The following is a 133369-nucleotide window of genomic DNA, read 5'->3' on the forward strand; positions in this document are numbered from 1 at the left end:
GCTAAAAGAAAAAAAAATTGTGACACTAAAACAGAATGCCATATTAGGTCGGGGGGAAATGCTGGGATACTATAAATTATCTTGATAAATTGTATGGTTAAGGAAATGGGAAATTGACTTCAATATTCAAAAGTCCAGTACATTAAACATCGGATTATACAACCCAACTAATAGGTATAACTTAGGTAACACCATATTTGAGAAGACGGAATGTGAAAAGGACTTAGGGGTGAAAGTGAGTCTTGATGTTAAATCCAGGAAACAGTGTATTTGTGCAAGGAATATGGCTAACAGGTCATTAAGTTTTATTGTTAGAATGGCTACAAACACAAATACAGCCCGGATATTAATTCACTAGAATCAGTACAGAGGAGAATTACCAAAATGATGCACGGATTTGGCAATTTACCATATAAAGACAGGATTAGGTATTTTAACTCTGGAAAGACAAAGAGTATGGAATAGTCTAATAGAAGTATTAAAATGGGTCAAGGGTGATGCAAGCAGGTTCTTCATATTATGACAGCAGAGAGTTGAAACATTTGGTTGCTTAAAGAGAAGATTAGATAACTATAAATAGGGAAAATAGGTGATAATGGACATGAAACTGTCTATAGTAGGCCTTGTGGTCTCCTCTACTCTTGTGTTCTTGTATAGAGGATCTGGAGTCGTATTGGTTTCGCCTTAATGGTCATCACTAGGCAAGCTGCAGGTTTAAGGCAACCTGCGCGGTATGCGGCAAACTACACGAGGGGAAAGAACAGCTGCGGCACCAGGAATTTTTAGTTGGGGAGGCTGAGCAAATTTTTGGGGTGGCTTATATTACTATGATTTGTGCGTTAGCGGCAATGTGAAAGGCGTAGTCCAAGGTCCGCCATGGGGTCAAAGGGGCCGGCCTAGGGTCCTTGGTGGGGTCCAGGGGCACCGCCCTGACGGGAGCTCTGCTAGGATTTTTTGTTGGGGGCTGAAAGGGACTCAACATGTTGACGAGGGAGGGGGGGGGTCTTAGAAAATTGAACTCAGATGATGATCATTCACGAACATCTGAACATGGGAGGCATACCATGCTGTTTTGATCCCGGTAAAAAAAAGTTGATTTTCTAACCTCACTTATCTATTGTTCGAGTGAGGTAGACGATTTAATACACTTCTGCAGCGCACACAATGAACGAACCAAGATAGGAATAATGATTGGGTTTTTTCTTAGAGCACTAAGGATATGCAGCAAAGAGTTTTTGGACGAAGAAATTGTGCATATCACAAAAACTTTCAGAGCACAAAAATATCCAGAGGCGCTAATTTCCACATCTTTGAGAAAAGCAAAAAGTATCAGGCAACGAAAAGAAAAAGTGGTCAAAAAAGAAACTAGATACCTTGTCGCACCAGGCTCCGATTTCTCACAATCACTGGGGGATGCAACACGATCATTAGGACTAGAAATAAACAGCCAAGCAGGAAAGAAAATTAAAAACCTAATAACAACAACGACACAAACAACTAACGACCTAAGCGTTGTATACAGGATACCACGCAGCAGCAAATGTGACAGATCATACTATGGTGAGACACCACAGAGGGCTTATGGCCAGAATCAAAGAACACAAAGCAAACCTAAAATACCACAGGCTTTCCAACGCGATGTTGAGTCATACAGAACAAGAAGGTCATATGCCCGATTGGCTACAATCAGAAGTGGTTGAAAAAGGATTGACAAAGAGAAGAAGGAAAACAGTTGAAGCATTACACATTCACATTGTTACCAAACCCAACATAAACCAAAAAGTGGGAGACATAAAGTGGACAGAATACTCGGCGAGGTATGCGTCTATAGAAAGACGCCCCAGGGCAGCGCCGACATGACACGGGGAATTTATAACATGACAAAACATCACAAAGGATTACAAAGGCGGAGCATGCCGACAGGAGACCTTTTGATCCATATCTAGGTCGGATGCGAAAAAAAATCATATCAATAATAAAACAATAAATAAAAACTATAATAGTGTAAATAACAAATAAAATACATAAATAAATGCATAGGTATAGTTAAATAATAAACAAACAGGTAAATAGTAAATAATAATAAATTGACATATAACTAATGATGATACAAAACTGTGCGGAGTGGCAAATGATCACTCAAACCAATTAGATATTCAAGAAGATTTAGATAAATTACAGCAATGGTCTGAAAAGTGGCTAATGAAATTTAACACAAGTAAATGCAAGGTAATGCACATAGGTAAAAATAACAGTAGGTACGATTACAAGTTATTTGGAAATTCGTTAACAAAAGTGGATAGTGAAAAAGATCTCGGCGTAATTATCAGTAACGACCTCAAATCATCCAAGCAGTGTATTTCAGCCTCTGAGAAAGCAAATAAGATTCTGGGATTGATTGCGCGATCTTTTGATTTCAAAAGTCCATCACTCATTAACAAGCTATATAAATCGTTAGTTCGTCCACATTTGGAATATGCTGTTTCTGTATGGTCACCGAATCTCATTAAAGACATTGACAGACTGGAAAAAGTACAACGGCGAGCCACAAAACTGATTCCAAATATCAAAAATAAATCATACGAAAATCGACTTAAGCACATGAATCTGTTTTCCCTAAAAAAGCGTAGACTCAGAGGTGACTTGATACAGGTCTTTAAGATTTTAAAGGGAATTGACAACATCAAAAGTGACAAAATTTTTACATTGAATGAGAATCAGACAAGAAACAATGGTCTCAAACTGTCCGGAAATAGATTCAATTTGGAAGTAGGTAGAAACAACTTTGCCAACCGTGTAGTTAATGAATGGAATAAACTTCCTGCACAGGTAGTGCAATGTAGTTCAGTTCGAAGCTTTAAGAATCATTTAGATAAATACCTAAGTAAGATGCTGTAATTATTATAATTTATGTTATATTATTTGTTTTTGTTTTGTTATAATTTGTCTGTCTGATTTTCATTTATTATTAGTTATATGTCAATTTATTATCATTTACTATTTACCTGTTTGTTTGTTATGCAACTATACCAATGCATTTATTTATGTATTTTAATTGTTATTTACATTGTTATAGTTTTAATTTATTATTAATATGATTTTTTTTTTTTTTTTTTTTTTTTTTTTCATCCGACCTAGATATGGATCAAAAGGTCTCCTGTCGGCATGCTTTGCCTTTGTAATCCTTTGTAATAATAAATGAAAATCAGACAGACAAATGATAACAAAACAAAAACAAATAATATAAGATAAATTATAATCATTACAGCATCTTACTTAGGTATTTATCTAACTGATTCTTAAAGCTTCGAACTGAACTACATTGCACTACCTGTGCAGGAAGTTTATTCCATTCATTTACTACACGGTTGGCAAAGTTGTTTCTACCTTCTTCCAAATTGAATCTATTTCCGGACAGTTTGAGACCATTGTTTCTTGTCTGATTCTCATTCAATGTGAAAATTTTGTCACTTTTGATGTTGTCAATTCCCTTTAAAATCTTAAAGACCTGTATCAAGTCACCTCTGAGTCTACGCTTTTTTAGGGAAAACAGATTCATGTGTTTTAGTCGATTTTCGTATGATTTATTTCTGATATTTGGAATCAGTTTTGTGGCTCGCCGTTGTACTTTTTCCAGTCTGTCAATGTCTTTAATGAGATTCGGTGACCATACAGAAACAGCATATTCCAAATGTGGACGAACTAACGATTTATATAGCTTGTTAATGAGTGATGGACTTTTGAAATCAAAAGATCGCGCAATCAGTCCCAGAATCTTATTTGCTTTCTCAGAGGCTGAAATACACTGCTTGGATGATTTGAGGTCGTTACTGATAATTACGCCGAGATCTTTTTCACTATCCACTTTTGTTAACGAATTACCAAATAACTTGTAATCGTACTTACTGTTATTTTTACCTATGTGCATTACCTTGCATTTACTTGTGTTAAATTTCATTAGCCACTTTTCAGACCATTGCTGTAATTTATCTAAATCTACTTGAATATCTAATTGGTTTGAGTGATCATTTGCCACTCCGCACAGTTTTGTATCATCAGCAAATTTGGAAACAGATTTTAGTCCATGGTCTATATCATTTATATATACTATGAATAGAAGTGGCCCAAGAACGGAACCCTGAGGAACTCCACTTGCAACACTTTTCCATCCAGAAGTTTTTCCATTTGAAACAACTCTCTGTTTTCGACCATTCAACCAATTACTAGTCCAACCTAATAGGCTACCACTTATTCCATGCAAAGCTAATTTAGTAAGTAGTCTTTCGTGTGGGACGGTATCAAAAGCTTTTGCAAAGTCTAGATATATTAAATCTATATTGTTTCTTTTGTCATAATTCGAGATAACTGTGTTGTAGAATTCGAGTAAGTTAGTCACGCAAGAACGTTTCCGTCTGAAACCATGCTGGCTATCATTTATCAAACGGTTACTTTCTAAATGATGTTCGATAGCATCTCTGATGATACTTTCCATTATTTTTCCTACGATTGAAGTCAAACTTATAGGCCTATAGTTATTTGGTTTATTTTTGTCACCTTTTTTGAATATGGGAGTAACGTTAGCTAGCTTCCATTCTCTTGGGACATCTCCGGATATGATGGATTTCTTGAAAATAATTTCTAATGGAACAACAATCTCATTTTTCATTTCCTTTAAGATTCTTGGATGCCAACCGTCAGGCCCTGGTGTTTTATTAACTTTGAGTTTGTCTATACACCTTTTAATTTTTTCTTTTGTAATATTTACCGTAGTGAGTAAGTTTACCCCAGACTTTTCACAGGTTTCAGTTTGGAATTCACTTTGAGGTGTTTCGTTTACGAATACTGAGCTAAAATAATTCTTTAAGATATTACACATTCCTTCATTTGAATATTCAAGTTGGCCGTCAGCAGATAATAGTGGACCAATGTGATTCCTAACAACCTTTTTATCTCTGATGTAACTATAGAATTCTTTGGGATTCTTTTTGGATTTATCAGCGATGTTCATTTCGTATTGTCGTTTTCTTTTCCTTATTGTCTTTTTTAAATCTTTCTGTGTTGATACATAACTTTCATAGTCATTAGATGCACCCGAGCACTTATATTTCTTATAAGCCTGTCTCTTTTTAGCAATACTTTTTTCAGTTTCTTTGTCGAGCCACTTTGGGCGAGCCTGATTTGGGGGATGTCTGTCCTTAAAAGGAATGTAAGTTTGAATCATCTTAGTGAGCGTATTTTGAAATATTTCCCACATCTGATCTACAGGTCTTTCGTTTAATTTTGCCTCCCAATCTGTAAGCTGAAGCTCCTGACGTAGTCCTATGAACTGAGCTTTACTGAAATCGGGTATTTTAGAAACACAAGTATCTATTCTAAAATTGTTTAGGAGTTTGAATCTAACTAAGATGTGATCGCTATTTGCAACAGATTCACCGACTTCTACATCAGTTACCATGCTTTCGCGGTGACATTTATTTTCATTTTCATGTATTTTCATTGATTAAAAATAATATATTTTATTCTTATTATATATGCGTTCTGTATCAATGCTAATTATCATGTTATTATGTTGTATGATATAGTATATCATGTATATATATATATATATATATATATATATATATATATATATATATATATATATATATATATATATATATATATATATATAATTCAAAACAGGCATGTTCGTTTTTCAACGGCATATTCTCCTCGAAATTAGTGAAGATCTAAATTCAGTATCACGACATAATTTAGCCAATCATATTCCAGCACTGCCGTCGAGTTGCCAATAGCCCATTTTCACTCAAATTATTCCAATATTTTGCATTATTTCTCCAAAACAACAGTATGCATAAGCACGGCAATTTTTTACCATATCAATTAGATAGTAAGCATCGTCCTGGCAAGACAAAAACTAAATGAAGTAATGACTATGCTTTTACCCTAATCTAAAAAAAAAAAAAAAAAAAAAAAAATCACGTAACAATGCGCAAGAATACGGCAGTGTAAGGGTAAAAAGTTGATTTTGTTTAATAATTTTATGGATCTCTTTATTTTTCATTTATTTATATATTGCGTTTTATGTCATTTAATATTTATTTATTCCTATATTTTTCTTTGTTAATTCTATTTGTATTTTTATGTTTATTTTATTTATATTCTCAAGGGACAAAAACACCTTTACGGTTTTTTTGGGGGAAAAAATGTCGACTGTATTTTTGTCATGTGTGAAGGAAGTCGATGTTAGGAAATTTTGACGGTATTTCTGTCCCGTTGAAGGATTATCTTTTTCGCGAATAGGACAAAAAATATACGATTTTTCTGCCAAATGTGAAGGAAGACATCGACATAGAAAACAAAAATCGACGGCATTTTTGCCTAGTGTGAAGATGGAAATCGACGTAATTTTTGACTAGTATGAAGGAGGAAATTGACGGGATTTTTGCCTAGTGTGAACATTGAAATCAACGTTATTTTTGCCTAGTGTGAACATGGAAATCGACGGTATTTTTGCCTAGTATGAAGGAGGAAATCGACGGCATTTTTGCCTAATGTGCAGATGGAAATCGACGGCAGTTCTGCCTAGTGTGTACATGAAAATCAACGATAATTTTGCTTAGTGTGTATATATAAGTCGACGTCATTTTTGCCTAGTGTGTAGATGGAAATCGACGGTATTTCTACCTAGTGTGAAGATGGAAATCTACGGCAGATTTGCCTAGTGTGTACATGGAGATCGACGATATTTTTGCCTAGTGTGAAGATGGAAATTGATAGTATATTTGCCTAGTGTGAAGGTGAAAATCGATGGTGTTTTTACCTCGTTTGAAGATGGAATTCGACTGTGTTTTTGCCTAGTGACGACGTAAAAGATCAAGGTATCATGTTATCATGGAGCGAAATTTTCGGTTCAGCACGTGGCCTCACGTAACACTGAACGAAAAATTCTGAGAAAGCCCAAAAATGTTTTAAGAATATAGAAAAGACGATGAATTTTGACAATTGTGTTCTTATCAAAACTGAGCGAAACATTCTGAGAATATCCTTGTATACATATAGAGAGAAACGTTTTAGAATATAGAAAAGACGATGTATTTTGACAATTTTCATATTAACACTGAATGAAACATTATGAGAAACGTGAGAATTTTTTACATAGAAAATACGATTAATTTTGACAATTGTGTTGATATCAACACTGAGCGAAACATTATGAGAAAATCCTTAAACACGTGTAGATAATTTTTTTTAATACAGAAAGGACCGTGAATTTTGAAAATTGTTTTCATATTAACACTGAGCGAAACATTCTGAGAAAACCTTTAAACACGTGCAGAGAAAAATGCTTTAAAGATATAGGTTACATGATTTTTGACAATTGTGTTCATATTAACACCGAGCGAAACATTCTGAGAAAACCATTAAACATTTGTAGAGAAAATATGAAAAATACTTGTATAGAAAATACGATAATTCTAACAATTATGTTCACTGAACGAAACTTTCTGACAATTGTGTTCATATTACCTCTGAACGAAACATTCTGAGAAAATCCTTAATCACATGGAGAGAAAAATGTTTAAAAATATAGAAAATACGATGAATTTTGACAATTGTGTTCATAATAACACTAAGCGAAACATTCTAAGAAAATCCTTAAACACGTAGAGATTTTTTTAATATAGAAAAAACGATGAATTTGAAAAAAAATCATATTAACAGTGAGCGAAACATTCTGAGAAAATCTAGAGAAAAATCTTGTAGAAATATAGAAAAAACGATGAATTTTGAAAAGTGTTCATATTAAAACTGAACGAAACTTTCCGAGAAAACCCTTAAACACGTGCAGAGAAAAATGCATTTAAAACATAGAAAAGATTTTTTTTGACAATTGTGTTTATATTAACACTGAGCGAAACATTCTGAGAAAATCCTTAAACACTTGTAGAGAAAATATGAAAAATACTCGTATAGAAAATTCGTCAAATTTGACAGTTATGTTCATTTTAATACTAAACGAAACATTCTGATAATTGTGTTCATATCAACACTGAACAAAGCATTCTGAGAACATTCTTAAACACATGGAGAGAATTTTTTTTTAAACATAGAAAATACAATGAAATTTGACAAAAAAAATCTGAGAAAACAGAGAAAACCATTTTAATATAGAGAAAAGACGATGAATTTTGAAGTGTTCATATTAACACTGAACTGAACATTCTGAGAAATCCCTTAAACACGTGGAGAGAAAACTGCTTTAAGAATATAGAAAAGATGATTTTTGACAACACTGAGCGAAACATTATGAAAATATCCAACAATTGTAGAGAAAATATGAAAAATACTCGTATAGAAAATACGATAAATTTGGACAAGTATGTTCATTTTAACACTGAGCGGAACATTCTGACAATTATGTTCATATTAACACTGAACGAAACATTCTGAAAAAAATCTTAAACACGTGGAGAGAATTTTTTTTTATAAATGTAGAAAATACGATGAATTCATATCAACACTGAGCGAAATATTCTGAGAAAATCCTTAAACACGTGTAGATAATTTTTTTAAATATAGAAAAGACGATGAATTTGAAAATTTTCATATCAACAGTGAGTGAAACATTCTGAGAAAACCTAGAGAAAAACCTTTTAAAATTATAGAAAGGACGATGAATTTTGAAGTGTTCATATTAACACTGAACGAAACATTCTGAGAAAACCCGTGCAGAGAAAAACGCTTTAAACATATAGAAAAGATGATTTTTGACAATTATGCTAATATTTACACTGAGGGAAACATTCCGAGAAAACCCTTAAACACTTGCAGTGAAAATATGAAAAATACTCGTATAGAAAATACGATAAATTTTGACAATTATGTTCATTTTAACACTGAGCGAAACATTCTGACAATTGAGTTCATATTAACACTGAACGAAACATTGAGAAAATCCTTAAACACGTGGAGAGATTTTTTTTAATATATCAAATACAATCAATTTTGGCAATTGTGTTCATATTAACATTGAGCGAAACATTCTGAGAAAATCCTCAAACACATGTAGAGAATGTTTTTAGATATAGAAAAATCGATGAATTTGGATTTTTTCATGTTAACACTGAGCGAAACATTCTGAGAAAACCTAGAGAATTTTTTTAATATAGAAAAGACGATGAATTCTGGAAAGTGTTCATATTAACACTGAACGAATCATTCTGAGAAAACCTTAGTTAATTAAACACGTGCAGAGAAAAATGCTTTAAAGATATAGAAAAGATGATTTTTGACAATTGTGTTCATATTAACACTGAGCGAAGCATTCTGAGAAAAAAAAATTTCAGTCTCTAGGTATCCCGTGACGAATATTATTGTTTCGAATAAATATATATAGAATATATTTTCATGCAAATGATATGCTTACAAGTTTAAGGTTTTTTAAATTTTATGATTTAATATAAAGACAATAAGATATCCTACATTGGTAGTAGATACTATTAGCTCCGATATCTAATAAACATACCAAGTACCTTTGTTCATTGTATAAGGAGACACTTTAGTAAACATTTCAGAATCCTTGTGAGGCGACATGAAGCATAAATATTTGTAAACACTTCAGTCCCTATGCTAAACGTTCATTATATTAACAAATAAAACGTATAATAATGGTGCAAAAAGAATGTTGCATTTCAGTAATGATTCTTCGTTTCTGTTTGTATTATTGTTTACTGGAAAAACAGATAAATGGTGACCGACCGTTTTCGTCTGTTTGAGACATCTTCAAGGAATCTGTCAAATGTAAATTGGGAAATCTGGGCCTATGTGTTTTAGTTTCCTTTTTCTTATACTTAAAGGGGCCTCTGTTTCTATATGTACGGTTGGGATTGAATCTTCCAAGTCCGGTACTATTTTATGCTTCAAGCCTGCATCTTAAAGCAATTGCTACTCCGTCGTTGATTTCTTTACTCCTATTCCGCTGCTATACTGCACTTTTTTTGTGGTTCCTACATGTTTTAAAATCGTTTCTGTTGAATGACCAGTATAATACATTGTGTTTACGTAATCTATCTATCTATCTATCTATCTATCTATCTATATATATATATATATATATATATATATATATATATATATATATATACATACATTTCTAATGTATCCTTGATCTCTGTGTGTTTCTATCGCTTTCTATTGTTTGATATTATTATTGTGTAATCGTTTGTACGTAATGATGGGCAATAGTTAAATAGATATTCAATTGGACCTCTTGCTCCTTGAGATTTCACCAAACAACAGTTAGGCGTTTAGAATACTAAGGTTAAACCTTGGAAATGCAGTCTTTGAAATCCACATTATAATTTGCAGCGGCGGCGCCAGGAATATTTAATTGGGGAGGCTAAGGGGGGGCTGAGCAAATTTTTGGGGTGGCTTATAGTACTATGAAATATGAAATAGATATACTACTGTCAGCATTAGCATAGTAGATGCAGATGATATGGGAAATTATTCCAAAATCCATGAGGGCATGAGTATGGGTGTTAAGTGCTGTGTCAGATATATTTAAGATGCTACACCAGGACTTCGGTGACATGAAACGTTATGACCAATGAAACGCACCCACCCAGTCTTCTGTTCACCTCATCATATTTTGCTCAATGTAGGTTTTCTGAGAAATCTCGTCACAGAGGCTAAGCTAGATTTTTGTTGTGTAGTTAAGGGAAAGAGATTAAAGGGAAGAAGGAAAATTTATTATTGGCATCCTCTCTAGACCTCATAATCTGAGTATAGGATAGACTGAACCCCTGTTGCAAGAAGTAAGGAAGGCATCACAATACAAGAATGTTGTGGTCATGAGAGATTTGCACTACACATTGACAGTGATATTATAGTTGATCAGGAAGCACACAAATCTTAAGATGTGATACAGGATAAGGAATAGATTACCTATCCTATGATGGAGGGGGAGACTTTGGACTTACTGTTAATAAATAAAGATGATATAATAAAGTATTGATGGGTAATAGACTAGGTATTAGAGGAATCTGCCACCACAGAACAACCCGCTAGAGACAGACTGGGGCCACACCGCACAGTGGGCAAATGTCCTCCTCAGTATCAGTGACCAGTAGCGACATGAGACCTTCAGGTGGAATTCACGGCACAGCAGCAACACAACCAAATGTCCCCTCAACAAGATCCGCGAGACCCGGAATCAATCCTCCTAGAAACACTAATGGAATGCTGAGTATACTACAATGGAATGCAGGGTGCATCCACCCAAAAATGGCATCTCTTCCTGCAACATTGGAGGAAGTTCAGGTAGACATAGACCTACTACAGGAAATGCTACTACAAGATCACCACACCCTCTGAGTCCCAAGATATACATGCTACAGAGAAAATGTAGTAAACACAGGATAGGACTTCCCACTGTGGTTAAGAACGAAATCCCTAGCATTCAAATCAAGGACTGCCTGGAGTGTGGGGAAGCCACAGAGGTGTTTGCAGCCACATGATGGCCCACACAATGTGACCTTTGCGATGCAGCTTATACAAGAATTTTTTATTTTTAATATCATGAGATGACCCCCACACAGGGCAGAAGTCCTTCCAATGTGATCTTTGTGATGCAGCTTTCAAAAAGAAATGTGACCTTAAATAGGACGAGGACGGACACACACAGGAGAGAAGTTTTTCAAGTGTGACCTTTGCAATGCAGTTTTCATCAGGAAAATGACATGAAATATCACTTAGTGTGTGAGAAAACTGGGGGCGGCTGGGTGGCGGTTGATGTACCGGTAACTCACTATCAGGGGGCCAGGTACCTGTCGATGGTCGACTGCGGGCCGAGACGGTTCGCCGTCTGGCGAGAACTGAAGGAGGAGACTGGAGAAGAGATTGCAGGGGTGATAAATGAGCTATTTTTGGAACAGGGCCCAGTGGATGAAGTCCTGATGGACAATGGCACAGCATTTTGGTCGGAGGCGCTGAAAGGCATGTTGGACAAGTGGGACACAAGACGCCTCTTCCGGGCAGCTTACCGACCAAGCGGAAATTGTATAGTAGAACGACACCATCGTACGATTAAGTCCATGGCCGAGAAGGGACGAATAGTACCGACGGAGGCAGTTTTTTTGGTATAACATGTCCCCCAGGTCAGGCCAAGATGACGGCTCGGTTCCACAAAGAGCCGTGTTTGAATACGACCGTGGACATCCCCAGTCGGGGGCCGGGACTACTGAAGAAAACCCCACCTCAGTGCAGGCGCGGGAGAGGCCAAAGGACAAGAAGTGCACGTCACAGGACGAGAGGGATAGTGACCGAGGTGAATTCACGAAACAACGTCTCTGTCGAGGGGGTGCCGCGGCATATTTTGGATGTTTGGCGTGTGGTGAGTGAAGAAGACGAGGAGGAGTAATGTTCAACACGAAAGCTCAAAGTAAAGAGGTTATAATCAATGGTGAGCCTCAAAGAAGTCGAAGAGTATAATAATTTAGGCCAAATGGTGAAAGTGACACAAGATCATGATAACGAAATAAAAAGACATATTACAATTGGTTGGAAAATGTTTCGTAAGTATAATAAAAATCCTGAGATGCTCTCTACCTTAATGTTTGAAACGTAAAATTTACAATAAATGCATTCTACCAGCAATCAAATAATCTATGGGTGTGAGACTTGGAAACTGATGAAGGCGATGGAAACAAAGACAAGGACTGCACAGAGGAGAATGGAGAGATCAATGATAGGAATAACCCTGAGAGACCGAAATAGAGCATGAGAGAACAGACTAGCAGGCTAGCAGGCTAGCAGACTAGCAGGCGCTGAAGCCCCCCCCAAATTTGTTCTTCTATGAATCATTGTAAGGATTTCATTTAATCGATTTTAGTACTTTCTGGTCAGCCTCTGCGCTATTAGATGGGTTGAGCGACACGACTCGGTCATTGTGTTTATGGAATTCCTGCCAGTTATTGCCGTCTTTCTGGAGAACGAGAGCAACTCGGACGCGACGGCGGGACTACTACTAATAGCAATCCGAGAGCCGCGCTTTCTGATTGGTCTCGCCGTCGCTGAGTCTGTGCTAGCTCACACTGTGGAGCCGAGCCGAGCCCTGCAGTCCCCTATGGTCGATCTAGTCTCAGCGTACGCTACGATTGGTGATGTGGTGACGTATCTAAACAAGACCCGGGAAGGTGCACTGACCAGCTTCCAAAACATCTTCAAGAAGGCAGAGGGGCTCCTCCAGGAGATCGGTTCATCACATGACACCATTCCTGTACCTCGAGTTTGCAAGCGCCAAACGCAGCGAGCGAATTTACTCTTCCAGAAGCTGAGGGAGTATTACCGAAGATCTGTATATGCAGCGGCGGCGCCACGAATTTTTAGTTGGGGAGGCTAAGGGGGGGCTGAGCAAATTTTTGGTGGGGCTAATAGTAATATGATAATACACATATATTATCCTCATTTCAGAAGGGGAGGAGGTTAATGGTTGGGCTAGCACTGATGGCTGACAAATTTTTAGCCCTGGCAATTAAAAATTCCACTTAATAAAATTATTTCAATGAGTGTTTTAAATTTTCAATTTGCTCATTTCAGTTTTTGGGGGGGCTAATGGGGGGGCTGGCCACTTTTCCAAGCCCCCCCCCCTGGCGCCGCCACTGTGTATATGTCCCATTCCTCGACCATGCATTGACTGAGCTGCAGACCCGGTTCGGGAATGATACTATTCCTGTTGGCTTCAAGATCAAGAATCTGCTCAGCAGCGCTGACGGAGATGTTGCTGCTGTACTGGAAGCGGCAAAGGTTTATGAGGCTGACATCGAGACCTTGAGCCTCGTGAAGGTGGAAGCAGAGCGCTGGTATTCAACAACAATGAAGTTCGAATCCATTGGAGATGCCCTTGCCCACGCTCAGACCCGAATGTATCCGAACCTGGCCAAGCTCCTCCGAGTTTTGATCACGCTCCCAGTCTCAAACGTAGAGGCCGAGCGTTCATTTTCAACCCTGAAGCGACTGAAGACCTACCTAAGGAATACTATGGGTCAAGATAGCCTCAACGGCCTGGCGCTACTCGGCGTTTACAATGAAATCAATATTGAAATTGTCACAGATCACTTGTGAATCGTAAAAATTTGGCTGAATTATACATATACATAAACAGCTCATTAACTAATACATCAATTACAGTTTGAAGAAACTAAGTAGTTTGCGAGAGTATCACCAATTTGCGTAATCGAAGTTCGAAACTCTGAAGCATCAAATACCAAGACTTGGAAACTCTGAAGCTTCAAACCTCCGAAACTTCGAAACTCAAACTCCGAAGCGCGAAGAGTGGAAGAAGGGAGAATGACCAGAATGGACAGTCAAGAATCGACACAGCTGGTGAAAGATTCTGACATAAATGGCGCCCATCGTGGGGCCTTCTTGTGCGTTATTCACACTCTGGCAGTAAAACTTTTATTGTAACATTGAAGTTGATTACAGAAGTGTGAGAGCCATGTCCGTGCAGGAATTGACGAGTGAGGCGGAAACCCTGGGGTATAAGGATACTGAGGAAATCCGGGAGTACGTCCGAAAACGGCAACAGCAACTTCGGGACGACAGAGCGCAGGAACGAGAGTTCGAGAAACTAAAGTTGGAACATGAAAAGGAGAAACAGCTGCATGAGAAGGAGATGCTACAGCTCAAACTTTCCCAACCTCAGACCGATGGTACCAGCTCGCCAGGTGTCAACCCTGTTGCTCACACCCAGTTCTCTACACACCGGCTCAACATTCCAAAGTATGAGGTAGGTCAAGCGATTGAGCCTTTTATTGACAGGTTCCAGATGGTGGCGACTACGTACAAATTGAGCGAAGATGTTAAGAAGGTCGAGTTTATGAACCTCTTCGACGGGAAACCTCTCGACATCATCCACCGTCTTGACTCCTCAATGCGAGATTATGAAGGTATGAAGAAAGCATTACTTCTAGCTTATGGTAAGACATTGGAGGATGCGCGTGACCAATATCAGCGAGCTATGTTGCAGGATAAGGAGACGGTAGCCCAGTTCTGCGCTAGATTGAAGAGTTACTTGGACCATTGGATGGAAAAGGACGAGACTCCGCAGACTGTCGAGGGTCTGCGCGACTTGATGCTGCGCACCCAGCTGGAAAAGTCGTGTCCCACGGAGCTGGTGGCTAAATTCAAGACACAGAAAGTAAAGGACCTCCAGCAAATGACTGACCTGGCCGACGCACACTTCGCAGCTTACGGGTACCACACGAGGAAACAACTTCACAAGAAGTTGCCTCCACCTGTACATTCTCAGACACCACAATGGTCTAACACGCAAGCCCAACACCACAATAAGTTACCAGTCATCTCCACAGCAGTCGAAACCACAAAGATTTACTCAATCTTTTTTTTCCTCACAGCCAACCACAGCAACTGAGGAACCAGCCCTACTCTCAAGGTGGTTGGAAGGGTCACAAGGGTCAGAAGAATCAGCACGCTGCAGCAGCAGCAGTACACCACGGAGGAGCACCTGAGGAATTTTCCCCAAAGGTTATTCCACAAGAAGAGTGTGTCACCGCCGGTTCCGTGTCAACTCCCCAACACGTGTACTTATCAGCTGCATTGAGTTCTAGTCTCAGAGGTACAGGGCTCCTGGTTCAGCCTGGCAAGGTAAATGGTGTCACCGCGGAAGTCTTAAGGGACAACGGATCGACGGGGTGTTGTGTCAAGGAGAGGCTTGTAACGCCTGACAGTTACACTGGAAATTATGTAACCGTGAGTCTTATCAACGGGACTCGGGTGATCTGCCCCTTAGCTACGGCTCACACGAAGACACCACCCAAACCTGTGCAGCGGCGGTTACCAGAGGAGCCGCCAGAGCAACCAACCAGGTAAAACCTTTGATACTTTCATCTGTTTCAGATCTTGCAAATAGTGAGGACGTAGTTGCCGAGCAAACGACCGATCCCACACTTGCCATGGTTTGTAAGAAGGTTCTAGAGGGACATTGCAGAACTTCTCGGGGAACGGAAACCAGATTCCTTAAGAAAAGGGGAAGACTTTATCGCAGTATGGTGTATCCAAGCGGGGACTCGAGACTACAGTTCGTCGTTCCAGAGAAGTACCGCCTGGCAGTGTTTAAGCTGGGTCATCATGCTGCACTAGGTGGACACATGGGAGTACAGAAAACTCAAGATAGAATTCAGTCTCAATTTTTCTGGCCTGGGATAGGCAGAGAGATAGTGAGGATGATGAGGTCATGTGACGTATGTCAGAAGACTACAGATCGCGGCCGAGTGAAGCCTGCACCACTCTGATCTCTGAGCCATTCCAGCGAGTGGCTGTGGACATCGTTGGACCTATCATTCCAAGGGCAGCTGACGGAGCCAAATACACCCTTACCTGCGTGGGCTTCGCGACGAGATGGTCTGAAGCAGTACCCCTTCGCAATATTGAAACCATAACTGTCGCCGAAGCAATGTTCGAAATCTTTTGTCGCGTGGGCATTCCTAAGCAAGTGTTGTCCGACCGGGGGAGCCAGTTCACTTCAGTCATGATGGAAGAGTTGCTGAGGCTACTGGCTATAAAAGGGCTCAGGACTACCCCTTACCACTCTGTGAGCGTTTCAATGGCACCCTCAAGAAGATGCTGAAGCGGATGGCAGCAGAGCAACCTAAGGAATGGCCACGATTTATCGCCCCTCTACTATTCGCCAACCGCGAAGTACCCCAAGCTTCACTACAGTTCTCACCATTTGAGTTAGTCTACGGCAGGTCAGTTCGTGGTCCTCTGCAAGTACTGCGAGAACTCTGGGACGAAGAAGAGCCTGACCCCGCAGTGAAGACAACTTATGCATATGTGCTGGACTTGGCCGAACGACTACGAGAGACCTGTGAAGTAGCAAAGCAAGAGCTACTGAAAGCTAAGGAAGTTCAGAAGGCGTACTACGACAAGAAAACTAAGCTGAGGATCCTCGAGGAAGGAGACCAGTGCCTCCTCCTTCTACCCACCGCGCACAACAAGTTGCTGTCGCAATGGCAAGGACCTTTTGAAGTAGTCAAACGTCTCAATGATTTGAACTACTTGGTGCAAGTGGGACCAGACCAAAAGAGGTTCCACATTAATATGCTGAAGAAATATTACACACCTCAAGTTACATGTTCGGCAGTTGGTCAAGAATGTTTGCTGAATAGGGGAGATCGTGTGCTATCACCTGAACAGTACGAGTGTCTGCAGATTGTCGAAGGCCAGTTTAAGCAGTCGCAGATGGTCTCTGCTGCCGTGGTTATACCAGAGGTTGAGGAACTGACAGATTGCGCACCCCTTACCCGTGAAGCTATTCAAGGCGAAACGGTGGAGGATGTACAAGTACCTCCGAGGCCTGGTCCAGAGCAGAAGAGACGTATAAATTATATTCTCCAGCGACATTCAGCAGTGTTCTCCGATAAGCCTGGAGTCGCCAAGGTGGATTGCTACGAAATACGGCTGACGAGCAGCGTACCCGTCAGATTGAAGCCATACCCGATACTCATTCGTCTGGTGGATGCGGTCAAGAAGGAGATAGACAACATGGAAGCTGCAGGCATCATAGAGAAGTCATCGTCTCCCTACTGCAGTCCTATAGTCGTTGTACGCAAGAAGGATGGAGGTGTACGAATCTGTGGAGATTACCGCGGAGTAAATGCAGTAACCCAGGTGGATGCAGAGCCAATGAGCAATCAGCAGGAAATATTTGCAAAGGCCGCCAACTCCAAATTTTTTTCCAAAATGGATTTGGCGAAAGGATTCTTCCAGATTCCGCTGGAGGAGAGAAGCAAACAGGTCACGGCAGTCGCAATACCCAACGGACTTTACCAGTTCAAAGTACTACCTTTTGGACTTACCAACTCCCCAGCAGTTTTTAACCGTGCCATGCGTCAAGTTCTGCGCGGCATCCATGGAGTGGAAGCTTTTGTGGACGATATACTCATCCACTCTTCTACCTTCGAGGAACATCTGGAGATCCTGGAGAAGGTACTTAAGAGACTTAGTTCAGTGAATATGACAGTCAAGCCGTCTAAATGCGAATTTTTCCAACAGGAAGTACAGTTCCTGGGACATACCTTAGGCGAAGGACGATGTGGATGCCAGGATAGCAAGATAATAAAGATCAAGAATGCATCTCGGCCGACCACAACGAAACAGGTCCGATCGTTCTTAGGACTTGTGGGCTACTACCGCAGGTTCATTCCTAATTTTGCTGTCCTCGCCCTGCCACTCACAGAGCTTCTCAACAAGAATGCTCCTAACAAGTTGACATGGAGGCCTGAGCAGGAGAAAGCGTTTACGACGCTTAAGAACCTCCTCTGCAAGGAGCCGATACTTCAACTACCGGACTTCAACCAGCCTTTCATCCTCCGGACCGATGCGTCCCAAGAAGGCATTGGGGCTATCCTGATGCAAGAAAGGGATGGGGATATTTTTCCTGTTAGTTATCATAGTAGGAAGCTGAAGCCAGCGGAGTTGAACTATAGTACGGTGGAAAAGGAGTTGCTTGCAGTTGTAGAGGGCATCAAAAAGTATTATTATTTCCTCTACGGAGATAAATTTATTTTAGAGACTGATCACTTGCCTCTTTCGAGCCTTAGGACCTTCAAGAACGCCAACGCCCGAATCATGAGGTGGGCATTGTACCTCCAACAGTTCAACGTGGTCATCCGGTACATCAAAGGAAGTTCAAATGTTGGAGCTGACCTGATGTCCCGACTGCTCGAGAAAGACGTAAAAGTGTAGTAATTGTACTTTTATAGAATATTATAGTTGTGCAGTTAGATTTCAATTCAATTACAAATCAGTGTCTCTATGTAATTATTACTGGAGTAATTGGTTAGACATTGCGTGGAGCAATATCTTTTTGTGTGGGTGAGTGTCACAGATCACTTGTGACTCGTAAAATTTGGCTGAATTATACATATACATAAACAGCTCATTAACTAATACATCAATTACAGTTTGAAGAAACTTAGTGGTTTGCGAGAGTATCACCAATTTGCGTAATCGAAGTTCGAAACTCTGAAGCTTCAAACCTCCGAAACTTCGAAACTCAAACTCCGAAGCGCGAAGAGTAGAGGAAGGGAGAATGACCAGAATGGACAGTCAAGAATCGACACAACTGGTGAAAGATTCTGACAGAAATAGACAGTGTACTCAGTGTATTTGCCCCCCCCCAAAAAAAAAACAAAAAAAAAACAGGAGGCTGATGTTCGTGTGAGATCCCATGAACAATGCTATGTGTTATTAATGTAATTTAAATACTTTTATTAACAGGTTCAGAAGTTCATACACGTTTTTGTTTGTATTTCTGTTTTTGAAGCTACTTCTATTTTTTATTACTTCCATGAGTCCATGTGCACTAACACTACACACGGATCCTACAATAATTTCTGTCTATGCGAGAGTATACGCGTGCCAGTGCCTTATCACTGACTAGCACAAGCGTGTAACAGTATAAAACGAATATTTATTCTATTATATATGTCTAAAATACAGAGAAATCTGAAAAACCTTATTAAGTATACTCCAGACTTCTGATACATCACACTACTCAGAGGAAGGAATTCAGGTTAGCCCCCCCCCCAAATTCTTATCCTGGATCCGCCACTACAGACTAGAGTGAAATGTAATGTGGAGGCGATAAAAGAGAGGAAGTGGAACTGGGTACGTAAGTTTGTGCGAACGACTGATGAGCGATGAAGCAAGTGTGATACGGAGTGGACGCCGCGAGATGAGAGAGACGAGATTGAGACATTTGCAGGAGTGACGTGGCAGAGGTCGGCTCCTCAACAAAACTTCCGGTTACAATTGTCTTTGTTATTATTTGGGTAAGGATAACAACTTAAAGCAATTTCTTTAAGTGATCTTGCAGAGTTGCAAGAATATTTTAAATTCGAGTCATTTGCGAGACCGAAGTGTTACGAAAATTGTAAACAAAGAAGTAAGCCAAACAGGCAACGTTATAGTTATTTGTAAAGTTCGACAGTAGGATAAGTGGTTGGATAATACCTGTAAGTTAAAGACATCATCATGATCATAGTTGTAGCTATTAAAGGTTTTAGATACTTTAGAAAGAATGCTGTAATCAGTAATGAGACCAAATATAGTATTGAAAGAAGCCCAGTGCTTCAAACTTGTGTAGGGGGGAATTTTAGACAGGATACATAAAGTGTAGTGAAGTATCTCAAATAACGATAACCTTCCAAGAATTGGGAAGTACTTTACATTATATGCTGATGTTTTATAATAATTCTAGATATCGATTGAAGCTCAATTAAACAGAGTACAAACTAACAAAGCTATGCTTAAAAGAAGACCTGGTATGAATATGCATTATTTTGAAAGAAAAAAATAAAGTGGAGAATGAAAAGGATATTGGATTAGTGATTCTACATTATCTAAGCATTGTATATGTGCCCTAAATGAACCAAATGAGATACTGTGGTAAGTGGCTCAGTATGTTTAAAAGTAAATCTAGCTATCAAGAAATTATAGATTACAGTTCCACCTACAGTCACAGTGGTATATGTTTATATATTTTTTGTGTGGGGGGAATGCTGGATGAGAAAAAGTACAGTGGCGAGCCACAAAACTCACATTAATTACAAGAAACAAAATATACAAATGCCACTCAAAGATCTTTAAGTCTGTTCTTAAAAAAATAAATAAAGGAGAAACAGGGTAGGTTAGGTATGGAAGTTTATTTTCTCTGACTGTGTGTCATTTACAGATGTGCTACTACATTTTTGTTTAGAAAGGGTATATATATTTATATATATATATATATATATATATATATATATATATATATATATATATATATATATATATATATATATAAATATAGAGATATATGTGTATATATATATATATATATATATATATATATATACATATATATACACATATATATATGTATATACTGTATATGTATACATATATATATATATATATATATATATCACAGCATTGTCACAATTGTTAATCTTCTTTCTAATATTTTCAATCCTTCTCACTATAGTTCTGACTTTGGGAGGATGATCGAAAATCAATTGTCCAAAGTTCTCCATTTTAATAAAAGATGACGTTTCGACTTCACAGAGTCATTATCAAAATAATTACATTTATCACAACACAATTACACAGAACACAACAATTACATTTTTCCGAACTGAACAGTGCGACGTCTTTCCATATGCATAGAAAGACTTACAGTGGAGAGTGGCTTGATGACCTGGATGATCTGACCCGACTTGATCGCCTATGGAGAGGGGGAGGGGGAGAGGGAGGGGGAGGAGTAGGGGGGTTCGGGGCGGTAGGCGATGCGAGAGGGACGGACATACTACCACCATTGGTGGGATTATTTCTCACATGTCTTGATGAGCTATTGAACAAGGGAATGGCAGTAATCATATTGGATTGTATATTAATGCTAGGAGCCCATTCCCTGATATACATAGCCTCTAGCATCCTTAATTCTCTTACATCATTACATTGAGTAACTACTTCAGTGTTGTTAACAATGGTTGCTCTATCGAGGGAAGACTGGTGTTCGTGCTGAAAATGATTTTTTATGGCTCCCTGTTGGAGGTGGAGTGTTAGGCGACTGCTAAGACTACAGGTCGTAAACCCAATGTATGCACATCCATGGAATGCGCAGTTTCCAGTTTTGCAGTCGAATTTATATACCACATTGGTTTTTGACAGAGTCCCAGACTTGCCAGACAAATCATTTTTCAGCACTAAGGAGCAAGTGCGGCGGTTCTTATAAACAATTACCATACGTAAGACATGGCTGTCTTCCACCAGTTTGCAGTTCCTAAAGACGATGTCTTTAATACGTGGAAGACAGCCATGTCTTACGTATGGTAATTTTTTATAAGAACCCCTGCACTTGCTCCTTAGTGCTGAAAAATGATTTGTCTGGCAAGTCTGGGACTCTGTCAAAAACCAATGTGGTATATAAATTCGACTGCAAAACTGGAAACTGCGCGTTCCATGGATGTGCATACATTGGGTTTACGACCTGTAGTCTCAGCCGTCGCCTAACACTCCACCTCCAACAGGGAGCCATAAAAAATCATTTTCAGCACGAACACCAGTCTTCCCTCGATAGAGCAACCATTGTAATGATGTAAGAGAATTAAGGATGCTAGAGGCTATGTATATCAGGGAATGGGCCCCTAGCATTAATATACAATCCAATATGATTACTGCCATTCCCTTGTTCAATAGCTCATCAAGACATGTGAGAAATAATCCCACCAATGGTGGTAGTATGTCCGTCCCTCTCGCATCGCCTACCGCCCTGAACCCCCCTACTCCTCCCCCTCCCTCTCCCCCTCCCCCTCTCCATAGGCGATCAAGTCGGGTCAGATCATCCAGGTCATCAAGCCACTCTCCACTGTAAGTCTTTCTATGCATATGGAAAGACGTCGCACTGTTCAGTTCGGAAAAATGTAATTGTTGTGTTCTGTGTAATTGTGTTGTGATAAATGTAATTATTTTGATAATGACTCTGTGAAGTCGAAACGTCATCTGTTATTAAAATGGAGAACTTTGGACAATTGATTTTCGATCATCCTCCCAAAGTCAGAACTATAGTGAGAAGGATTGAAAATATTAGAAAGAAGATTAACAATTGTGACAATGCTGTGGTGTTTAACTCAGTGTGTATCAAGGAGAACCTGCGTCCTAAGTATACGATTCTACGAATATATATATGTATATATATGTGTGTGTGTGAGAGAGTGTGTGTGTGTGTATGTATGAATATGGAAGCTCGTTGGCAAAGTGGGTTAGGGCAACAAAAATCGAGGGGATGGCGGTTCGAACCCTACCACTGTCGATGTTGAATCAAGGGCATGGTTCAATAAAAAATACACTACAAGGTCCTCTGTAAAGGGCACCATCCCTTCTGGTAGTGGGGGTGAGTTTGTGACATTAAATCAAATCATATATGATATATATATGTGTGTGTGTGTTACTATAGCGTGAGGTCTACCTCCCGCTAGTACTATAGCATGAAGTCTTCCATTTCCAAACATTTATTTTAGCAATAAACAAATATTTTGTACATATCCTAGGAATGACTTAGTTAATTGGATTTCTAATTACATTCATATTAAAGGAAGTAATGATTAAATAAACATGTTATCATATATTTCCATACATTTATTCTAGTGATACACACTTCGTACATCTGCTAAGAATGACACAAATAGGTTAGGTCAGGTTAGGTCATGTTTTGATGTATTTGGACAGGACACATGTTTGATGGACAGATGAGGGGAGCGTCCCTGAGGAACGCGGGTCACTCAGTAGACCTCAGGCTGCACCTGGGTAGGCGACATGTGGTGATAGACCTCAGAATCATGAAAGGCATAGAAATTATTGATAGAGAGGATCTAATAAAATGAGATGATAGAAATACAAGAGGACACGGAAAGAAAATCAAGAAAGACAGCTATAGAAAAGATCTGAAAAAGAACAGCTTTCCTCACAGAGTAATAGACAGTTGAAACAAGTTAGATAAGAAAGTGGTGTGTGCAAAAACAATACATAAATTTAAAAAGTTTAGATAAAAGGAGATATGAAGATGGGACACCAGGCGCATAGCTCCCCTTCCCGTAAAATACAACTAGGTAAATACAGACACACACACACACACACACACACACACACACACACACACACACACACACACACACTTCAGTGAACGGACGGCGTAGAGGACATTCTGAAGAAAAAGTGAAAAATAGAGGATACCAAAGCAAAGGAAGTACCTATTGTATTTGCAGGGTGGGGGGGAAATTGCTCGTGGGGTAGTGGGAAAGTAGGGAAAGAGGAGAAGGGGAGGGATTGCTGAGGGAAATGGAAGGAAATGAGGAAGGAGAAGACTTGGCCCAGGCAGACAGACAAAATGTAAACATCAAAAAACGGCCTCCCGACCAGCTGAGTGACGACGAAATGTCTAATAAAAATGTAAAGATCAGAAACATAGATAAGAGCAGTTCAATGGAAGGTGAGGATGATAATTTCAAAGGATTTAATGAAAGGGCAGCGGATACCAACCTCCCCCGACTGACAAAACTGGAGGAAAAACTTCAACAAATGTCTGACAACTGGGAAGTTAGGTTTGGCAAGATGACAAAAATTGCCGAGAGGTTTGAAAAATTGGAAGAACTAGAAAAGGCGAACAAAAACTTAACTGATGAAATAGAAGACCTAAAAAGACAGTTAAGAGAAGTAAAGGTGGAGAATGAGGAATTGAAGAGGAATAGTAAAGAAAACAGAGAGGCCATAACTAAAGAAGCTTAGAATTGGAAAGCAACCCAAGAAGACAATAAAGTTTCATTCACTGACATAGTCAAACAGCAATTGAAAGAACATACTGAAGACTCAGTTATTAAAGTGATGAGACAAAAGGAGAATATATTAAGAGATTTAGCAGACAAGAAGAAATGTATAATTATATTTGGAATGGAAGAAAAACACAACCCAGATAGGACCACAAGAATCAAAGAGGAAAATGAAAAAGTAAGCCAATTACTAGAATCAGTTCAGGAAGATGAACCAGAAATTATGAAGCAAATCGAAGAGAAATTTAGACTCGAAAAGTATAGCACAGATAAGACCAGACCAATTAAGATTAAATTCAAGTCACAAATGACGGCAGAGAATATCTTATCCAAAACAGGGAAACTAGCAATAAGTGAACAATATAAAAAGGTATGGATAAAAAGGAAAATTAATAAAGAGGAAAGAGAGGAAGAAAAGCAGAAAAGACTTGAAGCTAAGGAAAAAAACGAGAACAGAACGGAGTCAGAAAAAGAGAGATTCTATTGGAGAGTAGTGAATATGAAACTAAAGAAAGTCGACATACAAGAGAAAAACAAAAGGGAAACAGAGAACACAATGGAAGTGGCAGAAAACTAAGAGTGTCTTACACAAATATAGATGGATTAATAACAGGATTGAATGATTATTTGAAGGAAAAAGAACCAGACATAATGGGAATTGTAGAAACAAAATTAAAAGGTCCACTACCACCCAACAGTGGAGGACATGATGCATATAATTATTGGATTAGAAACAGAGTGAAAAAGGAAGGGGGTGGAGTTATGTTCCTGACTAAGAAGGTTATAAACGTGAAGTGTGTCACATATGGAAAGAATACAGAAGAGATGATAATGATGGAAGTAGAAGACAGAGATAAGAAGAGCAGAAAGTTTGTGATAAATTATGTGCCTCCAAAAACAGCCTCCTGGGAAGAGAGTGAACATAAAAGTATGTTAGAGGACACAAAGTTTGCATTAAACAAGATAATAGAAGATGGAGGAAGAATAGTTATGATGGGCGACTTTAATTGCAAAGAAATCTGCTGGGAAGAAATGACAGTAAAGGGTGGAGACGGCTCATGGGGAAACGCTCTACTTGAGATGTTTATTGACCATACAATGACACAATGGATACAGGAGAACACTAGGTATAGAAATGAAGAAGAGCCATCGAGACTAGACCTAATAATTACATCTGAACCTAGAATAGTGGACAAAATTGAATATAAAACACCAATAAGTAAAAGTGACCACATATTGATTGAACTGGAACTTAATGAAGAAAAATATATGAAAAGAAATGAACAATATAGAAAAGGAAGAATGATGTATGAAAAACAAACTTTGATAAAATAAGAGAATTCTTTCAAAAAGAAAACTGGGAAGAAATATACAAAGAAGAAACAACAGTAGAAGAGAAATGGAATATTTTGACAAAAATTTACAAAAAAGGAGTGGAAAAGTATGTCCCAAGACAAAAACAAGAAAAAGAATATGTAAAATGCTGGTACAACAAAAGTTGTAGGGAGTTAAAAGACAAAAGAGACAAAGCCTGGACCAGATGGAAAAAAGACAGAAGACCTGAAAAATGGAAAATATATACCTGTTATAGAAATGAATATGTACAAACGTGCAGAGAGGAAAAGAGAAAATATGAAAAAGATGTCATAGAAAAGTGTAAAGATCAACCAAATCTATTCTACAGATTTGTAAACAATAAACTGAAAAACAAACAAGACTTGGAGAAAGTAAGACAAGAGGGAGTTGAATACACTGAGGAAATGGAAATGGCGGAAATTATGAACAAACATTTTAAATCAGTGTTTACAAGGGAGAACATACAAACTGAAGAGAACGAATGGAAAGAGAAAGTCCCCCCTATGGAAGAAATAGAAGTAACAAAGAATGAAATATTGACACACTTGAGTATTCTTGATGTCAGAAAATCGCATGGACCAGATGAAATAGCAAACTGGATACTGAAATAATGCAGGAATGAACTGGCAAACAAAATACATAGCATATTAAACAGTTCCTTGAAAGAAGGAAAAGTTCCAGAAGATTGGAAAAAAGCAAATATAGTACCTATATATAAAGGAGGAAATAAAGAAGAACCTACCAACTATAGACCAGTCTCTCTAACAAGTACAATAGCAAAAATTTGTGAAAGAATTATCAAAAGTAGATGGGTAAAATATTTAGAAAAAAACAGTGTTAAATCCAAGGCAATTTGGATTCAGACAAGGACAATCATGCATCACCAATTTAATATGTTTCTATTCAAGGCTAATAGATATAATACAAGAAAGAGATGGATGGGCGGACTGTGCATTTCTAGACCTAAAGAAAGCTTTTGACAAAGTACCACATAAGAAGTTGCTTAAGAAATTAGAAACTGAAGGAGGAATACAGGGCAAACTGCTAAATTGGATGAAAGAAAAATTAGAATTGGATGAAAGAAAAATGAGAATAGTGATAAGAGACCAGCACTCAAAATGGGATGAAGTAATAAGCGGTGTTCCGCAGGGAACAGTTCTGGCCCCAATAATTTTTGCTATATATATTAATGATATGGATGAAGGAATTGAAAGCTATATGAGCTTCTTTGCAGATGATGCAAAACTACTGAAAAGAGTGAAAACTGAAGATTGTGAATCACTACAGAGAGATCTAAATAAAGTATGGGAATGGAGTAGGAAGTGGGAGATAGAGTTCAATACAAAAAAGTGTAGTATAATGGAATTTGGAAAAAGCAAAAACAGAATAACAGGAGCATATAAATTGGGAGAAGAAGGAATAAAGAAAGTAGAAAATGAGAAGGACCTGGGAGTCATTGTTATGAATAATATGTCGCCTGAGAAACATATAAATAAGATTTTTGGAGAAACTTATAATTTAATAAGAACAAAGTTGCATTTACATACCTGGATGAAGAAATGGTGAAGAAAATCCTAATCACCCTGATAAGACCAAGATTGGAATATGCAACAACGATATGGTCACCAAGTACAAAAAAATGTATAAAAAAACTTGAAAGAATACAAAGAGCAATTACAAAATTGGCACCAACACTCTCAAAACTATCATATGAAGAGAGACTAGAAAAACTTGAACTACAGACACTAGAGCAAAGAAGAGAGAGAGGAGATTTGATAGCTATTTACAGAATAATGAAAGGCATAGAAATTACTGATAGAGAAAATCTGATAAAATGGGATGACAGAAATACAAGAGGACACGGAAAGAAAATAAAAAAAGACAGCTATAGAAGAGATCTGAAAAAGAACAGCTTTCCTCACAGAGTAATAGACAGTTGGAACAAGTTAGATGAGAAAGTGGTGTGTGCAAAAACAATACATGAATTTAAAAATAGTTTAGATAAAATGAGATATGAAGACGGGACCCCACGAGCATAGCTCCCCTTCCCGTAAAATACAACTAGGTAAATACACACACACACACACACACACACACACACACACACACACACACACACACACACACACAGAAATCCCCCCTCTATGAAGGAAATAACTGTAACAAAGAAGGAAATCAGCAACCAAATAAAAAACCTTGATGTCAGAAAATCACATGGTGTGGATGGAATTGCAAATTGGATACTGAAAGAATGCATGGAAGAATTAACAGATAAAATACACACTATAATCAAATGCTCGCTCAAAGATGGAAAGGTACCACAAGACTGGAAAAATACAAACATTGTACCAGTATATAAAGGAGGAAACAAGGAAAATCCAACTAACTACAGACCAGTCTCCCTAACAAGTACAGTAACTAAAATATGTGAAAAAGTGATCAAAAGTAGATGGGTTAACCACCTGGAAGAAAAATCTGTACTAAACCCAAATCAATTTGGATTTAGACAAGGAAGATCATGTACAACAATCCTGATCTGCATCTACTTGAGAATAATAGATATAATACAAGAGTGATGGATAGGCAGACTGTGCCTATCTAGAACTACAAAAGGCATTTGACAAAGTACCACACAAGAAATTAATAATAAAATTAGAATCAATAGGTGGCATTGGAGGTAAACTATTAGAATCGATGGAAGACTTCCTGACTGGGAGAAAAATGAGGGTAGTAATTAGAGACAAATATTTGAAATGGGAAGAAATGATAATTGGTGTTCCACAAGAGTCGACGCTGGCTCCAATCATGTTTGCCATATACATAAATGATATGGATGAAGGAGTAGAATGTTATATGAATTTCTTCGCAGATGACGCAAAAATATTGAAGAAAGTAAGAACAGAAGAGGACTGTGATTCATTACAATCGGACCTGGACAAAAGAAGAAAAGCTACCAGGAGACTGGAAAAATGCCAATATAGTGCTGATATATAAAGGGGAAATAAGGAAGACCCTAACAAGTACAATAGTCAAAATTTGTAAGAGAATGATCAAAGATAGATGGACAAAATATCTGGAGGAGAATAATATACTGAACCCAAGGCAATTTGCATTCAGACAAGGAAGATCATGTACCACTAATTTAATTTATTTCTATTCAAGATTGATAGATATATTGCAAGAAAGGGATGGCTGGGCAGGCTGGGCATTCTTGGGCTCACAAAAGGCATTTGATAAGGTACCACACAGAAAATTACTATATAAACTGGAAACAATAGGAGGCATAGATGGAAAACTATTGAATTAGATGGAGGAATTCATATATGGAAGAAAAATGAGAGTGGTGCTCAGAGACAAATATTCAAAAGGGGAAGAAACGAGTAGTGGCGTCCAACAGGGGTCAGTACCAGCTCTGATAATGTTTGCTATATATGTAAATGACATGGACGAAGGTATTGAAAGTTACATGAACTGCTTTGCAGATGACACAAAGTTATTAAAGAGAATAAACTCCAAAATAGACTGTGACTCATTGCAGAGGGATCTGAACAAAGTCTCAGAGTGGAGCAAGAGATGGGAAGTAGAATTCAACATCAAGAAGTGCAGTATAATTGAATTTGGAAAAAGCAAGAAGAGAATAACAGGACAGTATAAAATTGATGGAAAAGAAGTAAAGAAAGTAAATTCTGAAAGGGACCTAGGAGTAATCATCACCAAAGACATGTCGCCAGATATATATATAAATGAAAAAGTTGGAGAAACATATAATTACATTGTTGAGATCAATAAAGGTGGCCTGTAAATACTGTACCTGGATAAGGAAATGATCAAGTAAATATTACAAACACTGATAAGGCCAAAACTGGAATATGCAGCACTGATATGGTCACCCAGTACAAAAAAGAATATAAGAAAATTAGAATACTAAGAGCAACGACAAAGTTGGTGCCAACATTTGCAAACCTGGCATATGAACAATGACTGGCCAAACTGGAATTGCCAACCCTGGAATAAAGAAGAGAACAAGGGGACCTAATAACCATCTACAGAATTATGAAAGGAAAAGAATGCCTTGATAGAGAGGACTTATTAAAGCAGGACAGAGGAAAACCAAGAGGACATGCAATGAAACTCAAAAAGGATTGGAGTATGCGGTGATGACATGGTCACCAAGTACAAAAAAGATATATAACAAAACTTGAAAGAATACAAAGAGCAATTACAAAATTGGCACCAATGCTCTCCAAATTATCATATGAGGAGAGACTGGCAAAACTTGAGCTGCAGACATTAGAGCAAAGAAGAGAAAGAGCAGACTTGATAACTACCAAGTATTTATAGAATCATGAAAGACAGAAATTATTGATAGAGAGGATCTAATGAAATGGGATAGTAAAGATACAAGAGGACACAGAAAGAAAATGAAAAAATATAATTATAGAAGAGACCTGAAAAAGAACAGCTTTCCCCACAGGATAATAGAGATTTGGAACAAGTTAGATGAAAATGTGGTGTGTGCAAAAATGATACACGTATTTAAAAAGTCTAGATAAAAAGATATATGAAGACAGGACACCACGAGCATAGCTCCCCTTCCCATAAAATACAACTAGGTAAATACACACACACACACACAACAAACTATAGACCGGTGTTCCTTACAAGCACAATTGCAAAAATATGTGAAAGAATTATAAAAAAAAAAAGAATAAATGCACTAAATACTTGGAAGAGAACAAAATACTAAACCCCAACCAATTTGGATTTAGAAGTGGAAGATCATGTACTACAAACTTGATATGCTTTTACCCAAGATTGGTAGAAATAATACAAGAAAGAGATGGGCAGACTGTGCCTTCCTGGACTTACAAAAGGCTTTTGACAAAGTACCACACAAAAAGCTACTAAGAAAAATTGAAACAGTGGTGGAATACGGGGAAAATTATTGAAATGGATGAAAGACTTCTTGAACGGAAGAAAAATGAGAGTGGTACTTAGAAAAAAGAACTCATACATACATATACCAAGGCTTTTTCCCCCTTACAAGGGAGGTAGCCAAAAAGGAAAAGGCATAACATCATTTCCACCCATTCCATCCCTGAATACACTCCACACCCCTCCACCCTCCCTCTCATCTTAGCACCTCCTGGATGACGGGTCATCCCTGCACCTTGTCCACTGCCCTGGGTCAGAAGCAGTGTCACAAGACACAGTACATCCATAGCAAGGTCGTTTTATCAAATAGGCGACCCCCCCCTCTCCGTCCCCCCATGCATTAAAGGAGAAGATGGGGAGAAATTCCTTCGGGCTGTGTCAAATTTTGCTCACACATACTACCTCACCCCCATCCCCCCGCCCATTCCACCTCATGCATCACATCATCATCCATGTACTGTACAACCATTCTCCATTCACCCGTCTTCTGTCCTCTCCCGTCCTTCCTCAACAGACATTCCCCTCTTCCCCAAAGCCCCCTTCACCCCATCAAATTGGGTAAATATGATAAGTGGAGTCCCCCAAGGCTCCATATTGGCTCTGATAATATTTGGTGTTTTATATAAATGACATGGATGAAGGAATCGAATGTTATATAAACTTCTTTGCAGATGATGCAAAACTATTGAAGAGAGTAAATAGAGAAGAAGATTGCAAATCTTTTCAAGAAGACCTGGACAAAATCTGGAATGGAGTATAAAAAACGAAGTGAACTTCAACATTAAGAAATGTTGTATAATGGAATTTGGAAAAAGTAAAAATATAATATCCGGTCAATACAAAATTGGTACAAAGGAAGTTACAAAAGTAAACTCAGAAAGAGACCTAGGAGTAATTATTTAAAACGACATGACACCAGACAAACATGTAAACAAAATAGTTGGAGAAACTTACAATGTAATAATATCAATGAAAGTGGCCTTTGACTACATGGACGAGGAAATGATAAAGAAAATACTAGTTACACTGATAAGACCAAGATTAGAATATGCAGCATTACTATGCCTAGTACAATTTTTTTTTAAAGAAACTAGAAAGAATTCAAAGAGCATTGATAAAGATGGCACCAACACTTAGCAAGTTGACATACAAAGATTGGACAAACTAAACTTATCAACTCTGGAACAAAGAAATAAAAGAGACGATTTGATAACCATCTACAGAATTATGAAAGGGATGGAAATCTTTGATTGGGAAGACCTACTTAGATGGGACAGAAGAAATACAAGAGGACACAAGAGGAAACTTAAGAAGGGCAGTTACAGAAGAGACTTGAAAAAGAACAGCTTTCCACACAGAGTAATAGATACATGGAACAAATTGAAAGAGAAAACTGTGAGTACTAAAACTATACATGATATTAAGAAAGAACTGGATGCGGAAAGATACAACTGCGGGTCACTATGACCAAAGCTCTTCTGCAAAATACAACGATGTAAATACACACACAATTTTCCAAAGAGGAAACAAAGATGGAAGACAAATGGAACATATTTAAAGAAAAGTACAAGGAAGGAATTGATAAATATGTATGAAGGAGGAAGCAAAAAGATATTTATATAAAGAGTTGGTATAACAAAAGGTGCAGTGAGGCTAAAGACAAAAGAGACAAAGCCTGGAAAAGATGGAAAAAAAACATCCAAATGGCAAACATAGATAAAACTCAGGAACAAATATGTAAATATATGCAGGAAAGAAAAAAGAAACTATGAAAAGGATATTATAGACAAATGCGAGGATCAACCTAAACTCTTTTTACAGATATGTAAATGATCAATTAAAAGACAAACACGAAATTGTAAAAGTGCGTGAAGGAGATAAAGAACATGTAGATGACATAGAAATGGCTGAAGTTATGATCAGACATTTCAGGACTGTTTTTACAATTGAGAGCTCACAAATTTGGGAAGATGGACAACGAGAAAGTTCCCCTAAAATGAAAGAAATTAAGTTAACACAGAAAGAAGTAAGAGACCAAATAAAAACCTAGATGTTAGGAAATCACATGGACCTGATGGAATTGGAAATTGGATACTGAAAGAGTGTAGAGATGAACTAACGGACTAATTATACAAGATGATAGATTTCCCACTCAAAGAAGGAAAGGTACTGCAAGATTGGAAAGATGCAAACATCGTACCAATATAAAAAGGAGGAAACAAAGAAGATCCTACAAAATTCAGACCAGTATCCCTTACAAGCACAATAGCAAAAATATGCAAAAAGGTTATCAGGAGTAAATGGATCAAACACTTGGAAGAGAATAAAATATTAAACCCTAAACAATTTGGCTTTAGAAGTGGAAGATCATGTACCACAAATGTAATATGTTTTTACTCAAGATTAATAGAGATAATATGAGAGAGAGATGGCTGGGCAGATTGCACCTTCTTGGACTTGCAGAATGCTTTTGACAAAGTACCACATAAAACGCTAATAAGAAAATTGAAATAATAGGAGGAATACAAGGTAAGCTACTGGAATGGGGTATTGACTGCATGTTGTTATGGCAAAGTAGCATGCAGTTGATACTTTAGGGTCTATATGGGATGCCCCTATGGACCAGAGCCACACATCATTTTGTCTGTGATAGAGGAGGACTCTGCTCACAAAGAAATGATGTAACTTGTATTATACTACTACTGTCCCTCTGTTATGCTGTCCTGTACCATTTCTCTGAATTTCATTTCCTTGTTTCGCTTACCCTGTGGTGGGGGGAAAAGAATACTACCACCAAGTATTCCCACTTGGATCATAAGAGGCGAGAAAAATGGGACAGGGATTGGGACCAGGCATCCTTCTCCCTGTAGCCCCAAAGTAAAGGCATAAGAGGGTCTAGGAATTTTCCAACCAGCACCCTAAGGTTTGGGTCTTTAAATGTGCATGGATGTAATACAGATGAGAGTGAAAGGGAAGGGATAGGTAGTATGTTTGTGAGATGAAAGATGGATGTATTGGCTTTGAGTGAAACTAAGTTGAGAGGGAAGGCCAAGTGTAAGTTTGGGAGTGTAGCTGGGAGGTTCTCAGGAGTGAAGAGAGGGCAAGGGAGAGAAGAAGTGGCTATATTAGTAAGTGAAGAGATAGGTAAATGTGTGGTGGAGTGGAAGGAGGTTTCTTCAAGGATAATGTTGATGAAGGTGAAACTGGGAAAGGAGATGTGGGTTTTTGTAAGTGCATACGAACATGGTAGTGCGAAGAGTGTAGAAGAAGGGGAGGCTTTTTGGATAGATTTAAATGAGGGCATAGAGGGATTAGGGAGGGACACCAATGTATTATTGGGAGACCTTAATGCTAGGGTAGGAAATGAACCAATTGATGGAGTGGTTGGGAAATGTGAAGTTCCAGGAAAGAATTGTAGTGGAGAGTTGATGGTGGAGATGTGTCTAGAGAGTTGATGATAGCAAATACAGTGTTTCAGAAGAAAGTCAAGCATAAGTACATGTTGGAGAGGGTGGTGGATGGAAGGGTGGTAGATAGAGCATTAATGGACTGTGTAGTGGTAGAAAGGAGAATAATAGGAAGAGTTAAGGCTGTACATGTGCTAAGGGGAGAGAGTGGGGGAATATCAGATCATTTTTTGGTGGAAGGTAAGTTGAGAGTGGAGGATAGATGGAGAAAGAGGAATAGGACAAAAGGTAGGGAGGTGCTTAGAGTGAACTCTTTACATGAAAAGGAAAAGGAGAAGGAGTACAAGAAGAAGCTGAGAGAGGAGTGGGAGGGAGTGAAGGATAGAGTAGAGCTAGGAGTGGAGGAGAAATGGGGATGGTTCAAGGAGGGAGTCACAAAGTGTGTAACGATGGTGTGTGGAACAAGAAGGATGGGAGGAAATAGAAGGAAGGGTAGTGAATGGTGGGATGAGGAAACAAAGAAGGTTGTAGAAGAGAAGAAGCGAGCTTTCACAGATTGGTTACAAAACAGAACGAGGGAAACATGTGAGAGGCACAAAGAAAAGAGAAGAGAAGTAAAGCATAAGAAAAAAGGAAGCAAAGAGGAGAGCAGATGTGAAATGGGGTAAGAGTATGACAGATTTTTTAAAGTAATAAAAAGATGTTTTGGAAAGAAATTAAGAGAGGAAGAGAAGGCGAATCAAGTAGAGGAGAAAAGGTAAAAGGTGCAGATGGAGAGATGATAATGGAAGAGAAGGCAATAAGAGGAAGGTGGGCAGAGTATTTTAGGGAGTTGCTAAATGTGAAGGAGGATAGGGAGGGAAAGATAGTTGCAGTGGGAAGTGCTAAGAAAATGAGAGTGATGAGTGAGGAAAATGGAGGAGAAATAAAGAAGGATGAAGTGAAGGCAGTTGTTAAGATGATGAGAGCAGGTAAGGCACCTGGTCTGGATGGATACCATGCAGAATGTCTAAAAAAAGGAGGTGCAGTGATGGAGGACTGGCTGGTGAGGTTATTTAATGTTTGCTGGAGAGAGGGTAGAATGCCGGAGGACTGGAGGAGTGCCTGTATAGTTCCACTTTACAAGGGAAAAGGGAACAAGTGTAAGTGTAGTAGTTTCAGAGGGATTAGCTTGTTGAGTGTAGTTGGGGAGGCTTATGGGAGGATCTTGATTGAGAGGATTAGGAGAGGAAGAGAGGGAGTAACTGGTGAGGAACAGTGTGTATTTAGGACAGGTAGAGGTTGCGTAGTAGGACAGATATGTGAGAAAGGTATAGGAAAAGGTAAGGATGTTTTTTGGGCTTTTATGTATTTGGAAATGGCTTATGACAGGGTAGACAAGAAGACACTGTGGGAGGCTTTGCAGATATATGGGATAGGAGGAAAGCTTCTAGGAGCTGTCAAGAGTTTTTACGAGAGTAGTAGAGTGTGTGTCAGGATTAGAAATGGAGAGAGTGAGTGGTTTGAGGTAAAGGTGGGACTTCTTCAGGGATGCGTTATGTTGCCCTGGCAGTTCAACTTATACATGGATGGGGTGGTGGGAAAGGTAAATGCAAGGGTGATGGGTTATGGATTGGAGATATTTAAGGAAAATGGAGGAAAGTGGGAGGTGAGCCAGCTGTTGTTTGCGGACGACACTGCGCTTGTGGCAGGATCAGATGAGGGATTGAGGAAGTTGGTGACAGAGTTTGGGAAAGTGTGTGAAAGAAGGGAGTTGAAGATAAATGTGGTGATGAGATGTACAAGGGGTGAAAGTGGCAGCAGACTGGAAGTGAGCATTAAGGGAGAGCGACTAGAGGAAGTGGATAGTTTTAGATACTTGGGTGTGAATGTGGCAGGAAAGGGTGGAGTGAAGGTGGAGGTAGAATGTAGATTGAGAGAAGTGAGTAAATGCCTTGATAGATTAAAAAGTTTAATGAGGAATAGACATTTGGAAATGGAGGCTAAGAGGAGACTGTATGAAGGAGTGATTGTGCCAACAGCACTGTATGGGGCAGAAACATGGAACATAAGAGAGGAAGAGAGAAGGAGTTTGAATGTGTTTGAGATGAGGTATCTAAGAAGTATGATGGGTGTTACTAGGCTAGATAGAGTGAGAAATGAGGAGGTGAGGACGAGAACAGGGATGGGAAGGGAGTTGGGAGATAGGGTGGGTGAAAGTGTATTGGGATGGTTTGGACACATGGAAAGAATGAGTGAAGAAATACTAGTAAAAGAGGTATGGAAGGCAGATGTGGAGGGAGTGAACATGAGGGAGCGACCTAGGATGAGATGGATGGATGGGGTGAAAGGGGCTTTGGGGAAGAGGGGAATGTCTGTTGAGGAAGGATGGGAGAGGACAGAAGACAGGGGTGAATGGAAAGTGGTTGTATATTGATGATGATGTGATGCATGAGGTGGAATGGGTAGGGGACTGGGGTGAAGTAATATGTGTGAGAAAAATTTGACGCAGCCTGAAGGGATTTCTCCCCGTCTTCTCCTTTAATGCATGAGGGGAAGGAGAGGAGGGGGTCGTCGATTTAATGGAGCGGCCTTCCTGTGGATGTGCTGTGTCTTGCAATACTGCCAGTGGACAAGGTGCAGGGACGACCCATCATCCAGGAGGCACTAAGAGAAGAGGGAGGGTGGAGGGGAGTGGAGTGTATTTAGTGATGGAATGGGTGGGAATGGTTTTTATGCCTTCTTCTTTTTGGCTACCTTCCTTGCAAGGGGGAAAAAGCCTTTGTATATGTACCGGTATGTATATATGTACTAAGAGACAAAAACTCGAACTGGGAAGATGTGATTAGTGGCATCCCGCAGGGCTCTGTATTGGCTCCTTTAATGTTTGCCATATATATAAATGATATGGATGAGGAAGTGAAGTGTTACATGAACTTCTTTGCTGATGATACCAAATTACTTAAGAGAGTAAGCACAGAAGAAGACTGTAGATCACTACAAGAAGACCTAGACAGAATATGAAGTGAACTTTAAAATTAAGAAATGTAGTATAATGGAATTTGGAAAAAACAAAACTAGAATATCGGGTCATTGTAAAATTGGTACCAAAGAAGTCAAAAAAGTCTACTCAGAAAGGGACCTGGGAGTGATTATCTCATGTGACTTGACACCTGGAAACATGTCAATAAACTAGTTGGAGAGACTTTTACTTATTAAGGGTTAAGATCAATGAAAGTGGCCTTGGACTACATGGATGAAGAAATGGTAAAGAAAATAGTGGTTGCACTGATAAGACCTAAATTGGAGTATGCTGCAACACTATGGGCACCTAGTACAAAAAAAAAAAGAACATAGGGTAATTAGAAACAATTCAAAGAGCAGCAACAAAAATGGCACCTACACTCAAATTTGACATACAAACATAGATTGGATAAATTACATCTATCAACACTGGAACAGAGAAGAGAAAGAGGTGAGTTACTGACCATTTACAGAATTCTGAAAGGGATGGAAGTTCTTGATAGAGACAACTTATTAAAATGGGACAGAAGAGAAACAAGAGGACATGAGAAAAAGCTAAAGAAGGACAGTTACAGAAGAGATTTGAAAAAGAATAGCTTCCCACACAGAATGATTGATGTCTGAAACAAAGTAAATGGGGAAATAGTGAGTGCCAAAACTATACAAGATTTTAAGAACAAACTGGATGTGGAGAGATACAAAAACGGGTCACTATGAGCATAGCTCTCTTCCTGTAAAATACAACTAGGTAAAACTAGGTAAAATACACACACACATGACATAGATGAAGGAGTGGAGTGTTATATGAATTTCTTTGCAGATGACGCAAAAAATACTAAAGAAAGTAAGAACAGAGGAGGATTGTCAATCATTACAGTTAGACCTGGACAAAATCTGGAAATGGACTCAAAAATGGGAAGTGAACTTCAATATCAAGAAGTGTAGTATAATGGAGTTTGGAAAAAGTAGAAATAGAGTATCAAGAAATTATAAGATTGGTGAAGAAGTCAAAAAAGGTAACTCAGAAAGAGACCTTGGAGTAATAATCAGCAAAGACATGACACTGGAGAAATATATCAATAAAATAGTGGGAGAAACCTTCAACCCAATAAGGTCAATGAAAGTAGCATTTGACTACTTGGATGAGGAAATGATTAAAAAAGATATTAGTTACACTAATAAGACCAAAACTGGAGTATGCAGCAATACTATGGACACCCAGTACTAAAAAGAATAGAAAGAAATTAGAATACAAAAAGCAATGACAAAGTTGGCACCAACACTCTAAATTAACATACAAAGATTGTCCAAATTTGAATTACTAACTCTGGAACAAAGAAGAGAAAGAGGAGATATGCTGACTATATAATCATGAAAAGAATGGAAATCCTAGATAAGAATGATTTACTAAAATGGAACAATAGAAAAAGAAGATGACATGAAAAGAAACTCAAAAAGGATAACTATAGAATAGATCTGAAAAAAAACAGCTTCCCACATAGAGTACTGGACACCTGGAATAATTTAGATAAAGAAACAGTGTGTGCAAACACCATTCAAGATTTTAAGAAAAAACTTGATGCTGAAAGATACAAAGAAGGGTCACCACAAGCATAGCTCCCTTCCCGTATGATACAACTAGGTAAATAGATACACACACACACAAGGAAACAAGGAAGAACCAACTAACTATAGACCGGTCTCACTAACAAGCACTATAGCCAAAATTTGTAAGAAAATGATCAAGAATAGATGGGTAAAACACCTGGAAGAAAATAATATAATAAACCCAAGACAATTTGGGTTCAGACAGGGAAGATCATGTACCAGAAACATTATATGTTTTTATTCAAGACTAATAGATATAGTGCAAGAAAGGGATGGATAGACTGATTGTGCTTTCTTGGACTTACAAAAAGCTTTCGACAAGGTACCACATAATTTTTTTTTTTTTTTTTTTAAATTGGACCATATAGGAGGGATACAAGGCAACCTGCTAAAATGGATGGAGGACTTCCTGAATGGTAGAAAGATGAGATTAGTATTCAGAGAAAAATATTCAGGTTGGAAGGAGGTGATTAGTGGAGCTCTGCAAGGATCTGTATTGGCTCCAATAATGTTCACTATTTATGTGAATGAAATGGATGATGTTGTGGAATGTTACATAAGCTTCTTTACAGATGACACTAAATTGTTAAGGAAAGTAAAAACTGCAATGGATTGTGAATCACTACAGGAAGACCTGAATAAGGTTTGAAAGTGGAGTCAGAAATGGGAAGTGGACTTCAATATTAAGAAGTGTAGCATAATGGAGTTTGGAATAAGTAAAAATAGAATATCAGGACAATATAAAATTGGAACTAAGGAGGTAAAGAAAGTGGGATCTGAAAAAGATCTGGGAGTAATTATCTCAAACAGCTTGTCCTCTGATAAACAAATAAAAAAATTATTGGAGAATCCTATAACTTGCTAAGATCAATAAAAGTGGCATATACATATTTGGACAAAGAAGTGGTTAAAAAATATTAGTCACACTGATAAGGCCTAGACTAGAATATGTGGTAACATTGTGGTCACCCACTACGAAAAAGCATACATACATATTTACACCAAAGGCTTTTTCCACCTTATATAGGGGGTAGCCAAAAAGAAAAAGGCATAGAAATCACTCCCACCCATTTCATTTCCCATATATTCCACTCCCTTCCACCCTCCTCCCTCCCTCCTATCTTGGCACCTCCTGGATGACAGGTCATCCCTGCATCCTGTCCACGGCCCTGGGTCAGAAGCAGTGTCGCAAGACACAGCACATCCACAGCAAGGCCGCTTCATAAATTCGGCGACCCCCCCTCTCCGTCCTCTCATGCAGGAAAGGAGAAGACGGGGAGAAATCCCTTCGGGCTACGTCAATTTTTTTTCTCATACATACTTCCTCACCCCCACCAACCACCCACTCCCCCTCATGCATCACAGCCTCATCTATACACAACCCTTCTCCATTCACCCCTATCTTCTGTCCTCTCCCGTCCTTCCTCTACAGACATTGCTCTCCTTTGTAAAGCCCCTTTCACCCCATCTATCCATCTCATCCTAGGACGCCCCCTCATATTCACTCCTTCCACCTCCGCCTTCCACACTTCTTTTACTAATCTTTCTTCACTCATTCTTTCCATGTGTCCAAACAATCCTAATACACTTTCATCAACCCTATCTTCCAGTTCCCTTTCCACCCCTGTTCTCCTCCTCACCTCCTCATTTCTCACTCTATCTAGCCTAGTAACCCCTATCATACTTCTCAGACATTTCATCTCAAACACATTCATACTCCTTCTCTCTTCCTCTCTCATGTTCCATGTTTCTGCCCCATACATTGCTGTTGGCACACTCACTCCTTCATATAACCTCCTCTTAGCATCCATTCCCAGATGTCTGTTTCTCATTACACTTTTTAATCCACCATGGCATTTACTTGCTTCTCTCAATCTACATTCTACCTCCACCTCCCACTCCTCCCTTTCCTGTGACATTCGCACCCAAGTATCTGAAACTATCCACTTCCTCTAGTTTCTCACCCTTAATGCTCAATTCCAGCCTACTGTCACTCCCCTTGTAATCTCATCACCTTACTTTTACCCACATTTCTCTTCAGCTTCCTTCTTTCACACACCTCAAACTCTGTCACTAACTTCCTCAATCCCTCCTCTGATCCTGCTACAAGTGCAGTGTTGTCAGCAAACAACAGCTGGCTCACCTCCCACTTTTCTCCATTTTCTTTAATCATCTCCAACCCCTGACCCACTACCCTTGCATTCACCTCTCGCACCACCCCATCCATGTAAAGATTGAACAGCCAGGGCGACATAACACATCCCTGATGAAGTCCCACCTTTGCCTCAAACCATTCACTCTCTCCATTTGTAATCCTAACACAAGCTCTACTACTCTCATAAAAACTCTTGACGGCTCTAAACAGCTTTCCTCCTATCCCATATATCAGTAGTACCTCCCACAGTGCCTTCCTGTCTACCCTGTCTTAAGCCTTTTCCAGATCCATTAAAGCCCAAAAAACATCCTTACCTTTTCCTATAGCTTTCTCACATATCTCTCTTGGCACAAAAATCTGATCTACATATCCCCTACCTGTCCTAAAACCACACTGTTCCTCACCAATTACTCCCTCTGTTCCTCTCCTAATCCTCTCAATCAAGACCCTCCCATAAGCCTTCCCAACAACACTCAACAATTTGATCCCTCTGTAACTACTACACTCACACTTGCCCCCCCTTTCCTTTTTAAAGCGGAACTATACAGGCACTCCTCCAGTCCTCCAGCACTCTACCCTCTCGTAAACAAACATTAGATAACCTCACCAGCCAGTCCACCATCACTGTACCTCCTTTCTTCAGACACTCTGCATGGCATCCATCCAACCCAGGTACCTTACCTGCTCTCATCATCTTAACAGCTGCTTTCACTTCATCCTTCCCTATTTCTCCTCTATTTTCCTCACTCGTCACTCATTTTCTTAGCACTTCCCACTGCAACTGCCCTAAAATACTCTGCCCACCTTCCTCTCACTGCCTTCTCTTCCATTATCATCTCTCCATTTGCACCTTTTACCATTTCTTCTCTACTTGATTCGCCTCCTTTTCTCTTTTAACTTCCTTCCAAAACATCTTTTTATTACTTTCAAAATGTTGTCATACTCTTTCCCCATTTCACATCTGCTCTCCCCTTTGCTTCCTTTATCTTATGCATAACTTTTCCTTTCTCTTTACTTTGTACCTCTCATATGTTTCCCTCGTCCTATTTTGTAGCCAATCTATGAATGCCTGCTTCTTCTCTTCTACACCCTTCTTTGCTTCCTCATCCCACCACTCACTACCCTTCTTTCTATTTCCTCCCACCCTCCTTGTTCCACACACCATCTTTGCACACCTTATGACTCCCTCCTTGAACCATCCCCATTCCTCCTCCACTCCTAGTTCTACTCTATCCTTTGCTCTCTCCCACTCCTCTCTTAACTTCTTCTTATACTCATTCTCCTTTTTTTCCTCATTTTAGGAATTCACTCTAAGTACCTCCCTACCTTCTGCCCTTTTCATTTTTCTCTATCTATTCTCCACTCTCAATTTACCTTCCACCAGGAAATGATCTAATATTCCCCCACTCTCTCCCCTTAGAACATGCACATCCTTAACTCTTCCTACCATACTCCTGGACACCACTATATAGTCCATTAACGCTCTATTTGCCACCCTTCCATCCACCACCCTCTCCCATGTGTATTTATGCTTGACTTTCTTCTTAAACACTGTATTTGCTATCATCAACTCTCAATACACATCACCATCAGTTCTCCACTACGATTTTTGCCTCGAACTGCATACTTCCCAATCTCTCTGTCAATTGGTTCCTTTCCTACCCTAGCATTTAGGTCTCCCAATACAACTACATTGACATTTCTCCCTAATCACTTTATGCACTCATTTATAGCTACACAAAATGCCTCTCCTCTACGTTCTTCTCACTACCAGGCCCATATGCCCTTACAAAAACCCATATCTCCCTTCCCAGCTTCACCTTCATCCACATCAACCTTGATGAAACCTCCTCCCACTCCACTACCCGCTTACTTATCTCTTCACTTACTGGTATAGCCACCCCTTCTCTCCCTCGTCCCCTCTTCACTCCTGAGTACCTTCCAGCTACACTCCCAAACTCACAGTTCCCCTTTCATTTTAGTTTCACTCAAAGCCAGCACATCCACCTTTCTTCTCACAAACATATTGCCTATCTCTTCCCTTTTACTATCATCTGTACCACATCCACACACATTAACCTCTTCAGTACGGGCCTTAAATCTCGTGGGCAGCAGCCGCTGCCAGCCGTACGACGTGTCATAATAATACTCGCATCATAAAATATAGTCACTGCTTATATCAATCGTTCTCTCTTTCACCCGTGAATTTTGATAACCATAGAAAATGTAATTAAAGGCAGTTTAGAGAGTATGCCATTATGCAGGGGCAACTACATTAAATATAATCAAGACGCCAATATGGCAGCCTCGCGTATCCACTTGCTCCTCATGATGCCTACGTATGCGGCACCGTATGGAAGGGGTTAAAAGACCCAAACCTTAGGGCACTGGTTGGAAAACTCCCAGACCCTCTTATGCCTTTTCTTTCTCTTTTAGGAATGTCCCCTTTTAGGGCTACAGGTAGTAGGACTCCTAATCCCATCCCCCATCCCTTTTTTGTCGCCTTTTACAACTCAAGTATTCTTTTCCCCCACCACAGGGTAGGTAGGTAGCTGAAAAAAGGAAATGAATATTCAGAGAAATGGTACAGGACAGTAACAAGGGGTTAGGGGACAGCATAACGGAGGGACAGTCGTATATAAAAGTGTCATCATTTCTCTATGTACAGAGTTTTCCTTTATCACAGACAAAATGATGTGTGGCTCTGGTCCGTAGGGGTGCCCCATACAGACCCTAAAGTATCAACTGCATGATACTTTGCCACAATAACATGCAGCCAATACCCCAGACGGGTAGTACCAAAAAGAATATAAAGAAAACCAAAAGAACCCAGAGAGCAGCCACAAAAATAGCTCCTGCACTTTCAAACTTGTCATATGAGGAGAGACTGGCTAAATTGGAGTTATCGACTCTGGAGCAAAGAAGAGAGGGAGGTGTACTGACCATCTATAGAATCATGAAGGACACAGAAATACTTGATGGAGAGAACTCGTTAAATTGGTACAGGAGAAACACAAGAGGACATGGGAAGAAACTCAAAAAACATAGTTATGGAAGAGATCTGAAAAAGAACAGTTTTCCAAATAGAGTGGTGGACACTTGGAACAAACTGGACAAAAAAATAGTGTGTGGAAAAACCATTCATGAATTTAAGAGCAAACTAGACACTGCAAGATACAGAGGCAGGAGACCACGACCATAGCTCCCCTTCCTGTAAAATACAACTAGGTAAATACACACACCTTTCAAGAGTGTGTGCACTGTTGATATAAATTGATTATGCCTGGATTAGTGTAGCAATAATATCTAAGTTTAATAAAGGAAAGAAAAAGGAAAGCAACATTTTCAATTGGTTCCCCTCTCCCCTGATGGTTGTGTCCATAAGGTGTCAACCTCTGGAAGATGGGGAATAACATGATATTGGGAAGTATTTTCTTTCAGTATCTATAAAGGAGATGTTGGATGTGGTACCTGATTGAGTTTTTCAACTTCATTGGAAAGGAGAGAAATATACTAACATCAGCATTAGAAAGGAAGACATAGTCATATAGGTAGACTTAAAGCTACAAAACCCCCTACTACTTCACATGAAAAATTCCAAGTGTTAAACAAATGTAGATTTGAAATATGTGAGCACTTAACGGAAGTATTTGGTAAGTTGGTCGACACTGGATTTATTTCTATATTTTCTGGGGGAGGGGGGCAGGCAAACATTATTCTCATATTTAAAAATGGTGATAAATCATCTTTCCACAACTACAGACCAATCAATTCTATATTGGTTACTTTGATTTACAGAGAAATTGAGGCAAGGAGTAAAATAGTTGTTCTAGTCTAATTTTGATGTATTGCTTTCAAATGTGAAACCATTTTTTACTCATTACCTCTAGTTTTTTAAATATGCATGTGTATGTGTTTGTAAATGAGTCATGCATTCAAGGCTACTAGATTAATCCTTAAAAAAAAAAAAAAAAAAAAAAAAAAAATACCCCAGCATCCTCATTGCCCACTTGGTCCATCTGAAGGAGCCATACGATAATATGGAGTGCCTTTGGAAGCTGTCAAGAACAGCCAGTACTAGTGGGGTCTGCAGGGATCTCAAGGTCATTGGGCTCCTTAAGGGTATGCAAGTGGGTTTCACAAAGTACTGTTGCTTTTTCTGTATTTGGAATGTTAGGCTGTGTCTAAGAACTACAAACTGAAGGACTGAGGGTCTATGAGCACTTTCGTGGCTAGTGAACAGTGTCCAAGAGAATCCTCTGGTCTAATCAAGAATTTCGTGAAGGTCATGGACAGAAATGGTGCTACCTTCCAACACTTGTGCACTCTATTCCAAGGTCTGAGTTTTGCTAACAAGCTCTAGGAGGGCATCTTCTTCGTTACACCTCAGATCCAAGAGTTTCTGAAGAATAAGGACTCTAAGGAGCTTCTTACCAGTGGCAGATCCAGGATCAAAATTTGGGGGGCTGGGGTTGGGGCTAACCTGTAATATAGATGATTCTTTTAAACAGATGCACGAGTATAATAATTTTGAATATATATTGAAGTACGTGTTCACACTTGATTGAATTTCTTTCAATATACTGGGCAAAAGTAATACTTAATCTTACATTTTTAAAGATTTATCTTCAATAATGTGTTGTATATCCTTCCAATTATTCTCACTGAAGGTTTTTATTAAATCCTTGAGAGAAAAATATCTGACAAGGTTTCTTGACCTCTGCAATGAGGTAATGAAAGAACAAATTTGGAGGGGGTTTTTAGCCCTGCCCCCCTGGATCTGCTACTGTTTCTTACCTTAAAGGAACTGAGAGCATGGGAAGCATTTGAGTTAATCTGCGGTGGCCTCCTTGGTAATACACGGGTACTAGATTACCAAGAGTGTATCTAGAAGTTGTTACAGCTTTTTGAGAATATGTGGTGCTGAATGTCACTAGAAATTCTCTTCTCCACTCCCACATTAACTTCTTCCCTCCGAACCTTGGAGCAGTGAGTAATGAGCATGGGGAAAGGTTCCACCAAAATATTACTGGGATGGGATGTTACTGTATTCTTATTTTCCTTGACTATTACAAGTAGACTTGATTAAAAAAAAATCTTTGCAGCTTTCAGAGGGAAGGAAGAGCATTCTGGAAAAGACCATGGCGACCCACACAGGAGAGCAACCTTTTCAGTGCGATGCAGCTTTTAAAAGAAAGGCTGGTCTTGAACGTCACGTGATGACCCACACAGAAGAGAAGCCTTACAAATGTGACCTTTGTGGTGCAGCTTACCTACAAAAGGGTAATCTTGACTATCACTTGATGACCCACACAGGAGAGAGGCCTCACAAATGTGATCTTTGCAATGCAGCTTTCAGAACAAAGGGTATTCTAAAAGATCACATGGTGACCCACACAGGAAAGAAGCCTTTCCCGTGTGACCTTTGCGATGCAGCTTTCCCACGCAAATGTAAACTTAAATATCACATGAGGACCCACACAGGAGAGAGGCCTTTCAAATGTGACGTTTGCAATGCAGCTTTCACAGTGAAAGGTAACCTTCACCATCACATGAGGACCCACACAGGAGAGAAGCCTTACAATTGTGATCTTTGCCACACAGGTTTCAGAGGGAAAAGTAGTCTTAAAAGTCACATGGCGACCCACACAGATGAGAAACCTTTCCAGTGTGACCTGTGTGATGCAGCATTTACGCAAAAGACTGGTCTTAAATATCACATGATGACCCACTCAGGAGAGAAGCCTTTCAAGTGTGACCTTTGTGATGCAGCTTTCAGAGGAAAGAATCATCTCAAAAGTCACATGGCGACCCACACAGATGAGAAGCCTTTTCAGTGTGACCGTTGCATTGCAGCTTTCAGACAGAAGCATCATCTCAAAAAGCACATAACAATCCATACATGAAACCTTCCAATGTGACCTTTGTGATGCAGCTTTCATAAGGAAGTGTGACAAATGACACAAGAAGACCCACACAGGAGAGAAGCCTTTCAAGTGTTGTGACATTTGCGGCTCAGCTTTCATAAGGAAACGTCGTATCAAATGTCACATTAGGACTATTAGGCTGGTTGAAGCAAACTCTGATGGAGAGGATTTGTTTATTTAGGAATGAATGTTGGGCGCCAATAATAATAGCTTGCTTTAAGTGTGAGAAAAAATGGGGGAGGGATGGTGAGGGAGGTGATGCCTGTGAGATTCAAGTTGTGCCCCAACTTGGTCTGCTTGCAGGTGAGGGGGGAAGAGGTGAGAAAGAAAGGGGTAGCAATCTAGGCTGAAAGCAAGGAGCAGCAATCAGGACTCATGTATGATGCTCCAAGGGTGTGTTAAACTGTATAAGATGAATTTTTACATGATATTTGCTTCATATTGATTAGCTGTTACATTTTACTTGTACAGAAGATGTATATAGTTATTCAAAAACATGATACATACCTGCAGTAGGAATTATACAACTGAATATTTGAAAGATTATTACCTCTTTTTAATCAGACCTGTTAAAAAAAAACTTCTTCATATTTTCATGTTTCTGTACTTTTTCCCATGCTTTTTGACCTCATAAACCAAAAAAATTACATCCACTTCTATCTAGGATGTGTGGAAGCATTGCCACATGGAGGCTGATTTTTTTTTTTTTTTTTTTTTTTGCTGTTTTACCAAAAGGACCCATTCTGGGGCATTTCTAAGCATATCTTGTGATGTAATTTTTTATACAAGACAAGCCCACCGGCTGCGCCGGCCCGGCTACGCCGGGGGCCTTGGCCTGCGGCGCTGCGCCGTAGGCGCGGGCGCTGCGCGCCCTGGGCTACGCCCCTTTTTTGGAAAATAAAATATCAAAATCATATTGCTTTTTATTTCTTGTCAACATCTAGCTGTTCTCGCAAGTCATCTATATAGGCGATTTGTGCTGGTGTTAAATTTCCGTTCAAAATACCCTTTTTATATTTTTTTTATTCTTTTTTTCCTTTAAGTAATAACTTTTTTTTACTTGCTTTTCTTGTTTCAAAACTTTGCGAATTGTTAAATCTTTTGCATTGGCCTCTCTCCGTTCCTTTCTAGCCTCCTTCTTCATTCGTTCTTCTTCCTCTTCGTGTTCTTCTTCTTCGAGTTCTTCTTTGAGTTCTTCTTCGAGTTCTTCTTCTTCGAGTTCTTCGAGTTCTTCTTCAAGTTCTTCTTCTTCGAGTTCTTCTTCGAGTTGTTGTTGTTCTTCGAATTCTTCTTCGAGTTCTTCTTTGAGAACTTCTTCGAGTCCTTCGAGTTGTTGTTGTTGTTCTTCTTCTTCGAGTTCTTCTTCGAATTCTTCTTCGAGTTCTTCTTCTTCGAGTTCTTCGAGTTCTTCGAGTTATTCTTCGAGTTCTTCGAGTTCTTCTTCGAGTTCTTCTTCGAGTTCTTCTTCGAGTTCTTCGAGTTCTTCTTCAAGTTCTTCGAGTTCTTCTCTTTCGAGTTCTTTTTCGAGTTCTTCGAGTTCTTCTTTTTCGAGTTTTTCGAGTTCTACTTCTTCTTTGAGTTCTTCGAATTCTTCTTCCTCTTCTTCTAGTTCTTCTTCGAGTTCTTCTTTTTCTTTGAGTTCTTCTTCGAGTTCTTCTTCGAGTTCTTCTTCTTCGAGTTCTTCTTCTTCGAGTTCTTCTTCTTCGAGTTCTTCGAGTTCTTCGAGTTCTTCTTCTTCGAGTTCTTCGAGTTCTTCGAGTTCTTCTTCAAGTTATTCGAGTTCTTCTCTTTCGAGTTCTTCGAGTTCTTCTTTTTCGAGTTCTTCGAGTTCTTCTTTTTCGAGTTCTTCGAGTTCTACTTCTTCTTTGAGTTCTTCGAATTCTTCTTCTTCCTCTTCTTCTAGTTCTTCTTCTTCGAGTTCTTCTTTTTCTTCTTTGAGTTCTTCTTCGAGTTCTTCTTCGAGTTCTTCGAGTTCTTCTTCCTCTTCTTCGAGTTCTTCTTCGAGTTCTTCTTCTTCTTCGAGTTCTTTTTCGAGTTGTTCTTCGAGTTCTCCTTCTTCGAGTTCTTCTTCGAGTTCTTCGAGTTCTTCTCTTTCGAGTTCTTCTTTTTCGAGTTCTTCGAGTTCTTCTTCGAGTTTTTCGATTTCTTCTTCGAGTTCTACTTCTTCGAGTTCTTCTTCCTCTTCTTCGAGTTCTTCTTCTTCTTCGAGTTCTTCCTCTTCTTCGATTTCTTCGAGTTCTTCTTCTTCGAGTTCTTCTTTTTCACCGTAGTTGGCGGTGTAACCGATTTACCACCAAACGCGAAGGGTCAGTTTATTTTTTAATTATATAGATAGAGCAATACATTAGGTACCAAATGAAAGAACAGAATCAACATATAGGAACCATTAGAATTGATGAATTTTCCCCGTGAATTTTAAAAGATATGAAATTGTTGAAAATCCTGGCTTTTTTGCTAACCTGGGAACATATTTTCTTTTATGGATGTATGAATTTTAAGTAAATTTAGACCAAAACTCATACATAATTTCAGCTTTTTATTTTGTATTGTTTACAGAAACCTGTTAAATATGTTGGGCAATACTGAACAATACAAAAGCAAGGCCAGCACTGAAACTCAATCCAAATCCAGAAAACTATCCACAAAATACTTCACAATGGCATTAAGCAAAGAGCTACAAGTACATACAGTTGATGTCTCAGAACCCCCACAAACAAGCATCAAATTGGCCATCCACCAGATCTCACTGAAACCTTCCTGGTTGGATGCCCTTCAGCATCCATCAGTGGTTCCCAGCTTCCCGCCAACAGACAAGCATTCCAGTACTTCCTTTATTTCCAATTTTTACCAGAAAAGACAGGGAAACCCTTGGTTCAAGACTTTTCCTATGAAGTGGTTGAAGCTATGATCCCATTCTGGCAGATGGCTAGGATCAAGACAGTGACCAGACAGAATAGAATTGTATGAAACTCTTCATGAAACTCCATGACAAACACAGAGCACTGATGAAGAGCAAGTATCCCTGGAGGAAAGAGGAGTACATTTGTCTTGGAATTGGACAGCCTGCCCAACATAGGAGCTCCAGATGCTGTCCAGGATATAGAGAGCAACAGACTGTTATCCAGATGGAAGAAAGATGAGGACATCAGGTTCTACCAGGACCAGGGGACTGAGAGGAAAGGTTGCATGTTAGGTCATGACAAGATTTTTGGGACATGATCCTGGCAACAAGTAGGCCAGGCTGAGAGGCAACTGCAAAGGCAAGAACAAGGTAATCATACCTTCATACTTTTACTATTCATACTTTTGAATATCACAACAAGTTGGAAGTTTTATATGCTTGCCACATTGTATTATTTTGTAGTTTTACATGCCCACCTCCCTGTGGGATTCAACGGAGTCAACCAGGACCCATTCACCGGGCCAGATGGATAGCCAGGAACTTGTATTCCGTGGAGATGCAAATGTTTTGTGACCAGCTTGAGTATGATGAAGAGACTGTTGCTAAGCTGGAACGACTCACCTTCTTCCTGGCGCTGTTCTACACATCAATGAGGATGAGGATGTCAACATCTGCTGTGGATGCTCCTGTGAATGATCTTCAGCTCATCCAGGACATGTTGAGTTACAAGAGATCAGACCCAGAGGTTGCTGAAGCAGTTCTTCCGAAGATGGAAAATCACAAGAGGTACTTGACACAGGAGCCTGTGCCATTCATGCTCTTCAGCAGCAGCAGGCTGAGTGACAAGCAGAAACAGGACATTGCAGCTCAGCTGCATGCCACTCAGAAGCCTGACAGCTTCAGAAGGGGAAAACCTGTGTTTCAGAAGGTGACAGCCAAGACCACACTAGTAGATCTCATTGGTCCTGAATTCCACCTTCTGTTAGACATCCTCAGCATTGGACCTGCCTGGCTCTTGGATCATGTTGAATCATGGCCAGAGAAGGAGGACTACAAGAAAGCCTTGGAATATGTGAGAAACCTCAGAGTAGAGAAATCGCTGGGCGTGGATTTAAAATGATGAGTGATTTTGCAAATGTCATCACCACAGGTCCCAAGCAGAGGGAATATCTCCTCCATGCTGTGGAATACAATAGATGGTGCTTCAAAAGCTTCAAGAAGCAAACAAATGACTGTGCAACAGCAGTTTGATACATATAATCATGATTATTTTGGTAGTTTCAGTTGATGGTTTGACTTGTTGCAAAATTACACTTTCCACTTTGATATATGTCAAATGTATGGAATTTTGTTATTTTTCAGTAACTATTATAAATAACATGCCTGTGGACATGAACTAAGCGCAGTGACATTAATGTGGAACAATATTCACAGCTCTATATAGACAGGGCTCCATTTATGTATCCAAGTCCTTGTATACGGAAGTAGATGTAGAAACCTTCATACATATTTTTAATACCCTAGAACATGGGTAACACAGAGGATTTAATTTCAGCTAGAAGGAACCTGTACATGTTGAAAACGTTAATAGAGTATGTATGGTTCTGTTTGAAATTTTTACACTCTAAGGATATTCCAATGAAAGAGGTAAGTTGAGGATGTAGGCCCATAATCTAATGAACCATGTTTTAGGGATCCAGGGTGGCTTGGGATGACTGGACCTCTATTAGCTTATCGACCTCTTTGTGTACTGTCCCTCTGCCTCCCACACACTCCTTTGTAGTGATAAAAGGGGTCACTTGAGGCAAAGTAGATAACCATTCACCTTCATTGGTGACTCACTTTATAAGAGGTATGATACTTGAATTAGGCTTATAAATTTCATAGATATTTGAGAAGAGAAGCTGGAACAGGTTGGAGTGTGTCAAGGAAGAAGAATCCATGCCTGCACATTGTTGAAGTTTAGTCAGGTGGCATCAGCGCAATGGCTTAGGTATGAAAAGAAGGGTGAAGTTAATATGTAAGAGAAGTCAAGTTAATATGTAAGAGAAAGAGTCAAGTTAGATTTCACTCCTGGAGTAGACTCTGCCACCTCAGTGCCAGGTGGGCAGGCGTGGTTGGTTCAACACCTGGTCAAGAGTAGAAACAAGTTGTTCTGGCCAATATATATGGGCATTGTTGAATATCTTGATTATGCCTGATTTATAGTAGCAATATTTTTTAAGTTTAATAAAGGTAAGAAAATGAAAGCAGAGTTTTCCCTTTGTTTCCCTCTCCGCTGCTCATCATGTCTGAAAGGTGCCAACCTTTGCAAGACAGGATAATGTGATATTGGAAAGTATTTTCCTGCAGTGTTTACAAAACAGGGGTTAGATATGGTACTTGATTAAGGCTCAATTTTCAGTGAGGAAGAAATAGTAGCAAAGTAGATGTAGTGAGATATAACATGATATCAGAAAGTATTCCAAGATCCATGTGGATATGGGTGTTAAGTGCTATGTCAGATATATTTAAGATGCTACACCAGGACTTAGGTGACATGAAACTTTATGACCAATGAAACGCACTCACCCAGTCTTCTGTTCACCTCATCATATTTTGCTCAATGTAGGTTTTCTGAGAAATCTTGTCACAGAGGCTAAGTTAGACTTTTGTTGTGTAGTTAAGGGAAAGAGATTAAAGGGAAGAAGGAAAATTTATTATTGGCATCCTCTCTAGACCTCATAACCTGAGTATAGGATAGACTAAACCCCTGTTGCAAGAAGTAAGGAGGGCATCACAATACAAGAATGTTGTGATCATGAGAGGTTTGCACTACACATTGACAGTGATATTTTAGTTGATCAGGAAGCACAGAAATCTTAAGATGTGATACAGGATAAGGAATAGATTACCTATCCTGTGATGGAGGGGAAAACTTTGGACTTACTGTTGATAAATAAAGATGATATAATAAAGTATTGATGGGTAATACACTAGGTATTAGTGATCATTAAGAGATATGATTTAGCATTAAGTGAGAGGAAATTAATGGTAAGAATAACATCTTAGTGTCTGACTTTGAAAAGCTGATTTCGAGGGAATGAAAAAATAGCTGAGTAAGTATGCAAGAAGTAATAGACCTGACTTAAGTCATGACATGTGGGAAGTAGGAAAACTCCCAAGTGTGGTCACTAACAAAGAGGTCTAGAAGAATTATACAATACCCTAACTGTTAGAATTCAGATCAGCCAACAGGAAAGTCAGATAATTAATACATCTACATGGATGACGGATAGGTTGAAAAATGAGATTGGAATGAAAATTGCACAGAGTGAAACATGACTACAAAATTATGGTGGCGACAAGTGGGATCTAGCCCCAAAGGCTTCTTTCATCTCTACAGCAATAAAGTTATGGAAAAGATAGACCCAATACAACATGATGCAGTTTTCATCAGGAAAATGACATGAAATATCACTTAGTGTGGGAGAAAACTGGGGGCGGCTGGGTGGCGGTTGATGTACCAGTAACTCACTATCAGGGGGCCAGGTACCTGTCGATGGTCGACTGCGGGCCGAGACGGTTCGCTGTCTGGCGAGAACTGAAGGAGGAGACTGGAGAAGAGATTGCAGGAGTGATAAATGAGGTATTTTTGGAACAGGGCCCAGTGGATGAAGTCCTGATGGACAATGGCACAGCATTTTGGTCGGAGGCGCTGCAAGGCATGTTGGACAAGTGGGACACAAGACGCCTCTTCCGGGCAGCTTACCGACCAAACGGAAATTGTATAGCCCATTCAACTCCGATGACAAGATGTCTTGTCATTTGGTCAAATAAAACAAAAAATCATAAAACACCAAAATGTTTGATCAAACACCAGAAAAATATGACGTCAGTCCTCGATCAAACACCAGAAAAATATGACGTCAGTCCTCGCTTCGCTCGCAGCGAAGCGAGGACTACTGGCGTCATATTTTTCTGGTGTTTGATCAAACATTTTGGTGTTTTATGATTTTTTGTTTTATTTGACCAAATGACAAGACATCTTGTCATCGGAGTTGAATGGGATAGTAGAACGACACCATCGTACGATTAAGTCCATGGCCGAGAGGGGACGAATACTACCGACGGAGGCAGTTTTTTTGGTATAACATGTCCCCCAGGTCAGGCTAAGATGACGGCTCGGTTCCACAAAGAGCCGTGTTCGAATACGACCGTGGACATCCCCAGTCGGGGGCCGGGACTACTGAAGAAAACCCCACCTCAGTGCAGGCGCGGGAGAGGCCAAAGGACAAGAAGTGCACGTCACAGTGGACGAGAGGGATAGTGACCGAGGTGAATTCACGAAACAACGTCTCTGTCGAGGGGGTGCCGCGGCATATTTTGGATGTTTGGCGTGTGGTGAGTGAAGAAGACGAGGAGGAGTAATGTTCAACACGAAAGCTCAAAGTAAAGAGGTTATAATCGATGGTGAGCCTCAAAGAAGTCGAACAGTATAATAATTTAGGCCAGATGGTGAAAGTGACACAAGATCATGATAACGAAATAAAAAGACGTATTACAATTGGTTGGAAAATGTTTCGTAAGTATAATAAAAATCCTGAGATGCTCTCTACCTTAATGTTTGAAACGTAAAATTTACAATAAATGCATTCTGCCAGCAATCAAATAATCTATGGGTGTCAGACTTGGAAACTGATGAAGGCGATGGAAACAAAGACAAGGACTGCACAGAGGAGAATGGAGAGATCAAAGATAGGAATAACCCTGAGAGACCGAAATAGAGCAAGTTGTGTGAGAGAGCAGACTAGAGTGAAATGTAATGTGGAGGCGATAAAAGAGAGGAAGTGGAACTGGGTAGGTAAGTTTGTGCGAACGACTGATGAGCGATGGAGCAAGTGTGATACGGAGTGGACGCCGCGAGATGGGAGAGACGAGATTGAGAAATTTGCAGGAGTGACGTGGCAGAAGTCGGCTCCTCAATAAAACTTCCGGTTTCAATTGTCTTTGTTATTATTTGGGTAAGGATAACAACTTAAAGCAATTTCTTTAAGTGATCTTGCAGAGTTGCAAGAATATTTTAAATTCTTGAGTCATTTGCGAGACCGAAGTGTTACGAAAATTGTAAACAAAGAAGTAAGCCAAACAGGCAACGTTAAGTTATTTGTAAAGTTCGACAGTAGGATAAGTGGTTGGATAATACCAGTAAGTTAAAGACATCATCATGATCATAGTTGTAGCTATTAAAGGTTTTAGATACTATAGAAAGAGTGTTGTAATCAGTAATGAGACCAAATATAGTATTGAAAGAAGCCCAGTGCTTCAAACTTGTGTAGGGGGGAATTTTAGACAGGATATACAAAGTAGTGAAGTATCTCAAATAACGATAACCTTCCAAGAATTGGGAAGTACTTTACATTGTATGCTGATGTTTTATAATAATTCTAGATATCGATTGAAGCTCAATTAAACAGAGTACAAACTAACAAAGCTATGCTTAAAAGAAGACCTGGTATGAATATGCATTATTTTGAAAGAAAAAAAAAATAAAGTGGAGAATGAAAAGGATATTGGATTAGTGATTCTACATTATCTAAGCATTGTATATGTGCCCTAAATGAAGCAAATGAGATACTGTGGTAAGTGGCTCAGTATATTTAAAAGTAAATCTAGCTATCAAGAAATTATAGATTACAGTTCCACCTACAGTCACAGTGGTATATGTTTATATATTTTTTGTGTGGGGGGAATGCTGGATGAGAAAAAGTACAGTGGCGACCCACAAAACTCACATTAATTACAAGAAACAAAATATACAAATGCCACTCAAAGATCTTTAGTCTGTTCTTAATTAAAAAAATAAATAAAGGAGAAACAGGGTAGGTTAGGTATGGAAGTTTATTTTCTCTGACTGTGTGTCATTTACAGATGTGCTACTACATTTTTGTTTAGAAAGGGTATATATATATATATATATATATATATATATATATATATATATATATATATATATATATATGTATATATATATAAATATAGAAATATATGTAGATATAGTTCTATATATGTATAGATATATATGAATATATATATATATATATATATATATATATATATATATATATATATGTTAAACACCACAGCATTGTCACAATTGTTAATCTTCTTTCTAATATTTTCAATCCTTCTCACTGTAGTTCTGACTTTGGGAGGATGATCGAAAATGAATTGTCCAAAGTTCTCCATTTTCATAACAGATGACGTTTCGACTTCACAGAGTCATTATCAAAATAATTACATTTATCACAACACAATTACACAGAACACAACAATTACATTTTTCCGAACTGAACAGTGCGACGTCTTTCCATATGCATAGAAAGACTTACAGTGGAGAGTGACTTGATGATCTGACCCGACTTGATCGCCTATGGAGAGGGGGAGGGGGAGAGGGAGGGGGAGGAGTAGGGGGGTTCAGGGCGGTAGGCGATGCGAGAGGGACGGACATACTACCACCATTGGTGGGATTATTTCTTACATGTCTTGATGAGCTATTGAACAAGGGAATGGCAGTAATCATATTGGATTGTATATTAATGCTAGGAGCCCATTCCCTGATATACATAGCCTCTAGCATCCTTAATTCTCTTACATCATTACATTGAGTAACTACTTCAGTGTTGTTAACAATGGTTGCTCTATCGAGGGAAGACTGGTGTTCGTGCTGAAAATGATTTTTTATGGCTCCCTGTTGGAGGTGGAGTGTTAGGCGACGGCTGAGACTACAGGTCGTAAACCCAATGTATGCACATCCATGGAACGCGCAGTTTCCAGTTTTGCAGTCGAATTTATATACCACATTGGTTTTTGACAGTCCCAGACTTGCCAGACAAATCATTTTTCAGCACTAAGGAGCAAGTGCGGGGGTTCTTATAAAAAATTACCATACGTAAGACATGGCTGTCTTCCACCGGTTTGCAGTTCCTAAAGACGATGTCTTTAATACGTGGAAGACAGCCATGTCTTACGTATGGTAATTTTTTATAAGAACCCCCGCACTTGCTCCTTAGTGCTGAAAAATTATTTGTCTGGCAAGTCTGGGACTGTCAAAAACCAATGTGGTATATAAATTCGACTGCAAAACTGGAAACTGTGCGTTGCATGGATGTGCATACATTGGGTTTACGACCTGTAGTCTCAGCCGTCGCCTAACACTCCACCTCCAACAGGGAGCCATAAAAAATCATTTTCAGCATGAACACCAGTCTTCCCTCGATAGAGGGAATGATGTAATGATGTAATGATGTAAGAGAATTAAGGATGCTAGAGGCTATGTATATCAGGGAATGGGCTCCTAGCATTAATATACAATCCAATATGATTACTGCCATCCCCTTGTTCAATAGCTCATCAAGACATGTGAGAAATAATCCCACCAATGGTGGTAGTATGTCCGTCCCTCTCGCATCGCCTACCGCCCCGAACCCCCCTACTCCTCCCCCTCCCTCTCCCCCTCCCCCTCTCCATAGGCGATCAAGTCGGGTCAGATCATCAAGTCACTCTCCACTGTAAGTCTTTCTATGCATATGGAAAGATGTCGCACTGTTCAGTTCGGAAAAATGTAATTGTTCTGTTCTGTGTAGTTGTGTTGTGACAAATCTAATTATTTTGATAATGACTCTGTGAAGTCGAAACGTCGTCTGTTATTAAAATGGAGAACTTTGGACAATTGATTTTCGATCATCCTCCCAAAGTCAGAACTATAGTGAGAAGGATTGAAAATATTAGAAAGAAGATTAACAATTGTGACAATGCTGTGGTGTTTAACTCAGTGTGTATCAAGGAGAACCTGCGTCCTAAGTATACGATTCTACGAATATATATATGTATGTATATATGTGTGTGTGTGTGTGTGTGTGAGAGAGTGTGTGTGTGTGTATGTATGAATATGGAAGCTCGTTGGCAAAGTGGGTTAGGGCAACAAAAATGGAGGGGATGTCGGTTCGAACCCTACCACTGTCGATGTTGAATCAAGGGCATGGTTCAATAAAAAACACACTACAAGGTCCTCTGTAAAGGGCATCATCCCTTCTGGTAGTGGGGGTGAGTTTGTGACATTAAATCAAATCATATATATATATATGTGTGTGTGTGTTACTATAGCGTGAGGTCTACCTCCCGCTAGTACTATAGCATGAAGTCTTCCATTTCCAAACATTTATTTTAGCAATAAACAAATATTTTGTACATATCCTAGGAATGACTTAGTTAATTGGATTTCTAATTACATTCATATTAAAGGAAGTAATGATTAAATAAACATGTTATCATATATTTCCATACATTTATTCTAGTGATACACATTTCGTACATCTGCTAAGAATGACACAAATAGGTTAGGTCAGGTTAGGTCATGTGGGCAGGTCATGTTTTGATGTATTTGGACAGGACACATGTTTGATGGACAGATGAGGGGAGCGTCCCTGAGGAACGCGGGTCACTCAGTAGACCTCAGGCTGCACCTGGGTAGGCGACATGTGGGGATAGACCTCAGAATCATGAAAGGCATAGAAATTATTGATAGAGAGGATCTAATAAAATGGGATGATAGAAATACAAGAGGACACGGAAAGAAAATCAAGAAAGACAGCTATAGAAAAGATCTGAAAAAGAACAGCTTTCCTCACAGAGTAATAGACAGTTGAAACAAGTTAGATAAGAAAGTGGTGTGTGCAAAAACAATACATAAATTTAAAAAGTTTAGATAAAAGGAGATATGAAGATGGGACACCAGGCACATAGCTCCCCTTCCCGTAAAATACAACTAGGTAAATACAGACACACACACACACACACACACACACACACACACACTTCAGTGAACGGACGGCGTAGAGGATGTTCTGAAGAAAAAGTGAAAAATAGAGGATACCAAAGCAAAGGAAGTACCTATTGTATTTGCAGGGTGGGGGGAAATTGCTCGTGGGGTAGTGGGAAAGAGGAGAAGGGGAGGGATTGCTGAGGGAAATGGAAGGAAATGAGGAAGGAGAAGACTTGGCCCAGGCAGACAGACGAAATGTAAACATCAAAAAACGGCCCCCCGACCAGCTGAGTGACGACGAAATGTCTAATAAAAATGTAAAGATCAGAAACATAGATAAGAGCAGTTCAATGGAAGGTGAGGATGATAATTTCAAAGGATTTAATGAAAGGGCGGCGGATACCAACCTCCCCCGACTGACAAAACTGGAGGAAAAACTTCAACAAATGTCTGACAACTGGGAAGTTAGGTTTGGCAAGATGACAAAAATCGCCGAGAGCTTTGAAAAATTGGAAGAACTAGAAAAGGCGAACAAAAACTTAACTGATGAAATAGAAGACCTAAAAAGACAGTTAAGAGAAGTAAAGGTGGAGAATGAGGAATTGAAGAGGAATAGTAAAGAAAACAGAGAGGCCATAACTAAAGAAGCTAAGAATTGGAAAGCAACCCAAGAAGACAATAAAGTATCATTCACTGACATAGTCAAACAGCAATTGAAAGAACATACTGAAGACTCAGTTATTAAAGTGATGAAACAAAAGGAGAATATAGTAAGAGATTTAGCAGACAAGAAGAAATGTATAATTATATTAGAATTGGAAGAAAAACAACCCAGATAGGACCACAAGAATCAAAGAGGAAAATGAAAAAGTAAGCCAATTACTAGAATCAGTTCAGGAAGATGAACCAGAAATTATGAAGCAAATAGAAGAGAAATTTAGACTCGGAAAGTATAGCACAGATAAGACCAGACCAATTAAGATTAAATTCAAGTCACAAACGACGGCAGAGAATATCTTATCCAAAACAGGGAAACTAGCAATAAGTGAACAATATAAAAAGGTATGGATAAAAAGGAAAATGAATAAAGAGGAAAGAGAGGAAGAAAAACAGAAAAGACTTGAAGCTAAGGAAAAAAAACGAGAACAGAACGGAGTCAGAAAAAGAGAGATTCTATTGGAGAGTAGTGAATATGAAACTAAAGAAAGTCAACATACAAGAGAAAAACAAAAGGGAAACAGAGAACACAATGGAAGTGGCAGAAAACTAAGAGTGTCTTACACAAATATAGATGGATTAATAACAGGATTGAATGAGCTGAATGATTATTTGAAGGAAAAAGAACCAGACATAATGGGAATTGTAGAAACAAAATTAAAAGGTCCACTACCACCCAACAGTGTAGGACATGATGCATATAATTATTGGATTAGAAACAGAGTGAAAAAGGAAGGGGGTGGAGTTATGTTCCTGACTAAGAAGGATATAAACGTGAAGTGTGTCACATATGGAAAGAATACAGTAGAGATGATAATGATGGAAGTAGAAGACAGAGATAAGAAGAGCAGAAAGTTTGTGATATATTATGTGCCCCCAAAAACAGCCTCATGGGAAGAGAGTGAACATAAAAGTATGTTAGAGGACACAAAGATAGCATTAAACAAGATAATGGAAGAGGGAAGAATAGTTATGATGGGCGACTTTAATTGCAAAGAAATCTGCTGGGAAGAAATGACAGTAAAGGGTGGAGACGGCTCATGGGGAAACGCTCTACTTGAGATGGTTACTGACCATACAATGACACAATGGATACAGGAGAACACTAGGTATAGAAATGAAGAAGAGCCATCGAGACTAGACCTAATAATTACATCTGAACCTAGAATAGTGGACAAAATTGAATATAAAACACCAATAAGTAAAAGTGACCACATATTGATTGAACTGGAACTTAATGAAGAAAAATATATGAAAAGAAATGAACAATATAGAAAAGGAAGAATGATGTATGAAAAAACAAACTTTGATCAAATAAGAGAATTCTTTCAAAAGGAAAACTGGGAAGAAATATACAAAGAAGAAACAACAGTAGAAGAGAAATGGAATATTTTGACAAAAAATTACAAAAAAGGAGTGGAAAAGTATGTCCCAAGACAAAAACAAGGAAAAGAATATGTAAAATGCTGGTACAACAAAAGTTGTAGGGAGTTAAAAGACAAAAGAGACAAAACCTGGACCAGATGGAAAAAAGACAGAAGACCTGAAAAATGGAAAATATATACCTGTTATAGAAATGAATTTGTACAAACGTGCAGAGAGGAAAAGAGAAAATATGAAAAAGATGTCATAGAAAAGTGTAAAGATCAACCAAAACTATTCTACAGATTTATAAACAATAAACTGAAAAACAAACAAGACTTGGAGAAATTAAGACAAGAGGGAGTTGAATACACTGAGGAAATGGAAATGGCGGAAATTATGAACAAACATTTTAAATCAGTGTTTACAAGGGAGAACATACAAACTGAAGAGAACGAATGGAAAGAGAAAGTCCCCCCTATGGAAGAAATAGAAGTAACAAAGAATGAAATATTGACACACTTGAGTAATCTTGATGTCAGAAAATCGCATGGACCAGATGAAATAGCAAACTGGATACTGAAAGAATGCAGGAATGAACTGGCAGACAAAATACATAGCATATTAAACAGTTCCTTGAAAGAAGGAAAAGTTCCAGAAGATTGGAAAAAAGCAAATATAGTACCTATATATAAAGGAGGAAATAAAGAACCTACCAACTATAGACCAGTCTCTCTAACAAGTACAATAGCAAAAATTTGTGAAAGAATTATCAAAAGTAGATGGGTAAAATATTTAGAAAAATAAAACAAAGTGTTAAATCCAAGGCAATTTGGATTCAGACAAGGACAATCATGCATCACCAATTTAAATTGTTTCTATTCAAGGCTAATAGATATAATACAAGAAAGAGATGGATGGGCGGACTGTGCATTTCTAGACCTAAAGAAAGCTTTGACAAAGTACCACATAAGAAGTTGCTTAAGAAATTAGAAACTGAAGGAGGAATACAGGGTAAACTACTAAATTGGATGGAAGACTTTTTGCAAGAAAGAAAAATGAGAGTAGTGATAAGAGACCAGCACTCAAAATGGGATGAAGTAATAAGCGGTGTTCCGCAGGGAACAGTTCTGGCCCCAATAATTTTTGCTATATATATATGAATGATATGGATGAAGGAATTGAAAGCTATATGAGCTTCTTTGCAGATGATGCAAAACTACTGAAAAGAGTGAAAACTGAAGAAGATTGTGAATCACTACAGAGAGATCTAAATAAAGTACAGGAATGGAGTAGGAAGTGGGAGATGGAGTTCAATACAAAAAAGTGTAGTATAATGGAATTTGGAAAAAGCAAAAACAGAATAACAGGAGCATATAAATTGGGAGAAGGAATAAAAAAAGTAGAAAATGAGAAGGACCTGGGAGTCATTGTTATGAATAATATGTCACCTGAGAAACATAAATAAGATTTTTGGAGAAACTTATAATTTAATAAGAACAATCAAAGTGGCATTTACATACCTGGATGAAGAAATGGTGAAGAAAATCCTAATCACCCTGATAAGACCAAGATTGGAACATGCAACAACGATATGGTCACTAAGTACAAAAAAATGTATAAAAAAAACTTGAAAGAATACAAAGAGCAATTACAAAATTGGCACCAACACTCTCAAAACTATCATATGAAGAGAGACTAGAAAAACTTGAACTACAGACACTAGAGCAAAGAAGAGAGAGAGGAGAATTGATAGCTATTTACAGAATCATGAAAGGCATAGAAATTACTGATAGAGAAAATCTGATAAAATGGGATGACAGAAATACAAGAGGACACGGAAAGAAAATAAAAAAAGACAGCTATAGAAGAGATTTGAAAAAGAACAGCTTTCCTCACAGAGTAATAGACAGTTGGAACAAGTTAGATGAGAAAGTGGTGTGTGCAAAAACAATACATGAATTTAAAAATAGTTTAGATAAAATGAGAAATGAAGACGGGACCCCACGAGCATAGCTCCCCTTCCCGTAATATACAACTAGGTACAACTAGGTAAATACACACACACACACACACACACACACACACACACACACACACACACACACACACACAGAAATCCCTCCCCCTATGAAGGAAATAACTGTAACAAAGAAGGAAATCAGCAACCAAATAAAAAACCTTGATGTCAGAAAATCACATGGTGTGGATGGAATTGCAAATTGGATACTGAAAGAATGCATAGAAGAATTAACAGATAAAATGCACACTATAATCAAATGCTCGCTCAAAGATGGAAAGGTACCACAAGACTGGAAAAATGCAAACATTGTACCAGTATATAAAGGAGGAACCAAGGAAAATCCAACTAACTACAGACCAGTCTCCCTAACAAGCACAGTAACTAAAATATGTGAAAAAGTGATCAAAAGTAGATGGGTTAAACACCTGGAAGAAAAATCTATACTAAACCCAAATCAATTTGGATTTAGACAAGGAAGATCATGTACAACAAACCTGATCTGCATCTACTTGAGAATAATAGATATAATACAAGAGTGATGGATGGGCAGACTGTGCCTATCTAGAACTACAAAAGGCATTTGACAAAGTACCACACAAGAAATTAATAATAAAATTAGAATCAATAGGTGGCATTGGAGGTAAACTATTAGAATCTATGAAAGACTTCCTGACTGGGAGAAAAATGAGGGTAGTAATTAGAGACAAATATTTGAAATGGGAAGAAATGATAATTGGTGTTCCACAAGAGTCGATGCTGGCTCCAATCATGTTTGCCATATACATAAATGATATGGATGAAGGAGTAGAATGTTATATGAATTTCTTCGCAGATGACGCAAAAATATTGAAGAAAGTAAGAACAGAAGAGGACTGTGATTCATTACAATCAGACCTGGACAAAAGAAGAAAAACTACCAGGAGACTGGAAAAATGCCAATATAGTGCTGATATATAAAAGGGGAAATAAGGAAGACCCAACAAATTATAGACCGGTGTCCCTAACAAGTACAATAGTCAAAATTTGTAAGAGAATGATCAAAGATAGATGGACAAAATATCTGGAGGAGAATAATATACTGAACCCAAGGCAATTTGGATTCAGACAAGGAAGATCATGCACCACTAATTTGATTTATTTCTATTCAAGATTGATAGATATATTTCAAGAAAGGGATGGCTGGGCAGGCTGCGCATTCCTGGGCTTACAAAAGGCATTTGATAAGGTACCACACAGAAAATTACTATATAAACTGGAAACAATAGGAGGCATAGATGGAAAACTATTGAATTAGATGGAGGAATTCCTATATGGAAGAAAAATGAGTGGTGCTCAGAGACAAATATTCAAAAGGGGAAGAAATGAGTAGTGGCGTCCAACAGGGGTCAGTACCAGCTCTGATAATGTTTGCTATATATGCAAATGACATGGACGAAGGTATTGAAAGTTACATGAACTGCTTTGCAGATGACACAAAGTTATTAAAGAGAATAAACTCCGAAATAGACTGTGACTCATTGCAGAGGGATCTGAACAAAGTCTCAGAGTGGAGCAAGAGATGGGAAGTAGAATTCAACATCAAGAAGTGCAGTATAATTGAATTTGGAAAAAGCAAGAAGAGAATAACAGGACAGTATAAAATTGATGGAAAAGAAGTAAAGAAAGTAAATTCTGAAAGGGACCTAGGAGTAATCATCACCAAAGACATGTCGCCAGATAAATATATAAATGAAAAAGTTGGAGAAACATATAATTACATTGTTGAGATCAATAAAGGTGGCCTGTAAATACCTGGATAAGGAAATGATCAAGTAAATATTACAAACACTGATAAGGCCAAAACTGGAATATGCAGCACTGATATGGTCACCCAGTACAAAAAAGAATATAAGAAAATTAGAATACAAAGAGCAACGACAAAGTTGGTGCCAACATTTGCAAACCTGGCATATGAACAAGGACTGGCCAAACTGGAATTGCCAACCCTGGAACAAAGAAGAGAACAAGGGGACCTAATAACCATCTACAGAATTATGAAAGGAAAAGAATGCCTTGATAGAGAGGACTTATTAAAGCAGGACAGAGGAAAAACAAGAGGACATGCAATGAAACTCAAAAAGGATTGGAGTATGCGGTGATGACATGGTCACCAAGTACAAAAAAGATGTATAACAAAACTTGAAAGAATACAAAGAGCAATTACAAAATCGGCACCAATGCTCTCCAAATTATCATATGAGGAGAGACTGGCAAAACTTGAGCTGCAGACATTAGAGCAAAGAAGAGAAAGAGCAGACTTGATAACTACCAAGTATTTATAGAATCATGAAAGACAGAAATTATTGATAGAGAGGATCTAATGAAATGGGATAGTAGAGATACAAGAGGACACAGAAAGAAAATGAAAAAATATAATTATAGAAGAAACCTGAAAAAGAACAGCTTTCCCCACAGGATAATAGACATTTGGAACAAGTTAGATGAAAATGTAGTGTGTGCAAAAATGATACACGTATTTAAAAAGTCTAGATAAAAAGAGATATGAAGACAGGATACCACGAGCATAGCTCCCCTTCCCATAAAATACAACTAGGTAAATACACACACACACACACAACAAACTATAGACCGGTGTTCCTTACAAGCACAATTGCAAAAATATGTGAAAGAATTATAAAAAGAAAAAGAATAAATACACTAAATACTTGGAAGAGAACAAAATACTAAACCCCAACCAATTTGGATTTAGAAGTGGAAGATCATGTACTACAAACTTGATATGCTTTTACCCAAGATTGGTAGAAATAATACAAGAAAGAGATGGGTAGACTGTGCCTTCCTGGACTTACAAAAGGCTTTTGACAAAGTACCACACAAAAAGCTACTAAGAAAAATTGAAACAGTGGTGGAATACGGGGAAAATTATTGAAATGGATGAAAGACTTCTTGAATGGAAGAAAAATGAGAGTGGTACTTAGAAAAAAGAACTCATACATACATACATACATATACCAAGGCTTTTTCCCCCTTACAAGGGAGGTAGCCAAAAAGGAAAAGGCATAACATCATTCCCACCCATTCCATCCTTGAATACACTCCACACCCCTCCACCCTCCCTCTCATCTTAGCACCTCCTGGATGACGGGTCATCCCTGCACCTTGTCCACTGCCCTGGGTCAGAAGCAGTGTCACAAGACACAGTACATCCATAGCAAGGCCACTTTATCAAATCGGTGACCCCCCCCTCTCCGTCCCCCCATGCATTAAAGGAGAAGATGGGGAGAAATTCCTTCGGGCTGTGTCAAATTTTGCTCACACATACTACCTCACCCCCATCCCCCCGCCCATTCCACCTCATGCATCACAACATCATCCATGTACTGTACAACCATTCTCCATTCACCCGTCTTCTGTCCTCTCCCGTCCTTCCTCAACAGACATTCCCCTCTTCCCCAAAGCCCCCTTCACCCCATCAAATTGGGTAAATATGATAAGTGGAGTCCCCCAAGGCTCCATATTGGCTCTGATAATATTTGGTGTTTTATATAAATGACATGGATGAAGGAATCGAATGTTATATAAACTTCTTTGCAGATGATGCAAAACTATTGAAGAGAGTAAATAGAGAAGAAGATTGCAAATCTTTTCAAGAAGACCTGGACAAAATCTGGAATGGAGTATAAAAAACGAAGTGAACTTCAACATTAAGAAATGTTGTATAATGGAATTTGGAAAAAGTAAAAATATAATATCCGGTCATTACAAAATTGGTACAAGGGAAGTTACAAAAGTAAACTCAGAAAGAGACCTAGGAGTAATTATTTCAAAGGACATGACACCAGACAAACATGTAAACAAAATAGTTGGAGAAACTTACAATGTAATAATATCAATGAAAGTGGCCTTTGACTACATGGACAAGGAAATGATAAAGAAAATACTAGTTACACTGATAAGACCAAGATTAGAATATGCAGCATTACTATGCCTAGTACAAAAAAAAATTAAAGAAACTAGAAAGAATTCAAAGAGCATTGACAAAGATGGCACCAACACTTAGCAAGTTGACATACAAAGATTGGACAAACTAAACTTATCAACTCTGGAACAAAGAAAAGAAAGAGACGATTTGATAACCATCTACAGAATTATGAAAGGGATGGAAATCTTTGATTGGGAAGACCTACTTAGATGGGACAGAAGAAATACAAGAGGACACAAGAGGAAACTTAAGAAGGGCAGTTACAGAAGAGACTTGAAAAAGAACAGCTTTCCACACAGAGTAATAGATACGTGGAACAAATTGAAAGAGAAAACTGTGAGTACTAAAACTATACATGATATTAAGAAAGAACTGGATGCGGAAAGATACAACTACGGGTCACTGCGACCAAAGCTCTTCTGCAAAATACAATGATGTAAATACATACACACACAATTTTCCAAAGAGGAAACATAGATGGAAGACAAATGGAACATATTTAAAGAAAAGTACAAGGAAGGAATTGATAAATATGTATGAAAGAGGAAGCAAAAAGAGATTTATATAAAGAGCTGGTATAACAAAAGGTGCAGTGAGGCTAAAGACAAGAAACAAAGCCTGGAAAAGATGAAAAGAAAAAGACAATAAAACATCCAAATGGCAAACATAGATAAAACTCAGGAATAAATATGTAAATATATGCAGGAAAGAAAAAAGAAACTAAGAAAAGGATATTATAGACAAATGAGAGGATCAACCTAAACTCTTTTACAGATATGTAAATGATAAATTAAAAGACAAACACGAAATTGTAAAAGTGCGTGAAGGAGATAAAGAACATGTAGATGACATAGAAATGGCTGATGTTATGATCAGACATTTTAGGACTGTTTTTACAATTGAGAGCTCACAAATTTGGGAAGATGGACAACGAGAAAGTTCCCCTAAAATGAAAGAAATTAAGTTAACACAGAAAGAAGTAAGAGACCAAATAAAAACCTAGATGTTAGGAAATCACATGGACCTGATGGAATTGGAAATTGGATACTGAAAGAGTGTAGAGATGAACTAACGGACAAATTATACAAGATGATAGATTTCTCAAAGAAGGAAAGGTACTGCAAGATTGGAAAGATGCAAACATCGTACCAATATAAAAAGGAGGAAACAAAGAAGATCCTACAAAATTCAGACCGGTATCCCTTACAAGCACAATAGCAAAAATATGCGAAAAGGTTATCAGGAGTAAATGGATCAAACACTTGGAAGAGAATAAAATATTAAACCCTAAACAATTTGGCTTTAGAAGTGGAAGATCATGTACCACAAATGTAATATGTTTTTACTCAAGATTAATAGAGATAATATAAGAGAGAGATGGCTGGGCAGATTGCACCTTCTTGGACTTGCTGAATGCTTTTGACAAAGTACCACATAAAAAGCTAATAAGAAAATTGAAATAATAGGAGGAATACAAGGTAAGCTACTGGAATGGGGTATTGACTGCATGTTGTTATGGCAAAGTAGCATGCAGTTGATACTTTAGGGTCTATATGGGATGCCCCTATGGACCAGAGCCACACATCATTTTGTCTGTGATAGAGGAGGACTCTGCTCACAAAGAAATGATGTAACTTGTATTATACTACTACTGTCCCTCTGTTATGCTGTCCTGTACCATTTCTCTGAATTTCATTTCCTTGTTTCGCTTACCCTGTGGTGGGGGGAAAAGAATACTACCACCAAGTATTCCCACTTGGATCATAAGAGGCGAGAAAAACGGGACAGGGATTGGGACCAGGGATCCTTCTCCCTGTAGCCCCAAAGTAAAGGCATAAGAGGGTCTAGGAATTTTCCAACCAGCACCGTAAGGTTTGGGTCTTTAAATGTGCGTGGATGTAGTACAGATGAGAGTAAAAGGGAAGAAATAGGTAGTATGTTTGTGAGATGAAAGATGGATGTATTGGCTTTGAGTGAAACTAAGTTGAGAGGGAAGGCCAAGTGTAAGTTTGGGAGTGTAGCTGGGAGGTTCTCAGGAGTGAAGAGAGGGCAAGGGAGAGAAGAAGTGGCTATATTAGTAAGTGAAGAGATAGGTAAATGTGTGGTGGAGGTGAAACTGGGAAAGGAGATGTGGGTTTTTGTAAGTGCATACGGACATGGTAGTGCGAAGAGTGTAGAAGAAGGGGAGGCTTTTTGGATAGATTTAAATGAGGGCATAGAGGGATTAGGGAGGGACACCAATGTATTATTGGGAGACCTTAATGCTAGGGTAGGAAATGAACCAATTGATGGAGTGGTTGGGAAATGTGAAGTTCCAGGAAAGAATCGTAGTGGAGAGTTGATGGTGGAGATGTGTCTAGAGAGTTGATGATAGCAAATACAGTGTTTCGGAAGAAAGTCAAGCATAAGTACATGTTGGAGAGGGTGGTGGATGGAAGGGTGGTAGATAGAGCATTAATGGACTGTGTAGTGGTAGATAGGAGAATAATAGGAAGAGTTAAGGCTGTACATGTGCTAAGGGGAGAGAGTGGGGGAATATCAGATCATTTTTTGGTGGAAGGTAAGTTGAGAGTGGAGGATAGATGGAGAAAGAGGAATAGGACAAAAGGTAGGGAGATGCTTAGAGTGAACTCTTTACATGAAAAGGAAAAGGAGACGGAGTACAAGAAGAAGCTGGGAGGAGTGGGAGGGAGTGAAGGATAGAGTAGAGCTAGGAGTGGAGGAGAAATGGGGATGGTTCAAGGAGGGAGTCACAAAGTGTGTAATGATGGTGTGTGGAACAAGAAGGATGGGAGGAAATAGAAGGAAGGGTAGTGAATGGTGGGATGAGGAAACAAAGAAGGTTGTAGAAGAGAAGAAGCGAGCTTTCACAGATTGGTTACAAAACAGAACGAGGGAAACATGTGAGAGGTACAAAGAAAAGAGAAGAGAAGTAAAGCATAAGATAAATGAAGCAAAGAGGAGAGCAGATGTGAAATGGGGTAAGAGTATGACAAATTTTTGAAAGTAATAAAAAGATGTTTTGGAAAGAAATTAAGAGAGGAAGAGAAGGCGAATCAAGTAGAGGAGAAAAGGTAAAAGGTGCAGATGGAGAGATGATAATGGAAGAGAAGGCAATAAGAGGAGGGTGGGCAGAGTATTTTAGGGAGTTGCTAAATGTGAAGGAGGATAGGGAGGAAAAGATAGTTGCAGTGGGAAGTGCTAAGAAAATGAGAGTGATGAGTGAGGAAAATGGAGGAGAAATAAAGAAGGATGAAGTGAAGGCAGTTGTTATGATGATGAGAGCAGGTAAGGCACCTGGTCTGGATGGATACCATGCAGAATGTCTAAAAAAAGGAGGTGCAGTGATGGAGGACTGGCTGGTGAGGTTATTTAATGTTTGCTGGAGAGAGGGTAGAATGCCGGAGGACTAGAGGAGTGCCTGTATAGTTCCACTTTACAAGGGAAAAGGGAACAAGTGTAAGTGTAGTAGTTTCAGAGGGATTACCTTGTTGAGTGTAGTTGGGGAGGCTTATGGGAGGATCTTGATTGAGAGGATTAGGAGAGGAAGAGAGGGAGTAATTGGTGAGGAATAGTGTGTATTTAGGACAGGTAGAGGTTGCGTAGTAGGACAGATATGTGAGAAAGGTAAGGATGTTTTTTGTGCTTTTATGTATTTGGAAATGGCGTATGACAGGGTAGACAAGAAGGCACTGTGGGAGGCTTTGCAGATGTATGGGATAGGAGGAAAACTTCTAGGAGCTGTCAAGAGTTTTTACGAGAGTAGTAGAGTGTGTGTCAGGATTAGAAATGGAGAGAGTGAGTGGTTTGAGGTAAAGGTGGGACTTCTTCAGGGATGTGTTATGTTGCCCTGGCAGTTCAACTTATACATGGATGGGGTGGTGGGAAAGGTAAATGCAAGGGTGATGGGTTATGGATTGGAGATATTTAAGGAAAATGGAGGAAAGTGGGAGGTGAGCCAGCTGTTGTTTGCGGACGACACTGCACTTGTGGCAGGATCAGATGAGGGATTGAGGAAGTTGGTGACAGAGTTTGGGAAAGTGTGTGAAAGAAGGGAGTTGAAGATAAATGTGGTGATGAGATGTAGAAGGGGTGAAAGTGGCAGCAGACTGGAAGTGAGCATTAAGGGAGAGCGACTAGAGGAAGTGGATAGTTTTAGATACTTGGGTGTGAATGTGGCAGGAAAGGGTGGAGTGAAGGTGGAGGTAGAATGTAGATTGAGAGAAGCAAGTAAATGCCTTGATAGATTTAAAAGTTTAATGAGGAATAGACATTTGGAAATGGAGGCTAAGAGGAGACTGTATGAAGGAGTGATTGTGCCAACAGCACTGTATGGGGCAGAAACATGGAACATAAGAGAGGAAGAGAGAAGGAGTTTGAATGTGTTTGAGATGAGGTATCTAAGAAGTATGATGGGTGTTACTAGGCTAGATAGAGTGAGAAATGAGGAGGTGAGGATGAGAACAGGGATGGTAAGGGAGTTGGTAGATAGGGTGGATGAAAGTGTATTGGGATGGTTTGGACACATGGAAAGAATGAGTGAAGAAATACTAGTAAAAGAGGTATGGAAGGCAAATGTGGAGGGAGTGAACATGAGGGGGCGACCTAGGATGAGATGGATGGATGGGGTGAAAGGGGCTTTGGGGAAGAGGGGAATGTCTGTTGAGGAAGGATGGGAGAGGACAGAAGACAGGGGTGAATGGAAAGTGGTTGTATATGGATGATGTGATGCATGAGGTGGAATGGGTAGGGGACTGGGGTGAAGTAGTATGTGTGAGAAAAATTTGACGCAGCCTGAAGGGATTTCTCCCCGTCTTCTCCTTTAATGCATGAGGGGAAGGAGAGGAGGGGGTCGCCGATTTAATGGAGCGGCCTTCCTGTGGATGTGCTGTGTCTTGCAATACTGCCAGTGGACAAGGTGCAGGGACGACCCATCATCTAGGAGGCACTAAGAGAAGAGGGAGGGTGGAGGGGAGTGGAGTGTATTTAGTGATGGAATTGGTGGGAATAGTTTTTATGCCTTTTTCTTTTTGGGTACCTTCCTTGTAAGGGGGAAAAAGCCTTGGTATATGTACCGGTATGTATATATGTACTTAGAGACAAAAACTCGAACTGGGAAGATGTGATTAGTGGCATCCCGCAGGGCTCTGTATTGGCTCCTTTGATGTTTGCCATATATATAAATGATATGGATGAGGAAGTGAAGTGTTACATGAACTTCTTTGCTGATGATGCCAAATTACTTAAGAGAGTAAGCACAGAAGAAGACTGTAGATCACTACAAGAAGACCTCGACAGAATATGAAGTGAACTTTAAAATTAAGAAATGTAGTATAATGGAATTTGGAAAAAACAAAACTAGAATATTGGGTCATTGTAAAATTGGTACCAAAGAAGTAAAAAAAGTCGACTCAGAAAGGGACCTGGGAGTGATTATCTCATGTGACTTGACACCTGAAAACATGTCGATAAACTAGTTGGAGAGACTTTTACTTATTAAGATCAATGAAAGTGGCCTTGGACTACATGGATGAAGAAATGGTAAAGAAAATAGTGGTTGCACTGATAAGACCTAAATTGAAGTATGCTGCAACACTATGGGCACCTAGTACAAAAAAAAAAAGAACATAGGGTAATTAGAAACAATTCAAAGAGCAGCAACAAAAATGGCACCTTGTATACGCCCCATAAAACAAGTAATACATCACTCAGTCATATAACCCACTCACCTCCACTCACTCCCACACTCACACTATGCCGGCAGACTATACGACGCCTAGACACTTCCTGGAAAATAAGCTGAGACAAGCATTTTCCCACAACATGCACACGCGACCACACACCAATAAACACATTATTACGTATACTGACGAACCACCCCTGGATATATATATTATAGTCTGGCTGTCAGACTAAATTATAAACTAATTATGTAAATTAAAATATAAGATGTGACGAAGTAAACCCAGCTCACATAAAGAATTCAGTTATGCGAACATAGCAACTCCCCAAGCAACTTCCGAGGTTTATAACGGCATGCACGGGCTGGGAGCGGCGTTCTGCCAGTGACGTTGCCTAGGAAATAGAATAGTGTAAGAGTGTACCAAGAGAAACAGTAGATTGAATAGGACAATAAACAAACAAAACTTAGAGGCGTTTGGCAGTGGACAACCTAAAACATTTTCTGTGTTATAAGTGACCAGGATGGAGTAACGTAACAGTTAGTTACACCCGTCCGGTTACATATTACTGGTGGCAGCACTCCCGCAACCTACTACTTCGAAGAGACTACGGTGTACCTACTACGGTGAACCTCAAACCCGTCCACTCAAACCCGTCTCAAGAACAAGAACTTGGTCTACACTCCCTATTCACGGGCAATCGTCACAGGCTGATCTCCCACTACTATAATCAACATTATAAAGGTAACATCAATCCTTATATTTAACACCAATATATTCCAGTGATAATAATCATACATTACCAACTCCAAACCACACCTGATACTCGCATTTTTTTTTTCTATGCGAACATCAATTCACCGAGCCCTCTGGACTTCCTTCGCTTGAGCACTGACCTCACCCGCCCCAGAGGACTCACACCGGCTGCGCACTGACTCGCGTAACAGCCACCTCATCCGCTCAACCACCACCACTCATCCGAGTGTCACGTTCCACCGAGAACCACAACAAAAAAAAAAAAAAAAACTTGCTTCAAAGCACGGTATTAAGGTAATCCTTACGCCCTTAGATACCTACGCACGTACACCTTAGCTATACAACGAGTATGTAATCTCGCACTATATTAGCATATTGTCATTTAGAAGTTTTTTTTTCTCTCCAAAAAAATTATCATTAAGTAATACCCTTTAATCTGCATATGCATTCTTCTAATTATGTAATTCTTGTTTAAACAAATAGTTCTTATATGTTTAAAATTCAATATTTACATAGAACTTATACATTTTTATCAATGTAACCTACCTTACTGCTGTAATTTTTTTATGAACAACCATAACTAATTCTATTATAAGAATAATATCACAAAAATTAACTCCTTATTATATAATATTAATTCCACATTCTTCTAGTTAAGTAATTCTTGTTTAAACAAATAGCTCTTATATGTTTAAAAATTCAATATTTACATAGAACTTATACATTTTTATCAATGTAACCTACTTTACTGCTGTAAATTTTTTATGAACAACCATAATTAATCCTATTATAAGAATAATATCACAAAATTAACTCCTTATTATATAATATTAATTCCATTTTTTTTTATATATATACATACACATATATTTTTATGATTTTGTAATCCCATTACTATATCCCCCTTCCCATATCTAAGCATAACATAATACCCTTAGTTATTATATACCTATTATTCATATTTTAACAACTCCCTTTTTTTTTTCTCTTAGAGTACAATCAAAACTAACTATTAACTAATACATGACTTAACAACATGGCCTTTGCCACCAGATCCAAAATTAAACAAAGTTTACATAGCGTCTTCTCAAAGTCTAGAGAAGACAAACAACATGATATATCCAGTGACAAAGAGGAAATACACACAGAAGACTTAATTGGCAATGACAAACCAGACCATTTTTACCTATATCCACAGGTTGACAATACCTCTAAACAGTTAACCAATGACCAATTAAATAATCCTGACAAAACTAATCCCAATGCAGATACTCAAATAGACCCTGTTTATGAGAACGATGTCTTACCTTTTTTCAACCAGCCTTCTCAAGTAGACATCTCCAAACCATCTGAACCACAACAACCCACCCAACCAACTCCTCATATTGCTCCTCCAAATATGCAAACAAAACCTCCTATAAACCATAATCCATCCAACCCCCATATCCAAACACATAATAACCCCCCTCCCATTCAGCAGCAGTACCAAAACTTCCCCTTTCCTTCCCCCCATACCCCATCTGGTCAAACCCACTCTACACCATACCACCAACCACAACCTAACCTTCCTCCAAACCCACAATATTACCCTTACCCACTAACTCAACCAACAATAATTAACAACTATCAAACCATAACCCCCCTCACAGAAATCCCAACCTTTTCCCAGGATAGTGGAATATCCATTACAGATTTCTTAACAGCATGTGATCTATTTTTCTCTAAGAACATAACATATTCAGATACAGATAAAATAAATTTGTGCCGTCAGAAAATAAACCCATCTGACATTTGCCGTTCAAAGGCAAGGATGCTAGACACCCTAGTTGCATCTGGAATCACTTATCAGGAATATAAACACCACCTTCTTAAGGTTTTTCATAACAAACAACCTAACAACATTTCCTTCCTCATCACCTTCCTCAATAACACTAGAGTCCAACCACATTCCATTACTAACATAATGGATTTTATTGCAAACGGAATGAAAGAGGTCAGAGAAGACCTAGAAAATAACTCTCCTTGGACTCACACTGATCAATTTGGTCAAAATGTAATGCCAACAAAACACTTACTAACATTCCTTGAAATAGCTTCCTATCTCTCCCAACTCCCTCCAAAGTGTTTAAAGGAAGCCTCCAAAAAGGAACTAGACACTAGAAATCCTCTAGCTTATACCTATATTTTAGATATCATGAATGCTTGCAATATATCCTTAGATACCCCCAACCATCTCCCCAGACTAAATAGCCTTCACTCACAGCAACCCCCTCCCACCAATCAAGAACAACCTTCTAAGTGGTGCTCCTACCATTCATCAAACAGTCACAACACAAAAGACTGCATACAGCAACAACAATACCCGCAGGTACAACACCACCCTATCCCTTGCTCAGTTCATGGAACCTTCTCCCACACCGATGCCCAGTGTTGGACACAACAAAAGCAACACACACAGGTACAACCCCACCCTATCCCTTGCTCAGTTCATGGAACCTTTTCCCACACAGATGCCCAGTGTTGGACACAACAAAAACAACAAGTTCAACCCCCCTTTAAACACCCACTCCTCCCTACACCAACACATCCAATCAAATACTGCAACCTACACCAAACATCATCTCACTCCAACGAAGAGTGTTACCTACAGAAAACACAACAACAACCGCATCAGAGAACTAACAACCCATTCACCACCCATCGACAAATACCCCCCTCCAACACGACAACCAGTACTCAACAACGATTGGGGGAACGTGTACCAGCCTCACACACCAAACCACCATAGGAATATCTCATACACAACACAAATACCTCACCCTAGAAGTAAGCCTAGACCAACTTAAAGTTGCCATGATGGTTGATACAGGAACAAACCTGAACATCATCCCAAGAGCTCTGTATGAAGCATTAAATGACCCACCCCAAATTCAATTTTCCAATATGGAAGGACTCTTAATAGAAGGGAGCACAATTCCTCTACACGACACCATAGACTTAAATATTGAAGTCAACAATCACAAAGTAGGTTTCACAACTTTCCACATAGCTGATGAATGGAGCCTTGATCAACAAGGTATAATAGGACTACATTCACTAAAGATTTGGAAAACTAAGATAGACTTTGAGACTAACAAAATCTCCTTCCGAGATGTAAATAATGAATCAACAGTCCCTGAGACACCCGACTCAGACACACAACATCTCTCATGTCTACCTTCCTTTAATACTCCCAATCCCACTAACAGCTATTCCTTCCGACCACCCCCTTATGTCACCTCAAAGGCACTGATGTCTAACACAGTCATCATACCCCCTAGACATTCAATAACAGTCCCACTATACATACCCGGTGCAATAGACCATCAGGACGTCATAATCGACTCAGACACGTCCAGGATTAACAACATAACCATTGAGTCCTCCTGGGACACAATATCAGAAAATAAACATACACTAGCTATGTTAATAAACACCTCAGAACAACACCGTAAAATCAGGAAGAATACAAACATCTGCGCAGTCCATCTCCATAACTCCCCTATCCAGGAACCACTTCCGCAACACATCAACCAAGTAAGACCAACTCAACCCCTCCCCCCTATTCCCCCAGACCAAATCACGACATCAGCTGATGGAGAAAGTCATAACGAGCTATTAGCTCTCCTACAGAGGAATAGATCAGCTGTCGCCTTAGAAGGCGAATCACTAGGCAAATGTGATATAATCAAACATCACATCCAAATTCCCCCAAACACCCCCCCTTCATACACCCCCGCTTACCGCATACCCCACAGTAGGAAATCCCAAGTCAATGACAGTGTACATGAGATGATACACCAAGGCGTAATTTCCCATTCAGACTCCCCATGGAACAGTCCCCTCTTTTTGGTCCCTAAGAAAGACGGAACCTTACGCCCTGTTGTTGATTTCAGAAAAATAAACAACCTAACTCAATCTGACCCACACCCCCTCCCCGCCATGCAAGAATTACTACAATGCATTGGCAACGGGAACTCTGTTTTTTCCACAATAGACCTCAAGTCAGCCTTCTGGCAGGTCGAACTAACAGAGGAATCAAAACCCGTAACTGCATTTTCCACGGACAAAGGACATTTTCGCTTTGAACGTATGCCCTTTGGCCTTAAGAATGCCCCCTCAACCCAACAAAGGTTGATGACCCGCATTTTCAGTGACATGATAGGAATCTCATTATTCGTCTATTTAGACGACCTCATTATATATAGCCCCACAGAAAGAGACCACCTTAACACTTTAGAGATTGTCATCAAACGTCTCAAACATACCGGATTAAAGATTCAATTAAAGAAATGTAGATTCCTCATGAAGGAACTCACCTTCCTAGGCCATAAAGTGGATGCAAAAGGGATTCACACAACCACAGATAAAATAGATACAATAAACAATTTCCCAACCCCCAGAAACGCTAATGAAACAAGAAGTTTCATTGGGTTAGCCTCCTATTACAGACACTTCATACGAAACTTTGCTGATATTGCTTCCCCTCTGACCAAATTCACAAGGAAAGGCGAGCCATTTCAATGGTCAGAAGCAGAACAGCAAAGTTTCGACACTCTCAAACACGCACTCACCACAGCCCCTGTACTAGTTTTCCCTGATATGAAGAAAGAATTCTTTCTTTACACAGACGCCTCCTCTAAAGGAATAGGCGCAGTCCTACAACAGAAAGATGACAATGGCAAAGAACACGCCATAGCCTACGCAAGTAGAGTCCTCAACAAAACTGAAAATAACTACTCAACAACACATAAAGAAGGTCTCGCAATCATATGGGCACTAAAACACTTTAAATACCTCATTTTAGGCTACAAGATTACCATACTAACAGACCACCAACCACTAGTCTATCTTTTTAACTCCAAAGACTTACATGGGAGAATTGCTAGATGGAAAACAACTCTCCTTGATTACGATCCCATGATCGTATACTTAGCTGGCAAAGCTAACGTAGTGGCAGACTGCTTGAGCAGACAAACTCACATCACCCCCATCACCCAAACCACATGCATACCCATGCGAGAACTTAGGGACGAAACAGACAGTGACCCAATATGGTCTCCAATAAAACAGCATCTCATCTCACAAACCCCCTTACACTCCCGACCACCTGTCCCTATTGAGGAACTCAATCTGGTCGACGGAGCCATAAGGAGAACCATTAATACAAGAGAGGTTACTGTTATTCCCAGAGCCCTAGTCCCCAAGGTCCTTCACATATTGCACGACAGTGCAATGGGAGGCCACTCGGGCAGAGACAAGACACTAAACACTGCTAGACACACATATTACTGGCTTAACATGAAAAGAGATATAACCACACACATAGATTCTTGTGTAACTTGTAACCAATTCAGAGGCCCTGACCCGAAACAAATCCACATTAAAGACATCCCACTCCCAGCTGAGCCATGGGAAACACTTGGCATTGACCTACTGAAAATGCCAACGAGCCATCAAGGTTCCAATTATGTACTCACAGCAATAGATTATTTCACTAAATACACAATCTTAATACCACTCCAAAACAAAACAGCAGAGACTGTAGCCAAAGCCCTGGTCAACAATATATTTTGTAAATACAACATACCACACACAATGTTATCTGACAATGGCTCAGAATTCAAAAATGAAGTGATGCGCGAAATAGCACACCTTTACAACATTGACCAAACATTTGCCACTGCATACCACCCCCAGGGAAACGGTCTGACTGAGCGAACAAATCGCAAGGTCCTAGAAATTCTCAGACCATTGGTCAATGACCTCATGGACACTTGGGAAGACTGGCTACCACAGGTACAAGCCAGTATCAATAGCACAATAAATTCCGCAACAAAGATGTCCCCACATGAAATCATTTTCGGCCAACCAATGCGCCTACCCTACCAAATATTCAACCAACCCCCCCCACCCTTATACAACATAGATAACCTCTCACACTGCATCAAAAGAGGTATGCAAACAATTTATAAAAAAGTTAGAGCAAACCTGAAAGAAGCCCAGGAAAAGACAAAGACTAACCAACACAAACGGTCAATTCCACTTGACATAGCACCCGACGACACAGTCATGATAAAGGACTCAGGTCGAACAAACAAACTCAAACCCAAATTCCTAGGCCCCTTCATAGTCACAAGTTCACTCCCTAACAATGTCTTCCTACTAACAGATCCTTCTGATCAATCCACCTTCACCATACATGGAGAGAAGTTGAGAAAGGTCAAACTGAACCTCGACCCAATCTCACCTCCCATCCACAACCCACCTATCACAGACACACACCAATCACCAATACGCAAGTCTCATCCCATGACTCTGCGTCGACGCAACTAAACATGCACTCTAGCTCTCGCCCATGAAGATGCAGGACGCCATGTATCTATCAGTGGAGGTTAAAATAGCCCATTTCCAATAAGAACTCTTTTCCACATATCTATAAAACTTCTCTACTCCCTTCCGACCAATATAATCTTAGCGAGGGTCAGACAAACATATCCTTAGTCACTCAGACACGACCCCTCTTTCCACAGATGAGATCTCTACAACTCATCCCACTCATCGTCCACCTCGCCCTCTCCGTCCCAAGGCTTTTGCCTGGCGCCATAGTCCACAAACACGGCACCACAGCCTGCGTTGAAGACTCCATCATGGTGAAACTCCGCATCTCACCCACATCCTTGCTAGAACCAATTTCTAAACTACAAAATGACATACAAGAAATACAGAACAACATAAACAGGCAAATACCAAATAACACACACCAAAATTATGAGACCTCACAGATACTCTACCACAACGTCAACTCATTACAAAGTAAACTCAACAAGATAAAATACACAATATACCACCTTCCAGACCCAGACAACGACACTATCAACACCAGAAGAACCAAAAGAGGCCTATTCGATTTCGTTGGCATTATCTCTAAATCCCTATTTGGAACTGCTACTGATCAAGATATCCACACAGTGGATACACACATAGGAAAAATAACAAGAGTACTCCAACAACAAGGGAAACTCATTGACTTAAATTCACAGAACATAGATCTCCTCGCTGATTCTGTAAATTCAGTCATAGACAAATACAACTACCTTGCACAATTCACAAACACCCAGTTGTCTCAAATCACAAATTCCCAAACAGCCCTTTTCTTCCTTTATCACCTAAATAACCTAGACAAAGAACTAGATAGCCTCAAAGACCATACCAATCTCATACAGAAAGACATCTGGAACGCCCATGCAGGTGTAGTCGACTCCCAAATGATCACCCCAACCCAGCTTACCCAGACACTACGACGAGCCCACAGTACACTACAACTTACCCCTTTCTTTTCCAAACACGAAATACAACATTACTACCCCATCCTAGCATCAACTATCTTCCAACAATTTATTTTAATCAACATACCGATGGACCCTGTCAAGAGATTCTCCCTTTGGGAAATCTATCCTTTCCCATACCCTTACCAAAACCGAACAATGACCCTCAACCTACCAACCTCTACCATCTTAAAATCAACCGACGGTCAGTGGCTAACACTGACATCACCGGACACCATAACAGCTTGCAAGACAGCACGACCCAACTTCCACATCTGTCCAGCCTATCCTTTCCATTTCCAACTAACTAAATCCCAACCCTGCCTCTCAGAACTTACAACCAACCGAATACATCTTACCGAAACTTGTGATTTCCGTTTCTCAGACAACACCAAAATTCACCATACACATGTAGGACATAAACACTTCCTATACCTCCCTCATCCAACCTTAGTATCTGTCATGTGCCCCCGTAAACCACCCACCCACCATAAGGTCAACGGCTCCATCACACTGCCTGACATTTGCCAAATCTACACAATGAACTCAATGCTACTACCCAATAACCTCCACGACCAAGGTACCCTCAATTTGACCCACGACCTAGGTCCCATAACCCAATTAATACTCCCTCCCCTACCCAAGAGTCCCAATACCATCCTTCCAAGCAAGATAGACATAATACACCAACTAAATAAATCAATCACTCTAGACATGGATTCATTCGACTTACATCATAGGATTCTTCCATATACCTCCACAGCCCTTTCCCTCTTAATCATTCTCTTTATACTAATAATAATAATCATATTCTGTTGCATGAAGTAACACCTTCCAAAACCTTTCCATCTCCATACCCAAATTGTTGTAAACCTAGATTAAGTTTATTCTTGTGTCTCACCCAATAGCTTGATAAAACAAGTGCAAGGTGACACACCACACTGACCATAGAACAGTGTTTAGAAAAACAACACTCCCAACAGTGATAGTGTTAAACCATAAAAACAATAACATTTAAAAAGTGAATTAAACAGTGTATGTGAACCCAATATAAAGTGTAATCTGGTGAGACACAACGTTACACTTCTGAGACACAACATCACTACCCCTATTTTCAGTGCATGATCCCTCTTGGGATCTCAGAATCTCTTCAACAACACCCCCCCATCTGCACATTTATAACCCCACAGGATTTTGTGTCTCTGAAACTTTTTCTCGATGTATTACCTATGTATATATACTTTTGTAAACCATGTACCCTAGGTGCCGGGAGCCACCTAACCCCAGGGGGAGAGCGATATGTATACGCCCCATAAAACAAGTAATACATCACTCAGTCATATAACCCACTCACCTCCACTCACTCCCACACTCACACTATGCCGGCAGACTATACGACGCCTAGACACTTCCTGGAAAATAAGCTGAGACAAGCATTTTCCCACAACATGCACACGCGACCACACACCAATAAACACATTATTACGTATACTGACGAACCACCCCTGGATATATATATTATAGTCTGGCTGTCAGACTAAATTATAAACTAATTATGTAAATTAAAATATAAGATGTGACGAAGTAAACCCAGCTCACATAAAGAATTCAGTTATGCGAACATAGCAACTCCCCAAGCAACTTCCGAGGTTTATAACGGCATGCACGGGCTGGGAGCGGCGTTCTGCCAGTGACGTTGCCTAGGAAATAGAATAGTGTAAGAGTGTACCAAGAGAAACAGTAGATTGAATAGGACAATAAACAAACAAAACTTAGAGGCGTTTGGCAGTGGACAACCTAAAACATTTTCTGTGTTATAAGTGACCAGGATGGAGTAACGTAACAGTTAGTTACACCCGTCCGGTTACACACCTACACTCAAATTTGACATACAAACATAGATTGGATAAATTACATCTATCAACACTGGAACAGAGAAGAGAGAGAGGTGAGTTACTGACCATTTACAGAATTCTGAAAGGGATGGAAGTTCTTGATAGAAACAACTTATTAAAATGGGACAGAAGAGAAACAAGAGGACATGAGAAAAAGCTAAAGAAGGACAGTTACAGAAGAGATTTGAAAAAGAATAGCTTCCCACACAGAATGATTGATGTGTGAAACAAAGTAAATGGGGAAATAGTGAGTGCCAAAACTATACAAGATTTTAAGAACAAACTGGATGTGGAGAGATACAAAAACGGGTCACTATGAGCATAGCTCTCTTCCTGTAAAATACAACTAGGTAAAACTAGGTAAAATACACACACACATGACATAGATGAAGGAGTGGAGTGTTATATGAATTTCTTTGCAGATGACGCAAAAAATACTAAAGAAAGTAAGAACAGAGGAGGATTGTCAATCATTACAGTTAGACCTGGACAAAATCTGGAAATGGACTCAAAAATGGGAAGTGAACTTCAATATCAAGAAGTGTAGTATAATGGAGTTTGGAATAGTAGAAATAGAATATAAAAAAATTATAAGATTGGTGAAGAAGTAAAAAAAGTGAACTCAGAAAGAGACCTTGGAGTAATAATCAGCAAAGATATGACACCGGACAAATATATCAATAAAATAGTCAGAGAAACCTTCAACCCAATAAGGTCAATGAAAGTGGCATTTGACTACTTGGATGAGGAAATGATTAAAAAAATATTAGTTACACTAATAAGACCAAAACTGGAGTATGGAGCAATACTATGGACACCCATAACTAAAAAGAATAGAAAGAAATTAGAATACAAAAAGCAATGACAAAGTTGGCACCAACACTCTAAATTAACATACAAAGATTGTCCAAATTGGAATTACTAACTCTGGAACAAAGAAGAGAAAGAGGAGATATGCTGACTATATAATCATGAAAAGAATGGAAATCCTAGATAAGAATGATTTACTAAAATGGAACAATAGAAAAAGAAGATGACATGAAAAGAAACTCAAAAAGGATAACTATAGAATAGATCTGAAAAAAAAACCAGCTTCCCACATAGAGTACTGGATACCTGGAATAATTTAGATAAAGAAACTGTGTGCAAACACTATTCAAGATTTTAAGAAAAAACTTGATGCTGAAAGATACAAAGGGTCACCACAAGCATAGCTCCCTTCCCATATGATACAACTAGGTAAATAGATACACACACACACAAGGAAACAAGGAAGAACCAACTAACTATAGACCGGTCTCACTAACAAGCACTATAGCCAAAATTTGTAAGCAAATGATCAAGAATAGATGGGTAAAACACCTGGAAGAAAATAATATAATAAACCCAAGACAATTTGGGTTCAGACAGGGAAGATCATGTACCAGAAACATTATATGTTTTTACTCAAGACTAATAGATATAGTGCAAGAAAGGGATGGATAGACTGATTATGCTTTCATGGACTTACAAAAAGCTTTCGACAAGGTACCACTTAAAAGAATTTTTTTTTTTAAATTGGACCATATAGGATGGAGGACTTCCTGAATGGTAGAAAGATGAGAGTAGTATTCAGAGAAAAATATTCAGGTTGGAAGGAGGTGATTAGTGGAGCTCTGCAAGGATCTGTATTGGCTCCAATAATGTTCGCTATTTATGTGAATGAAATGGATGACGTTGTGGAATGTTACATAAGCTTCTTTACAGATGACACTAAATTGTTAAGGAAAGTAAAAACTGCAATGGATTGTGAATCACTACAGGAAGACCTGAATAAGGTTTGAAAGTGGAGTCAGAAATGGGAAGTGGACTTCAATATTAAGAAGTGTAGCATAATGGAGTTTGGAAAAAGTAAAAATAGAATATCAGGACAATATAAAATTGGAACTAAGGAGGTAAAGAAAGTGGGATCTGAAAAAGATCTGGGAGTAATTATCTCAAACAGCTTGTCCTCTGATAAACAAATAAAAAAATTATTGGAGAATCCTATAACTTGCTAAGATCAATAAAAGTGGCATATACATATTTGGACAAAGAAGTGGTTAAAAAATATTAGTCACACTGATGAGGCCTAGACTAGAATATGCGGTAATATTGTGGTCACCCAGTACGAAAAAGCATACATACGTACTTACACCAAAGGCTTTTTCCCCCTTATATAGGGGGTAGCCAAAAAGAAAAAGGCATAGAAATCGCTCCCACCCATTTCATTTCCCATATATTCCACTCCCCTCCACCCTCCTCCCTCCCTCCTATCTTGGCACCTCCTGGATGACAGGTCATCCCTGCATCCTGTCCACGGTCCTGGGTCAGAAGCAGTGTCGCAAGACACAGCACATCCACAGCAAGGCCGCTTCATAAATTCGGCGACCCCCCCTTTCCGTCCTCTCATGTAGAAAAGGAGAAGACGGGGAGAAATCTCTTCGGGCTACGTCAATTTTTTTTCTCATACATACTTCCTCACCCCCCACCAACCACCCACTCCCCCTCATGCATCACAGCCTCATCTATACACAACCCTTCTCCATTCACCCCTATCTTCTGTCCTCTCCCGTCCTTCCTCTACAGACATTGCTCTCCTTTGTAAAGCCCCTTTCACCCCATCTATCCATCTCATCCTAGGACGCCCCCTCATATTCACTCCTTCCACCTCCGCCTTCCACACTTCTTTTACTAATCTTTCTTCACTCATTCTTTCCATGTGTCCAAACAATCCTAATACACTTTCATCAACCCTATCTCCCAGTTCCCTTTCCACCCCTGTTCTCCTCACCTCATTTCTCACTCTATCTAGCCTAGTAACCCCTATCATACTTCTCAGACATTTCATCTCAAATACATTCATACTCCTTCTCTCTTCCTCTCTCATGTTCCATGTTTCTGCCCCATACATTGCTGTTGGCACACTCACTCCTTCATATAACCTCCTCTTAGCATCCATTCCCAGATGTCTGTTTCTCATTACACTTTTTAATCCACCATGGCATTTACTTGCTTCTCTCAATCTACATTCTACCTCCACCTCCCACTCCTCCCTTTCCTGTGACATTCGCACCCAAGTATCTGAAACTATCCACTTCCTCTAGTTTCTCACCCTTAATGCTCACATCCAGCCTACTGTCACTCCCCTTGTACATCTCATCACCTTACTTTTACCCACATTTATCTTCAGCTTCCTTCTTTCACACACCTCAAACTCTGTCACTAACTTCCTCAATCCCTCCTCTGATCCTGCTACAAGTGCAGTGTTGTCAGCAAACAACAGCTGGCTCACCTCCCACTTTTCTCCATTTTCTTTAATCATCTCCAACCTCTGACCCACTACCCTTGCATTCACCTCTCGCATCACCCCATCCATGTAAAGATTGAACAGCCAGGGCGACATAACACATCCCTGATGAAGTCCCACCTTTGCCTCAAACCATTCACTCTCTCCATTTGTAATCCTGACACAAGCTCTACTACTCTCATAAAAACTCTTGACAGCTCTAAACAGCTTTCCTCCTATCCCATATATCATTAGTACCTCCCACAGTGCCTTCCTGTCTACCCTGTCTTAAGCCTTTTCCAGATCCATTAAAGCCCAAAAAACATCCTTACATTTTCCTATAGCTTTCTCACATATCTCTCTTGCCACAAAAATCTGATCTACATATCCCCTACCTGTCCTAAAACCACACTGTTCCTCACCAATTACTCCCTCTGTTCCTCTCCTAATCCTCTCAATCAAGACCCTCCCATAAGCCTTCCCAACTACACTCAACAAGCTAATCCCTCTGTAACTACTACAATCACACTTGCCCCCCTTTCCTTTTTAAAGTGGAACTATACAGGCACTCCTCCAGTCCTCCAGCACTCTACCCTCTCGTAAACAAACATTAGATAACCTCACCAGCCAGTCCACCATCACTGTACCTCCTTTCTTCAGACACTCTGCATGGCATCCATCCAACCCAGGTACCTTACCTGCTCTCATCATCTTAACAGCTGCTTTCACTTCATCCTTCCCTATTTCTCCTCTATTTTCCTCACTCGTCACTCATTTTCTTAGCACTTCCCACTGCAACTGCCTTTCCCTCCCTATCCTCCTTCACATTTAGCAACTCCCTAAAATACTCTGCCCACCTTCCTCTCACTGCCTTCTCTTCCATTATCATCTCTCCATTTGCACCTTTTACCGTTTCTTCTCTACTTGATTCGCCTCCTTTTCTCTTTTAACTTCCTTCCAAAACATATTTTTATTACTTTCAAAATTTTGTCATACTCTTTCCTCATTTCACATCTGCTCTCCCCTTTGCTTCCTTTATCTTATGCATAACTTCCTTTCTCTTTACTTTGTACCTCTCATATGTTTCCCTCGTCCTAATTTGTAGCCAATCTATGAATGCCTGCTTCTTCTCTTCTACACCCTTCTTTGCTTCCTCATCCCACCACTCACTACCCTTCTTTCTATTTCCTCCCACCCTCCTTGTTCCACACACCATCTTTGCACACCTTATGACTCCCTCCTTGAACCATTCCCATTCCTCCTCCACTCCTAGTTCTACTCTATCCTTTGCTCTCTCCCACTCCTCTCTTAACTTCTTCTTATACTCATTCTCTTTTTTTTCCTCATTTAAGTAATTCACTCTAAGTACCTCCCTATCTTCTGCCCTTTTCCTTTTTCTCTATCTATTCTCCACTCTCAATTTACCTTCCAGGAAATTATCTAATATTCCCCCACTCTCTCCCCTTAGAACATGTACATCCTTAACTCTTCCTACCATACTCCTGAACACCACTATATAGTCCATTAACGCTCTATTTGCCACCCATCCATCCACCACCCTCTCCCATGCGTATTTATGCTTGACTTTCTTCTTAAACACTGTATTTGCTATCATCAACTCTCTTTCAAGACACATCTCCACCATCAGTTTTCCACTACGATTTTTGCCTCGAACTGCATACTTCCCAATCTCTCTGTCAATTGGTTCCTTTCCTACCCTAGCATTTAGGTCTCCCAATACAACTACATTGACATTTCTCCCTAATCACTTTATGCACTCATTTATAGCTACACAAAATGCCTCTCCTCTATGTTCTTCTCACAACCAGGCCCATACGCACTTACAAAAACCCATATCTCCCTTCCCAGCTTCACCTTCATCCACATCAACCTTGATGAAACCTCCTCCCACTCCAATACCCGCTTACTTATCTCTTCACTTACTGGTATAGCCACCCCTTCTCTCCCTCGTCCCCTCTTCACTCCTGAGTACCTTCCAGCTACACTCCCAAACTCACAGTTCCCCTTTCATTTTAGTTTCACTCAAAGCCAGCACATCCACCTTTCTTCTCACAAACATATTACCTATCTCTTCCCTTTTACTATCATCTGTACCACATCCACACACATTAACCTCTTCAGTACGGGCCTTAAATCTCGTGGGCAGCAGCCGCTGCCAGCCATATGACGTGTCATAATAATACTCGCATCATAAAATATAGTCACTGCTTATATCAATCGTTCTCTCTTTCACCCGTGAATTTTTATAACCATAGAAAATGTAATTAAAGGCAGTTTAGAGAGTATGCCATTATGCAGGGGCAACTACATTAGATATAATCAAGACGCCAATATGGCAGCCTCGCGTATCCACTTGCTCCTCATGATGCCTACATATGCGGCACCGTATGGAAGGGGTTAAAAGACCCAAACCTTAGGGCACTGGTTGGAAAACTCCCAGACCCTCTTATGCCTTTTCTTTCTTTTTTAGGAATGTTCCCTTTTAGGGCTACAGGTAGTAGGACTCCTAATCCCATCCCCCATCCCTTTTTTGTCGCCTTTTACAACTCAAGTATTCTTTTCCCCCACCACAGGGTAGGTAGGTAGCTGAAAAAAGGAAATGAATATTCAGAGAAATGGTACAGGACAGTAACAAGGGGTTAGGGGACAGCATAATGGAGGGACAGTCGTATATAAAAGTGTCATCATTTCTCTATGTACAGAGTTTTCCTTTATCACAGACAAAATGATGTGTGGCTCTGGTCCGTAGGGGTGCCCCATATAGACCCTAAAGTATCAACTGCATGATACTTTGCCACAATAACATGCAGCCAATACCCCAGACGGGTAGTACCAAAAAGAATATAAAGAAAACCAAAAGAACCCAGAGAGCAGCCACAAAAATAGCTCCTGCACTTTCAAACTTGTCATATGAGGAGAGACTGGCTAAATTGGAGTTATCGACTCTGGAGCAAAGAAGAGAGAGAGGTGTACTGACCATCTATAGAATCATGAAGGACACAGAAATACTTGATGGAGAGAACTCGTTAAATTGGTACAGGAGAAACACAAGAGGACATGGGAAGAAACTCAAAAAACATAGTTATGGAAGAGATCTGAAAAAGAACAGTTTTCCAAATAGAGTGGTGGACACTTGGAACAAACTGGACAAAAAAATAGTGTGTGGAAAAACCATTCATGAATTTAAGAGTAAACTAGACACTGCGAGATACAAAGGCAGGACACCACGACCGTAGCTCCCCTTCCTGTAAAATACAACTAGGTAAATACACACACACACACCTTTCAAGAGTGTGTGCACTGTTGATATAAATTGATTATGCCTGGATTAGTGTAGCAATAATATCTAAGTTTAATAAAGGAAAGAAAAAGGAAAGCAACATTTTCAATTGGTTCCCCTCTCCCCTGCTGGTTGTGTCCATAAGGTGGAAGATGGGGAATAACATGATATTGGGAAGTATTTTCTTTCAGTATCTATAAAGGAGATGTTGGATGTGGTACCTGATTGAGTTTTCCAACTTCATTGGAAAGGAGAGAAATATACTAACATCAGCATTAGAAAGGAAGACATAGTCATATAGGTAGACTTAAAGCTACAAAACCCCCTACTACTTCACATGAAAAATTCCAAGTGTTAAACAAATGTAGATTTGAAATATGTGAGCACTTAACGGAAGTATTTGGTAAGTTGGTCGACACTGGATTTATTTCTATATTTTCTGGGGGAGGGGGGCAGGCAAACATTATTCTCGTATTTAAAAATGGTGATAAATCATCTTTCTACAACTACAGACCAATCAATTCTATATTGGTTACTCCGATTTACAGAGAAGTTGAGGCAGGGAGTAAAATAGTTGTTCTAGTCTAATTTTGATGTATTGCTTTCAAATGTGAAACCATTTTTTACTCATTACCTCTAGTTTTTTAAATATGCATGTGTATGTGTTTGTAAATGAGTAATGCATTCAAGGCTACTAGATTAATCCTTAAAAAAAAAAAAAAAAAAAAAAAAAAAATACCCCAGCATCCTCATTGCCCACTTGGTCCATCTGAAGGAGCCATACAATAATATGGAGTGCCTTTGGAAGCTGTCAAGAACAGCCAGTACTAGTGGGGTCTGCAGGGATCTCAAGGTCATTGGGCTCCTTAAGGGTATGCAAGTGGGTTTCACAAAGTACTGTTGCTTTTTCTGTATTTGGAATGTTAGGCTGTGTCTAAGAACTACAAGCTGAAAGACTGAGGGTCTATGAGCACTTTCGTGGCTAGTGAACAGTGTCCAAGAGAATCCTCTGGCCTAATCAAGAATTTCGTGAAGGTCATGGACAGAAATGATGCTACCTTCCAACACTTGTGCACTCTATTCCAAGGTCTGAGTTTTGCTAACAAGCTCTAGGAGGGCATCTTCTTCGTTACACCTCAGATCCAAGAGGTTCTGAAGAATAAGGACTCTAAGGAGCTTCTTACCAGTGGCAGATCCAGGATCAAAATTTGGGGGGCTGGGGTTGGGGCTAACCTGTAATATAGATGATTCTTTTAAACAGATGCACGAGTATAATAATTTTGAATATATATTGAAGTACGTGTTCACACTTGATTGAATGTCTTTCAATATACTGGGCAAAAGTAATACTTAATCTTACATTTTTAAAGATTTATCTTCAATAATGTGTTGTATATCCTTCCAATTATTCTCACTGAAGGTTTTTATTAAATCCTTGAAAGAAAAATATCTGACAAGGTTTCTTGACCTCTGCAATGAGGTAATGAAAGAACAAATTTGGAGGGGGTTTTAGCCCTGCCCCCCTGGATCCGCTACTGTTTCTTACCTTAAAGGAACTGAGAGCATGGGAAGCATTTGAGTTAATCTGCCGTGGCCTCCTTGGTAATACACGGGTACTAGATTACCAAGAGTGTATCTAGAAGTTGTTACAGCTTTTTGAGAATATGTGGTGCTGAATGTCACTAGAAATTCTCTTCTCCACTCCCACATTAACTTCTTCCCTCCGAACCTTGGAGCAGTGAGTAATGAGCATGGGGAAAGGTTCCACCAAAATATTACTGGGATGGGATGTTACTGTATTCTTATTTTCCTTGACTATTACAAGTAGACTTGATTAAAAAAAAGAGAAGCCTTACACATGTGACCTTTGCATCTTTCAGAGGGAAGGAAGAGTATTCTGGAAAAGACACATGGCGACCCACACAGGAGAGCAACCTTTTCAGTGCGATGCAGCTTTTAAAAGAAAGGCTGGTCTTGAACGTCACATGATGACCCACACAGAAGAGAAGCCTTACAAATGTGACCTTTGTGGTGCAGCTTACCTACAAAAGGGTAATCTTGACTATCACTTGATGACCCACACAGGAGAGAGGCCTCACAAATGTGATCTTTGCAATGCAGCTTTCAGAACAAAGGGTATTCTAAAAGATCACATGGTGACCCACACAGGAAAGAAGCCTTTCCCGTGTGACCTTTGCGATGCAGCTTTCCCACGCAAATGTAAACTTAAATATCACATGAGGACCCACACAGGAGAGAGGCCTTTCAAATGTGACATTTGCAATGCAGCTTTCACAGTGAAAGGTAACCTTCACCATCACATGAGGACCCACACAGGAGAGAAGCCTTACAATTGTGATCTTTGCCACACAGGTTTCAGAGGGAAAAGTAGTCTTAAAAGTCACATGGCGACCCACACAGATGACAAACCTTTCCAGTGTGACCTGTGTGATGCAGCATTTACGCAAAAGACTGGTCTTAAATATCACATGATGACCCACTCAGGAGAGAAGCCTTTCAAGTGTGACCTTTGTGATGCAGCTTTCAGAGGAAAGAATCATCTCAAAAGTCACATGGCGACCCACACAGATGAGAAACCTTTCCAGTGTGACCGTTGCATTGCAGCTTTCAGAGAGAAGCATCATCTCAAAAGGCACATAACAATCCATACGTGAAACCTTCCAATGTGACCTTTGTGATGCAGCTTTCATAAGGAAGTGTGACAAATGACACAAGAAGACCCACACAGGAGAGAAGCCTTTCAAGTGTTGTGACATTTACGGCTCAGCTTTCATAAGGAAACGTCGTATCAAATGTCACATTAGGACTATTAGGCTGGTTGAAGCAAACTCTGATGGAGAGGATTTGTTTATTTAGGAATGAATGTTGGGCGCCAATAATAATAGCTTGCTTTAACCCCTTCCATACGGTGCCGCACACGTAGGCGTCATGAGGAGCAAGTGGATTCGCGACGCTGCCATATCGGCGTCTTGATTATATTTATTGTAGTCGCCCCTGTGTTTTTACATTCTCCCAAATGCGGCCTGAATCCCATTCTCTGTGGTTTTCAAAATTTGCGGGTGAAAGAGAGAACGATCGATATAAGCGGCGACTATATTTTATGATGCGAATATTATTTCGTTACGTCATACGTCTGGCATTGGTTGCTGCCCGCGAGATTTAAGTCCCGTATTGAAGTGGTTAAGTGTGAGATAAAATGGGGGAGGGATGGTGAGGGAGGTGATGCCTGTGAGATTCAAGTTGTACCCCAACTTGGTCTGCTTGCAGGGGAGGGGGAAGAGGTGAGAAAGAAAGGGGTAGCAATCTAGGCTGAAAGCAAGGAGCAGCAATCCGGACTCATGTATGATGCTCCAAGGGTGTGTTAAACTGTATAAGATGAATTTTTACATGATATTTGCTTCATATTGATTAGCTGTTACATTTTACTTGTACAGAAGATGTATATAGTTATTCAAAAACATGATACATACCTGGAGTAGGAATTATACAACTGAATATTTGAGAGATTATTACCTCTTTCTAATCAGACCTGTTAAAAAAAAAACTTCTTCATATTTTCATATGTTTCTGTACTTTTTCCCATGCTTTTTGACCTGAAAAAGCCAAAAAATTACATCCACTTCTATCTAGGATGTATGGAAGCATTGCCACATGGAGGCTGATTTTTTTTTTTTTGCTGTTTTACCAAAAGGACCCATTCTGGGGCATTTCTAAGCATATCTTGTGATGTAATTTTTTATACAAGATAGAGCAATACATTAGGTACCAAATGAAAGAACAGAATCAACATATAGGAACCATTAGAATTGATGAATTTTCCCCGTGAATTTTAAAAGATATGAAATTGTTGAAAATCCTGGCTTTTTTGCTAACCTGGGAACATATTTTCTTTTATGGATGTATGAATTTTAAGTAAATTTAGACCAAAACTCATACATAATTTCAGCTTTTTATTTTGTATTGTTTACAGAAACCTGTTAATGATGTTGGGCAATACTGAACAATACAAAAGCAAGGCCAGCACTGAAACTCAATCCAAATCCAGAAAACTATCCACAAGATACTTCACAATGGCATTAAGCAAAGAGCTACAAGTACATATGGTTGATGTCTCAGAACCCCCACAAGCAAGCATCAAGTTGGCCATCCACCAGATCTCACTGAAACCTTCCTGGTTGGATGCCCTTCAGCATCCATCAGTGGCTCCCAGCTTCCCGCCAACAGACAAGCATTCCAGTACTTCCTTTATTTCCAATTTTTACCAGAAAAGACAGGGAAACCCTTGGTTCAAGACTTTTCCTATGAAGTGGTTGAAGCTATGATCCCATTCTGGCAGATGGCTAGGATCAAGACAGTGACCAGACAGAATAGAATTGTATGAAACTCTTCATGAAACTCCATGACAAACACAGAGCACTGATGAAGAGCAAGTATCCCTGGAGGAAAGAGGAGTGCATTTGTCTTGGAATTGGACAGCCTGCCCAACATAGGAGCTCCAGATGCTGTCCAGGATATAGAGAGCAACAGACTGTTATCCAGATGGAAGAAAGATGAGGACATCAGGTTCTACCAGGACCAGGGGACTGGGAGGAAAGGTTGCATATTAGGTCATGACAAGATTTTTGGGACATGATCCTGTCAACAAGTAGGCCAGACTGAGAGGCAACTGCAAAGGCAAGAACAAGGTAATCATACCCTCATACTTTTACTATTCATACTTTTGAATATCACAACAAGTTGGAAGTTTTATATGCTTGCCACATTGTATTATTTTGTAGTTTTACATGCCCACCTCCCTGTGGGATTCAACGGAGTCAACCAGGACCCATTCACCGGGCCAGATGGATAGCCAGGAACTTGTATTCCGTGGAGATGCTAATGTTTTGTGACCAGCTTGAGTATGATGAAGAGACTGTTGCTAAGCTGGAACGACTCACCTTCTTCCTGGCGCTGTTCTGCACATCAATGAGGATGAGGATGTCAACATCTGCTGTGGATGCTCCTGTGAATGATCTTCAGCTCATCCAGGACATGTTGAGTTACAAGAGATCAGACCCAGAGGTTGCTGAAGCAGTTCTTCCGAAGATGGAAAATCACAAGAGGTACTTGACACAGGAGCCTGTGCCATTCATGCTCTTCAGCAGCAGCAGGCTGAGTGACAAGCAGAAACAGGACATTGCAGCTCAGCTGCATGCCACTCAGAAGCCTGACAGCTTCAGAAGGGGAAAACCTGTGTTTCAGAAGGTGACAGCCAAGACCACACTAGTAGATCTCATTGGTCCTGAATTCCACCTTCTGTTAGACATCCTCAGCATTGGACCTGCCTGGCTCTTGGATCATGTTGAATCATGGCCAGAGAAGGAGGACTACAAGAAAGCCTTGGAATATGTGAGAAACCTCAGAGTAGAGAAATCGCTGGGCGTGGATTTAAAATGATGAGTGATTTTGCAAATGTCATCACCACAGGTCCCAAGCAGAGGGAATATCTCCTCCATGCTGTGGAATACAATAGATGGTGCTTCAAAAGCTTCAAGAAGCAAATAAATGACTGTGCAACAGCAGTTTGATACATATAATCATGATTATTTTGGTAGTTTCAGTTGATGGTTTGACTTTTTGCAAAATTACACTTTCCACTTTGATATATGTCAAATGTATGGAATTTTGTTATTTTTCAGTAACTATTATAAATAACATGCCATTTTTGTATAACGTTAATCATATTGCACATGTTTGAAAGAGCATTAAAAATGCTTTAATTTAATAACTATTTTGTTGCTCTATCTTGCTCCATGCAAAAACCATGTCTCCAGGTTAATAAAAAAGAAGATTTTTTGACAATTTCATATCTGTTAAAAGTCACTTGACAAATTCATCATTTCTAAGGGTTGATATATGTAAAGTAGATCCTGCTTATTCATTTGGTACCTAATTTGTTGCTCTTAGATAAAAAATTATACCACAAAATATGTTTAGAAATGCCTCAAAATTGGCCCCTTTGTTAAGATAGATAGCAAAATACTTTGGCCTTCATTGGCAATGCTTACATATATCCTAGATAAAAATGAATATGATTTTTGCTTTTTCAGGTCAAAAAGCATGGGAAAAAGTACAGTAACACATGAAAATATGAAAAAGTTATGTGAACAGGTCTATTATTTGTCTGTTAGGCCCTGAATAAATGCATTTGGCCTGTAAAAAGTTAAGATGTAGCAAATTGCTGTATCTGCAACTGTAGTATTTAACCCCTTCCATACGGTGCCGCACACGTAGGCGTCATGGACTTAGATCTCGGTGGCAGCAGCCAATGCCAGCCGTACGACGTGTCGTAATAATACTCGCATCATAAAATATAGTCACCGCTTATATCGATCGTTCTCTCTTCACCCGTGAATTTTGATAACCATAGAAAATGCGATTACAAAAGAATTAGAAAGAATGTCATTATGGAGGGGCGACTACAATAAATATAATCAAGACGCCGATATGGCAGCCTCGCGAATACACTCGCTCCCCATGACGCCTACGTGTGCGGCACCGTATGGAAGGGGTTAATATATCCCACCAGAGTGTGGCACATGTGTTCAGATCAGGGTATTTGAATTGCCCACGCGTATGGCGTGATCACGATAGACTCCCATAGGCATACGACACACATGCATTTGTAAACACATGTCAGGAAAGGAGACACTTATTTCCATGTGTAACGGAGCATAGGGACTATGTATGATAGATGACCTAGCTAGGATAATTCAGGCTAGGATGCTGATGCACATCTCATCCATTACCTTTGCCATGCTGACGCCATGACGTCACGGCATAGTTCCCGCCAGCAGGCAGTTGGAGCAGAGACATTGTGGTGCTTAGACCCTGTAGGGCCTGTGGACATGAACTAAGTGCAGTGACATTAATGTGGAACAATATTCACAGCTCTATATAGACAGGGCTCCATTTATGTATCCAAGTCCTTGTATACGGAAGTAGATGTAGAAACCTACGTACATATTTTTAATACCCTAGAACATGGGTAACACAGAGGATTTAATTTCGGCTAGAAGGAACCTGTACATGTTGAAAACGTTAATAGAGTATGTATGGTTCTGTTTGAAATTTTTACACTCTAAGGATATTCCAATGAAAGAGGTAAGTTGAGGATGTAGGCCCACATTTTAATGAACCATGTTTTAGGGATCCAGGGTGGCTTGGGATGACTGGACCTCTATTAGCTTCACGACCTCTTTGTGCACTGTCCCTCTGCCTCCCACACTCTCCTTTGTAGTGATGAAAGGGGTCAGTTGAGGCAAAGTAGATAACCATTCACCTTCATTGGTGACTCACTTTATAAGAGGTATGGTACTTGAATTAGGCTTATAAATTTCATAGATATTTGAGAAGAGAAGCTGGAACAGGTTGGAGTGTGTCAAGGAAGAAGAATCCATGCCTGCACATCGTTGAAGTTTAGTCAGGTGGTATCAGCGCAATGGCTTAGGTATGAAAAGAAGGGTGAAGTTAATATGTAAGAGAAGTCAAGTTAATATGTAAGAGAAAGAGTCAAGTTAGATTTCACTCCTGGAGTAGACTCTGCCACCTCAGTGCCAGGTGGGCAGGAGTGGTTGGTTCAACGCCTGGTCAAGAGTAGAAACAAGTTGTTCTGGCCTATATATATGTTCACTGTTGAATATCTTGATTATGCCTGATTTATAGTAGCAATATTTTTTAAGTTTAATAAAGGTAAGGAAATGAAAGCAGAGTTTTCCCTTTGTTTCCCTCTCCGCTGCTCATCATGTCTGTAAGGTGCCAACCTTTGCAAGACGGTATAACATGATATTGGAAAGTATTTTCCTGCAGTATTTACAAAACAGGGGTTAGATATGGTACTTGATTAAGGCTCAGTTTTCAGTGAGGAAGAAATAGTAGCATAGTATATGTAGTGAGATATAACTGATATCAGAAAGTATTCCAAGATCCATGTGGATATGGGTGTTAAGTGCTATGTCAGATATATTTAAGATGCTACACCAGGACTTAGGTGACATGAAACTTTATGACCAATGAAACGCACCCACCCACTCTTCTGTTCACCTCATCATATTTTGCTCAATGTAGGTTTTCTGATAAATCTCGTCACAGAGGCTAAGCTAGACTTTTGTTGTGTAGTTAAGGGAAAGAGATTAAAGGGAAGAAGGAAAATTTATTATTGGCATCCTCTCTAGACCTCATAACCTGAGTATAGGATAGACTAAACCCCTGTTGCAAGAAGTAAGGAGGGCATCACAATACAAGAATGTTGTGATCATGAGAGGTTTGCACTACACATTGACAGTGATATTATAGTTGATCAGGAAGCACACAAATCTTAAGATGTGATACAGGATAAGGAATAGATTACCTATCCTGTGATGGAGGGGAAAACTTTGGACTTACTGTTGATAAATAAAGATGATATCATAAAGCATTGATGGGTAATACACTAGGTATTAGTGATCATTAAGAGATATGATTTAGCATTAAGTGAGAGGAAATTAATAGTAAGAATAACATCTTAGTGTCTGACTTTGAAAAGCTGATTTCAAGGGAATGAAAAAATAGCTGAGTAAGTATGCAAGAAGTAATAGACCTGACTTAGGTCATGACATGTGGGAAGTAGGAAAACTCCCAAGTGTGGTCACTAACAAAGAGGTGTAGAAGAATTATACAATACCCTAACTGTTAGAATTCAGATCAGCCAACAGGAAAGTCAGATAATTAATACATCTACATGGATGACGGATAGGTTGAAAAATGAGATTGGAATGAAAATTGCACAGAGTGAAACATGACTACAAAATTATGGTGGCGACAAGTGGGATCTAGCCCCAAAGGCTTCTTTCATCTCTACAGCAATAAAGTTATAGAAAAGATAGGCCCAATACAACATGATGACGTCTTTATAGATACAGAGGAAAAAATGAGTGAGGCATCTTTCAGTATTTACAAAAGAGGTTTGATATGGTATCTGATTGAGATCCAATTTTCAGTGGGAAAGAGATATATATTAACAAGAGAATTAGCAAAGAAGATGGAGTAAAACTTATAGGTAGACTTGAAGCTACAAAATCACCAGGTCTGCTAAAAGAAAAAAAAATTGACACTAAAACAGAATGCCATATTAGGTTGGGGGGAAATGCTGGGATACTATAAATTATCTTGATAAATTGTATGGTCAAGGAAATGGGAAATTGACTTCAATATTCAAAAGTCCAGTACATTAAACATCGGATTATACAACCCAACTAATAGGTATAGCTTGGGTAACACCATATTTGAGAAGACGGAATGTGAAAAGGACTTAGGGGTGAAAGTGAGTCCTGATGTTAAATCCAGGAAACAGTGTATTTGTGCAAGGAATATGGCTAACAGGTCATTAAGTTTTATTGCTAGAATGGCTACAAACACAAATACAGCCCGGATATTAATTCACTAGAATCAGTACAGAGGAGAATTACCAAAATGATGCACGGATTTGGCAATTTACCATATAAAGACAGGATTAGGTATTTTAACTGGAAAGACAAAGAGTATGGAATAGTCTAATAGAAGTATTAAAATGGGTCAAGGGTGATGCAAGCAGGTTCTTCATATTATGACAGCAGAGGGTTGAAACATTTGGTTGCTTAAAGAGAAGATTAGATAACTATAAATAGGGAAAATAGGTGATAATGGACATGAAACTGCCTATAATAGGCCTTGTGGTTTCTTGGAGTCTCATCTACTCTTGTGTTCTTGTATAGAGGATCTGGAGTCGTATTGGTTTCACCTTAATGGTCATCACCAGGCAAGCTGCAGGTTTAACCCATTCAACTCCGATGACAAGATGTCTTGTCATTTGGTCAAATAAAACAAAAAATCATAAAACACCAAAATGTTTGATCAAACACCAGAAAAATATGACGTCAATCCTCGCTTCGCTCGCGAGCGAAGCGAGGACTGACGTCATATTTTTCTGGTGTTTGATCAAACATTTTGGTGTTTTATGATTTTTTGTTTTATTTGACCAAATGACAAGACATCTTGTCATCGGAGTTGAATGGGTTAAGGCAACCTGCGCGGTATGCGACAAACTACACGAGGGGAAAGAACAGCTGCGGCACCAGGAATTTTTAGTTGGGGAGGCTGAGCAAATTTTTGGGGTGGCTTGTAGTACTATGATTTGTGCGTTAGCGGCAATGCGAAAGGCGTAGTCCAAGGTCCGCCATGGGGTCAAAGGGGCCGGCCTAGGGTCCTTGGTGGTCCAGGGGCACCGCCCTGACGGGAGCTCTGCTAGGATTTTTTGTTGGGGGCTGAGGAGGGACTCAACATGTTGACGAGGGAGGGGGGGGGTCTCAGAAAATAAACTCAGATGATGATCATTCACAAACGTAGGAGACATACCATACTGTTTTGATCCCGGTAAAAAAGTTGATTTTCTAAACTCACTTATCTATTGTTCGAGTGTGGTAGACGATTTAATACACTTCTACAGCGCACACAATGAACGAACCAAGATAGGAATAATGATTGTTTTTTTTTCTTAAGAGCACTAAGGATATGCAGCAAAGAGTTTTTAGACAAAGAAATTGTGCATATCACAAAAACTTTAAGAGCACAAAATATCCAGAGGCGCTAATTTCCACATCTTTGAGAAAAGCAAAAAGTATCAGGCAACGAAAAGAAAAAGTGGTCAAAAAAGAAACTAGATACCTTGTCGTACCAGGCTCCGATTTCTCACAATCACTGGGGGATGCAACACGACCATTAGGACTAGAAATAATCAGCCAAGCAGGAAAGAAACTTAAAAACCTAACAACAACGACACAAACAACTAACGACCTAAGCGTTGTATATTGGATACCACGCAGCAGCAAATGTGACAGATCATACTATGGTGAGACACCCATAGAGGGCTTATGACCAGAATCAAAGAACACAAAGCAAACCTAAAATACCACAGGCTTTCCAACGCGATGTTGAGTCATACAGAACAAGAAGGTCATATGCCCGATTGGCTACAATCAGAAGTGGTTGAAAAAGGATTGACAAAGAGAAGAAGGAAAACAGTTGAAGCATTACACATTCACATTGTTACCAAACCCAACATAAACCAAAAAGTGGGAGACATAAAGTGGACAGAATACTCGGCGAGGTATGCGTCTATAGAAAGACGCCTCAGGGCAGCGCCGGCATGACACGGGGAATTTATAACATAACAAAACATCACGGTGACATTTATTTTTATTTTCATGTATTTTCATTGATTAAAAATCATATATTTTATTCTTATTATATACGCATTCTGTACCAATGCTAATTATCATGTTATTATGTTGTATGATATAGTATATCATGTATATATATATATATATATATATATATATATGTATATAATATATATATATATATATATATATATATATATATATATAATTCAAAACAGGCATGTTCGTTTTTCAACGGCATATTCTCCTCGAAATTAGTGAAGATCTAAATTCAGTATGACGACATAATTTATCCAATCATATTCCAGCACTGCCGTCGAGTTGCCAATAGTCCATTTTCACTCAAATTATTCCAATATTTCGCATTATTTCTCCAAAACAACAGTATGCATAAGCACGGCAATTTTTTACCATATCAATTAGATAGTAAGCATCGTCTTGGCAAGACAAAAACTAAATGAAGTAATGACTGCTTTTACCCTAAGCTAAAAAAAAAAAAAAAAAAATCACGTAACAATGCGCAAGAATACGGCAGTATAAGTGTAAAAAGTTTATTTTGTTGAATAATTTTATGGATCTATTTATTTTTCATTTACTTATTTACATATTGCGTTTTATGTGATTTAATTTTCATTTATTCTTATATTTTTCTTTATTAATTCTATTTGTATTTTTATGTTTATCTTATTTATATTATCAAGGGACAAAAACACCTTTACGGGTTTTTGGGGGGGAAAAATATCGACTGTATTTTTGTCATGTGTGAAGGAAGTCGGTGTGAGGAAATTTTGACGGTATTTCTGTCCCGTTGAAGGATTTTCTTTTTCGCGAATAGAACACAAAATATACGATTTTTCTGCCAAAGGTGAAGGAAGACATCGACATAGAAAACCAAAATCGACGGCATTTTTGCCTAGTGTGAAGATGGAAATCGACGTCATTTTTGCCTAGTATGAAGGAGGAAATCGACGGCAGTTTTGCCTAGTGTGAACAAGGGAATCAACGTTATTTTTGCCTAGTGTGAACATGGAAATCGACGGCAGTTTTGCCTAGTGTGAAGATGGAAATTAACGTCATTTTTGCCTAGTATGAAGGAGGAAATCGACGGCATTTTGCCTGGTGTGCAGATGGAAATCGACGGCAGTTCTGCCTAGTGTGTACATGAAAATCAACGGTAATTTTGCTTAGTGTGTATATGTAAGTCGACGTCATTTTTGCCTAGTGTGTAGATGCATATCGACGGTATTTCTACCTAGTGTGAAGATGGAAATCTACGGCAGTTTTGCCTAGTGTGAATATGGAAATCAACGTTATTGTTGCTTAGTGTGTATATGGAGATCGACGATATTTTTGCCTAGTGTGAAGATGGAAATTGATGGTATATTTGCCTAGTGTGAAGGTGAAAATCGATGGTGCTTTTACCTCGTTTGAAGATGGAATTCGACTGTGTTTTTGCCTAGTGACGACGTAAAAGATCAAGGTATCATGATATCATGGAGCGAAATTTTCGGTTCAGCACGTGGCCTCACGTAACACTGAACGAAAAATTCTGAGAAAGCCCAAAAATGTTATAAGAATATAGAAAAGACGATGAAGTTTGACAATTGTGTTCTTATCAAAACTGAGCGAAACATTCTGAGAAAATCCTTGTATACATATAGAGAGAAACGTTTTAAAATATAGAAAAGACGATGAATTTTGACAATTTGTCTTCATATTAACACTGAACGAAACATTCTGAGAAATGTGAGAATTCTTTTTAAATGTAGAAAATACGATTAATTTTGACAATTGTGTTGATATTAACACTGAGCGAAACATTATAAGAAAATCCTTAAACACGTGTAGAGAATTTATTTTAATACAGAAAAGACCGAGAATTTTGATTTTTTTTTCATATTGACACTGAGCGAATCATTCTGAGAAAACCTAGAGAAAAATGTTTAGAAATATTGAAAAGACGATGAATTTTGAAAGTGTTCATATTAACACTGAACGAAACATTCTGAGAAAACCTGTAAACAAGTGCAGAGAAAAATGCTTTAAAGATATAGGTTAGATGATTTTTGACAATTGTGTTCACACCGAGCGAAACATTCTGAGAAAACCATTAAACACTTGTAGAAAATATGAAAAAACTTGTATAGAAAATACGATAATTTTAACAATTATGTTCACTGAGCGAAACATTCTGACAATTGTGTTCATATTACCTCTGAACGAAACATTCTGAGAAAATCCTTAATCACATGGAGAGAAAAATGTTTAAAAATATAGAAAATACGATGAATTTTGACAATTGTGTTCATATTAACACTAAGCGAAACATTCTAAGAAAATCCTTAAACACGTAGATTTTTTTTTTAATGTAGAGAAGACGTGAATCTTGAAAATTATTTTCATATTAACAGTGAGCGAAACATTCTGAGAAAACCTAGAGAAAAACCTTTTAGAAATATAGAAAAGACCATGAATTTTGAAGTGTTCATATTAAAACTGAAAGAAACTTTCTAAGAAAACCCTTAAACCAGTGCAGAAAAAAATTAATTTAAGACATAGCAAAGATTTTTTTTTTGACAATTGTGTCTATATTAACACTGAGCGAAACATTCTGAGAAAATCCTTAAACACTTGTAGAGAAAATATGAAAAATACTCGTATTGAAAATTCGTCAAATTTGACAGTTATGTTCATTTTAATACTAAACGAAACATTCTGATAATTGTGTTCATATTAACACTGAACAAAGCATTCTGAGAAAATTCTTAAACACGTGGAGAGAATTTTTTTTTTAAATATAGAAAATACAATGAAATTTGACAAAACATTCTGAGAAAACAGAGAAAACCATTTTAACATATAGAAAGGACGATGAATTTTGAAGTGTTCACATTAACACTGAACTAAACATTCTGAGAAATCCCTTAAACACGTGGAGAGAAAACTGCTTTAAAGATATAGAAAAGATGATTTTTGACAACACTGAGCGAAACATTCTGAAAATATCCTTAAACACTTGTAGAGAAAATATGAAAAATACTCGTATAGAAAATACGATAAATTTTGACAATTTTGTTCATTTTAACACTGAGCGGAACATTCTGACAATTATGTTCATATTAACACTGAACGAAACATTCTGAAAAATCTTAAACACGTAGAGATTTTTTTCTATAAATATAGAAAATACGATGAATTCATATTAACACTGAGCGAAACATTCTGAGAAAATCCTTAAACACGTGTAGATATTTATTTTAAATATAGAAAAGACGATGAATTTTGAAAATTTTCATATTAACAGTGAGCGAAACATTCTGGGAAAACCTAGAGAAAAACCTTTTAAAATTATAGAAAGGACGATGAATTTTGAAGTGTTCATATTAACACTGAACGAAACATTCTGAGAAAAACCCGTGCAGAGAAAAATGCTGTAATATAGAAAAGATGATTTTTGACAATTCTGCTAATATTTACACTGAACGAAACATTCTGAGAAAACCCTTAAACACTTATAGAGAAAATATGAAAAATACTCGTATAGAAAATACGATAATTTTTGACAATTATGATCATTTTAACACTGAGCGAAACATTCAGACAATTGAGTTCATATAAACACTGAACGAAACATTGAGAAAATTCTTAAACACGTGGAGAGATTTTTTTCTTTTCTTTTAATATCTCAAATACAATAAATTTGGGCAGTTCTGTTCATATTAACACTGAGCGAAACATTCTGAGAAAATCCTTAAACACATGTAGAGAATGTTTTTAGATATAGAAAAATCGATGAATTTGGATTTTTTCATGTTAACACTGAGCGAAACATTCTGAGAAAACCTAGTGAATTTTTTGAATATAGAAAAGACGATGAATTCTGAAAAGTGTTCATATTAACACTGAACGAATCATTCTGAGAAAACCTTAAACACGTGCAGAGAAAAATGCTTTAAAGATATAGAAAAGATGATTTTTGACAATTGTGTTCATATTAACACTGAGGGAAACATTCTGACAAAACACTTTTCAGTCTCTAGGTATCCCGTGACGAATATTATTGTTTCGAAAAAATATATATAGAATACATTTTGATACAAATGATATGCTCACAAGTTTATAATTTTTAAAAATTTATAATTCAATATAAAGACAATAAGATATCCTACATTGGTAGTAGATACTATTAGCTCCGATATCTAATAAACATACCAAGTAGGCTACCTTTGTTCATTGTATAAGGAGACACTTTAGTAAACATTTCAGAATCCTTGTGAGGCGACATGAAGCATATTTGTAAACACTTCAGCCCCTATGCTAAACGTTCATTATATCAACAAATAAAATGTATAATAGTGGTGCAAAAAGAATGTTGCATTTCAGTAATGATTCTTCGTTTCTGTTTGTATTATTGTTGACTGGAAAATTAGATAAATGGTGACCGACCGTTTTCGTCTGTTTGAGACATCTTCAAGGAATCTGTCAAATGTAAATTGGGAAATCTGGGCCTATGTGTTTTAGTTTCCTTTTTCTTATACTTAATGGGGCCTCTGTTTGTTTCTATATGTACGGTTGTGATTGAATCTTCCAAGTCCGGTACTATTTTATGCTTCAAGCCTGCAACTTGAAGCAATTGCTACTCCGTCGTTGATTTCTTTACTCCTATTCCGCTGCTATACTGCACATTAATTGACTGTAGATCGCATAGCGAAGTAGCACTTTTTTGTGGTTCCTACATGTTTTAACATCGTATCACCCCCCCCCCCCGGGGGGTGACGGCACACAGCCACCTTTACCTTACGTGCAAGGACATCCAGGGAGGTTGCATAAGGAACATGAAGACATTCAACATGCGTTACTGGCACACACACATACGCACACAAGTGCACACACACATACATTCACACACATGTGCACAAACATATATATACATACATACACACACACGTACACAAGTACATACTGTGATAGGCAAGGATTTGTGTGTGTGTGTGTGTGTGTGTGTGTATGTAAGGTTTCAGGATTACTCACAGATCGGGTCATATATCATGAGCTCTCATCTAGGAGGGAAAAAACTGTCGACCACGTGCCCAACACGGGATCCAAGACAGTAATGCATTATACACAAGCACAGACACTTGCTCACTCATGTATACAGACAAGGAATGTTTAAACAATGAGAGACAGACAAGAAAAAAAACCGCTAAAATAGAATTAAGTGAAAAATTAATATGAAAAAACGTGAAAATGGAAATAGGATAGAAACGCTAAAATAAGATTAAGTGAAAACAAGAAACGCTAAGAAAAGATTAAGTGAAAACACGGACAGGGAAGGAGAAAGCACGGAATGGAAATAAGAAACGAGACGAGAAAAGAAAAAGGAACAAAAATGGAAACAGAAAAGAGAGAGAAGGAGAGAGACAGACAGAGATAGATAGATAGATAGAGAGAGAGAGAGAGAGAGAAACAATTATTGGTTTGACAGCTGACAAGTTACCATATTTTTAGAGAATTTGTAATTTGATGTTTGGGTGGAATTCTTTAATGAATGGATTTTAACATCATTTGAAAACCTTGTGTGCGTACATTTTTTCTTTATGTGCGCTAGTCGTGAAACATTCATGCGCGCGCACATGCGCACAATTAATAGGGAACGTTAGTAATTATCAACGAAGAAATACTAAAAGGACTTCTTCCTACTCATAAATACACCAACGTTGACATCAACATATATTTTCGGCTTGGTCAGCAATTTGCGTTCCGTACTCGCCGAAGAACGTAAACAAGAGGGCGCTGAGTGACCCAATCTGTCATGCGACCTCGGGTCACGTGATCGGTCGCGTCCACCTCCAGGGTCGAAGATCTTTGGACGACAGGGATGAAGAAAAGCAACGGCACCCATTGGAGAGACCGATTTGAGGTGCAGCAGGAACCTCTCGGAGAAGGCGGCTTCGGGTGTGTTTACCTGGCGAAGGACCACGCCAGCGGCACCCAAGTCGCGATCAAGGAAGCCCCTCTCTCCCTCGTCGACAACTGGGGGTGGCGCGATGGGACGAGAGTGCCCTTGGAGGCCTCTCTACTTCAGAAGGTCCAAGCGGTTCCTGGGGTCATAAATCTTTACGAATGTTTCGTTTCCGAGGGCAATTTCTACATGGTCATGGAGCTTGTGCCCGAAGCGACTTCAATATATGATTACATGGAAAAGCGCGGTAAGCTCCCCTATCCACAGATCAAGCGGCTCTTTTGTGACATCGTAAAGACGGTCCAAAGATGTCTAAACGCAGGCGTTTCTCACAAGGACATTAAACCAGAGAACGTCTTGCTCTATGTGGATCCAGCCTCAGGGGAGCTTGAAATAAAGTTAATCGACTTTGGATGCGGGGAGAGGATCAAAGGTTACAAGGGAGGACACACAGGCGGGACATCGTTTTACTGGCCACCAGAGTACCTCGCCAAAGGAAAGTTCCTGCACGTCCCGGCGACAGTATGGAGTCTCGGGACCCTCTTGTATTACCTGGTGTGCCATGACGACCCTTTCTACGAGGACAGCGACATCGAAAAGGGTCAGCCGCCCCTCCCCGAATACCTTCCCCGGCAATGCCGCGACTTGATCATGAAGTGCTTCGCCATGGACCCTTGGGAGCGGCCCACCCTCCACGGGATCTTGGACCATCCCTGGCTGAAGGCTTTTAGCCACTCCGAGGACGGGAACGAGCTCGAGCCGCCCGATCCCAAGCTCTTTCCGCCACATATCTTCAAGAAACTGCATTTCAAGGAGAGCGAGAGGAAACAGGATCCCCAGGCCCCAGTGAACAAGAATACCAACCGTGGTCTACAAGAAGGAAGTCAAAAGAAAAGTGCGCCACAAAAACAGAAGAAAAGAAAGAAGTGGTGGACAGCACTGATAAACATGAAGCCCATTAGACTCGTCAGGAAGCAATTTTAGTTGCTAAAAGGACGAATATAATTTGCCTGACAACGGCATGAAGTAACAGGCTCCCTCACCTCAAGAAGAAGGAGTTTACGGAAACTCGAGGAATACCGGAAAAAAATCCGTCTAAAAGAGCCATACATACTTACATAGCAAGGGCACACACATATTATATGGGCTACCAGAAGGAAAGAAAACATCCGTATAACATCCAGACAGACACGGAAAAGACTTTAAGAACAAAGACGCTCTTTACGTCATGACAGTGAGAGAGCTGAAAGAAGCCTTCGTCAGAAAGAGCCATAAAGAGTTAGAGAGAGGGCAAAGAAAAGGTTCAGTAAAGGAATTAGTCTTAAAGAGCCACGCACAGCGGGAGATCACTCTCCCCTCAGCTGAATAAAATCGCCTGACGGCATAACAGAAGGATCACAAGATATTCAGAACGCAGTCGGAGGCCCGACCTTGAGAGGTGTTCCTCTCAGCAGAATGAAATCGCCTGGTTAGGGAGTCGTTACTTACGGCGATGGTCGAGGAGGTGGTGGTTCGAATCCTGCCACCTTCGAGGTTCAACCAAAGGCATGGTTTATCAAATTCCACGTTACAAAGTCCTCTGTTAGGGGCACCGTTCTAGCCTACCTATATAGGGGAATTTGAGACGTTAAACCAAATCTCATATATATATATATATATATATATATATATATATATATACATATATATATATATATATATATACATATATATTATATATATATATATATATACATATATACATATATATACATATATATATATATATATATATATATATATATATATATATATATATATATATATGTATGTATGTTTGTAAAAGCGTAAAAAAAAAAGATAAGAATGAAGGAGACTGCAAGAGACCATAAGGCCTACACTAGGCAGCTTCGTATCCATCACCACCTGTCATCATCCCCTTCCATAAAGTTGTCTAATTGTTTCTTAAAACAACTGATAGTTTCAGCGCTTACTACAGGGTTACTAAGTCTACACCATTCGTCGACCACCCTATAGCAATTCTTGCCTTTTCATTCTTGAATCTAAATTTGTCCAGTTTAAAACCGTTACTGCGAGTCTTGTCCTGTTCTTTCAATTAATTAGTATGATGAACCTTCCCGTAGGTTTGAATTCATTTCTAAGACGGTTCTTTGAAAAGTGAGACAAATGATTTCTCGGTCCCCCCCCCCACCATGCCTTGCGGTTGCTAAACTTGTGTCGCAATGGAAAACTGGAAGAATATGTACAAGGATATACTCGTTATCTGACATAATTTGAGGCTGAAACGGACTTTTTCTTTTCTTTTGACCTTTGGGGCATTTTGGTGCAGTCACAGCCAGTGGCGGATTCAGGATAAAAAAAATTGGGGGGGGGGAGGGGCTAACCTGAATTCCTTCCTCTGAGTAGTCTGATGTATCAGAAGTCTGAGGTATACTTAACTTGATAATGTTTTCCAGATTTTTCTGTATTTTAGACATATATAATAGAATGTATATTTGTTTTATATTGTTACACGCTTGTGCTAGTCAGTGATAAGGCACTGGCACGCGTATACTCTCGCATAGAGAGAAATTATTGCAGGATCCGTGTGTAGTGTTAGTGCACATGGACTCATGGAAGTAATAAAAAATAAAAGTAGCTTTAAAAAACAGAAATACAAACAAAAACGTGTATGAACTTCTGAACCTGTTAATAAAGTTGTCTAAATTACATTAACACACAGCATTGTTCATGGGATCTCACACGAACATCAACCTCCTGTTTTTTGTTTTTTTTCCAAATACATTGATTACACTGTCTATTTCAATATTGATTTCATTGCGAACGCCGAGTAGCGCCAGGCCATTGAGGCGATCTTGACCCCAGGTAGGTCTTCAGTCGCTTCAGGGTTGAAAACGAACGCTCGGCCTCTGCGTTCGAGACTGGGAGCGTGATCAAAACTCGGAGGAGCTTGGCCAGGTTCGGATACATTCGGGTCTGGGCGTGGGCAAGGGCATCTCCAGTGGATTCGAACTTCATTGTTGTTGAATACCAGCGCTCTGCTTCCGCCTTCACGAGGCTCAAGGTCTCGATGTCAGCCTCATAAACCTTTGCCGCTTCCAGTACAGCAGCAACATCTCCGTCAGCGCTGCTGAGCAGATTCTTGATACTGAAGCCAACTGTTGCCTTCAAGATCAAGAATGATACTATTCCTGTTGGCTGCCAACAGGAATAGTATCATTCCCGAACCGGGTCTGCAGCTCAGTCAATACATGGTCGAGGAATGGGACATATACAGATCTTCGGTAATACTCCTCAGCTGTCTGGAAGGGTTAAATTCGCTCGCTGCGTTTGGCGCTTGTAAACTCGAGGTACAGGAATGGTGTCGTGTGATGAACCGATCTCCTGGAGGAGCCCCTCTGCCTTCTTGAAGACTGATGTCCTGGAAGCTGGTCAGTGCACCTTCCCGGGTCTTGTTTAGATGCGTCACCACATCACCAATCGTAGCGTACGCTGAGACTCGATCGACCATAGGGGACTGCAGGGCTCGGCTCGGCTCCACAGTGTGAGCTAGCACAGACTCAGCGACGGCGAGACCAATCAGAAAGCGCGGCTCTCGGATTGCTATTAGTAGTAGTCCCACCGTCGCGTCCGAGTTGCTCTCGTTCTCCATAAAGACGGCAATAACTGGCAGGAATTCCATAAACACAATGACTGAGTCGTGTCGCTCAACCCATCTAGTAGCGCAGAGGCTGACCAGCTTCTTCCGCCTCGTGGACGTGTGGTCTTTTACGAGCTCAGTATCCTCCGTTCTTCAAATCTGAATATTTGAGCCACGGGTATGTCGAGCACCAGGCAGGTTGGAACCGCCTCTTTTGACCGCCCTCGTAGCTGAATGGAAGAGCCTCGATAACTGGGACTTTCTGGTGGATGATGACCACCTTCTCTGCATCTGTTCCCTTCTTCCTCACGAAATCAGCAATGTCAAGTCGAGGCTCTTGAGAAGCTGCCACTGCAACTGTGCCTGCCGTCTTCACGTGACGAGTGGGGGACCTCGGCAGTCTTGGCTTCCTCCGGAACACTTGCCTCTGTGGTGACATTATCCATCTGCACACATTCAGGTTGTCGCTTGAAAAATACAGTGATCTTGGCCCGCTCGCTTCATTTCACTGGACCTGCCTGCCTGGCAGGGGCAAAAAAAACAAACAAATATCTGACAGGCTTATTTTCATAGAAGAATTCTGCCACAAACATAATCTCAAGTAAGGTCTCTGGTAAAAATTATAGAAGGAAATGGAAGAACATTGTGGAGAACTGCTAGATTAAATTGAATATCATTTGGGAAAATACATGGTAATCTCGATATCAAGGTAAAGTAATAATTTTCGTTTATAGAAAGGTGTTCCACCATTCAATTTCCCTTTGGGTTATTAAACAATTGCAAGAGATATTATAAACGAATAAGTAATAGTTTACCTGCTTACTCGAGTAGATGCTTACACCTCAACGTTTAACTGCAACTGTGCATTATACTTGTCACCACAATGATTTCGCCAATTGTTTGATAACTACATTTAATGAAGAAATTACTAAATTAATGACTAAAATAACATCAAGAAGAAAGATACCAATCAAACCTTGGATAACAAATAACTTATTGAAATGCATCAATTTAAAAAATAAAATTTATAAAAAATACATCAAGTGCAACTCTGAACTTAATAAACACAATTTTATCAGATATCGTAATGTTCTCAACTCATCAATTAAATCGGCTCGCAAGCAATACTATCTCAAAAAACTCGAAGAAAATTCATCGGTTCCGAATAAACTCTGGTCAATACTTCTTGAAGTAATTAATAAAAAGAGAAGTAATAATACTCTCAATTTGTTTATTCACAATAACAGGCAGGTAACTGACAACCATGAGATCGCTGACATGTTTGATAACTTTTTCTGTTCAATTGGTAGTTTATTGGCTGATAAGCTGCCAAATGACCCAGGAAACCCACTTCAATATATAACTCCAGTCTCATCACAATTTAGTCTAATAAAACCATCAACTCACGATATTTTGCGTATTATAAGTAATCTTAAAAATAAGTCCAATGGCTATGATTGCCTTAATACAAAGATCCTTAAACTTGCTGCTCCCAAAATTATTCATTTACTCATACATCTAATCACTTTGTGCTTTCAACAGAGTTGCTTTCCTAATGTCCTAAAAATTGCTGTAGTACACCCGATCCATAAAGATGGACCCACATCAAACGTATCAAATTTTCGTCCGATTTCGATCCTTCCGGTATTGTCTAAAGTACTTGAAACCGTTATTCTTGAGCAGTTGGTAGATTACCTTGAGTACCATGGGATCATTTTCGATAATCAATTTGGATTCCGTGAAAACCACTCAACATATATATGCCTGTTGCTCTCTTGCATGAATATATTACAACTCGACTATCTAATAAAAAATATGTGCCGCAGTTTTTCTAGACATTAAAAAGGCTTTTGACACAGTTGACTATTGATGAAAATGGCTGAGTACGGAATAAGAGACTGTGAAATTCTGATGTTTCAGTCATATTTATCTAATCGTAATCAAGTTGTCTTATCTAACGGTGTTAAATCGAGATTAATGGGTGTAAGTGTGGGGGTACCTCAAGGTAGTATTCTAGGTCCTATTTTGTTTTTGATTTACATTAACGATATCTATAAAGCCTGTGGTATTCCTGAACACTTACTGTTTGTAGATGATACTTCTTGATTGACTGCTTCAACTTGATTGCTTCAACAACACAAAACAATCATATAAGTGACAAAACAGGTATGTTAAACGGCCAACGAACGTGGTATATCTCCTTTCTATCCCTTTTCGGCGCAACTGAGACACAACCCTGGCAACCCTACAACACGCGCAGCACAAAACAGATTAATGGAATTAAACAAATGCCAAACACGTAAAGCACAATTCCTCCCAAATACCGCACACATCCTGTCATCAGCTTATCTAACCCCGGACCTGGCAAAACATCAGAAAGTACTAAAATCGATTAAATGACATCCTTACAATGATTCATGGAAGAACAAATTGGGGGTAGGGGGTGTTCAGCCCCCCCCCCCTACTTTCTCTGCCGATTCCCTAATGATATTCACTAAATTTAGATTCATATCTTCAACGGTGTCCTCGCTGGATCTTAGCGATCCGAATCTATCTTTAATTTCTATTTGAAATTTCTTATTATTGTCCTTAACCTGTGCAAGGCTGATTTTCTTTTTTAAAACAAATCTATTTCTCTCTGCTCTGAAATCAAATTTAGCTGTGCAACCTAACATTCTATGGTCGCTACCTAAGTTGACTTTATTTATGACCGTAACATTGCTAACGCTCTTGCTCTCATCTCCTAGTATGAAGTCTACTTCGGTCTTTGTTGTTCCATCTGGACTTCTCCACGTCCATCTACGACCTACAGGCTTTTGGAAGAAAGTGTTCATTATCCTCATGTTGTAGTTCTCTGCAAAATTGACTAACATCTCGCCTCTGTCATTTCTTTCACCTACTCCAAACTTCCCAATGCACGACTCATCTCCCATCTTCTTCCCCACTTTAGCATTAAAGTCGCCTATTACCAACGTGTACTTACTTTTTTCTTGATCCATAACTTGACTTAAATCATCGTAGAAGAAATCAATTTCATCTTCTGAACTGTGTGAAGTTGGTGCATAAACCTGAACTATCTTTAGAGTGTACCTTTTACACAGCCTAATCGAAATCCAAGCTCACCTGTCTGATAAACTACTGAACTTGACTACGTTCCCAGCGACCTCTCGGTTGATCAAGAATCCTACTCCACTTGATCTTTCTTTGTACTTACCTCTCTAGTAGAACAGGTGGTGACCATCTTTTAATTGTATTAGCTTTTCTTCCACTCTTCGGACTTGGCTCAGTCCTACGATATCCCACTTGATGTTGTCTAGTTCTTCCATTAAACTCTCTAGCCTGTGGTCTTCTGAGAGAGTTCTTAGGTATAGATCTTTATTTTCTTCATGTTGTTTAATGTCCAAGACTTGGATGTGCTTGGACAGTGCTTACTTACATTCGGTGGCACACTGCCCGTAAGCACACGAGGCAATGTAGTTGGACCTTTAGGAGACGATGATCCAACAGGAACGCCCGGTTTTCTTTTAGTTGTGCTGTTCATATTGACTATGAAGGGGGATTGGCAGTAATCTCACCTCCGTGCCAACTGGTTTCTGGTGAGATATTTCTCTGGTGTCACCTTATTCACTATATTGGGTGAATCCCTATATCTATAGGATGCCCAAAGGTCCACGCCGTCATTATGACGGTACCCCATATATCTATGAGGAATTTGCCTGTTCGCCATCAGGGACGTACCAGTTAGCAGTGGGTCCTACGACTGTGCGTGTGAGCTGCTCTTTTTCTGATCTTTCTTACAAAACCTGTTCGATATTGTTGACCCTACAGAGATTTTCTCTCAATCGACATAAGATTCTCAAGCCTATCCATCACGTGAAGGTGTCAACTCTCGGGTACACACACACACACACACACACACACACACACACACACACACACACACACTCACATATATATATATATATATGTATATATATATATACATAAATTTTTATATATATATAACCTATATATATATATATATATATATATATATATACATACATACATACATATATATATATATATATATATATATATATATATATATATATATATATATATATATATATGTATATATATATACAAGGTGGGAGATCAGACTATTTTATTTAGTAGTAGTTATTTTCACATCTCGATCTAAGCCTTCACCCGAAAGTATGTATATATACTTTTTTTTTTTTTTTTTTGTAGGTAAACTGTTTGAGCTATTGGGTAGGGTGAGGTGGGGTGGATGGAGGGGGGAAAAGGTTACCCCTTGTCTCATAAAAGATTATGACCTTTTTCACATCACCACCACCACCACCACTACCACACCCTCCATACCACACACGACAACACCAACAATCCCTGCCACCACCACCACCACCATTATGCCAACTTCCATTAGAAACACGAGACCCAAAACCACACAAATCTTCTTCCTCGGAGGTTAAAACCCTCCCCGCGGTAGTTTCTGCCCCCTGGGGGGGGGGGTGATGTCACGCAGCCACCTTTACCTTACGTGCAAGGACATCCAGGGAGGTTGCATAAGGAACATGAAGACATTCAACATACGTTACTGGTACACTCACATACGCACAGAAGCGCGCACACACATACATTCACACACAGGTGCACAGACACATACATGCATACATACACACAAATACATACTCTGATGGGCAAGAAGGTTTGTGTGTGTATTCACTTGGTCTTTGGATCACGTGTTGGACTCGTGATCGATAGCTATTTCCCTCCTGGAAGAGAGCTCAGAGCTCGTAAGTCCGATCTATGGGTAATGCTATGACCTTTCACACACACACACACCCCCAACTCCCCGCCCACGAGAGTCAGAGTAACGACCCGAAGCGCAGTTGTACCGAAATTAATTTCGGCCCTGGGCAGGATTCGAACCAAGCACTACGCGCACCACCATGCTAGTAGTTCATCGTTCTACCAACTGCGCCACCGAGTCGTGTGTGTGTGTTTGTGTGTGTGTATGTGTGTGTGTGTGTACGTGTGTGTGTGTGCGTGTATTTCAGGATTACTCACAGATCGCGTCATATATCATGAGCTCTCATTCAGAGTGGTAACAGCTGTCGACCACGTGCCCAACACGTGATCCAAGACCGTGATACATCACACAGAAAGCACAGACACTTGCTCACTCATGTATACAGACAAGGAGACAGAGAAGAGAAAAGCGCTAAAATAGAATTAAGTGAAAAATGGAAACGAAAGAAAAACGTAAAAACGGAAATAGGATAGAAACGCTAAAATAAGATTAAGTAAAAACAAGAAACGCTAAAATAAGATTAAGTGAAAACACGGACATGGAAGGAGAAAACACGGAATGGAAATAAGGAACGAAACGAGAAAAGAAAAATGAGCAAGAATGGAAACAGAAAAGAGAGAGAGAGAGAGAGACAGACAGAGAGAGAGAGAGAGAGAGAGAGAGAGAGAGAGAGAGAGAGAGAGAGAGAGAGAGAGAGAGAGAGAGAGAGAGAGAGAGAGAGAGAGAGAGAGAGACGATTATTAGTTTGACGGTTGACAAGTTACCATATTTTTAGAGAATTTACAACCTGATGTTTGGGTGGAACTTCTTTATTGAATGGATTTTAATATCATTTGAAAACCTTGTGTGCATATATTTTTTCTTTATGTGCGCTAGTCGTGAAACATACATGCGCGCGCACATGCGCACAATTAATAGGGAACGTTAGTAATTGTCAACGAAGAAATACTAAAAGGACTTCTTCCTACTCATAAATACACCAACGTTGACATCAACAGATATTTACGGTTTGGTCAGCAATTTGCGTTTCGTACTCACCGAAGAACGTAAACACGAGCGCGCTGAGTGACCCAATCTGTCATGCGACTTCGGGTCACGTGATCGGTCGCGTCCACCTCCAGGGTCGAAGATATTTGGACGACAGGGATGAAGAAAAGCGAGGAGCGACACCCATTGGAGAGACCGATTTGAGGTGCAGCAGGAACCTCTCGGAGAAGGCGGCTTTGGGTGTGTTTATCTGGCGAAGGACCACGCCAGCGGCACCCAAGTCGCGATCAAGGAAGCCCCTCTCTCCCTCGTCGACAACTGGGGGTGGCGCGAAGGGACGAGAGTGCCCTTGGAGGCCTCTCTACTGCACAAGGTCCAAGCGGTTCCTGGGGTCATACAACTTTACGAATGTTTCGTTTCCGAGGGCAATTTCTACATGGTCATGGAGCTTGTGCCCGAAGCGACCTCCTTATATGATTACATGGAAAAGCGCGGTAAGCTCCCCTATCCACAGATCAAGCGGCTCTTTTGTGACATCGTAAAGACGGTCCAAAGATGTCTAAACGCAGGCGTTTCTCACAAGGACATTAAACCAGAGAACGTCTTGCTCTATGTGGATCCAGCCTCAGGGGAGCTTGAAATAAAGTTAATCGACTTTGGATGCGGGGAGAGGATCAAAGGTTACAAGGGAGGACACACAGGCGGGACATCGTTTTACTGGCCACCAGAGTACCTCGCCAAAGGAAAGTTCCTGCACGTCCCGGCGACAGTATGGAGTCTCGGGACCCTCTTGTATTACCTGGTGTGCCATGACGACCCTTTCTACGAGGACAGCGACATCGAAAAGGGTCAGCCGCCTCTCCCCGAATACCTTCCCCGGCAATGCCGCGACTTGATCATGAAGTGCTTCGCCATGGACCCTTGGGAGCGGCCCACCCTCCACGGGATCTTGGACCATCCCTGGCTGAAGGCTTTTAGCCACTCCGAGGACGGGAACGAGCTCGAGCCGCCCGATCCGAAGCTCTTTCCGCCACATATCTTCAAGAAACTGCATTTCAAGTAGAGCGAGAGGAAACAGGAACCCCAGGCCCCAGTCAAGAAGAATTCCAACCGTGGTTTAAAAGAAGGAAGTGAGAAGGAAAGTGCGCCACAAAAACACAAGAAGAAAAGAAAGAAGTGGTGGACAGCACTGATGAACATGAAGCCCATTAGACTTGCCAGGAAGCTGTTTTAGTTCCTAAAAGGACGAATATAATTTACCTGACAACGGCATGAAGTAATAGGCTTCCTCAGCTCATGAAGAACGAGTTTATGGAAACTCGAGGAATACCGGAAAAAAAAATCCGTCTAAAAGAGCCATACATACTTACATAGAAAGGGCACACATATATGGGCTACCAGAAGGAAGTAACACATCCGTATAACATCCAGACAGACACGGAAAAGAGCTTAAGAACAAAGACGCTCTTTACGTCATGACAGTGAGAGAGCTGAAAGAAGCCTTCGTCAGAAAGAGCCATAAAGAGTTAGAGAGAGGGCAAAGAAAAAGTTCAGTAATGGAATTAGTCTTCATGAGCCACGCACAGAGGCAGATCACTCTCCCCTCAGCTGAATAAAATCGCCTGACTGCATAACAGAAGGATTACAAGATATTCATAACGCAGTCGGAGGTCCGACCTTGAGAGGTGTTTCTCTCAGCTGAATGAAATTGCCTGTTTTGGTCGTCGTTACTTTCGGCGAAGGTCGAGGAGGTGGCGGTTCGAATCCTGCCACCGGCAAAGTTGAACCAAGGGCATGGTTCATTAAATTCCACCCTATAAAGTCCTCTGTAGGGGCCACCGTTATAGCCTCCCGGTATGGGGGAGTTTGTGACGTAAAACCATATCATATATATATATATATATATATATATATATATATATATATATACATATATATACATATATATATATATATATATATGTGTGTATTTCGGCAGCAATCTTTCTCTGATGCATGTAGTGTTAAATGCGACGGAAATCTCAGCGTTGATAATCTTTTTCTGAAGACTTTCAATTCTTCGAAAGGTTAAAGGAACCGTAATTCTGGACCAGAATGATGATGTCCATCGCCTTTCTCTACTGGAAGCTCTTTATATAAAAGATTGATCACCCTCAATAAATATCCAGAGTGGTGATCTCCTGACCCTTCCCTCTAGTAGGGACATTTCACCACTCCCCCGATAAAGCTCCCCACGGAGCGCCATGTACCCAAATGTCCAGCAAAATTGTATAGACCTTTCCCAATATTAGTTTTTGCATTTATAACCATGTACCAGAACCCCTGTATTCAGTTGAAAATGTAACAAGAGTTACGAAACGTCCTGTCAGTAAATAATAGAATCGACTTTATTCGTCTCCATGCCCTACACTTTCGGAGAATTCCTATATTCCTTAAGTAAAGATGAGAAACGCCTCTTTCGAAGAATTGAAAGTCTTCAGAAAAAGATTATCAACGCTGAGTTTTCCGTCGCATTTAACACTACATGTATATATATATATGTATGTATATATAATATAAGTATATATATATGTATATATAATATATGTATATATATATGTATATAATATATGTATATATATATATGTATATAATATATGTATATATATATATATATATATATGTATATATATATCTACTCCAACCACTGTTGGGGTAGAAAAGACTGGAAACGGGGAATCTATATATTTCGATTGCAAACTGCAATCCTCTTCAGTATGACGACATAATTTAGCCAATCATATTCCAGCACTGCCGTCGAGTTGCCAATAGCCCATTTTCACTCAAATTATTCCAATATTTCGCATTATTTCTCCAAAAGAACAGTATGCATAAGCATGGCAATTTTTAACCATATCAATTAGATAGTAACTAGTAAGCATCGTCTTGGCAAGACAAAAACTATATGAAGTAATGATTATGCTTTTACCCTAAGCTAAAAAAAAAAAAAAAAAAAAAAAAAATCACGTAACAATGCGCAAGAATACGGCAGTGTAAGGGTAAAATGTTTATTTTGTTTAATAATTTTATTGATCTATGTATTTCTTATTTACTTATTTACATATTGCGTTTCATGCGATTTAATGTTTATTTATTCCTTTATTTTTCTTTATTAATTCTATTTGTTTTTTTTATGTTTATTTATTCATCTATTTATATTCTCAAGGGACAAAACGGGTTTTTGGGGAAAAAATATCGACTGTATTTTTGTCATGTGTGAAGGAAGTTCATGTGAGGAAATTTTGACGGTATTTATGTCCCGTTGAGGGATTTTCTTTTTCGCGAATAGAACAAAAATATACGCTTTTTCTGCCACATGTGAAGGAAGACATCGATATAGAAAACCAAAATCGACGGCATTTTTGCCTAGTGTGAAGATGAAAATCGACGTCATTTTTGCCTAGTATGAAGGAGGAAATCGACGGCAGTTTTGCCTAGTGTGAACATGGAAATCAACGTTATTTTTGCCTAGTGTGAACATGGAAATCGACGGTATTTTAGCCTAGTGTGAAGATGGTAATCGACGTCATTTTTGCCTAGTATGAAGGAGGAAATCGACGGTATTTTTGCCTAGTGTACAGATGGAAATCGACGGCAGTTTTGCCTAGTGTACAGATGGAAATCGACGGCAGTTTTGCCTAGTGTGTACATGAAAATCAACGGTAATTTTGCTTAGTGTGTATATGTAAGTCGACGTCATTTTTGCCTAGTGTGTAGATGGAAATCGACGATATTTCTACCTAGTGTGAAGATGGAAATCTACGGCAGTTTTGCCTCGTGTGAAGATGGAAATCGACGGTATATTTGTCTAGTGTGAAGATGAAAATCGATGGTGTTTTTACCTCGTTTGAAGATGGACATTTTTTGCCTAGTGACGACACCAAAGGGAAATCAAGGTATCATGGTATCATGGAGCGAAATCTTCAGTTCAGCACGTGGCCTCACGTAACACTGAACGAAAAATTCTGAGAAAGCCCAAAAATGTTTTAAGAATATAGAAAAGACGATGAATTTTGACAGTTGTGTTCTTATCAAAACACCAGAAAAATATGACGTCAGTCCTCGCTTCGCTGCGAGCGAAGCGAGGATTGACGTCATATTTTTCTGGTGTTTGATCAAACATTTTGGTGTTTTATGATTTTTTGTTTTATTTGACCAAATGACAAGACATCTTGTCATCGGAGTTGAATGGGTTAAACACTTGTAGAGAAAATATGAAAAATACTCGTATAGAAAATACGATAAATTTGGACAATTATGTTCATTCTAACACTGAGCGGAACATTCTGACAATTATGTTCATATTAACACTGAACGAAACATTCTGTAAAATCTTAAACACGTGGAGAGAATTCTTTTTATAAATATAGAAAATACGATGAATTCATATTAACACTGAGCGAAACATTCTGAGAAAATCCTTAAACACATGTATATATATATATTTCAAATATAGAAAAGACGATGAATTTTGAAAATTTTCATATTAACAGTGAGCGAAACATTCTGAGAAAACCTAGAAAAAAAATTAAATTATAGAAAGGACGATGAATTTTGAAGTGTTCATATTAACACTGAACGAAACATTCTGAGAATACCCGTGCAGAGAAAAATGCTTTAAAGATATAGAAAAGATTATTTCTGACAATTGTGCTAATATTTACACTGAGCGAAACATTCTGAGAAAACCCTTAAACACTTGTAGAGAAAATATGAAAAATACTCGTATAGAAAATACGATAATTTTTGACAATTATGTTCATTTTAACACTGAGCGAAACATTCTGACAATTGAGTTCATATTAACACTGAACGAAACATTGAGAAAATCCTTAAACACGTGGAGAGATTTTTTTTTTTTTAATATCTCAAATATAATAAATTTTGGCAATTCTGTTAATATTAACACTGAGCGAAACATTCTGAGAAAATCCTTAAACACATGTAGAGAATGTTTTTGAATATGGAAAAATCGATGAATTTTGATTTTTCTTTTTATATTAACACTGAGCGGAACATTCTGAGAAAACCTAGAGAATTTTTTTTTAACATAGAAAAGACGATGAATTCTGAAAAGTGTTCATATTAACGCTGAACGAATCATTCTGAGAAAACCTTAAACACGTGCAGAGAAAAATGCTTTAAAGATATAGAAAAGATGGTTTTTGACAATTGTGTTCATATTAACACTGAGCGAAACATTCTGAGAAAACATTTTTCAGTCTCTAGGTATCCCGTGACGAATATTATTGTTTCGAAAAAATATATATAGAATATATTTTGATACAAATGATATGCTTACAAGTTTATGATTTTTTAAATTTTATAATTTAATATAAAGACAATAAGATATCCTACATTGGTAGTAGATACTATTACCTCCGATATCTAATAAACATACCAAGTACCTTTGTTCATTGTATAAGGAGACACTTTAGTAAACATTTCAGAATCCTTGTGAGGCGACATGAAGCATAAATATTTGTAAACACTTCAGCCCCTATGCTAAACGTTCATTATATTAACAAATAAAATGTATAATAGTGGTGCAAAAAGAATGTTGCATTTCAGTAATGATTCTTCGTTTCTGTTTGTATTGTTGTTGACTAGAAAATTAGATAAATGGTGACCGACCGTTTTCGTCTGTTTAAGACATCTTCAAGGAATCTGTCAAATGTAAATTGGGAAATCTGGGCCTATGTGTTTTAGTTTCCTTTTTCTTATATTTAAAGGGGCCTCTGTTTGTTTCTGTATGTACGGTTGGGATTGAATCTTCCAAGTCCGGTACTATTTTATGCTTCAAGCCTGCATCTTAAAGGAATTGCTACTCCGTCGTTGATTTCTTTACTCCTATTCCGCTGCTATACTGCACATTAATTGACTGTAGATCGCATAGCGAAGTAGCACTTTTTTGTGGTTCCTACATGTTTTAACATCGTTTCTGTTGAATGACCAGTATAACATATTGTGTTTACGTAATCTATATATATATATATATATATATATATATATATATATATATATATATATATATATATATATATATACATTTTTATGTATCTTGATCTCTGTGTGTTTCTATCGCTTTCTATTGTTTGATACTATTATTGTGTAACCGTTTGTACGTAATGATGGGCAATAGTTAAATAGATCTTTAATTGGACCTCATGCTCCTTGAGATTTCACCAAACAACAGCTAGGCGTTTAGAATACTAAGGTTAAACCTTGGAAATGCAGTCTTTGAAATCCACATTGTAATTTGCAGCGGCGGTGCCAGGAATTTTTAGTTGGGGAGGCTAAGGGGGGGCTGAGCAAATTTTGGGGGTGGCTTATAGTACTATGATTTGTGCGTTAGCGGCAGTGCGAAAGGCGTAGTCCAAGGTCAGCCATGGGGTTAAAGGGGCCGGCCTAGGGTCCTTGGTGGGGTCCAGGGGCACCGCCCTGACGGGAGCTCTGCTAGGATTTTTTGTTGGGGGCTGAGGAGGGACTCAACATGTTGACGAGGGGGGGGTCTCAGAAAATAAACTCAGATGATGATCATTCACGAACATGTGAACATGGGAGGCATACCATGTTGTTTTGATCTCGGTAAAAAAGTTTATTTTCTAACCTCACTTATCTATTGTTCGAGTGAGGTATATCGAGTTTCCAAACCCACTGCTGGAGGTCTATTATTATCACTTCACCGAGCTGCTATTCCACTTAGGTTGCACAAAATTACACGGTACTTTGGACAGGATTGCAATCAAAACCCCCTCTACATGCTCTGCATGCTGTGACTAGGGTTTCTTGAGCTGGATTAAATGTCTATGAATGGGGTATTATTGTCTGTCAATCATCAAATTGTGTAATTGGGTAAGGAAGGAAATCAAGTGTATATTTTTACCATGACCAATTCATCATGCAGTAAATGCCATAGGAAATTCAGGGCCAATGTGGAAATTCAAAAGCTTCTTATATAGTATTGTGGGCCCTGGGATCTAATCACCCTTATAACCCATGTAGCATATCAGTCTGTGTAAATTGCTTCATGAAACATTACTTGAAGTAGGCTATATTTCTTCAATTGTCGAATAAACAAAATTTGAAATAAAAGCAAAAACAAAAAGGTTTTACGGCTTGTAAAACATTTATATGAATGAAAATTAAATTCATATATAGCTGAACAAACACTTTTGAAACATAAGCACTTCCCTAGAAACTATTTACATATTTCGATAAAGATGTAATCCTCTTGCTAAACTTAATTGCAAGTTGTTCCTTAAGAATAGTTTTAAAAACAGATAGAAATACATGTTTTCTTCATTCATTGTCCTTCATATGAAAAGGCCAATAAATCCTTGATGTTTTCACATTTCATGGATTTCAACCATAAACAGATAAAGTAAAAAAAGAGAGAAACTCACGATGATATATCTCAGGAAATACATCGTTCCACTTGCTTTAAAATGATACGCCTATTCATATGGTTGGCAGCAAATGCATCGATAATCATATCCCTGTCTAACATCTTTGCTCTTTGGGAATTGATGTTTAATACTCCAAGATTACTGGTACGTTTGTCACCGCTACTGTTACACAAGTAGGTTTTCAGTTGCTTTAGGCACGAAAAGCTTCTTTCACATGAGGCTGAGTTAATTGGAAGAGTAACATTAATGCGCACTAGCTTATACAAATCTATGAATGCATCTTTGTACGGTTGGAGCATGATGGCAAGTTGCATAGGTGTGTCCACTTCCATTCCCTGCTCCTGCTTTCTGGCAATCAACCTTCTTAGTTGGTGCAGCTCTACGGATAGATCTTTGTCCTCCACCCCGTAATTTGCAGCCATCCCTGATAGCTTTTCCTTGTTCAAAAAGGTTGGATGATTGGGGTTGAGGGCAGCCAATAAGTACCTGACATGCATCGCCGGAAAACCTTCTTCTCAACTCACAGAGAAACTTGTCTATCACGGAGTAGTAAATCCGTCTCTTGGTAACATCGGAGTCATTTGAATCATCATCTTGTCCTATGCCGGATGTTATGACAAACTCATCCAAGTATCGTGGGGCTGCCCTTTGCCTCTGACGTGCAAGTTGTCTGCGAATCCCTACAGTCTGGCACAATTCTTCAGCATGATTTCGTAGTTGCTCCCAGCTCTCTTCGTTTCTCATCTCTGTGAGACTAGACATCACTGCTTCAACCAAATCAACTGCTGAGGCAAGCTGGAGATCGGGGGACTGGAGTTGATTTGACAAGGTTTTCGTCAAAAGCAGCAAACTCTCCATGAACACCAGATTCGTCACAAAATGGTGATCCACATTTCCCCCTTCCATTAAATGTTTTAGGGTTGCAACGATGCCAGGCAAGGTCCTCTTAACAGCTTGGCAGGCTAAGTGTTGGCATGCCCATCTGGTGTCCGATAACCGTTTGAGTTCTACATGTGGTCTTTCAGGGTTCAGCTCCTTTTGGAATTTTAGAAGTTCCTGATACACCACCGACGAGGAGAAACAATTGTACAGTGATTGGATCGTGACGAAAAACTCAGAGATTGACCTTATATCGTTTACACAGTCAACTAAAACGAGGTTTAACCAATGAGCATAGCAGTGGATGTATACAGCCTGTGAAACATCTCTTCTGAATCTTTCTTGGACCCCATTGGTGCAACCCGACATAACTCCCGCTCCATCATAGCACTGACCGACACAGGTATTGTGGTCAATTTTACATTTGGCTAAAGTTTCTGTTATCTTGTGGAGTAATGATTCTGCATCAAGGCCTTCAGCTGGTGTGAAATCCAAGAATTCTTCATGAAGTTTCATGGAGATACCTCACAGCAATAGAGATCTGCTCTTTCTTCGCTATATCCTTCGTTTCGTCCACCATGATGGCAAAGTGCACGGCTTGTTTCACCTCATCACTTATCTCCTTTCTAATTATACCTGCCATTATTTCAAATAATTCATTCTGTATATCGTGGTGAGTATATTTTGCATTCCCCGGACCGTTAACTTTTTTTGTGACTGTATGATCATACTTGGTTAGCACATTAAGTAATTCCAAAAAGTTTCTTCGATTGTCGGATTCATCCCCTTCTCTGTGCCCTCTCTGGGCAACATTTTGACATGCTGTATAGAGAAGTACATCAATAACTGCTTTAATGTACCGCCGATTATCCACCACTGTCTTGGCATACCCGGCATCAATGGCTTGATAAATTGTTGCCCCTGTAACTTTCTGCAATTTGAATTTTCCCCAAGCTTGCATCGCAAATTTATGACAAGCTGAAGTATCATGAGCCTTCAGAGACATGGTTGCCTTCTTACAATTCTTGAATCCGTTGTGGGTGAATGATTGTTCAGCTCGACCAAGATGGGAAGTTGTAAAATGACGACACGCAAAACAGTAAGTTACATCTTTGACCACGGAATATTCAAGCCAAGAATATTGTTGGTGCCATCTTTTATTGAATGATCTTGTCTGACCACCTTGCATGTGTGAAGGATATTTCTTCAAATCAGGACAGGTAGGCCCACTATCTGGCAGCAGGCTGATGTTGTTTGGCCCTGGAGGACGTCTTGTGTTTTTCTGGGTACTGTCATCATCCACCTTCTCTTCCAACTTTTCAGTAGAACTAGAAGTACAGTACATGGTTCTTGATTGTCGTCATTAACTTGTTGCCTCTTGTGGGGAATTAGGAAGTGATCCATGACCTATACAGAAAAATAGATCGCATGATTAAAAATGGGGGTGGGACAATTTTTTTTAAGTACTATAGGCCCTATACATAACACACTAACAATCAGAAATTGTGTTCATTTTCGTGGTTCATTCAGCCCTCGCTAGCAATGGCTGATTCGGACCACTTATAGACTTCGTGACTCATTCGTCAATTGTCACCATTGGGAAATACATCAGGTAGGTTAGGTTCACTTTAGGTTAGGTTTTAACTGAATTAGGTTCGGTTAGGTTAGCTTAGGTTGAATATTTGTATAAATATTCCATCCTTTTGATGACTTTTGTTACAAAAATATGATAAGCTTATTAATTTTACATTGATTCTAATTCTCTAAGAAGAGATTGATATTTCTTCTTTAACATTTCTATCTTTCCTCTTTGTCTTTTAACACAAAATTCACATAAAACATTATTATCAAATAAAACATTATTATCGAATAACATTTATAGTATAGTAACTGTGTCATCTTGATAGGGTCGCTGCATTCGTTTAAAATCCAATATTGTACTCGAAACTGAGCGGGCCCCCCTGCGCTAATGTGCTGCGAACAATAACCACTAAACGAATAGAAAACATCCTTAAGAAACAAGAGCCTGTATAGTTATTAGTGGAGCTGTGAAATTAAGAAAAAGCATGTGCTTCACAACGAAACAAGAACAGTGGAAAGTACATATAGTTTTTTGTATAATTATGCATAAAAATGCCCATATATCAATAGCAGCACCACAATATAAAAACAGATACATGAAGTGAAATCATCTCCATGTGGGGAAAACGATTTACAAGACTGAAACAGCAAGTTGAAAAACCTCAGCATGTACAAAATCACAAACAAACCCACAACCAACCAAACTGAAACTGCATGAATAACAACCACGAAATTCCTCAAAGTGTTTCCAATCAAACTGATTGAAGTTTATAGTTGCCAAGAACACATTTTCGCCTAAAATATGCATCTTCCTTATGAACACTACATATCAAACTTGCAAGGACAACGAAGGCTGTAAAATTGAAACTTCAATTGAATTTATTTAATTAGTTTTAATTGATTTCATCATCTATTGCGTCTTTAAGAAATTACTCAGTCTCATTAGTCATTAATATTAGTTATATCTGTTTTTTCCATATAAATACGATCCATTCATATTGGCACCATCTCAAATATGACAGAAAAAAATCAACGTGGGTAGAGGATAAGAATGAATGCGAAGAAAAGTTTAAGAAGAGTTAAGAACCAGTAGTGGGATTCAAATTTTTCGTCAGCCGGTTGTGTTACAAAAAAAAAAGGAAAAAAATAAGTCAAATTTGCCAGCAAATAAACTGATCCCATTTTAGTTTTTTTCCAAATAACATTTCGAAATAATGGTTAGACAAGCATTATTATGATGATGTTGAGGATGTTTATATTACTGTCCTATATAAATAATTAACGTAAAAACCTGAAGGTATATCTCTATGTACCAGCATCCTGAATACACATGCTTGAATGTTTTTTTTTTCAGTTGTCATTACTTTTTTTTTATAAATCATATATGTATTGTTGCTTATAGATTTTATGATTATGTATATTTTCAAAAGGTAATAATAAAAATGTTTTATTATATATCTATTATTTGGCATTAAATGCTGTAATTCTATAAAAGATAAAATAAACCAAATATTCATCAAAGAAAAAATATAAAACAAAATCTCTACTGGAATCTCTTAACATATATTTTGGAATATTTTACTTTAAATATTTCCAAATGGCGACCTGGTTATCATCAATGTCTTTATCTTTCTTTTTCTTTATCCTGTTGTCATCAGCCGAGTGGTTTCTTCTAAGCCATGTCTTGACCGAAGGAGTGGGCTCCCATGAGCTAAACGGGAGACCAGTCAGATTAATTATCATAAGATTAGCTACATTTTCAACAGTAAGACGACTCCTTTTATCTGAATATATGATATTCATTCTTGAAAAACCTCGTTCAGCCTCTGCAGAACTGACAGCAATAGCATTGATGATATTTTTAACTTTCTGTACACTTTGAGGAACCTCAGCCTTCGCTGGGTTGCTAGAATTTTGCGAGACATTTTCCACGTAGTCCCGAAAATCATTGATACTGATTTCATGATGAAAAACTTTATCAAATTCCTTCAGGTTTTCTTCTGCAGCTCTCCAAGGTACAACTACTTCCTCAATATTCCACGAATTGGGCTCAAGAAAATTAATCAGATCATGAATTTTATCATCTAGTTCATTGTTCTTTGATGTTAAACTGTCACAGCTCATCACCCTTTTTTTCATATTTTCTATTACTGTTTCAAGTAGTTTTTGACGAGGAAGGTTAATGACTTTGTTATTTTCAACAAAATGAATATCCTTAAAAGCATCTGAAGTAGCTCTGACATCGATTTTCGTTTCATAGGTTCCTTTGTTTTCTTTAAGCATTTCAAATGCCTTAATGGTCCTTTTTATTAGCTGTTCAGCTTTTTTCAATGTTAAACTTCTGGCTTGAAGAGCATTAGAAAGCAAGGAAATTTCTTGAAGTATATCTATCATTAGTGCCAAATCCTCTAAGAAATGCTTGTTGCAAAGACGTGCAGCCATCCCTGAATGTTTTGCTTCACTAGAAAAATATTTGTACAATGCTGGATAAGCACGCCACACAGCAAGCGCAAGTCTTAGACTGCAAGCAGCCCACCTTGGTCCTAGAACTCTACCTATCTTCAGAATTTGTTGCCCAAGCTCTTCTGAAATTTTAAAGAGTTGCATTTGGTTTTTGTTTGGTTGCTGAAAAATTGTGTAGATTTTATCCATGAATATATTGAAATGGTTCACTTGTTTTATGTCATTGACAGAATCGTCCAAAATAAGTTGCAAAGGATGAGTTAAGCAATGCCAAAGTACAATGTTAGGATAATCATTTCTAAGTCTAATGCCTACCCCAGAATTGCGGCCAAGCATTACACTTGCCCCAACTGAAGAGAAAGCAATCAATCTATTTCTCAAATATTCATTATCAAACCCACCATCGTGCAAACTCTTTAACAGCGACATGTATATTTGTATTACTCCTTGTCCTTCCAATTCAACCATATCAAAGAAAATTGTTGGTGATAGATCACAATCTTCAATCTTCAAAAAAATTATAACAACTGGTTTATTAGATATGGTTGAAGCTTCATCCACGATGACACAAATTTTCAAGTTTTGTTCAATGATTTTGGTAAATATTTCTTTATATCCTTTGCAATGTGATCAACTATTTTCACAGCAGTTTTGCGAGAATGAAGTCCAGCACCCCTGTCAACTCCATTTCTTATTTGAAGCTCAATCTCATCTTCAACATCAGAAAATGGCCTGCATCTTTTTGCCAAACTGTAGACTGTACTGAAAACTCTGCATGTAGAGGCAATATATCTCTCATTCATTTTATCAATGCTTTTCGTAATTGCATCATATGCATGATCCTCTTGTTGCTTTACACAGACACTATGTGCCTTTGATGAAAAATGCTCCTTCGTTTTTTTTCCTGAGTCGAGATGCTTGCTGAAAAATGGTTTAATTCTTTCCTGAGGCTTCGACACTGCAGCTTCCCCATTCAACTGAAAATCGAATTCCTTTTATGTATAGAGAATCAAATTTGGCACAGTGATCACAACCAAGTTTCTTGCTACGAGAAATCAATCCATCATACTTTTTTTTGAAAATCCTCGTATTGCATCGCACTCCAGCAGTCTGGCAGAGATGAAGCGGCATCTGACTGATCTGAAGGTGACACAGTAGCTATAGTACAGACGTTGCACCAGTATTATTCATCAAAGATGGAGGTATAACTGTTGCATTCTCAGTAGCTTCTTCCACTGAACTTTCAATTCTTGGGATTTTATGCATGAACTTTAGTATATTTTGTTGTCTCTTCATTTTAAGGGCTAAAGACCTAAAAGTATAAACAAAAAGAAAAACTGCTTTACTAACATTAGAAATTAGGATTGCTACAATATTTTTAATGAACAATGTAAAATAAGATTTTCTTCAAAAGCTTTTTCCAGAATAAATTTCATAATCAGAAGGAAGTAGCATGAATTGTGCACGAATATATTTAATACTTAGGCTACCCTGTTATAAGGGAGTTCCAAAATACAAAAGCAGTTGATTGAAAAATAGAGAAGAGATAGGAGGTGTAATCAATGTGCTTCGTATCCTGAAGAGAAGAATGAAAAGATAGGAAAGGCAGCAGCTCTAGTAAAATTTATTGACCTTTAACTGTACGTACTTTATGATTGTGTGTGTGCAAGTGTCTGTTACATGCTGACATATGTTTGTGTGTATGTGTGTCTGTATATAGTGCGTATGTATGCATATATGTATTAACCCATTCAACTCCGATGACAAGATGTCTTGTCATTTGGTCAAATAAAACAAAAAATCATAAAACACCAAAATGTTTGATCAAACACCAGAAAAATATGACGTCAGTCCTCGCTTCGCTGCGAGCGAAGCGAGGACTGACGTCATATTTTTCTGGTGTTTGATCAAACATTTTGGTGTTTTATGATTTTTTGTTTTATTTGACCAAATGACAAGACATCTTGTCATCGGAGTTGAATGGGTTAATGTGTATGTTTTATATAAGTGCAAGTCAGGGTGCCAAAATTGACCATTTTATTGAGATAATCTTGCAATGAAGAATTCCATTAAATTAGTCCTAGACTTGGTCCTTCATCTGAGAATAGCCCAGCTTCATTATCATGGCTATAAGCCCTAAAAACTATAGTATAAACATATGATATCAATATCTAGACTATAAATACCTTTCTATATTGTGAGAAAAATTTTAACTTTAGCCAAACCTTCAGTTGAGAATAGTCCAGCTTCCCTTAGGCCTATCAATCATCTAAAAACAAGGCTATAGCCTTGTTTTTAGATGATTGATTTCAACAAATGATGATTGCTTTTAACAAATATATAAGATATAAAAACATTTCTAAATTGTTAGAAATATGTGAAAATCTTTAACTTAGCTACCACTCACCCTAAACCCCTAGCTTTACATTTATTGTTATAGTCGGTGTATTTCCATCTGACACTAATTTGCAACCACATCTTAGCCACATTTTCTTTATATTATTGTTATCAATTAAATATTCTAACTAGAAATATGGAAAACTAACAATATTATATTTAAAATGCATCTCTGGCTGCCAAACGTAAAAAATATTCAAATATTTACATACGAAAAACCTGAAAAATTGTCAGGTGGAAAAAAAAAATAGTTAGTCTCGTGATCAAAAAATTCGATTTGGGCAACCTAGTGCAGGTGTATTTATTTTTTTACGGACGCATGTTTGTGTGGGGGTAGTGTGTGCATGTGTAGGCTATGTATGTGCTTACACGTGTGCATATGTGTACATGTACATGAGTATGTGTGTGCATGTGTACAATGCATTTGTGTTATTTATAAACAAACATGTTTGTGTGGGTAGGCCTAAGGAGTGTGTATGAGAGTGCGTGTATGTATGTATGTCCATAATTATAATAAAATGTAGTTTAATAACACAAATATACAGAGAAACCAAGCACTATATACATGAAAAAAACTGGTAACCACTTGTGTAAATAAACTATGCAATAAATCACTAACGAAAGTTACGAAACATACCGTCCCGGTACTTATCGGATGAGATGCAGAAGACCACTGACCAGCTGAGCAACTAGTCGGTTCGCCAGTTAGCCGGTTCGCCGAACTGACAAATTTGCGTGAGCCGGTTCTAGCGAATAGGTAAGAACCGGCTGAATCCCACTACTGTTAAGAACTATGATGAAGTTTGGAGTGTGACAGTGGTCAAATGTGATATGACTTGGGTGCTTCGAATTTATATATATATATATATATATATATATATATATATATATATATATATATATATATATATATATATATATACATATATATAATGCTTGATAGATCATTACCTCTAATTAATTCATTAGGCTATGAATAAATACAATCGGCCTGTAAAACAATTAAGACGTAACCTTTTGCTGCGTTTGCACACATATATCAAGGGCTTTTTCCCTCTTACAAGGGAGATAGTCAAAGTCCCCACATACTCCACTCCCATTCACAACATCTCCCTCTTTTCTTGGCTCCTGGATGATGGGTCATCTCTGCATATCGCCCACTGCCTTGAATCAGAAGCAATGCAGCAGGACAGAACATCCACAGTAAGGCCGCTTCATTTAATAGGCGACCCCCATCTCCGTCCCCTTATGCAGAAAAAGAAAACAAGGATAAGTCAAACCAGACTATGTCAAAATATCGTTCACACATACTCCCTCACCCCCATCCCCCACCCACTCCCATGCATCACAGCATCATCCATACACAACCATTCTCCAATAGAAAACACAATTGATTTTCCATACAAGGAAATAAGAACAAATAATTTACGCCCTCATATCCAAGAGTTGACACCCTAATGTGGTGGATAGGCTTGAGAATCTTAATGACTACAAAAGCTATGTCGATAGAGAGGAAATCTCTCCAGGGTCATCCATATCGAACAGGTTTTGTAAGAAAGACCAGACAAAGAGCACATCACACACACAGTCGTAGGACCCGCTGCTAACTTGCACATCCCTGATGGTGAACAGGGAAATTCCTTATATATATATGGGGTACCGTCATAATGACGGCGTGGACCATTGGGTAGCCCATAGATATAGGGCTTCACCGAATATAATAAATAAGGTGACACCAGAGAAATATCTTACCAGAAACCAGTTGGCGGGGAGGTGAGATTACTACCCAAACCCGTTCATAGCAACCATGAATGGTACAACCAAAACAAAACTGGCCATTCCTGTTGGATCATTGTTTCCTAAAGGTCCAACCGTATTGCCTCGTGTGCTTACGGACAGTGTGCCACCGAATGTGAGTAAGCACTGTCCAAGCAGATCCAAGTCTTGGGCATTAAACAGCATGAAGAAAATGAAGATCTATACTTACAAAGTAAGAACTCTCTCAGAAGACCACAGACTGGAGAGTTTAATAGAAGAACTGAACAGCATCAAGTTGGACATCGTAGGACTGAGGGAAGTCCGAAGAACGGAAGAAAAGTTGATACAATTACAAAAGGGTCACCACCTGTTCTACTATAGAGGTAAGGACAAAGAAAGATCTAGTGGAGTAGGATTTTTGACAAACCGAGAGGTTGCTGGTAATGTAGTCAAGTTCAGTAGTCTATCAGACAGGTGAGCTTGGATTTCAATTAGGCTGTGTAAAAGGTACACTAAAAATAATTGAAGTTTATGCACCAACTTCACAGAGTTCAGACGATGAAATTGAATCCTCCTATAATTATTTAAGTCAGGTAATGGATAAAAAAAAAGTAAGTACACGTTGGTAATAGATTACTTTAATGCTAAAGTGGGGAAGATGTGAGATGAGTCGTGGATTGAGAAATTTGGAGTAGTTGAAAGAAATGACAGAAGCGAGATGTTAATCAATTTTGCAGATAGCTACAACATGATGATAATAAAAACTTTCTTCCAAAAATGTGTAGGTCGTAAATGGACCTAGAGAAGTCCAAATGGAACAACAAGGAACGAAGTAGACTTCATATTAGGAGATGAAATCAGGAGCGTTAGCAATGTTACTGTCATAAATAAAGTCAACATAGGAAGTGACCATAGAATAGTAGGATGCGCAGCCAAATTCAATTTCATAGGAGAGAGAAATAAACTAGTTTTAAGAAAGAAAATGAGCCTTGCAAAGGTTAAGGATAATAATAAGAAATTTCAGTTAGAAATTGAAACAGATTTGAAGCTCTAAGAACCAGTAATGTGCACAGACATTGTAAGGGGCAGGTGCTCTGGGGAGGAAATTGGGCACTTCACTCTTTTGTATTATTCGTATTTGGCAACTATTCGGTAGGGTGCAACACCATTTTCCAAATTATAATTTCTGAATGGTAAGAAAATGGAAAAAGCCTGTGAGAAATCATTTTTCATTCATTTTTTTTTTTTTTTAATATATATTTTTGCGAAGGGCATTTTTGGGGAATAGGGCAAAGGGGCAG

At 39.0% G+C, this 133369-nt stretch overlaps 6 protein-coding genes across 7 annotated transcripts; 5 read left to right on the forward strand and 1 right to left on the reverse strand.

The window, feature by feature from the left end:
• Nucleotides 1–19733: 19733 nt before the first annotated feature.
• On the forward strand, nt 19734–47806 carry LOC143030794 (uncharacterized). 2 transcript variants are annotated; one of them, XM_076194011.1, is made up of 2 exons: nt 19734–19862; nt 45965–47806. In XM_076194011.1, exon 2 carries the CDS (start codon nt 46001–46003, stop codon nt 46763–46765), a length of 765 nt encoding a protein of 254 aa, XP_076050126.1. In that variant the 5' UTR covers nt 19734–19862; nt 45965–46000; the 3' UTR covers nt 46766–47806. The 2 variants fall into 2 exon arrangements, with proteins under 2 accessions (XP_076050126.1, XP_076050127.1); XM_076194012.1 differs by lacking the exon at nt 19734–19862 and adding an exon at nt 19970–20045.
• A 6755-nt stretch (nt 47807–54561) lies between these two features.
• On the forward strand, nt 54562–91792 carry LOC143031836 (uncharacterized). The gene is made up of 2 exons (XM_076196174.1): nt 54562–54691; nt 90763–91792. The coding sequence occupies exon 2, from the start codon at nt 90793–90795 to the stop codon at nt 91555–91557; it is 765 nt and encodes a 254-aa protein (XP_076052289.1). The 5' UTR covers nt 54562–54691; nt 90763–90792; the 3' UTR covers nt 91558–91792.
• Nucleotides 54813–94731, forward strand: LOC143031837 (uncharacterized). The gene is made up of 2 exons (XM_076196176.1): nt 54813–54875; nt 92874–94731. The coding sequence occupies exon 2, from the start codon at nt 93776–93778 to the stop codon at nt 94337–94339; it is 564 nt and encodes a 187-aa protein (XP_076052291.1). The 5' UTR covers nt 54813–54875; nt 92874–93775; the 3' UTR covers nt 94340–94731.
• An 11284-nt stretch (nt 94732–106015) lies between these two features.
• Nucleotides 106016–107083, forward strand: LOC143030419 (serine/threonine-protein kinase pim-2-like). The gene has a single exon (XM_076193567.1). It carries the CDS (start codon nt 106016–106018, stop codon nt 107081–107083), a length of 1068 nt encoding a protein of 355 aa, XP_076049682.1.
• A 7355-nt stretch (nt 107084–114438) lies between these two features.
• Nucleotides 114439–116605, forward strand: LOC143030420 (serine/threonine-protein kinase pim-3-like). Its single transcript, XM_076193568.1, has 2 exons — nt 114439–114450; nt 115757–116605. Exons 1-2 carry the CDS (start codon nt 114439–114441, stop codon nt 116603–116605), a joined length of 861 nt encoding a protein of 286 aa, XP_076049683.1.
• Nucleotides 116606–127028: 10423 nt separating this feature from the next.
• On the reverse strand, nt 127029–127892 carry LOC143030422 (E3 SUMO-protein ligase KIAA1586-like). The gene has a single exon (XM_076193569.1). It carries the CDS (start codon nt 127890–127892, stop codon nt 127029–127031), a length of 864 nt encoding a protein of 287 aa, XP_076049684.1.
• Nucleotides 127893–133369: the final 5477 nt, after the last annotated feature.

This window comes from Oratosquilla oratoria, chromosome 12, assembly GCF_046742065.1.
Source record: "Oratosquilla oratoria isolate Oo_2021 chromosome 12, ASM4674206v1, whole genome shotgun sequence".
In the NCBI taxonomy this organism is placed as follows: Eukaryota; Metazoa; Arthropoda; class Malacostraca; order Stomatopoda; family Squillidae; genus Oratosquilla; species Oratosquilla oratoria.

Coding starts and splice junctions, on each gene's coding strand:
- LOC143030794 (XM_076194011.1), top strand. CDS start 46,001: ATGGCGACCCACACAGGAGAGCAACCTTTTCAGTGCGATGCAGCTTTT.
- LOC143031836 (XM_076196174.1), top strand. CDS start 90,793: ATGGCGACCCACACAGGAGAGCAACCTTTTCAGTGCGATGCAGCTTTT.
- LOC143031837 (XM_076196176.1), top strand. CDS start 93,776: ATGCTAATGTTTTGTGACCAGCTTGAGTATGATGAAGAGACTGTTGCT.
- LOC143030419 (XM_076193567.1), top strand. CDS start 106,016: ATGAAGAAAAGCAACGGCACCCATTGGAGAGACCGATTTGAGGTGCAG.
- LOC143030422 (XM_076193569.1), bottom strand. CDS start 127,892: ATGGCTGCACGTCTTTGCAACAAGCATTTCTTAGAGGATTTGGCACTA.